The sequence below is a fragment of the Pantherophis guttatus genome, chromosome 2 (assembly GCF_059756535.1).
Source record: "Pantherophis guttatus breed Tessera chromosome 2, ASM5975653v1, whole genome shotgun sequence".
NCBI lineage: Eukaryota > Metazoa > Chordata > Lepidosauria > Squamata > Colubridae > Pantherophis > Pantherophis guttatus.
The window spans coordinates 251,882,298-252,026,476 of NC_142064.1; the positions used below are offsets into that span (position 1 = coordinate 251,882,298).

Sequence of the window (144,179 nt, forward strand, 5' to 3'; positions counted from 1 at the left end):
AAAGACGCTGGACATCAGGTAATGGTGTTGATGGGAAAAGACCAGTCTTCAATCTCAACCCTCAACAATATGGAGAGGTACCTGTGGTGAGTGGTGGGAAAGTTATTAAAAATGTTGTGTTCCAGTGTAATATCGCATCATGACATACAAGAGAAAAAGGTATAATTCAAAGTATACCTTCAGTATAATTCAAACTTTACACCAATGGTTCTTAAGCTGTTTGGCCCAATTATCCCTTTCCCCAGTCTCCATTAAAGCCATTATCCTTGCAAAAACAAAACAAAACAAACAAAACAAACAAAACAAAACTAGACTGTGTTATTTTATAAGCAGATTGCAGCGGTGGTCCCAAATTGGATCTTCGACTCACAAACAAGGAATCACAAATTCCTCCATTACTCTCCTGGGTGTTGTGGGGAACTTTACTTCGCTATTTGTGGCCGACTTTAGGAGGCAGTGCTCATCTCTGTTTCTTAAGACAAAGAGCCACTGCTGTCCAGAGATATTGCTGTGGTACTGTGGCCAGCATGCTATCACACTGCAGCACAGAGCCTATGGCGAAACACGATACACTGTTATCTTCCCACCTGCTTAGAATGTGGTACCTATCCATCTACTTGCATTTACATGCTTTCAAACTGCTAAATTAGCAGGAGCTGGGGCAAATGATGGGAGCTCACTTTGTCTCGCTGTATTCAGATCTTGAACTGCTGAGCTATAGACCTTTAATGGTCTAAAATTACCCCCAGTTTAGAAACCACTGCTTTATACAGAAGGAGATGGCTAAGCAAAGAACTAAATCCAAACTACCAATGTCTCACACGCTTTGACAAACACACGGGCTTGAGTATATTATACTGACCCTTCCTAATGCAGGCTCTCTATCAAAAAAATCAATTTTTTGATAACTAGCATCAAATTTTGTATTTGTGGTATTTGAAAATTGACGTAGATAACAGTGTTCTGTGCAGGGCCGGATTTTCCTATAGGCTAACTAGGCTTCAGCCTAGGGCCTCAAGATCAAGAGGGGCCTACATTCAAATTGTTAGCAAAATTAAAATTACATTTTCACTATAGGTGAAAGGGCCTCATAAGTGGAATAGCCTAGGGCCTCTTTTCATCTAAATCCGGCCCTGGTTCTGTGCCTCAATAAATATTTAATAAACTTACATTCTATGTTATTTGGTATTTGATAGGATTCAAAATCTCAACAAATTAAGAGATTTATTTGTGGATGGCATTTTTTGTCTCCACGTTTCTTAGTCAATTGGAAACATTCTATTAGATTAAACTAACTGTTAAAAGTGCTGCTTGTATGCTTCCCACAGATGTTTGAATATGAATTCTTTTATCAATTAGAAACATTGCTTGTCCAGAAAAATCTGGAGTTTGTTACGTTTGGGGAATAGCAATTCGTCAAAGAGGAAGAGGCAGGAGGAAGCAAGAAAAGCTGTCATAATATATTTGTTCCTAGGTTCATGTCTTAGAGGCTAGTGACCGTGTTGGTGGGAGGATAAAGACTCATCGCGAGAAAGATTGGTATGTGGAATTGGGAGCGATGCGCCTACCTAAGGCCCACAGGTAATAAAGAGGCTGTGAAACCAATAACCCTTCTAGTATTCTGACTTCAGTAATGGCTTCCAGGGTTTCTCTCATCACTTGTTCCTCTCTTCCTAAAGCTCTCTTCCTTTTCTCCCTGTCTTTTTGGATCTTTTCAGCAATTTTACCCAGGTCCTCTTCTCATGCTTTTTGATATTCAATTGCCCAACTTGCCCAATTAGCTAGCTGGCTCTTTGTAGCCCAGCTCACAATTTTAGATTTTTTCCAATCTTCACATTGTAGATTTTTTCACAAGGGTTTTTTAAAAAAAAATGGAACTGGTGACTACACAATGGACAGCTCTTCTTTTTTTAAAATGCAGCATATGTGTGATGCAAGTAAAAAGGATGTTGGGCTTTGATCACAGGGTTTTTTTGCATTGTTGTAAACTAGCTGAAAACATTGAGTTTTCAATCCCTATACCCTATACACAAGGATGAGCACAACGCCTGACTCCTGCCATTCTGTCCTCATCACCATTTTTCTGTTTAGAAGTACTGTTAAGGGCAGTACTCCAGCAAGTAACTTCAGTTCTTTATTTGCGGCTTGGAAAAACTTCTGCTAGGCTAGCCGGCAGCACTCTCTTTTAAAGGGAGCTGTCCGGCAGCCTAGCCGCTGACATTGCTTTAATTTTCCCGCGGCTCGAATAGACCAATGAGCCCCGGGCAGTGGTGGGATTCAATTTTTTTAACAACCAGTTCTGTGGGCGTGGCTTAGTTGGGGGTGTGGCTTGGTGGTCATGTGACTGGGTGGGTGTGGCTAGCTGGTCATGTGACCGGGTGGGCATGGCTATGTGTATAGGGACTACTCAGAGGGCTGAAAAAAGTCATTTCTGACAGGTCCTCGCACTTTTGACCGGTCTTCGCACTTATGACTGGTCATCATTTATGCCCATTGTAGCATTCTTAACAACCGTGTCACTCATTTCACAACTGCTTCTCTTCACCATGGTGACAAGATAGGGCAAAAACGTAAAATGTGAGGACAGTCGTAAGTTCTAGGACTGGTCAAAAGTGCGAGGACCAGTCAAAAATAACTTTTTCAGCCCTCTGAGTAGTCCATATGTATAAAAGGATACAGCAATAGAGAGGGATGAAGGAAGAGAACGGAAATTAGAATAGGAGTGAGGGTAAGAGAGGGAGGAAAAGAGGAGGAGAAGGAGAAAGGAAGAGGAAGTAGGGAGGAGAAGAAGAGTGGGGGAAGAGAAAGTAAGAAGGAAAGAAAAGAGACAGGTGGTAGGTTTGAGGAGAAAGATTGCTGTACAATAAAAAAGATGAATGGGAAGAAAGCTAACCCAAAACAAATATAAAGATATTAAGATAAAGAATGAATTGTTAAACTTTAAAGAATAAAAAAGAATAAATATGAATAAATAAGAATAGTTAGAAACACACATACAAACATACAATGTATTTTCTTTGAACAGAGTATTTGGCCGGTTCACAAATTTAAACAGTGTTTAGTCATTTCAATTAAATTTACAATTTCTATATTTCCTTTTTGCCATATTTATTCCTCATCTATTTTTTTAAAAAAACCAATATTACCCTTCATCCTCATCTCAATAGTATCTCAATTATTACAATTCCCTAGTTAAATAGAGCTTTTTTTCTTTTGTGTTTTAAAATCTTGAACTCTCCTCTTTTGCCCTAAATTTCCCATTGTTTGCACCTACCTTTTTTGGTGAGGAGAAAGAAAAAGAAATCTCTCTCCCTGCCTCATTTTGTCATGTTGCAGCAGAGCCTGCTTTACTTTCAGTTTCCTTTTAGCTAGGGAAAAAAAAATCTGCTGCAGCGCTCTTTGCAGCAAGCAAAGAGCTTGCAAACCAAGAGCTTGCAAACGAGCCTGCAAAACAGCTGAGAGCGAATCAGCTGAGAGTCAGAGGCCGATCTAATCATGCTAATTAACCTATGCTGAAGCTGAAAGAGGCTCTTTTTTTCTTGCTGTTTGCTTGCAAGGAGGTAAGTGCTGCGAGGCACAGGTCAAAGGGGAGGCCACCCTCCTTCCCACTTAGCTCCCCTGTCACCCCCCTTTGCCTCTAGCGTCCCTCTGCCACCCCCCTTGCTGTTTACCGCCCCCCTAAGGCATCCCACCGCCCCCCCAGGGGGCGATACCACCCACTTTGGCAACCACTGGCTTAACTACTTAACAACCGGTTCTACCAAAGTAGAATCCCACCACTGGGTCTACCCATTTATATTTTCAGGCACTGATCTACTCATTTGTTTTCTTTTAACACTGATCAGCTGTAGGGCAGCCCTTTGAAGCCCTGTGGCAGCTGCGAGGCCAATAAAATTATAAAAAAACACTGAACCATTTGTTAAATTGCTGGCTCGCCCACCCCTCGCCCAGTGGTGTGGAGGGGTGGGGCAAGGGGCGGGACAAGCCATCAATTTAACGAAGAGTTCGGCCGAACCGCCTAGAACCGGCAAAATCCCACCACTGGCGCCAGGTATGCTAATGACCCGGACCTGAGTGAAGCCTATGCTCCCGGCTTCACTCTCTATTTACATATTCAACAAGTACTGTAAGATTTCAACTAAACATTGAATTGTAACTCATTGGACGTTATCTCACACAAGAGAGATTTAAGTATCCCCACAAGCTGAAATCTAGCTAGGGGGGAGACTCCCCACATAGATCTCAAACTAGTGATTGGCAAAACTGAACTTCAGACAGCACATTAAGCTTCTGCTACTTCAATCAACATTTAATCCAATTGCTAGTAAGGTACTATATATAGTATGGTTAACCCTCATTTAGCGATTATTTCATTTAATGACCATTCACAATTATGACATTGATGAAAAAGTAACTTTATGACAAATCCTTGATTTTACTGCAGGTCTGTAAAGCAAAGGAAAGCTGAAGTAAGATCACAAGCACACTGGTGGTTTCACTTAGTGACTCCTTCGCTTCAAGCGACTGCCTTGCTTAACAATACTTGTTTCTCTCTCTTAAATACCTTTTCATATTTTCCGAGAGGTAATTCCCCCATTATCTCCACTCAGATTGGAAACTGAAAAGTGTGTGTGTTATCTTTTGAAGAACATCTGCAAGGAGCATCTAAAAGAGATTGAAAGCCAGATGCAGAGAAATATATTCCCATCTTTTTTTTTTACTCTCTTTTTAATATATTTTAATATATTTTTTAATATATTCCCATCTTTTTTTCCTACTCTCTTTTTAACGGTCTAGTAATTAACCTGCAGTGACTCACTTTTTTTTGTATTTTTTTTTCCAACCAGAATTTGTCATGAATACATTAAGAAGTTCAATCTGCCATTAAACCCCTTTGCTCTGTCGAATAAAAATGCCTGGTACTTGTTCAGAAATAGAAGAGAAAGGGTGTCAGCTACGAATGAAAAGCCAAATGTGTTTGGATATCCGATGCGTCGCACTGAGTTGGGAAAATCTGCTGAAGAGCTCTACAAGAGTGCATTGGACAGGGTAGGTATGACTTTATAGCAGGGGTGTCAAACTCAAGGCCCACAGGCCAGATCCTTCCCATGGGGTGTTTAAATCTGGCCCATGGGGGCCGGCCTGGAAATGTTTGTTTGTTTTGTTTTATGTTTTATTTGATTTGTATACCGCCCTACTCCTGAAGGACTCAGGGCGGTGAACAGCCAAACAATAAAATAACATAGATACAAAAAATTTAAAAAACCAGATAAAATCAGATTAAATCATTTTGGCCCAGACAAATTTAAAACACCCCAATAATTTAAAAACAGATTAAAATTTACATGTTTAAAAAGGGAAGAGATTAGGCCAAGCCCGCCTGATGGAATAAAAAGGTCTTCACAGCGCGGCGGAAGGTGCGCAGATCCGGGATCCTCCGTATCTCTGGGGGGAGCTCATTCCAGATGGTAGGTGCCCCCACAGAGAAGGCTCTCCCCCTAGGGATCGCCAGCCGACATTGTTTGGCTGACGGCACCCAGAGGAGTCCCTCTCTATGAGAGCGTACTGGCCGGTGGGAGGCTATTGGTGGTAGTAGGCGGTCCTGTAGATAACCAGGTCCTAAGCCATGGAGCGCTTTAAAGGTGGTAACCAAAACCTTGAAGCGCACCCGGAAGACCACCGGGAGCCAGTGCAGCTCGCGCAGGAGAGGTGTCACATGGGAGCGCCATGTCGCTCCCATTACCACCCGGGCGGCCACACTCTGCGCCAGTTGGAGCCTCCGGGTGCTCCTCAAGGGGAGCCCCATGTAGAGAGCATTACAATAGTCCAGGCGGGAGGTGACGAGGGCATGAGTGACCGTGCGTAACGAGTCCCGATCCAGAAAGGGACGCAACTGGCGAATCAGGCGAACCTGATGAAAAATCCTCCTGGTCACGGCCGTCAAGTGCTCTTCTAAGGACAGCCGTGAATCCAGGAGGACGCCCAAGTTGCGAGCCCTCTCCGTGGGGGCCAATGATTCGCCCCCAATAGTCAGTGATGGCATCAACTGACTATATCGGGACGTCGGAAACCACAGCCACTCGGTCTTGGATGGGTTGAGCCTGAGCCTGTTCCTCCCCATCCAGATCCGTACGGCCTCCAAGCACCGGGACATCACTTCAAGGGCATCGTTGGGGTGATCCGGGGTGGAGATGTACAGCCGGGTGTCGTCAGCGTACTGATGGTACTCCACCCCGAAACCACGGATGATCTCGCCCAGCAGCTTCACATAAATGTTGAACAGGAGAGGCGAGAGGACCGACCCTTGCGGCACCCCACATATGAGGGGCCTCGGGGTTGACCTCTGTCCCCCTGTCAACACAGACTGCGACTGGTCAGAGAGAAAGGAGGAGAACCACTGCAACACAGTGCCTCCCACCCCTAACTCTTCCAACCGGTGCAGCATGATACCATGGTCGATGGTATCAAAAGCCGCTGAGAGATCTAACAGGACCAGGACAGAGGAGCACCCCCTGTCCCGAGCCCTCCAGAGATCATCGACCAACGCGACCAATGCCGTTTCCGTGCTGTACCCGGGCCTGAAGCCCGACTGGAACGGATCCAGATACGTCGTTTCATCCAGGTGCTGGGGGAGCTGTTGCGCAACCACACTCTCAACAACCTTCGCCACAAAACGAAGGTTGGAGACTGGACGATAATTTACCAACATTGCCGGGTCCAGGGAAGGCTTCTTGAGGAGAGGCCTCACCACCGCCTCTTTCAAGGCGGCAGGAAAGACACCCTCACCCAACGAAGCATTTATAATCCCCTGGAACCAGCCTCGTGTCACCTCCCGAGAAGCCAGCACTAACCAGGAGGGACACGGGTCCAATAAACAAGTGGTCGCGTTCAGTCTACCCAGAATCCTGTCCACGTCCTCAGGGGTCACCGGATCAAACTCATCCCAGATAACATTCTCAAGACCTGCCCCAGTCCCTCCCCCTGAGACCATCCAGTCGGAGTCCAGATCTTCCCGAATCTGAGCGATTTTGTCATACAGATATTGGACAAAATCCTCGGCTCTACCCTCCAAGGGGTCCTCCCGCGCTTCCTGGTGGAGCAGGGAGCGGGTCACCCTAAACAGGGCGGCCGGGCGATTATCTGATGACGCAATAAGAGCAGCAAAATAGCTACATTTCGCTGCTTTTATTGCCACTAGGTAATTCCTAATATGAGATCTTACCAGTGTCCGGTCAGATTCAGAAAGACTGGCCCTCCAACTGCTCTCTAGGTGTCTTTTCCAGCGCTTCAACTCCCTCAGCTCCTCAGTGAACCAAGGAGCTAAATGAGATCGGCGCCGGGTCAGAGGCCGCAAAGGCACGACCCGGTCCAGAGCTCCAGCGGCCGCCCTATCCCAGGCGGCCACTAGGTCTCCAGTTGAGGCGTGTGCCAGAGCCTCAGGGAATGGCCCAAGCTCCATCTGGAACCTATCAGGTTCCATCAGGCGCCTGGGGCGGAACCATCTTACCGGCTCCGCCTCCCTGCGGCGGGGTGTAGCGGTTCGAAGGTCGAGACAAAGGAGAGAGTGATCAGACCATGACAAGGGCTTGGTGACTATATCCCCTATCTCGAGATCACTCAACCACTGTCCAGAGACAAAAACCAGATCCAGCGTGTTTCCCCCCGTGTGGGTAGGGCCATGAATTAACTGGGTCAGGTCCATGGCTGTCATGGAAGCCATGAACTCCTGAGCCACCTCTGACGCCTCACCCACGGACGGCAGGTTGAAATCCCCCATGACCATAAGCCTAGGGGTATCAACCGCTACCGCGGCGATGACGTTGAGTAGCTCAGGCAGGGCTGCTGCCACGTGGCAGGGAGCCAGGTACGTGATCAGCAAACCCCTCTGAATCCCGTGACCCCATTTCACGAGGGATTCGCAGCCGGCCGCCTGAGGAACAGTGGCCTCCCTCGGTCTCAGGCCATCTTTAATGATAACCGCTACCCCCCCGCCCCTCCCCTGTGACCTTGGCTGATGGAATGCGTGGAAACCTGGTGGGCACATTTCAATGAGGGGAACCCCCCCCTCCTGGCCCAACCAGGTCTCCGTAATACCTGCCAGGTCCGCACCCCCCTCCTGAATAAGATCACAAATGAGGGGGGCTTTATTTACTACGGACCTGGCATTGCACAGCATCAGCCGAAGGCCTGGGCCCTGAGGGTCTATGCAACCTGGAGAACGGGTGGAGCCTAGGGGGCCGGAGCACACCACCGCTCGTAAACAGCGGGTGCGCGCTCCCCTAACACGATATGGCCCCCTGCTCCCGCCATGTCTACCCCTCCCACTCACAGTATTGATGTTTGAAACACTATCCGGATGAGCTCTAACACCCCCCTCGACCCCAGGTCCCCCACCCCCCCGCCGCACTTCGAGGCCAGACCCAACCCTCCCCCTTGTGGGTTTTCCCCCAAACCCACAACCCGAGTTCTAATTCGACCCTCCCCCTCCCTGGGACCCCTTAAAAGTTTAATTAAAAAAATTGATAAAAAACCCCTCAACCCCCTGGTTTTCACATGCCACCTCTCTGGGTCCCAAAACCCGTCCTTGAGGTAGGCCCTCGATAATGTGGAGGGCCAGATCTGCGAGAGGGGGGAATCTCGCAGCGCAAGAAGTTCATAGGTAGTATACATCCTAAGTTACAGCAAGGGAGGCGGAGATCATAATCAGGGGTCCATTTGGTAATCCCAAAATCAGATGTAACACACAGCCATGCGGCTCCACCGGTAAATACACTGTCCTCTCACGACAGTTTGAGGGGTCTTTCACAGTTTCAGCCAACGGAGAATGACATCCGGCCTGCCCTCTCACGGCGGGAGGCCCTTAAATAGCCCTAGAGATAGAAATGTTCCATCCTTCCGGTGGTGAATTCATGATGTAAAAGAGACGACCCCCTCAGTGGTTGCCACAATGGTTGTCCCAAGGTTGGAGAGAATGATTTATAGTTCAGTCAGTCAGTTCATCCGGGGGTTAAAGATGACAGTCCCTGCTCTTTATAGTCACACCAATATGAAAGTTCCAGTAGGAGACTGGACCAGCTTGCAGTGCCTCTGCTAGCGAAGAGCTTGGCTGGCAAAGTGCTGCAGGAGGTTTTCATCCCATCTCCCACCCATTCACCCCTGGCTGGCCCGCGGAGGAGAACTACAATGTTGATATGGCCCTCGAAGAAATCCAGTTTGACACCCCTGCTTTATAACATTGCCAAGATGCTACTCTGTTTTCCCGAAAATAAGACATCCCCTGATAATAAGCCCGATCAGGCTTTTGAGTGCATGCGCTAAAATAACCCCCCCTAAAAATAAGCCCTCCCTGAAAATATTTAAACACATGCGCAGCTGGTCCCCTCTACTGTATTTCCTCTGGTTAGGGTTAGGGAGACAGAGCTGGAAATCAGGTAAGACTGCAAGAGGAGCCCCATCTTGCTCCATGCGCCCCAAAATAATAAGATCCCCCCCGAAAATAAGGCCAAGCGCTTATTTCAGGGTTCAAAAAAATATAAGACAGGGTCTTATTTTCAGGGAAATACGGTACTTTGCTCAGTTCAGATACTGACTCCTCTCTCTCCAAGTGGTGAGATAATAATCATATTCTGTTATGATTGTCTATACACAGATAGAGATGCAAAGTATGCATTAAATTTCTAAGTTTTAACAGTTCAGTTGCATTATTTGCTATAATATAATTAAAATATAATTATTTGCTATAATAAGAGCCTTGGTGGCGCAGTGGACTAAACTGCTGCTGTTAAAGTAGTACTTAGCTGCCAGCTGCCTGCAATTACTGCGAGTTCAATTCTCACCAGGCTCAAGGTTGACTCAGCCTTCCATCCTTTCGAGGTAGGTAAAATGAGGACCTGGTTTGTGGGGGCAATAAGCTGACTTTGGATAAAATAGAACACCGCTCCGGGGAGGGGGGCAAAAAGCCCTACTAAGCAGGTATATACAAAAGTATGACGGCTATTGCTTAACGCATTGTAAGCCGCCCTGAGTCTCTGGAGAAGGGCGGCATATATAAATCGAACTAATAAAATAAATAAAATAAAAATAAATACAGGTAATCCTTAGGATCACAACTGAGTCCAATTTAGAATCTTCCTTGCCACAGTTGTTAAGTGAATCATTGCAGTTGTTCAGTTACTAACATGGTTGTTAAGTCAATCTGGCTTCCTCATTTATTTCACTTGTCCGAAGGTCACAAAAGGGGATTGCATGACCCCGGGACACTGCAACCGTCATGAATATGAACCAGTAGCCAAACATCCAAATGTTGATCACAAGACCATGAGGATGCTGCAATGGTCATAAAGTGTGAAAAATGGTCGCAAGACACTTTTTCAGTGCCTTTTCAGTAACTTTGAGCAGTCACTAAATGAACTGTTGTAAGTTGAGAACCATCTTTTCTTTTATGTATACTGAGATCGTATGCACCAAGACAAATTCCTTGTGTGCCCAATCACACTTGGCCAATCAAGAATTCTATTCTATTCTATGCCTGGAAACTGTCTAAAGCAGGGGTGGGCAAATATGGCCCTTTTACAACCTGTGGACTTCAACTCCCAGAATTCCCGAGCCAGCTTGGCTGTCTCAGGAATTCTGGGAGTTGAAGTCCACAGGTTGTAAAAGGGCCACATTTGCCCACCCCTGGTAGAGTACTGAGAGTAGAGAGCATACAAAACATGGCTTGGAGAATTTTACATATTTCTTTGATCTAATCTGCTTCCTTTGTTTATGACTCTTGCCAGACAACAAAAAACTGCACGAGGCTGAAAATGAAATATGACTCATATTCCACCAAGGTAAGAGAATGACGTTCTAAGGGTGGTCTTGAGAGCAATCTGGTTAAGAGTGAATTGCGGTAATCCAAATGAAAGATAACAAAGGAACAAAGGAAAAAGATTAGGGTAATGGGTTTATTGGGATAGGTTATGTTAAGCAAATCTTCGAAGTTTTCCCTCCCTATCATCATTTCCCCAAGGGAGTCAGAGAAGAGCCAGCCCAAGTCTCTTCCTAATATTTTCTCCTTTCCCAGGGCTCAAAGTATGCTTCTATACTATTTGCTTTTGTAATGGCTTCTGGATGTATTCATGGCTCCCTACGTATTCCCACAAAAAGGAAGTTGAAGATAAGTCAGAAATTATCTACTGAGTTTAATGATGTCTATGGAGATTCTCAGTCATCCAGGTCATGGTTGTCCCAAAGGTGCTTTTTCAAAAGGCAACTGGACTTTTTCCTTGAAGACATTTTGCTTCTCATTCAAGAAGCGCCTGGTTCAGTTCAACTGAAGAAGCTTCTTAGATAACAAGCAAAATGTCTTCAAGAAAAAAAAAAGAAAAAAAGTCCAGTTGTCTCTTGAAAAAGCACCTTTGGGAGTTTAATGATAGTTTCTTGAGAAGATGGCAAACCTTATATGTTGAAGGAAGTTTCTGGATCAACCCTTGTATTTGCTTTGAGTTGGATGAAAATGAAATTTAAAACAAATTTGTAGGAGGAAATTTGTAGCTGCCACAAAGAAGAGGGAGTCAAGCTATTCTCCAAAGCATCTGAGGGTAGGACAAGAAGCAATGGGTGGAAACTAATCAAGGAGAGAAGCAATTTAGAACTAAGGAGAAATTTCCTGACAGTTAGAACAATTAATCAGTGGAACAACTTGCCTCCAGAAGTTATGAATACTCCAACACTGGAAGTTTTTAAGAAGATGTTGGATAACCATTTGTCTGAAGTGGTGTAGGGTTTCCTGCCTAGGCAGGGGGTTGGACTAGAAGTTGTTGTGTTCCCGTAAACTCGCCAAGTCCAACTTCTCCTGAATTCTGCTGACTCTTATCTGGTGCCAAATTAGTGTTAACTTTTAGTTGACCACATTCTTGTGCATAGGCTTGAATAAATCTTCTATGCTGCATCCTTATGAAAGCTCCTGATTCTTTGCACCTGACATTAATCTGGTCAACTGAAGTTCAACACTAAATTGGTTGTGGCAACACAATGACTCTAAACCGATGACATCCTTAACTCCACCCCCTACCCCCCCCAGCTCTGCCGGCTCTTCTCCTACAAAATTAACTGTAATTCAAAAAGGAAGTATTTGTATTTATTTCACTCATCAATTCTGATTTTTCTTTAACAGGAATATTTAATTAAGGAAGGAAATCTGAGCAGTGGGGCAGTAGAGATGATTGGAGATTTTTTGAATGAAGGTGCCGGATACTATATGTCATTTTTCACTTCTGTCCTGGGTTACATAGCCTTCTCAGATGAGGATGGGTAGGATTTTTGTATTATTTTGATTGTTATGAAACAGTGTTCACACACAGAAAACCTATTGATGAAATTTCAACCAAGACATTGCAATTTTGAAAGTACATGAACAAACTTCAGAATGTCTGGAGGAACAATTATAATAACAAGGGGCTTGAAAGGAATCTTATGAGGAATGGCTGGAACAGGAATTAAATCCAGCTGGTTCTATCTGGCTCGGGCGAACCTGTAGCAGCGGTTGTGGGAGGCTCTGCCCACTCGCGCGGATGTCATAACGTCGCTTTTTTGTGACATTTTAAGCCTCTGCGCATGCGCAGAAGGGTTTGTGCATGCACAGACGATAGAGTGTGCGAGCACATTGGTGAACTAGTAGGGAAGGTAAGTGAATTTCACCCCTGGTTGGGAGGTGTTGCGCATGGTTGGCCTTGAGAAGAGAGACATGATAGTTTTCTTCAAATATCTGAACAGCTGTTAGGTAGAAGATGGAACAGAATTGTTGAGAATTGTTTGAAGAATTAATGGCCTTCAGACAGCTTCCTAAATATAGGTAGTCCTCAATTTATGACCACAAAATTTCAATTGCTAAGCAAGGCAGTTGTTAAGTGAATTTTGCCCTATTTTACAACCTTTCTTGCCACAATTATAAAGTGATTCACTCCAGTTGTTAAGTTTGTAACATAGTTGTTAAGTGAATCTGGCTTTCCCATTGACTTTGCTTGATTATTCTTTCACTTCTTTCTTTATTCCTATTCCTTCTACCTCAATCTCTTCAGTTTTGAGGAAATCACAGGTGGATTTGACCAGCTGCCCAACAGCTTCTATCAGGAAATGTCCAGGATAATCCATTTAAACAGCAGAGTGGAAAAGATCATTCGCTCCGGCAAGAAAGTGAAGGTGTTTTTCCACAAGGAGGATGAAGATGACTCATCATTTCTGATTGCTGACTATGTCCTTGTCACAGCAACGGCAAAAGCCACACGACTCATCAAATTCCAGCCCCCTCTTTCCCATTTAAAGGCTTATGCTCTACGCTCATTGCATTATACAAGTGCTACTAAAATTGCCTTAGTTTGCACAGACAAATTTTGGGAGAGGGAAGGAATCCGAGGTGGGAAGTCCCTCACTGATCTCCCAACACGAGTAGTCTCCTATCCCAATCATGACTTCTCTGGTGGTCTTGGGGTGCTCCTGGTCTCATACACCCTGCATGATGATGCTGACTTCTTTGCTCCTCTTAGTGATGATGAATGTCTTGATGTTGTTATGGATGATCTTTCAAAAATCCACAACATCTCCAAGAATTATCTTGAAAGTGTGTGCAACAGGCACGTGATTCAGAAATGGGCCCTAGACAAGTTCTCCATGGGGGCCTTTGCTTTTCCTACCCCATACCAGTATAGCTTTTTTCTCAAGGCTTTGTTTCAGAATGAAGGCAGGGTGTACTTTGCAGGAGAACATACAACGTACCCTTTTGCTTGGATTGACAGTGCAATGAAATCGGCTATAAGAGCGGCAAGTAGCATTCATCTTAATGCTCATAAATCTATATCCCTGGAGCTGAAGGAATCAGCCTGGTGATTCAGCTTCTCTTTCAGATGAAAGAGAGAAAATTTACGTCAAGCTTCTTGCTGTTGAGTGGTTATCCGTTTGTGATAATAGCTGATTCTTAAGAGATAAGACAACAGATTTTTAAAGAGGAAAGAGAAGATTATTTCATGATCCTGATTGCTGGAATAATAATGCTGATAATTTATAGTATTACCAAAACATGAATAAAAATAAATGCTTACTTTAAAAACTTTTCATGTTTGCTTAATGCAGAATGAAGAATAGACCATTGGAATAATGATGTTAAAAAGTGCTAAATCTGTATGAAGCTACACCTAATGATGGGCACCTGAACATCATTTGGCAAATTCTTTATTGTCTTATTCCATTGTTTCCCAACCTATTTTAAGATATATGGACTTCAACTCCCCAGTTGGCGGGGGTATTCTGGGAATTGAAGTCCATACATCTTAAAATGACTGAGATTGAAAAACACTGCCCTATTCTAACCTTACGTGCATGGATTATATAAAAGCCTTCATTTATCTACTGAACTCAGAGGTATAAGAAATACGGAGTCTTCCACTGTGTAAGATTGTACTGGATATTTCATTCATTTTCAGAATATTTTGTAGAAAAACTATATATTTTAGTGTATGCAATGGCCTCCTCCTGATTATTAACAGAAACAAAGTAAAATTGGTGAAGGCTAGTTAAGATTTGATAAAAATATGGTACTTAAAAATGGACAACTTTGCAAATATTCACCACCAATTTGGGGATGATCAAAACCATGTACTGCAGGTGTATTTTTATTTACTTATTTGTGTATATTGTTTCATTTGGATCACATGAATTTTTTTAACTCTAAAAATACACCTTATTAGCTGCAGCTGTAAAATCAGAAGAAGGCTGTGAAGAGTGAATTCACCATGAGAATGCAAGTACATAACACCAAACAAGTCTTTGGAGAGAAAGTTATGATTTTTCACATACAAATTCACAGAATGTAAAAAGCTGGAAGGGATCTCGGAGATCATGGAGTTTCCTGTTATAACTTCTGCAAGAACTCTGAACAATTCTGCCCTATCTTCCTAATGACACTATCTGAAGATAGCTATCATGTCTCCCCAGTCTTCTTTCTTCCAGGCTAAATATATCCATTGCTTACAATAGTTGTTTATAGGTTTCTTCTGCTGAACATCTTGGAGAGCTTCTGGGTGCGCTCCAGTTTGTTGATATCCTTCCAAAAATTCAGTGCTCAGAACAGGATGCAATAATCAACCGAAATAGACTAGAGAGTTCCACAGTATTGTATAGAGAGTATATAATGAAGTACCTGTTCTGACCTACTGAACTTGACATACATAAGTCAAAAAAACCTTGTTCTTGGTTGGAAGCACACAATAAAATACATTCAGTCCAAGCTTATATGCTAAAAGTTCTTACTAAATGACAAATGCAGACAAAGACAAGGCACATAATGTCATCAAAACCAACTACACTCATACATTCCAGCAAAAGGCTTGGCTTGGTTCAGCAAAGAATATCAAAATAAAAGACGATCACAGAAACTTTGCTCTAGATTCCCAGTGCCCTCATGTGAGGACTTAAATCTCATGCATGTCTTCAACATCCCTCCAAGAAGAGACAAGATGCTCAAGTGTAGAATACTCACATGTTTGTTTACTTATGCAGAGTATGTGGTGAAGAGATTTCTGTTGATAAGATACTACAGGTAGTCCTTGGCTTATAATGGCAATTGGTATCAGAATTGCCATTGCTAAGGGACACAGTCATAATGTGTGACATCACTTGACTATGTCTCATAGTAATGGCAATTCTGGCAGTCCCACTTGTCTTTGTTAAAAAATGCCTATGTGAATTGTTAAGTGAGGACCTCACATTGCCACAATTTTCAGCTTCCGACTTCCTGCAGGCTTCCCCATTGACTGTGCTTGTGGGAAGCTGGCAGAGAATGTTGGAAAATCATGGTCACATGGCAGGCAACATTGTGATTGCAGGCTGGGAACCAAAGATCTGGATTTCAGACATATGATCAAGGGATGCTGTGACAGCTGGGACTATGAAGACCCATCATAAATACCATTTGTTCAGGGCCCTTATAACTTTGAACAGTTAGTGAATGGTTGTAACCTGAGAACTCTGTATCACTCTTTTAAAAAAAATATAAATTGGCTCCTGTTTTTCCCTCTTAGAAGTTGTGGCAGTTGAATAGCACAGAAGGAAAAAAGAAGAAGCTTTACAAAAATATAAAACATATAACTAAATCGGGGATTTAAAAATGTCATGAAGGTTATGGTTTTCTGAAATATCATTAACAGACTGTGAATGATTAGATATATATTTCACATTGAGGGGCTAAGAATTATTATTGGATTTAAGCTCATAATGAGGATTGATTGATTGATTGATTGATTGATTGATTGATTGATTGACTGATTGACTGATTGCCTGGAGACTAAAACATATGAAGAATGGCTGCAGAATTTGGGTTTGGCTAGTCTCTAGGAAAGAAGAATTAGGGGTGACATGATAGCAGTATTCCAGTATTTGAGGGGCTGCCAAAAGAAGAGGCGGTAAAATTATTTTCCAAAGCACCAGAGGGCAGGACAAGAAACAATAATTGGAAACTAACCAAAGAGAGAAGCAACCTGGAATTAAGGAGAAACTTCCTAACAGTGAAGATAATTAACCAGTGGAATAGCTTGCCTGCAGAAATCATGGGTGTTCCATCACTGAAATTTTTAAAGAAGAGACTAAACAATCACTTATCTAAAATGGTATAGGTTCTCCTGCTTGAGCAGGGGGATGGACTAGAAGACCTCCAAGGTTCTATTCTATTCTATTCTATTCTATTCTATTCTATTCTATTCTATTCTATTCTATTCTATTCTATTCTATGGCAACATGATATAAATCACCAAATGCAACTAGTAATTGTAATAACCCATATTATTAAAAGTCTATTCTAATTTTGACTGATTATGTGTGAGAGAAATGGAATTATTCCTGTAAAGAATATAGTCGGAGTGACTCCAAATTTACCCTTCATATAACCTGAGCTAACCCTAAGCTATTAAGCTGAGTAAGACATTTAGAAAAGGGAAGTGTGTATGACGCCTGTTCTGAGGAAATAATATGTTAGTACATTCTGAATTGGGTCAGGCTGACCCAAGCTCAACTGAAAGGAAGGAAGATACCCTGTTCCAATTAATTGTCTTAATTAAGGACAGTTAAGGACATATTGAAAGGGTATTTCTGGAGGGGAATTCCAAGCTGGAACAAATGTTGCTGAGAAAGCTAAAATGTTATCTAATATCCGAAAAACAATGACAAGTGGGGGCGGTTTAATTGTTTTGCTGATTGCCTGAAAATGTATTTAAACCATGTATTTGGAGTGGTAAGACGTTCTCTCTCTTTCATGGGAGAACCCTTTTGCAAAAGCTTATACCCATATATATCTATATCTATAATAAATCTGCTTTTTACTTGTGCATGGTCTCCATTTCACTTTTTATGAGGTTTTCTGTTTTTTTAAAATCTCACATGTGTCACCAAGCCAGGGTTATGTCTATATATATGTAGATAGATATTCTTCATGACAATCTGTCCCTGACTGGTGTGTCAGATCTTCCAAAGGTGCGCCTGTCACCATTGTAACTGAGTCCATCCATTTTGCTGCCAGCCATCCTTTTCTTCTCTTTCCTTCCATCCTTCTCTGCATTGGAATCAGGTGTTTGCATAAGGTGTCTAAACTAGGATAATTTAAATCTGGTCATTTGGCCCTCAAGTGAGAACTTTGGCTGGTTTGTTTGATGAGCTGTTTGAGGATGGCATTCAGGTGGATGTATCTTAATCTTCTTAGCTTCTGGAGTTGCTCCAGTTGGTTGAATGCTCCTGGCTGCTTGAGGCTTTTGAGAAGAAAGCAAAGCAGAAACATCTTATTGCTAAGAGATCTAAGGAAGACACTCGATGTCAGGGTTTTGATCGATCCCATTTTTGGCTCTGGGACAATCACCCTGATTAATTAGGGGATGGACCGTGGCTTTCTCCAAGTTGCAATATTCTGAAATAAAACCCGAAGAAGTATTCTCTAATAAAACTCTTTTATTTGTTATAAAGAAAATAAAATACCTCACTAACTAAGAAAAGTAATTGTTACATTTTGAATATAGTTCGTGCCAGCTGCTTTTCTCAGCAGCCGGCACCTCCTGGCAAGAGAACGAAGGGAAGAGTGTGAAGGAATGTGGGTGGATACACGTAGTTTACTGATAAGAAGTTGGCAAGCTACGGAAAGTCTGACAGTCCAGAAATAATGAGCTCAGCTGGTAAATAAAAGAACGCAGTGACATTCCCCTTCTTTTGCCAGTTGAGCGAATATCAGTACATCATCAAATAAGGCACATCTTCTTACGCAGATACTCGTGTTGAGTTGCTGGAAGTGGTTTGTTGAGCATATCAGCAATTTGATCATGTGTAGATACATACTGCATTTTAACAAAACCTTTTTTCACTAAATGTTTTATGTTTTGATAACGGATGTCAATGTGTCTGGACCTAGAACCTGTAAAATGAGATTCAGAAATATAAACCACCGATTCATTGTCTTCCATCACGGTGATCGGTCGGATCGGGTGTGTCCAGATATCTGTGACTAAAGCATCAAACCAAGTTAGAGAATTACATGCATCTGAAACACAAGCATATTCAGCTTCAGTAGATGAACAAGAAACAAAATTCTGTTTACGTACTTGCCAATAAACAGGACAACCATTTAAGAACATCATATAACCTGAAGTACTTTTACGTGATTTCTTATCACTTACCCAATCAGAATCTGCATAACAACATAATTCTGCATAATCAGTATGTGTTGGTTCTAACAATAATTTCATGTATTTAGTGTATTTTAGGTATCTCAATAATTTCTTAATACATGTCCAATGAAACTGTTTTGCTTTACCTACATGTCGAGATAAGAGATTAACACTAAGTGCAATGTCGGGTCTGGTCCAACTACTAATGTATAACAGTGACCCAATAACTGAACGATAAAGTGTTTGATCCTCGAACTCAGGACTTGCTTCTTGTGTCAAGTTATGAAAATCTGTTTGCATGGGTGTCTTTGTTGTGTTAGCATCCTTCATGTTGCAATGATGCAAAATTTGTTCAATTTTATCCTCTTGTGAAAGACTAAACCCCTTCTGTGTTTTTTCAATCTGAACACCTACATAAGTGCTAATGTGACCTAATGATTTCAATGTGATGTATCTCTGCAAAGCTTTGGCAAAATTTCACTCATTTGCTTATTTGGACCAATATAAACAATATCATCAACATAAACAAGAACTATCTCATATGCATTGTTAGATCTTTTTGTGAACACGCACTCATCAGTTTCGGACTTAATAAAGCCCATTGAATTTAGTTTGTCAGTAAGACATAAGTACCACATTAAACCAGATTGTTTCAGACCATAAAGAATTTTGTTTAGAAACCAGGTATCCCCTTCTTGCTGTCGGAATCCTGGAGGGCTTCTCACGTAGATCTCTTCATCTAGGTCTGCATGTAGATAAGCTGTGTCAACATCGAACTGGAAAACTTCTAAACCAAGGATAGTTGCAGTTGCTAAAGCAATTTTTACACTCTCAGTTCGAACTGTTGGTGAGTAGGTATTTGTGTAGTCCTCAGGATAACGTTGAGCGAAACCCTGAGCTACAAGTCTGGCCTTGTACAGTGACTCACCATTTGGTTTCTTTTTGATTCTGTAGACCCATCGAGTGCCAATGACCTTTTTGTTTGGTGGAGGTTTTGCAGGTGTAAACACTTTAAGTTTCTTTAGACTGTCCATTTCAACCTGCATTGCTTCATACCATTTGTCTTGCTCTGAATCAGGAAGCTGCTTGATTTGTGTGAAATTATCAGGTGGAAGTGTAACATTGCAAATCAAAGGCAAGGGTGCTTTTGTCAGTTGCCAAGAATATCGTTGTGGAGGGATCCCTTTTGTGGCCCTCTTGGAACGTCTTGGGACAACTGTCCAGTCTTCTTCTGCTTCGTCCTCGTCCTCACATTCGTCGCTAGCGTCAGCATCCGCGGCTTGCAAAGACGGAACATCGGGTTGAGAAGAACCAGTGGAATCTTGATCATCAATCTGCGTGGCATCAGCAGTATCATCTCTAGGAAAATAAACTCCAGGATCATTGGAATGAATCCTGGACCAGTCAATATCTTCTCAAAATTAGCAGATTGGGAAATCACAATTACATGTTTAGAGTCAATAAATTTGCTCCATTTTGAGTTAACACCAATACCCATAAATCTCAGTCTTTTTGCTGTTGGACCTCCTTTTCTTCTTTGAGCTAAGGGAATGTTCACCATAGCATATGAACCAAAAATATGGATATTTTTAAGATCGGGCTTGTACCCATACAACATGAAGAAAGGAGTCTGATTTGTTACACTGCTCCAAGTACGGTTGACAATGTAATTTGCATATTTTATAGCTTCACCCCAGTATATCTTACCAAGGTTGGCGTCTTCTAGGAGACAACGCATCATGGTTTGCAGTACCCCTTGTCTTCGTTCTGCGACCCCATTATGAGCCGGTGTGTAAGGGGCCGAAGTCTGATGAAGAATTCCATTCTTACGCATCCAGTCCTGGAAACGCTGAGACATGAATTCGGCACCACAATCACTCTGGATTCTGGCGATGCGAACTTGGTGTTGGGTAGAAACAAGGGCTGCAAAGTCTTTAAAGATCTGAAAGGTCTCAGATTTTTCTTTCATGGGATATACATATCCATATCTAGAGTAATTATCAACAATTGTTAGAAAATATTTTCTACCACCAAATGATGGCGGGAAAGGACCAACTATGTCAGTGTCAACCAAATCAAAAATGCGTGTTGACAGGCATGTAGCGCGTTTGGGAATTGCTGCTGCTTTGGATTTGGCCTTTTTGCAGACAGCACAATCCAAAAACACCTTACACCCCTTTAGATCCAAACCTTTTGCGAACTCCAGCATCTTCCTAAGAACACGGAAACTGGCATGCCCCAATCTTCTATGCCATTTATGGATACACCTGGAATGCAAAGGTTTACCAGTTAGTGAATTCTCAACATTAACATTTTTATGAGGAACCTCAGGCTTGCTCTGAGCAACCTGTTTACCAATTCTATTTTTGTTGGCTTTAGGAGCCTTTGGAATAGCAACAGGATCTCTCTCTGGAGCATCTCTCTCTGGGCCTGTGCTCTCCCTTTTTGGAGTTTGTATACTTGCCTGTGTTTGTGTTTTAGGCTTTGGCTTTAAGTAATAAACACCACCAATTAATATGGTTTCAGCAACAATATCTCCATCTTTAACTATGTAACTTGCATTTTCAAGGTGGAATTTTAATGCTCTAGACAAGTGACTCTGACTAAGCAAGTTACTGGTTGCTGTTGGTATGTAATAAACATCAGGAATGAATGCATCGAGCTCTTCAACATAAACAGTTCCTTTTCCTTTGACCTGACAAGGATGACTGGAAAAAGAATAAAGTTCACGTAGTTCAGGTTCAGGCTCATGCATTTCTGTGAAAAGTTCTTTTCTGTAGGTAATATGCAATGCTGCACCACTGTCCAAAGTCCACAGGAGTCGTCTGTCGTACTCTGGTTGAAGTTGTGGATCATTGGTTAAAGCCAATGTGGCGAGTGGAGTTTGTGGATCACGCCGGGGACCACAACGACCTTGTCTTCCGCCTCTGCCTCTGCCTTTGGAATCTGTTCCTCTGGGCTGGTATGTGACGGGAGCTGGGACTCGTTGGGGACAATCCCGGGTGGCATGTCCCACACGATTGCAGGTGTTGCATCTTGGCATCCTTGGAGCGTAGGTCCTTCCTCAGAAGGGGCGCCTAGCTGGAGCTCTTGATGCGTGTGGTCCTCTCAAATGTGGCGTGGCCAACATGAATGCCTCTTCTTCAATTAAAAGTCTACAGACATTGTCCACTGTGCGTTGAGCAATTGGGACTTGGTTAATTTTTGTAACAGCATCTTTCCATTCATAATTCAAAAAGTTAATAATGATGCTGATCATTTGAATATCTTCAATGTTATGGCCTCTTTCTCTCAATTCTGTTCTCAGTCCTTTCAGTTTGGTCAAATGCCCTCCAATTTGTTCACCAGGTTTCAATCTTGAACCGTGGAGTTCAGACATGAGTAAACATGAAGATTCAATTGAGACAGGCCTGTAGCAATTTTCCAATTCAGCCCAAATTTGCCGGGCTGTTGTATTTGGTGGAAAAGTGACCTGCAGTTCAGTATCCATGGACATCAATAATGTTGTGCGAGCTCTTATCTCTAAATCTCTTATTGCAAAAGTCCAAGGCTGAGCAGGAGGGTTAAAAATCATGCAGTGAGTGCCTTCTCTAAGAAGCAATAGTGTAATCTCACTGACCCAGGCTTTATAATTATGTCCTGAGATTTTTAGTTTTGACTCACCAGTTAGTGGAGAGACAGAAAATGCCTGGTAAGGAGCCTGCATTTGGTATGCTGGCTGTGCTGGCAGAAATGCCTGTGGTATTTGCTGTGCCTGTTGTGGACCTAAAATGGTCTTGGTTGTGCCATTGGAGGTGGACCAGGAGCTGGCCCTATTTGCACTTGTGGCTGTGGCACATATGCAGGCATTTGTAGCTGCTGTGGCTGTTGCACTGGAATCTGCTGTATTCCAGCTGCCATTTGTGCTTGAGCTGCAATATTAGCATGACCTGCTGGAGATGCAGTCATTTGCCTTTGCTGCATTAAGCTTGGTTGTGTTCCATCTAAAAAGACACCATCACCACCAGGGGGTGTTGGAGTTTGGGCCTGTGGAAACACTTGTGGCATTTCAGCTTCCTGTAGTAAATTACTTTCGCCAGCAGATGGTGCTGCACCTTTAGCTTCGGGCAGCCCAGTTACAAGAAATGACTGCGTGGCAGGTTTATGTGTAACTTGATCAGGGAGACTTTCATGTGACGTGTGCAGTGCTCTCTGTCTTAATTGGCCTGACACAGAATCCACCAGGGGGTGTGTCTTTGGCTCTGAGGAAGAAGACAAGATGGCGCTTTTTGAAAATCTTAAGTCATGGGGCTCTGCCTTTTCTTGTTCCAGCATAAATATAGCCATTTTTGCCTGGGATAGCTCCTGTTCATAGAATTTTATACGGTCACGATAGGCTTTCATAGCCAGCTCATCCAGGGTGAGCTCAAGAGTGCGAGGAGAATAATGAATTATTTCTCTCTCTGCATGGGAGGAATTTTGCTCGGCAGTTTGCTTTGGCCTTGCACCGAGCGTTACAAATTCAGAAGGTTCTGGGAGGACTTTTTCAGAGCTTGGAAAATCAGAAGAAAATGTTACTGACCTCAGTCGTAATTCATTATCTTCAAAAACAGCTTCTGTCTTATCTCCCTCCATTTCTGCTCCCACGGCTTCTCCTTGTTCCAGGCATGTGGCTGTAGCAAGGGGCTGAAAATTTGAAAACCTTCTGTCTGCCACCTCTCCAGCAGAATACATTTTGTATTTGTTTTTCTTCTTCTTCTTCAGCATCTTAGCAAAAATAATTAGCGTACCTCAGTAGCTAAAAACTAATTGCCTATGCGCTTATCATCAAAAGTAACAGACAAGGAAAAAAGCCATAAATCTCAACCGTCCGACTGCTACCAGATGTCAGGGCATTGATTAATCCCATTTTTGGCTCTGGGACAATCACCCTGGTTAATTAGAGGATGGATCGTGGCTTCTCCAAGTTGCAATATTCTGAAATAAAACCCAAAGAAAATATTCTCTAATAAAACTCATTTATTTGTTATAAAGAAAATAAAACACCCCACTAACTAAGAAAAGTAATTGTTACATTTTGAAATAGTTCGTGCCAGCTGCTTTTTTCAGCAGCCGGCACTCATGGCAAGAGAACAAAGGAAAGAGTGTGAAGGAATGTGGGTGGATGACGGATACACGTAGCTTACTGATAAGAAGTTGGCAAGCTACGGAAAGTCTGACAGTCCAGAAATGATGAGCTCAGCTGGTAAATAAAAAAACCCAGTGACAAAGATATAGTATTGGGGTGCATAGATGCCTCCACTGGGGAAAGCCATCCGGGAACCTTCGTATAGCATTTTTTCTTTATTTCCAACCAAATGCCTATTAATGCTCTCCTAATTATATGATTGTTAAAGTGTTGGTATGTTTTGTTCCCGGTATTCCACAGGAAGGGGTGCCACCCCATCATTAAATCATGCTCTTCCAGTTTTAATAACCATTGATTATCTAAATTAACCCACTCTTTTATCCATATCAGGCATGCTGCCTTATAGTATTTCTCCCACGCCGGGAAACCAAAACCTCCTCTAAGTTTATCATCCTGTAGTGTGTTCAAACTTATCCTGGGTTTTTTGCCCTCCCATAAAAATTTAGACGTAGTTTTATTTAAATTAATAAAGAATTTTTTCTCCAATTTCACTGGGATAGTTTGGAATAGGTATAGGAGCCTCGACAAGATATTCATCTTCAGAGCCGCTATCCTTCCTAAAAATGAAATGTTTAAATTTCCCCATCTTTCTAAGTCATTTTCAATTTGATGTATGATTCCAACGTAATTGTTTTTCTTTATGTCAATATTCTTATTTGTCAGGTTTATTCCTAGATATTTTATTTTCTTAACTACTTTTAGCCCAGATTGTTTCTCTAATTCCTCTATCTATTTTGTTGTTAGGTTTTTGGTTAATATTTTGATCTTATCCTTATTAATTTTCAAACCTGCGACTTTTCCAAATTTTTCAATTTCCTTCATTAATTTGGGTTCTGTTCTTCTAAGAAGAACACAAGGTCGTCCGCAAAAGCTTGGACCTTGTATTCTTCTCCTTTTATTTTAAGCCCCCTTATGTCACCATTTGCTCTAATTCTTCGGAGCAGGTTTTCTAGAGTTAATATAAATAATAGTGGTGAGAGAGGGCACCCTTGCCTTACTCCCCTACCTATTCCAAAAAAATTTGCTATTTCTCCATTGATTAGTATTATTGCCTTTTGTTTAGTATAAATTGACAAAATTAATTCTCCAAATTTCTCACCAAATTTCATGTTTTTAATCTGTTGGGTCATGAAGTTCCAATTGACTCGGTCAAATGCCTTCTGTGCGTCCAGAAAAATCAGGGCTACCTGTTTTTCCGGATGTTTTTCATAATATTCAATTACATTCATAACTGTCCTTAAATTGTTTTTAATTTGCGGGCCTGGTAGAAATCCGTTCTAATCTACGTGTATTTTCCGATTTAATATTATTTTAATTCTATTAGCCAATAAGTTCATAAAAATTTTATAATCCAAATTTAATAACGAAATCGGTCTATAATTTTTAATCTGGGTGGTGTCTGCCTCTTCTTTTGGAATCAATGAAATATAAGCTTCTCTCCAAGTGTCTGGTATTTTTGCTTCTTTTAAAGCCTCATTGTAAACTTCCAAGAGGATTGGGTTCAAAGTTTCACCTAAACTTTTATATAATTCTACTGGGATCCCATCCGTTCCTGGTGTCTTATTATTTTTCTGTCCCTTAAATACCTCCTGCAATTCTTCTTTGGTAATCTCTCTATTTAACATCTCTCTATCCTCTTCCGTAATTACTGGAAGCCCTTCTTCTTCCAGATATTGTTTTATTTTCCCATTTGATACTTCCTCTTGGCTATATAATTCCTGGAAGTATTGAATTGCTATCTCTTTTTTCCTTTCAGTACCTTTTTGTAGATTGCCTTGTTTATCTTGTAGTTGGTGTATAGTCCTTTTCTCTTTTTCTTTCCTTAATTTGTAGGCCATCCATCTCCCTGGCTTATTCGCCTGCTCGAAATAGTTTTGTTTTATATATTTCAAAGAATTAATAGTCTTTTCCTGGTCAAACAGATTCAATTTGTGTTTGGTTGTTATCCAGTTAGTTTTTATTTTATCGTCTCCTGGATGGGTACCTAATTTTTCTTCCCAATTTTTAATTTCATCTTGTATATTATTATACTCTCTTTCCTTTTCTTTTTTCCTTTTACTATTATAAGCAATAGTTATACCCCTGATATAGGCCTTTGTGTGTCCCATAAGTTCTGTAGGGATGTCTGATCTTTATTGTTGTCTTTGAAAAACCATTTAAGTTCCTTTTCTAATTTTCCAATATATTCCTTCTCTTTAATTGTCTGTACGTTCATCATCCATCTGCCTTTTTTTGGTACTTGCCCTTTCCATTCTATTGATATTGGATTATGGTCTGCCCACTCATTTATTCCAATATCTACTGCTTTAACTTACTGGACTAAGATCTTAGAGATCCATATCATATCGATCCTTGACCAGGACTTCTGTGGACTAGAATAATAGGTAAATTTCTGCTCCTTTGGATTCTGAAACCTCCAAATATCTATCAAATTTAGTTCTTCTGTTAGATTGAAAAATGTGTTAGGTAGTAGATTTCTCTTCTTTTTGTTATTTTGATTACTTTTATAGTCTTTTTTCAAATCCGCTATTGCATTCAAATCCCCCAGTAAACAAATAGATTCATTATTTTGTTCAATTATTTTCCCATGTACTGTTTGAAAAAATTCTTTTTGACCATTACTTGGCGCATATAATACTGCCAACAATACTTTTCTATTCTTAATATTTATTTCTATTAACAAAATTCTTCCATCCAAATCAGCATATATCAATTTACTTTCTACCTTTTCCTTAACATACACTACTACTACTCTCTTTTTTTCCTCAGCCAGAGATGTATATACCTTTCCTAATTTTTTACATTGCAGGTACTTTTCGTCCTGTTTTCTTATATGTGTTTCTTGTATGCATATTATATCTAATTTTTGTCTGATTAATTTCTTGAATATCTGATGTCTTTTAACTGTTGAATTGAGTCCATTAACATTTAATGAAATAATTTTCACATTCGAATCCATAGCCTAATCTGAATGTATTTCTTGTTACTTCTTGTCTTTCTTCTTCGCTTCATTCATTGCTCTCGTTGTTACTCCTTCCTCTTCCAATTTTTCACTTTCTTCCTGCGTCTCTTTTCTACTGTTTCTCCCCTCAAAAGATCAATCTTGCTGTTCCGTGGCTTGTCTGGGTCTATTTCTCCCTTCTGTTTCTTCTCTTCTGCCATTAGTTCTTTCTGCCTCGATCACTTGATCATGTAAGGTTTGTGCTTTTTCTATGGTATCCACCCTTATCTTTTTCCCTTGCCACGTTACTAGCACCCCTTCTGGTATAATCCATCTAAACAAAATTTGCTTTTTATTTAGTATTGATGCTAGAAATCCATACTCTCTCCTGCATTCTCTAATACATCTCGGAACCTGTTTCAACGTAATTATTTCTTTTTGTTTGTAATATATCATTTCGTCTTTTATTATTTTATAGACTGTATCTCTCACTTTCTTTCTCGCAAATCTTACATGGACCTCTTTGGGGAGTTTATGTTGCCTAGCATAGTTGGTGTGCACGCGATATGCCTCTTCAAGTTCCTTCATTATTTCATCCTTGTCCCATTGTAGCACATTTGCAAGTATTTCTGCCACTACTTCATACAGATCTTCATCCCTCTCTTCTTTAATATTTTGGAACCTCAAGTAAAATTCTGGTTTTTCCATTTCAAGTCGTGCCACCGTACTTTCCAATTCTCTGTTAAGACAGTTCATTTTTCCATCTAATACTTCTATTTTCTCCTCTACCTGTTCTGTTTTCCCTTCTATCACTGTTATCTGTTGTTCGTTCTTTAGGATCAACTCTTGGAATAGGTCTACTTTTCCATCTAATTTTTGAATGTCGTCCTTAACGGCATTTTTAACATCATCTAAGTCCTTTCTGGTTTGTTCATAATTCTTTGCCATGCATTCCTGCATTTTTAACATTGTTTCCTGTATGGATACTAGAGTTGTCTGCACGGTCTGCATTGTCATAGTAGGAGTTTGTTTTTCAGTTGGAAACATAGTATCTAAAGTTTTTTGTGCTATTGGGGAAGCCGTCACTCCACTTGGTGTTGAAATAATTTTTTTGCCAGTTTTCCCTGTCGTTGTTATTGTTGATGTCATATTGATCAAGAGTTTGTGTTGTTTTTCTAATATTTTATCTATTCTCTCCCAAATCAGCATCCAATATTATTGCGTATTGTTATTGTGTATAGATATCAGTTTCCACTCCAATCTCATATAGTTTAGACTAGTTTGTTATCAGTTATAGTCCTTATTTAACTCTAAAATTTGTAATTTTTTTAATATATATATATATATATATATATATATATATATATATATATATGTAAATATAGAGATATAAACTCTAATCCAATTAAATATTCCTAATAGTTAATTACTCCAACACTACTACAATTTTAAAGAACTCACTTACTCGTTTAACCAATAAATAACAGGAAAAATAAAAGGGAGGGAGAACAAGAGAGCAATACAGTCTAATCAGTAATCAATTCATTAGTAAAAAATTAATGCTTTTAGTTTTCTATAATTATTCTGTTAAGACTATATATAAAATTATAAAGTTTTAAAATCTAAAAGTTATAAGATTTCTAATTATAAAATGTTACTTATGTAATTATTCCAGTTGTTTCTGTTATCTATATTTCAAGCAATGGGTTATAGTTGTCACCAGGTCCAATCACTAAGTTCAAGTATCACTATCCAGTCTTAACTCACTCAAGTTCACTCCTTATATCCTTAGTAGTTTTAAAAGATTTTAAAAGTTTTAAAAGGAGCTCTTCTTTGTTTTTATATTTTCCAATAGTCCAAAATGGCTGCCTCAGTCACAGTCAATCTGTTTCTTCTTGTCTGTCACTCTTCACTTTGTTTTGCCCCAATAATCTTCTCCTTCAGCACAGTTCTCCGGTTTTGCTTTATCAATCCAGCCCTCCGTCCTATGTTCCTTTCTCTTCCAACAAAAAAAAGGGAGAGCTTTAAACTTATTGTTCCAAATCTTGTAAATCCGGTTTCGCGGAGTCACTCTGGCAAGTCTTATTCTTTGCCGCTTCCTCCCTTGTTACGCCACTTCTTTTTTTTTTACTGCGCTTCTGGACTTTAAATCCCGTCCTCTTTTGTCGGTCCCTCAAAACAATTTATAACACTCGATCTCTGCTCTTGCCGCCAAGTTTCACTGCTCTCACTCCTTCATCTTCCTGTTCTTATACGCTCGGGATGTCAGGTCTCTGGATCCGCCGAATCGGCCTCCTTCTTCTGTGTCTGAAATAAGGGCTCTCCTTGGTCCGGTGTGGGATTGCACCTCTCCACACCGCGCCTCTGAAGTCGCCCTCTTTCTCCCGGTCCTCACCCGGACCGATCGCCCCCTTTTTGGGCACCGAAACACAGAAAATCGCCACGGGAAAGTGGAGCTCTCCTTTCTCGTGCCGCTACAACCTGTGCCTCTGCCGGAAGTCCATCTATGTATCCGATTTACATTTTCTAAGTATGGACTGGGGATACAATGGCAGAATATGAAGCAGGCATATGCAGATATGAAAGAGTCAAAGAGCACTGATGTTGTTCCCTAATTTGGTAACGAAATGTCTGCAAGAAAACAACCAACCTCAGAGAGCACCAAGGTTGCCACAGAATCAAAACTGTCTGTATTTTCCTGAATTGGGGAAAGAGAGATATATCAACAGTCTATACTGAGTATCCGAAATTGACTATTGCCAATGAGGAGGAGCATATACCGGATATGCCATACTGATATGCTGAAATAACCAGGACCGATTTTAACAGGCATAAGGGCACGATAACTCACTACTGTCAGTATCAAAATGACCTTCCCACCATCACAATTCCAATATAAATGGTTAACAACAAAAATTTAAATTGCAAGAAACTTTGTTTTGGACAGTCTTACAACAAGCATTATTACATAAATGTTGGGTTTTCTACCTTATGGATAGGTAGATCTATCCATCTACTGTATGTATGTGTTTTCTTCTATACTGTGTAACAGTACTGCAGAAAAAAATGAGTTAAAGAACTGAAGCAAAATAAAATTTTAATGGACTCAGCAAGACTCCACAATTTAAAGCGAGGGTTACAGTTATAGGTAGTCCTGGACTTAACGACCAAAATTGAGTCCAAAATTTCTGTTGCTAAGGCAGTTAGGTGAGTTGCATCTCATTTTATGACCTTTTCGCCACAGCTATTAAGGAAATCATGGAGTTATTAAGTGGATCTGGCTCCCCCATTGCCTTTGTTCATCAGAAGCCAGCTAGGAGTTTGCAACAGAACATAAAACCATCATCATTCCAAACAATTACAGACAATGAGTCGAATGGTTCATATTCTCTTGTGCATAAATCCATTTCTAAAATACCAATTTATAACAGAAACTTATATCTTTTATAGAAAAAAAATCCGATATTTTATCTTTACATCAACCCCATATTTCATACTTCAAATACTTACATAAAATACTTTTATACATTTTATACATTTTTTTATGTAATAAAAAATAAGCACTTGGCCTTATTTTCGGGGAGGTCTTATTATTTTGGTGCACGTGGAGAAAACCAGAGGAAATGGCGGGGACCGGCTGCACATGCGTTTAAATATTTTTGGGGAGGGCTTATTTTCAGGGGGGGCTTATTTTAGCACATGTGCTCAAAAGCCCGATTGGGCTTATTATCAGGGGATGTCTTATTTTCAGGGAAACAGGGTAGGATAATATATTTTAGCAAGAAGTCCTCTTCTCCTTGTAGATAAATAAAGGGTTTATAATCCATTCCTCAAACTATTGTTCTTGGGTAATTGTTCCGCGTGCAACAATAATTACGTATTATCCACGTGCAACAATAATTACGAAAAAAGATAATTGTGTAACTACATCATATATCTTTACATATTTGTCACAGCTGAGATCCAGCATAAGTTTCCTTGCAATGAAAAAGCTGCTTCCCTCTGCAGAATACCCCTTCTAACAGTTAATGCCCTGCCCAGACCTCTTCCCTAAATATTCCAGAGAACCAGGGCAGCAACAAAGGTGGTGCTGAAGTTTGCAGTGGAAAGAATAAACATTTAAACACTGTTTTTTCTCCACCCAATCAATGCAGTTGTGAAATTAATTGCATTATAGGTAAGGGTGTCCAACAATTTAGTCATTTTGAAAGGGACTATCACAACAGGTGCCAACATCACTAAACATGACTGATTCATCAAAGCTAAGCAGGCAAGAATTTAATTACAAGTAGTCCACAAATTTAGCCATCATTGAGCTCACAATTTCAATCATAAATCATGACTCATTAAGTGGGTCATCACATTATGAACCTTTTTGAACTGTTCTTTAAGTAAACACCATAGTTGTTAAGTAAATTCATTATTCATTATGGAGCAAATTTTGCCAGAGTAAACACCAGTTTCTTGCAAAACCATCATAAATCGTGATCATGTGACCACAGGGCACTGCAAATAGCTGTAAATGCAGGCTGGTTGTTGAACACCCAAAATATAGTGATATGACTGCAGGGCAGATGGGTATGTGAAAGTTGGAATGTCAAATCCAAGATGTAACAAGCTTTTTTGGGATTAAGCTAAGCAATCAATGAGGACTACCTGTAGTACTTGAATGGGAGATTGTCAGAAAAAGCTAAAAGTAAAAAGAAATGGTTCTTGAAAGAAGACAGTGACAAAGTCCGTATTTCAGCCAGGTAAACAACATAGGAATGTCCAATAATTGAACTGAATTGATGAAGCTTCTAACTTTATCTTATAAAGAGACTGGGCAAATCCAAACCTTCATCAAGGAGATATTTATCAATTGTTACTAGATGGTGGCTATTCATTACTTCTAGGCAGTGGTGAAATGTAAAATTTGTTTCTACCAGTTCTGTGGGTGTGGCTTGGTGGGTGGTAATGTGACTGAGTGGGTGTGGCCAACTTTTTTTTTAACTTTAAAACCATTTTTTCTACAACCTGTTCGGCCCAAGAAGTTGTAAAAAAAATGCTTTTAAAAGTCTCTGACGATCCCAGCTGAGCCGCGCGATCATCAGCGGCTTTTTTTTTTCAAAACAAGAGGTTGTAGAAAAAATGCTTTTAAAAATTAAAAAAAAAAATCCTCTGAATCATGCGGCTCAGCTGGGTATGGGGAGGGGGGCCCAGGAATTTTTGCTACCGGTTCTCCGAACCACCCGCCTCCATCGTTACCGGATCAGGTGATCTGATCCGAACCGGGAGCATTTCACCCCTGCCTCTAGGACCGTGATGGCGAACTTATGGCACGCGTGCCAGAAGTGGCACGCTGAGCCATTTCTCCGGGCACGCGGAGCTGTCCCCCGTTGTCTTCCGGGTTCCGGTGCACCGGCCAGCTGGGTTTCATGAACACCGGCAGACTGGAAACCGGAAGAGCAGCCGCCCATTGCGCATGCACACTCCAGGAAGATGATCTTCCTGTTTCCAGAGTACGCATGCACACCGGCCAGCTGGTCTGGTTTCTGGCGCGCATGCGCGTGCTAAGACCAGCAACAGGCACACGTGCCAAAAGATGCAGAGAGGCAATCTTGGTGGTCGCTCCTAAGGGAGCAGAGCAAAATAAGCCAGGGCTTCCCTCCCTCCCTGCCCGGGCTTCTTGCACGGCCCCAGGCGGTCTGGACCAGCAGCCGGTGAGGGCGGGGTGGTGGTGGTGGGCTGCCTGCACAGATGACCCCATGGGGTGGTCTCCTCCCTGCTGGGAGCTGCCCTTCCCAGGCTGGTGGCAGCGCTCTCGGCACTGCCATGCGCCCACCGGGGAAGCTCCAAACGCACGGTTTGCCTGGGCTCCTTCCCGCTGGGAGCCACTGTTCCCTGGCTGATGGCCGTGCTCTTGGTCCCACAGGGGAAGCTTTGAATTCATGGCTTGCCTGGGCTCCTTCCCACTGTGAGCTGCAGGCCGAGCAGGTGGGGACGGGGACTGGCTGCACCCACTGCCACCTAAGCGGAAAGCCCAAAGAGGGGCATCCCGGATGCGGGTGCTGCCCTCGGCGCTTCCTTGACACCTGCTTGCCGCCACTGCCACTGCGTCTTCCCTGCTTCCCCAGCTCCTCTTCTCTAAGTGAGCGCTTGGCAGCCGGGAAAACCAGGAGCCGCCACTTTCGCCCTGCTCGTCCCCACAGTTCTGCTCAGCTCAAGTTCATGGAAATCATGTGGCGGCCCTTGAAACTTTAGGAGGGTACCACTCTTTGGTAGTTACCCCTTGGTGTCTAGGTTTGTGTCTCTCATGTGTTTTGGTTCCTACTGTGTCTTGCTTATCTTCATCCCTTACATTGTTTGTGATTTCCTGCCTGTGGAATATTTCGTTCAGGTGTATTCTTGACCAATTGGTATTTTCATGGAACACCGCTGTTCTGGATATGATAAACTTATTATCTTTGTCAATGAATCTATACCCCTTTGTCCCAGATTCATATCCCATGAATCTCAACCTCTTCGAGACTTTGTCACCCTTGCATCTTAACTGTTTTGGGATATGCACATCTGCTGTGCCCCCAAATATGTGAAGGTGTGCTATTTGGGGTTTTCTGTTGTACATTATCTCGTAAGGGGTCTTACCTACTACACTAGCCCACAACCTGTTCAGGGTATAGTTAGAGTATGTGAGTGCCTCCGCCCAGAATGATTGTCCTAGCCCTGCGTCTTCTAATATGCATCTCGTCATGGTTTGTAAGACGCCGTTCTTTTGTTCCGCCACTCCGTTCTGGAATGCAGAGAAACACCCTGAGGACTATACAGACACATACTCACCCACAGTCAGGACTGAAAGCGTCAAGAGTGCACTGGTAATAGCATCCATCCTAGGCCTCGAAGTATACCAGTTTAACGTACAGACTGCCTATCTCCACGCAGAGCTAGACAAAGAAATTTTTGTCAAAGCGCCACCCGGGAAAAATACACATAAGGGAGATACTTGGTTGTTGAACAAGAGTCTGTATGGTTTGAAGCTGTCTGGAAAGGGATGGTATGAATGCCTAGCAAAAATTCTCAAAGACATGGGTTTCACGGCCACTTCTGCTGACCTCTGCTTCTTCATCAAGAAGGAAGGCACATCTATTGAGTACGTGCTTGTCTACGTGGACGATATATTGTATTTTGGCCAACAGAAACATAAATGCAATGAGTTTGCTGAGAGGTTGCGGAAACACTTCACGCTAAAGACACTGGGGAAGGTGAACAAATACCTAGGGGTCCAAATCAACAAAACACAGAAGGGATTCAGAATCTCCCAAAAAGAAAAGATATTGGAACTCCTACACAAATGCAACATACAGGATGGCAAACCGTGCGATACACCCATGCAGACTGACTTCCTAAAACATATGTACGACGACGGCGAACCATTCAAGGACAATACACTATATAGATCCGTCATTGGGTCCCTGTTATACATAGCTAACTGGACAAGGCCAGACATCATCCTAGCAGTCAACCTTCTGTCTAGGCACGTCAGCGAACCAAAGGCATACCACTGGGAGGGCGCGAAACGAATACTCAGAAAAACAAGGAAGCTTATGACAATGAATCATGCCTTGCACCCTAAAAGTGATGTTGACCGATTATATTTACCAAGAGCAGAGGGTGGTTGAGGACTCCTACAAGTAAAGCAGACCATGGAAGAAGAAAAACACAGCTTGAATGATTATATCCAGAAAAGTGAAGAACCAATGATTAAGGAAGTAAATAAAGGAGGCCTTTTAAAGACAGCTAAAACAAAAGCAGAATATAAGAAAGAAGTAATTGAGCAGCGAGCTGAAAATTGGAAAAGCAAAGCTCTGCATGGCCAATACTTGAAAAGTATTGAAGGCAAAGCTGACCAGAAACTAACTTGGAACTGGTTAAGATCAGGAGTACTGAAAAAAGAAACAGAAAGCTTTATTTTGGCAGCTCAGGAACAAGCCCTAGCCACAAACTGCATGAAGGCAAAAATTCAACATGTTACCACCAACAGCAAATGCCACCTCTACAATGAGAAAGATGAGACAGTCGACCACCTGATCAGTGGGTGCAGCAAAATTTCACAAACTGGCTACCTACGCCATGACCGTGTTGCTAAGATCATTCACTGGAAATTGTGCCAGAAGTTTGGATTTGAGTACAGCAAAAACCACTGGGAACATCAGATTGAAAAAGTTTTAGAGAATGAGAAACTCAAGATCTTGTGGGACTTCAGGATTCAGACTGACAGGCACTTGGTCCACAACACACCTGACATAACAATAGTTGAAAAGAAAAAAGTATGGTTCATTGACATTGCAATACCTGGTGATGCATGGATTGAAGATAAGCAGCAAGAAAAAATCACAAAGTACCGGGACTTGCAAATTGAAGTTGAGCGACTGTGGAAAAAGAAATCGTGTGTTGTCCCGATTGTAATTGAAGCCCTTGGAGCAATACTCAAAGGGCTACCCCGCTATTTAGAAATTCTAAATTTGCCGGACTTGAACATTTTGACTCTACAAAAAACCACCTTACTTGGAACAGCTTACATCCTCTGATGATACCTTAACAGTTCCTAGGTCCTTGGTTAGGACTTGAGCTGCTGAGCTATTAACCAGCCTCAAAGGCTGTGAATCTCACTAAAGATATAATAATAATAATTATTATTATTATTATTATTATTATTATTATTATTATTATTATTATTATTATTATTATTATTATTTTATTTCTATACCACCCTTCTCCCGAAGGACTCGGGGTGGTGTACAGCCTATTAAAACAAAAAATATACAAATATCAAAATTTAAAATTATTAAAAATATTACACAATTTCGGCCCAGATTAAAACCCACAATTTAAAACGCCCAATTTAAAATAATTACATAGTTAGCCCTGCCTGGCGAAACAGTAGGGTCTTAAGGGCACAGCAAAAACACACGGAGGTCGGAGATCTTGCGTATTTCCGAGGGCAGTTCGTTCCAAAGGGCAGGAGCTATCACAGAGAAGGCTCTCCCCCTGGGTGTTGCCAGCCGACATTGCTTGGCCGACGGCACCCTGAGGAGTCCCTCTCTGTGGGAGCGGACTGGCCGGTGGGAGGCTATTGGTGGCAGAAGTCGGTCTCGCAAGTACCCGGGTCCTAAGCCATGGAGCGCTTTAAAGGTGGTAACCAACACCTTGAATTGCACCTGGAAGACCACTGGGAGCCAGTGCAGCTCGCGCAGGAGAGGTGTCACATGGGTGCAACGAGTCATGCCCATAACCACCCGCGCGACCGCATTTTGGACCAGTTGGAGCCTCCGAGTGCTCAAGGGGAGCCCCATGTAGAGAGCATTACAGTAGTCCAGTCGTGAGGTGATAAGGGCATGAGTGACCGTGCACAAGGCGTCCCGATCCAGAAAGGGCCGCAACTGGCATACCAGGCGAACCTGATAAAAAGCCCCCCTGGCCACGGCAGTCATATGCTCTTCTAAAGACAGCCGTGCATCCAGGAGGACACCCAGATTGCGAGCCCCCTCTGTGGGGGGCAAAGATTCATCCCCAATAGTCAGCGATGGCACCAGCTGACTATACCAGGACGCCGGGAGCCACAGCCACTCGGTCTTGGAAGGGTTGAGGGGATAATGGAATGTTTGCAAGGAAACAATCAAAATCAAAGAGCACCAAAGACCCCATAGTTCAACCCCAAGCTACAAATATTCTCTTCTATAAGTCCCCATGACATGACCTTCCCCTGTCTAACGCATGAGAGGGACACCCTCAAATCACCCATAGCTGTACTAATGCTGACATGGCCTTTTCCTCTTATCTCACATCTCAAGAAAGATGGAAACCAGTGTTAAATTTCCTCACCCATTTCCTTAGAAAATAGAGATTACGATCACTTTTTTAAAAAAGGACTCTTATCAGGAAAAAGATTGGCAATGAGGACATTCAAGGCTGTGTGTGGCTATAATTTCAAGTCCTGGGAAGAATGACGCCACAAGTATTAATGTAGAGCAGCATTTATTTTTCCCCCAGAAACCCTTCCCACTTTTAAAAATGATGGAGGACCCCAAAAGAACCCTTGTGTACGTGTGTTATATTTATCAATGTTTACTGTTACAGTTTATGTTCATCTGCAGGGTGATTCATCCCTTGAAAAGTGGACGTACTTTTTCAAGAAAGAGCCAGCTCCGAGTTTACTGAAACTGTTCCAGTATTGTGCATCAATTCCGGTATCAAATGCAAATGTTGAACGAATTTTCAGCGTCATGGGAAATTTGTGGACTGACGAACGTAATCGACTGCTTGTACCATCAGTTCGAAGTGAACTTTGTATATTTTTTAATATTTCTTAACGTTGTACTGAAATTAAAGAATTATTCCTTAAACACGAAGAATTGATCAAAGCTGCACAGTCAAATAAAAAATACACACGACAGCAAAGTGAAATGTAATTTAATATTTTACATATTATTATAATATATTTGATGTTTTGAATTTTAAGTAAAGTTTTGAAGTGATTATTTTAATACGTGTTAAAATGTTTGTAAGAAAATATATAATTTAATTGTAATTTTTTAAAAAATTTTTTACTACTTAACCCCCCCCCCCCCCGCTTGTCCGCTATTTTTTGGAAGCAGACCTGTGAACCCTATTTACTGTATTAAAAATTAAAATTGCCACCTTTAGAGAAATTGCATTGTGTAAAAACAATATTAAATCATTAGTTATTAACTTAAATAAAACCGTACAACCTGTATTTTTAAACAATACTAATCATAAGAAGAGTAGCTTTGTTCTACATTGTTGCAAATATCTTCAATACCTGACAAATAATTTTGATTTTGCAATTATATCTAACTGAGTAAGAGGAAAGAGTGGTTAGCCAGACCCCACATTTCCCCCCTTTTGTTCACAAGGAAGTGTGACTGGGTTTGGTTTGTGAACATAGATGCTGCCCATTTTTTCCCCTGTAACATCCAAAAGGCGACGCCTTGTAACAAGGAAGGGGAGCGCCTCCAAATTACGGGACACAAATGAATTAGCATGGGAATAATTAGGTAACTACTTTCAGAAGCCTATTTCCCCAGATGTCAGGATGGCCGAGTGGTCTAAGGCGCCAGACTCAAGGATCGTTCCTTTCCCAGTGTTGGGTGTTCTGGTCTCCAAATGGAGGCGTGGGTTCAAATCCCACTTCTGACATAAACCTTTTTTCCTCCCTACCCCAAATCTCTCCCTTTCAGGGTTCGCTATAAACTTCTGCAGCAAACGCCAGGAACGACCTGGCCCATTTCCCCTCTTCCCAGCGGAAACTTTTAACATTAAAATCTCAAATGTCTCTCCCCAGTCTCAACTTCCTCGCAAGCGCCATTGCGCAGGTGACAATACAGCAGCCTCTCCATTTCCAAAGAAAGCTACAGGATTTATATTGCCCGATCACACCCGCAGACTGTTGCTCTCTTTTATTTAGCAAACAGCTCGAACACAAAGCAACACTCAACTTAGGAAAAACGGGAGCCAAAGAAAGCCAGCAGCCCTGCAGATATCGCAGCTGAACCTCTCATTCCGGCGAGAGTTGATTTAACAAGTTGATTTAAATTCGCTGTCTCAAGTGGGGGGGGGGCGGGAGTGGGCAGGTAATCCGGAGGCAGTTCTATCGGCCATTTGGTCCCCTAACATGGATGGTTGAGTGAGCTTTGATACCTTCTTTTCCAAAGAGAGAGAAAAGGTGGATTCAGGATTTAGGATATTTTTGAACCAAAATAAGATAACGAACCAGTTATCCAGTGCATGGCAACCAAAGGTGTTAGATCAGGCGCAGGAAAAGAAGACGCGACCAGCGTGGTCCATTCAGTACTTTATTGTAAGCAGAATAAGACTAGCCGCTGCGCTGCCGGAGCTCTCCTTTTAAACTCTCCCGGCAGTCGCACCGCCCAGAGACAGCGATTTGAATTTCCTGCTGGAGGATTAGCCAATCCCCAGCGGATGTCCTTATAAGGACATAACACTCCTCCCCTCCTAGTTAGCAAACTGTCAGTCAATGTTAATAAAAGTCACGTAATCGCGCAGGTACGCCGGACGACTGGTCATCCTAGTTGACCTGCGCAGTCTCACTTGCTCTTCGCTGCCGACTCGGACAGACGGGGCTCCTGTATCTCTCAGCTCCCTCCCTGGACCCGGACTGGGCTCAGCCATCGAGTGTGTGGGGCCCACCCCCGCGCCTCCGGTCGGGCTTTGAACCTCTGACTGCTGGTTATGCTGGTCTTCTTTCCGCCCTGGGCATTGGTTGTCTCGCTGTGGCTGCTCGGCGCAGATCGGTGGGAGACTTCTGAATCCCGGTAAGTCTCTGGTGTTTACTTCCACCTTTCCGGCCGCCTGGGTTCCGCAGTCCGGTTGGGGCTCTGGTCCTCGTTGTCGTGGTTGTGTCTTGTGTTGATGACCTTGAGTCTTGGCTGACTGTGGTCGTTGTTGTTGTTGTTGCTCGTGTTGGTTGACCTCGCCGGGCTGGTGCAGGCCTCCCTGGTCTGGGTGGTGGAGGCCCTCTTTGCTGGGGAGGTGTCGGCCTACCTTGCTGGGATGTCAGTGACTGTCCTTGTCGGGGTGTTGCGGAACTGTCTCACTGGGGTGGTGGAGGTCTCCCTCGCCGGGGTGGCGCTGGCCAACCTCGCAGAAGCATTGCAGAACTCCCTCCCTCAAGTGTCCCCAGTCTACTGGCAGATGGTGGCAGAGGTCCCCTTTGCCGGGGTGGTGCAGGCCGACCTCGCCTGAATGTTGTGGGGTTCCCTCTCCCGGTTGTCCCCGGTCTACTGCCTTATTGTGGTGGTGGTCTTCCTCACAGTGGGCTTGACTGTCGCCCCCGCTGAGTTGCTGGGGTTCACCCAGTCAAGAAGTCGCCGGTCTACTCCTTGAGATCGTCGCTGTCGTTGTTGGTTGGATTGCCGCCGGCCCACCTCAACGGGGTGTCGCAGGTCTGCCTCAGTGGGGTGTGGTAGGCCTATCTTGTCGGGGTGTTGCAGGCCCTCGCTGTGGTATTGCAAGTCTACCTTGCCAGGGTGTTGCTGGTCTACCTTGCCGGGGTGTTGCAGGTCTATCTCGCCGGGGTGTTGCAGGTCTACCTCATTGGGTTGGCTTTGTCCTACTTCCCTCCACCTTTTCCGGAGCTGGTCGATGTGATGTCTACAGACCTGTCCATCTTCCAGCTCCACTCTGTAGGATTTTGGGCCGGTTGTGCTCTCTATCTTCCCCTTTAGCCACTTTGGAGAGCCATGGAAGTTCAGAGCGAAAACCGGATCTCCTGTGGTGAAGGCACGAAGTGGGTGGCTGGCAGTTGCTGTCACCTCAGGGTTATACTGTGGGTGTAGCCAGTCCAAGGGTGACCTTAGTCTTCTGCCCATCAACAGTTCAGCTGGGCTCTTGCGGGTGGTGGCATGCGGCGTGATGTGTTGGGTGAGGAGGAAGTTATCGATTCTTTCCTGCCAGTCGCCCGTGCCCATCTTGGTGAGTGCTTCCTTGGTGAGCCTCACCATTCTCTCTACCTGCCCATTTCCAGCTGGTCTGTAGGGTGCCGAGAGGGCATGACGGATGCCCAGTCCAGCCAGGAACTCCTCCATGGGTTTGGACGTAAGTTGGGGCCCGTTGTCAGAAACTAATACATCTGGCAGCCCGTGTGTTGCGAATAGGTGCCGGAGCGCCCTGATAGTTGCTTCGGAAGTGGTAGATGCCATGGGGATGACCTCTAGCCACTTTAAGAAAGCGTCCACGACCACTAGGAGGTACTTCCCTTGCATCGGACCCGCGAAGTCAATGTGTACCCTCGCCCAGGGGCTGCTTGGTGTCTCCCACTCCGACGGTTGGGCTTGGGCGGGGGCGGGACGTACCTCTTGGCACGGGTCACATCTGGATACCCATTCTTTGATGTCTTTGTCCAGGGATGGCCACCAGACGTAACTCCGTGCCAGCCCTTTCATTCGCACGATGCCAGGATGTCCGTTTTGGAGGGTTTCCAGCATCATCCGTTGCAGGGTGCTGGGAATCAGCACTCGGTCTCCCCATAGAATACAGCCTTTCATCGTGGACAGCTCCTGCTGCTTCCGTGCGAATGGGCTGAATTTCTCTGCTGCCTTTTCTGTTGGCCAGCCTCGCAGGACCCAGGATCTGGCTTGCTTGAGTATTGGGTCCTTTTGGGTATGGGCTGCCACGTCTGCAGATGTGACTGGGCAGTTTCTGTCGGCGTCGATGTGGAAGAGGCCGAGGGTGGGTGCTGGGTCTTCCACTGGGTCTTTGGATGGACATCTGCTTAGCGGGTCTGCGTTGCCTATGGACTTGCCGGGTTTGTGAATCAGTCTGTAGGAATATCTGGCTAAGAAGATTGCCCATCTAGTCATTCTGGGTGACATGAATGTTGGGGTGGGTTTGTCCCCTGCAAGTAGCCCCAGCAACGGCTTGTGATTGGTAACTATGGTGAAGTTCCTGCTGTAAAGGTATTCGTGGAAGCGCTTGGTGCCTGCAACGATGGCCAATGCTTCCTTGTCCAGCTGGCTGTAGTTTCTTTCCGCGCTGGACATGGTCTTCGAGAAGTAGGCTATGTCAGCTTCTGAGCCGTTTGGTAGTTCATGGCTGAGAACAGCTCCGACCCCGTAGGGTGAAGCATTGCAGGTCAGACGAAGGGGGAGAGTCTCATGGTACTGCATGAGTACGCTGTCCGAGGAGAGAAGTCTTTTAATTGCTCGGAATGCTGCTTCCTCCTCTTCCTCCCATTTCCAGGAAACTGCTTTCCCCAGCAGGCGATGGAGTGGTTCCGCGGTCGTGGCTTTCTGTTTTAGGAATACACTATAAAAATTGAGTAATCCTAAGAAAGCCTGAAGCTCCACTTTGTTTTTTGGGCTGGGAGCTTCGTGGATTGCCTTAACCTTGTTTTTGGTGGGGTGTACGCCCGTGCCATCAATGAGATAGCCCAGGAACTCTACCTCCTGGACTCCGATGATGCACTTATCTCTCCGGACTTGCAGACCCTTCTCCTTGAACCGCTGTAGGACCTGCCTGAGCCATTCAATTAGTTGAGCCTTTGAGTCCCCTGAGATCAAAACGTCATCAAAGTATGGCACCACCCCTGGAATGCCTTGGAGAAGGCGTTCCATCATTGATTGAAATATGCCTGGGGCTGCGCTGACTCCAAATTGGAGGTGGTTACATTTAAATGCACCCCTGTGGGTGACAATGGTTTGTGCCTCCGCTGTTTTTTCGTCCACTGGCAGTTGCTGGTAAGCCTGGGCCAGGTCCAGTTTGACAAATATTGACCCACTCCCGAGTGAATGCAACAGATGTTGCACCACTGGAACTGGGTATGCGCTCTGTTGTAAAGCCTTGTTAATTGAACATTTATAATCAGCACAGATGCGCACAGATCCATCATGCTTCATTGGGGTCACAATGGGGGTCTCCCATGTCGCATGATCGATTGGTTCCAAAATGCCTTGGGCAATCAGCTTATCTAGCTGAGCATCTACTTTGGGCCTCAAGGCAAACGGAACTCTGCGGGGTTTAAGCCTAATTGGTGTAATTGATTTATCTAAATTGAAGGATATGGGCTTCCCCACAAATTTCCCCAGCTTACCATCGAAGATTTCCTTGAACTCTTCGATGATGTTGTCGAGTTCGTCTTTCCGAATCTGGTGAATCCCTCCAATTGTGAGCCCTAGAGGCTTGAACCACTCCACTCCTAGCAGGTTCGGGCAGCTGTGCTCCACGATGGTGATGGGCAGGCTGCCATGGAAGTGGTTGTAGGAGACTTGTAGGCAGGCCCTTCCTAAGACTCCGATGGGATTCTCTCCAAAATCGACGAGCTTCAAGCACAGAGGTTTCAGCTCCCTCTTACTGATGTCAGGTTTCAGGCACTTTAATTGTTGCCAGTCCATGATGGAGTAGATCGAGCCCAAGTCTACCTCCATTGAACATGGCGACCCCTCCACGTGGACGGTCACGTGGAACTTGGTGGTGGTCGTCTGATGGACCGCCCCGCTCCTGGAGAAATCATCTTCTCTGCGTCTAGATTGGCCAGAGGACCGTTTGGATGACCTCTGGTAATCTTTCCGGATTTCGCGATTCCGGTGCTTGGGTGGTTTGGGGGCTGGGTCGGCGGCTCTGCAGCTTCTGCGATGTGTCCCCTCTTCAGGCAGCGTCTGCAGCTGGCATCTCTCCAATGGCACAATGCCCTGCCATGGTCACCTCTGCAACTACCACAGCGCTCTCCCCGGTCGCCATGTTGTGCGGTTTCCCGCCTCGGTGGTCTGGAGACTTTGTGGACAGCCATCTCCTCCTCTGACTCTGATGCAGCTGTGGAGTCATCTGTTGAGCTTTGGGGGGCCTTCTGGATTTTGTGCACCCCATTCACTTTCATTATTGCGGCCGCTGCTTTTTCTGACATTTCTGCTGCTGTGGCTTCCTCCAAGACATCCTTGAGCAACAGCCTCTTTCTGCTCAGGAATTTCTTTTGGAGTGCCCTGTCTCTCATGCCAAATCGGTCCGGTCGCTGATGGCATTGTCGACGTTGTCAAACTCGCAATTTGCTGCGATTTGACAAAGTGCGGCCACAAAGTCTCTGATGGATTCTCCCTCCTTCTGGTCCCTCTGGTGGAAGTTGAATCTGTTAGCGACTGGGGTCCCCATAGGAGCATAGTGATCCTGCAGGATTTGCTGCAAATCAGTCCACGACATTTCCTCGATATCCATGGGTGCCATGAGGTCGACAGCCATCTCCAGGACCTCGGAGCCACAGTGGGCCAGGAACAGGGCTCTCCTGCGGTTGTCATCCAGGTCTCTGAAGTTGTTGCCCCTCAGGAATTGCCGGAACCTGATCATGAAGGACTTCCATTTCTCCTTCCCTGGTCTGAAAGGAGCGATCGCGAGCATTGCGGTTTCTGGAGCTGCCATGCTGCTGGTGGCTTTGGTTCAGTGACTTCAGCTCTTCGTTTAGATGCTGGTGTCTCACGAGGTTCTTTGCTTGGGTTCTTTGAATCCTTCGTCACCAGTGTTAGATCAGGCGCAGGAAAAGAAGACGCGACCAGCGTGGTCCATTCAGTACTTTATTGTAAGCAGAATAAGACTAGCCGCTGCACTGCCGGAGCTCTCCTTTTAAGCTCTCCCAGCAGTCGCACCGCCCAGGGACAGCGATTTGAATTTCCCGCCAGAGGATTAGCCAATCCCCGGCGGATGTCCTTATAAGGACATAACAAAAGGCTCTATAGCCTCTCCTGGAATCCACATGGGAAATGATTTTACTGCTAGCCCGTTGGCTTTTTGTTTTTTTCCCTTCCTTAATTTGCATCCTTTCTTAAAGAAAAATCAGCCCTGACAGTCCTTTGGAAGGACAAATATTGAAGCTGAAGGTGAAATACAAAACGAAAGCAAAAGGAGAAGGAGACGGGGACAGCAGAGGATGCGATGGTTAGATAGTGTCATTGAGGCAATGAGTATGAATTTAAGATTGCTTTGGGGGACAGTGGAATATGGCGGGCGGGGTGTTAAGTTGGATGATTGAAGAGGCAGGACACAGAGTTCCAAATAAAAGCTCTTTATTCTGCAAACAGATACAATACAAACTCTCTGCCTGTCCGACATCTTGCCCTTTAAAGGGGAGCTGTCAGACAGCTCAACCAATCAGATTTACTTATTTTCCCGCCGGACAGGCGGACCTGAGTGAAGACTACATTCCTTGGCTTGACTCCTCATTAGCATACATAACGTGGGGGAGGAGGAGGAGGGTTGTGCTATGGTCCGTGGGGTTGGGAAGAGCTGCACACAATGTAGCGACTGAATAACAACAAAATTTGCCTCCCTGCATTTCAAATTCATTATTCCGTGGTTCTGAAATCTGGGACCAAGAGAGTTAGCTCTCCGCCTGCTCTGGCCCACCTTGCAGAGATTGGTGAAGTGTTATAAGTGTATATTTGCAGTTCTTCCAATCTCTCTTCCCAGATTTAGTTCCTTGTAGTTTGGGATGCTGCAGATTGGAAGGAAAATTGTTCTCTGGCTTACAGATAGCCCATGATTTATAACCATTTATTAATTAACCATTCAAAGTTAAAGTGGCACTGGAAAAAAACTGGACTAAACACCCTTTTTCACGCTGTTCTGAGCAACAACAATACATACACAAATTATATGCAGGGAGGCAAATTTTGTGGTTGTTCAGTCACTACATTGTGTGCAACTCTTCGCGACCCCATGGACCATTGCAGCATCCCCATGGCCATGTGATCAAAATTCAGGTGCTTGGCACCTGGCATGTATTTATGACAGTGGTCCTGAGATCATGTGATCACCTTTTGCGACCTTCAGACAAGCAACAGTCAATGGGGAAGCCAGAGTCACTTAATAATTGTGTTATTAACTTAACTGCAGTAATTAATTTAATAACTATGGCAAGACAGGTTGTAAAATAGGGCAAAACTCATTTAACAACTGTCTTCTTTAGCAATGGAAATGTTGGGCTCAATTGTGATCGTAAGTCAAGTTCACACAGCACCTCCCAGCTCTCTTTAAAGCAGCCACCACCAATCTTCTCAGGAAACATATTTTGATTTACTGTAAAGGGTTCCCAACTTTATTCTTCCAAATAACCTTTTTCATCATACACTGCAAGGATTGTCTGCAAGCTGTAGTCAAAACGTCAAGATGGTGTCCTCAATGGTGCGACTGAAGCTCTGCATATAAGAACAGAGTCTTGCTAGCACCACTACAGCCATCATCTTGACTTTTTTGACTGCACCTTGCTGGGGGGCAGCAAGTTCTACTTTCTAATCTCCTCATGGTCCCCATTGCCCTTTTTGTAATGTTTTCCAATTATCTGAATCCTTCTTAAAGAATGATGCCAAACTGGATAAAGTACTTAAGGTGGGAGTTGGACTATTAAGGTGAAGGAAGTTATTATCTGTTTTTTTGTTTTTGTTTTTTAATTTGATTTATATGCCGCCCTTCTCTGGAGACTCAAGGCGGCTTACAATGCGTTAAACAATAGCCTTCATACTTTTGTATATTTATACAAAGTCAGCTTATTGCCCCCACAATCCGGGTCCTCATTTTACCTATCTTAGAAAGGATGGAAGGCTGAGTCAACCTTGAGCCTGGTGAGATTTGAACTTGCAGTAATTGCAGACAGCTGATGTTAATAACAGTGCTTTAGTCTGCTGCGCCACCAGGGCTCTGGGGGAAGCAGAAGAGAGGGAGAGGTATCAAGTCAACCAGTACCTATTGCTTCAGCCACAACATTTCTAGGAACACCCTGGCACAGTAAGATTTGGAATGCAATCATGGAAAGGCCTTTTAACAAAAGAATTGATGATGTTTTCTAGTTGGGAAATGCAAATTTGGTTTGCAAGTCAACAACCAAAAATTCTCAAAGCCAAATAGCCTATTTTCTCAGGTAAGGACAATCATAATTTATTAAATGTATATGCTGCCTGATTTCCAGTTATTCTGAGGGTTATTTGGGAAGCACAGGTAGCCCTTAAATTATGACATTAAATGAATCCTGCAATTATGGTCATAAGTGGTGAAAGTCATTAAGTGGATCACCCCATGATTGGACCTGATTTTATAATAAGGATACACAAAGGACTAGAGACTGTCATAGGAATGATTGCCACAACACAACGCTTCTTTTGCAAATGATCAAGGTGTTACGCATTGAGAGATGCATGATTTAGATACTCACTGAGTTGATCTTGGCTTTTCTTCAAACAACTAAGCAGCAGTAGGCAGGATGAGTATTTGATGGGAAATTTCCAGGCAATCCTATGATAGCATCTTTAACAGTGCTATAAATACTGGTAAATATCCATAGGGAAAAATGCATAGTAGAATGATACTGATCTGATGCATTGGTATTCTTTAATCGTCATTCTTTACTTTATAATAATACTGAGTCAAAGGTTACTGGAAAAATCCCAAAGCTGCTTTTTCAAGAGGCAACTGGACTCTCTTGTTTTTCCTTTGAAGACATTTCACTTCTCATCCAAGAAGCTTCTCCAGCTCTGACCGGGTGGTGGGCAATGGAAGGATTTATATTCCTTGCAAACAGCTAGTCGTTTGCATGGGGCAAGGCTTTTCAGAAATTGTTTGCCATTGCCTTCTTCCTAGGGCTAAAACAGTGTCTGATCCAAAGTCATCCAGCTGGCTTTGTGCCTAAGGTGGAATTGGGATTCCCAGTTTCCCACTTTCTAGCCTGACGTTTTAAGAATTTAAGAACTAAGCCAGACTGGGTGATCTTTACATACATTAAATAACTGATTTGGAAAAATCATACTGTCAAGTTTTAGCTGCCTAATTTTCTTCTAAATATAAATGCCAACATTTTGGCAAGGCCTTGTTTATCCATCCTATGCAGTCTAGTTTTAAAAAATGAAACCAGCTTTGAATAATGATAGAATGCAAACTGATAATTCTGATCTTCCTTCAGAAAAAAAATGAATGTATTAGTGGCCTTGTTAGATACAAAGCATATTCCTGAACAAAATACAGAGAGCTTTCTATTTTTGTTAATTGGATTCAAACATATTTCTCTAATCCTTCAACCAAGATAATTTACTCACCAATTAAGATGTCTCATGAAATTTATCAAGGACATCCTTAATCTCTCATGTTTAATATGTTTATGTTAGAAAGCTAGTTTAGTCTAATGGTTAAGACTGGAGTACTAGTCCTTCCTTAGGCATGAAAGCCAACTGGGTGACTTTGGGCCTGTCACTAACCCACCTCACAGGGTTTTTGTTGCGGGGAAAGTACAACAAAAAAAGAGCATGAGATATGTTCTTTGACTTGAGTTATTTATAAAAATATTAAAGGCAGGAGATGTATAAACAAATAAACAAATGTTCAATGTAGCAATATTTATCAACATTTAGTTATGTTTAATGGAATATTGACTGGCTTTGTCTGATCAGAGTATCAAAGCCACCCTGAGCATAAACAAAGCTGAGCTGGTCATAGATTGTTCTCTGTGCCAATAATACATTAAATCTTATTCACTGTTACAGTATAAATGATCCATACCAAAATAAATTGATACAGCTTTTGCATATTATTAGGTTACTCAGATAATTAGTCACATAAATTTCCTGTAGCCTCTAAGATATTTATGCAAATCTAAAACCTGGGGCTTTATTTGATGTTTTAAATTGCCTTTATTGTCTCAGATAAATTTAAATATAAATAAATGGTTAAAATCTACAGTAGTGAGATTTTGGGAAAAGCTAAAAGTTGTAAAATAAATATATTATATGTATTAATATATATATAGATGTATAGATTTGGAGGAATCCCCATATTGATTTATTGATTATTTATTTATTTATATTTATTGGTTCGATTTATATGCCGCCCTTTCTCCGGAGACTCAGGGCAGCTTACAATGCGTTAAGCAAAAGCCTTCATACTTTTGTATATACCTGCTTAGTAGGGCTTTCGGGCCCTCCTAAGCAGTGTTCTTTTTTATACAAAGTCAGCTTATTGCCCACACAATCCGGGTCCTCATTTTACCTACCTCGGAAGGATGGAAGGCTGAGTCAACCTTGAGCCTGGTGAGATTTGAACATGCAGTAATTGCAGGCAGCTGACAGCTAAGTGGCTACTTAATAGCACTTTAGTCTGCTGCACCACCATTATGTTCCATCAATTTAATGGAATGACAAACCATTAAATTTTCTTTATCTTCATTATAGCTAGAATACAATAACAAGATTTTTTAAAAAAATCTTTCCATCATTCATTTTTTTCTGATTGGCCATATATACCGGTATGACTTCTATTTTTCTAAAGAATCCAAGCAATTCAGTTCGAAACCCATTATGGACACAGTTAGAAATATATTGTATGACCTCTCTTGCATCTGTATTTCCTATATTAAAGTTTGCAATGTATATTTGGAGGGTATTGGAACAGATGTATAATTTTGACCCTTATCAATATGCTAAATTTACTTTCGAATAATCCCAATCTGAACATTGAAGGGGGAATTTGGAGGGAATTCATAGGACATTAATACTGCAGCCTTTCTCAACTGGGATTCCTCAGACCCAGAGATTCTACAAGAGATTATGACAGAAAAGAATACTGTAAATCTGATTTTTTTTTTAATTTTTCACATTGCACCATGCTATTGCTCACACTGATGGACATTTTTAAGTGCTGTAACTTAGCTGCTAGCTCTTGTAAAACATGTATTATCTAGGTTAGAAGTTAACTATATTGCAATGTTTTTATATTTTTGTGATCTTTATGCAGAGGTTTTTCAAGTAAGACTTGAAATTTATTATATGTTCCTTTCATGTGTGTTCCTCATGGGTGTAAATCCAAAAGAGCTGATTTCCTTGTTCCTTGTTTTATGTATCATTAGAATGGGAGGGGAGGATAAAAGTGTAGGCGAGAAGGTTAGGGTATAAAAGCATTCTCCAATGCATCCTCTCGACATGTGAATCAAAGTGTTTTGAGCACTTTACATAGCATCAGTAAATCTTCTTCCAAGCATTGCCATTGACAGTCTCCAAGCCAACAAGATGACCGTCCTCTGTAAGTACCTTTTTGCCTAAGACTCACTGACTGAATTATGGCTTGAATGGAATGTATTATTTAATATATTATGGCTCAAAGCATAGTCAGGCAAATGTTTAGGCTAGATTAGACATTTTTAATTACTGGTTCATCACACAATCAGCCAGATGTTCAGACTGGATTTGGCATTTTTGTCCACTTATCAAGTCCTTCCTAAGGACTTGGGATAGGCAGATACCAATGTTTTATGATGTTAGAGTAGGGGTGTCAAACTTGCGTCGTCATGGCATCATCATGTGACATATTGGGACTTTTCCCCCTTTCGCTAAACCAGCTGGGAGCAGGGCCAGCACGTGACGCATCCAGACTGCGGGCTGCGAGTTTGACACCCCTGTGTTAGAGGTATTGTCACAGGATGTCAGCTGTTCCGAGCAAAGCTGCCTTTTGCAATTGACTGACGGTGAAATTATTATTATTATTATTATTATTATTATTATTATTATTATTATTATTATTATTATTATTTTATTGAAAAGTTTTATAAGAAATACAAACAATTTTCTCCCCCCCACCCTTTCCCCTTCCCCACATAATAGAAATTGTACATTTTCTTATACATAAGAAATCCTACATATACATGTTTCCCTTAAAGAAAGCATTAAAATAAGACATTTTAATTACATTCGGAGTTGCTCTTCTTCTCTTTCTCCCCTCATTCCACAACAAACCTTCTTCTCCTCCTTTCTTTCCCTTCCCTCCCTCCTCTTCTCTCCTACTTTCTCCTGCCTCCTCTCCCACCTCATCCTACTTCCTTTCCCTTTCCCCCACTTCTCTCTTTTTCCCCCCTTCTCGCCTTCACTCCTACTCCTGTCCCCTTCCCTTCCCTTCCTCCTGTCCTTTCTTCCGTTCGTCACCCTCCCTCTCCTCTTCCTACCCCCTCCTCCTCTCTCCTTTCTAACTTCTTTGCTGTGAAATATTTTCCTCCTTTAGTGTAAGGTGACCAGACGTCCCGCTTTTGGCGGGACAGTCCCGCTTTTGAGCAATTTGTCCCGCGTCCCGCGGCGTTTCAAAAAAGTCCCGATTTTTCTTGAGCCCCAGCTGATGGCTAGAAGAAAAAAAAAACTGTTTAAACTCTTGCCGGGGCTTCAAAGGGCCGCCCTACAGGCAATCAGTGTAAAGCAGTTTTTTTTCCCCCTAGCTAAGCTTCAGAAACGAAACCGAAACCAGAGTCTTTGGTGCAGCGTGACAAAATGAGGCAGAGAGAGATTTATTTTTATTTTTATTTTTCCTCCCCAAAAAAGGTAGGTGAAAAACTGCAAACAATGGGAAATTTAGGAGGAGAATTCAAGATTTTAAAACACAAAGGAAAAAAAGCTGTATTTAACTAGGGAATTGTAATAATTGAGATACTATTAATTGTATATTGTGTTGAAAGCAGAAATGGTTAAGTTGTGGTTCGGAGGAATATATGGGAGAAATTATTTGGTTTATTATTATTGGTAAATATAATTAATTGATTTGTAAGAAATTGGATTGCATGGAAATAATTGGAATATTCATGTTCATATTGATTAATATACAAAAAAGATAGTTTTATAACTAATTGATTTATATTAAAATGTTGAATTTGTATTAAACAACTGTATTACATAATTACATAATTAAACAATGTGAGGATGGATATAAAAATAGATGACAATGGGAAGGGGTATAATATAGAATAGAAGGGAAAAATTGAATTTGATTAAGATTAGAGATGAGGATGAAGGGTAATATTGGTTTTTTTAAAAAATAGATGAGGAATAAATATGGCAAAAAGGAAATATAGAAATTGTAAATTTAATTGAAATGACTAAACGCTGTTTAAATTTGTGAACCAGCCAAATATTCTGTTCAAAGAAAATACATTGTATGTTTGTATGTGTGTTTCTAATTATTGCTATTTATTCATATTTGTTCTCTTTTATTCTTTAAAGTTTAACAATTCATTCTTTATCTTAATATCTTTATATTTGCTTGGGGTTGGCTTTCTTCCCTTTCATCTTTTTTATTGTACAGCAAAGTTTCTCCTCAAACCTACCACCTCTCTCTTCTCTTTCCTTCTTACTTTCTCTTCCCCCCACCCTCTTTTTCTCCTCCTTACTTCCTCTTTCTTTCTCCTTCTCCTCCTCTCTTCCTCCCTCTCTTACCCTCACTCCTACTCTAATTTCCATTCCTTCATCCCTCTCTATTGCTGTAATCCTTTAATGCATATGGACTACTCAGAGGGCTGAAAAAGTTATTTTTGACTGGTCCTCACACTTTTGACCAGTCCTCGAACTTATGACTGTCCTCACATTTTACATTTTTGCCCTATCTTGTCATCATGGTGAAGAGAAGCAGTTGTGAAATGAGTGACATGGTTGTTAAGAATGCTGCATGGGCATAAATGTGAGGATGGTCATAAGTGTGAGGACCAGTCAAAAGTGCGAGGACCTGTCAGAAATGACTTTTTTCAGCTCTCTGGTTAGTCCTTTTGTGCATATGGACTACTCAGAGGGCTGAAAAAGTTATTTTTGACTGGTCCTCACACTTTTGACCAGTCTTCGAACTTACGACTGTCCTCACATTTTACATTTTTGCCCTATCTTGTCACCATGTTGAAGAGAAGCAGTTGTGAAATGAGTGACATGGTTGTTAAGAATGCTGCACGGGCATAAATGTGAGGATGGTCATAAGTGTGAGGACCAGTCAAAAGTGTGAGGACCTGTCAGAAATGACTTTTCAGCCCTCTGAGTAGTCCCTATACACATAGCCATGGCCACCCGGTCACATGACCAGGTAGCCACGCCCACCCAGTCACATGGCCTCCAAGCCACGCCCACACAATAAGCCACGCCCACAATGGTGTCCTTCTTACCAATGTTAAAATCTGTTCACCTTACCCTATAGACATAGCCATGGCCACCCGGTCACATGACCAGCTAGCCACGCCCACCCAGTCACATGACCAGCTAGCCACGCCCACAAAATAAGCCACGCCCACAATGTCCCTCTTTACCAATGTTAAAATCTGGTCACCTTACTTTAGTGTCTGAGCAACTCCTGTATTCTACTCATAGAATATACTTTCTTCTGCTAAAACATTTCTCTATTCACCACTTCCCCCCCCATCCTTTGTCCCACCCTCCCCACCCCACCCCTGACTTTCCAGAGCAAAAACAGGGTATAGCATCTAACAAACATATGCTAAAATAAACTAACAAATTATAAAGTTCAAAACTCTCACATGTTCTTTAACTCCCTTGCTCCAATTCATCAACCTCCCTTTTATAAATTCTCAAAACCAATTACATTAAATTCATTCTTCCTGCTTATAAAATTTTTTTTTTCTTGATGTATAATCCGATACTTTAGCAGTCTTACAAACAGTAAAAATCATGAATAAATTCCATTTCTATACCCTCGAACATCATTCTTTTTGAACATTACTCCCTAGTGAAATTCTGAGTTTAACATTAATCCTCTTCCTTCAAAGAGAGAAAAGAAAGGAAAAAAAAAAAAAGAAAAATTTTTCATCTTAAAATCTTACACACTTTATCTCATATATCTTTTAAAACAATATAGTCTTATGTTAAGCATTTTAAAAATCTCTTGGTACCTTTGAAACACTTATTTACCAAATATAAATTTCAGAATCTACAGGAGGATGTCTTTCAAATTTTCAATTAACCGTCTTAATACCTCTAACTTTTTAGAGAGCAGCCCTTTACTATCCAAAACTAATTATCATTTTGCAATAAAATTCTGAATTTAACATTAATCCTCTTCGCTTCAAAGGGTTAGGCATCTTAAAAGCTTATACAATTTATCTCATATATCTTTTAAAATAATATAACCTTATGTTAAACATTTTAAAAATCTCTTAATACCATTAAAACACATATTTGCCGGATGCCAATTTCAAAATCCACAGGAAGATATCTTTCTTAATCTTCTGTTCTTCTCTTCTTTCTATATTTTTTCCAATCCTTTTTTTTATAAATTCTTTCAACAATCCCCCCAATTTTATTTTTGAAACTTTTAAAATGGTGATTTGAGGTTGATGTTTCTGAAATACTCGCTCTCTTCTTGAGGTCGTGTTTTCTAACTTGAAATCCCCATTTCGTCTCTTCTTGCTTGTATAATCATTCAGTCCATTTCTTTGTCCATATAGCCAAAATTTGTTGCCATAAAGATTGTCAGCTTGCAATAAAGAAACTATTTGTTGCTTTTCTGTCATTTGAATGGAAAGTCCACCAAAATCTTTGTTTCAACTGTGCCAGCCAGTCTCATAATCCTGTCCATCTCTTGATCTTCCAAAAACAAATTCCTCTGAATAATTTCCTGCTGTCCCTCTAACAACTGCTTATATTTTCCCAAGCTGTTTTTTGAAAAAGCCCTTTCAATTGTATTCAACAGGGCTGAAGTAAAAGAGTCTAAAAGTTCTTGAAAAGCCTGGACAGTCACAGCTTGGGAATTTGCTGATTCACCAGCCCTGTTGTCAGCCATATTTCAGCCACTTTGTATTCATCCAGCTATCAGGACAACAATTCAACTCTTTTCCACACAGTATAAAAACCAGATTTTAGTTAAAGTCAGTACCAAATTCTTTTCCTCAATACCAAATTCTTTCCATGGACGCTTCCACTTTAAAACTTTCTCTTAGGGTGTAATCCAGTAGCTGTATCACTGTTGCAAACGTTAACAAGCCTTAACAAGCACTTTCCCTGGTAGTTTCCTCCTCCCGCCCTCAGGCGTCATTTTCTGCATTTTAAAACGGAGTTAAAGTGTTACTTGCAAGTTTTCCTTTTTGTTTTCTCCTGATTTGCTCTGTCTGCTATCAAAGTAAAGATGTTAAAAGTCCCCCCGTTGATTTTCAGCAGATTTTGGTCGCAGCTCCTAGCTCCGCTTTGGCGGAGTCGTCCCTGGTCCGGAGCAGCTTGACAGGCTTCTATAGGGAGCCCACACCCTTTGCGCCCCAGGATTTCTCCTAGCGCACTTGGGGGGCTCTACCTCCGCCTGTCGACTCTTCTCTCTCCCCTTTGCCCGGGGAGAGGGTTCCAAGCCTCCAGACAGCTGTTTTTCGTCTGTTCTGGGGCTTTTACGGAACCGGGGATCGGGCGCTCGTAAAAGAGCGTCTTCAAAGCTTGAGGAGCCAAGCGGAAGTCATTATTAATTGTTCACCACAATGTGAAATCACAGGTTATTATTTATTCCATAATTAGATTTCAAGATTTCATAACCTTTTATCATTTAAAATCAGTTGCCATTTAATCAAGTGGTCAAATTCAAATTAATGAGATGGGTTACAGTCAATTTGCCTTGATACATTTCTAATATTTGTAGTAATAAGAGAAGAGCATACTAAAAACTAGTAAGTTAGGTTTGTCACAAAGTCTTTGGTGGTACATATGACCTCCACTTAACTCCACTTACTCAGTAACCATTTGAAATTATGAAGGTGATGGTCAAAGGAAGTTATGACTCATGCTGCCTAGAACTACTTAAAACTAAGGACAAATTTCCTAACAGTTAGAATAATTAATCAGTGGAATGACTTGCTCCAGAAGTTGTGGGTGCTCTGACAATGGAGGTTTTTAAGATGACATTGGACAACCATTTGTCTGAAATGTTATAGGATTTCCTTCTTAAGCAGGGGGTTGGACTAGAAAACCTCTAAGGTCCCTTCCAACTGTTATTCTGCCCAGAGTTACAATTTTGCAGCAACCCTGCCATTGTGTGATAAAATGTTGAGCCCTTGAAGGTAGGCAGCATAAAGCAGAGGCAATAATGCCCTTCTCCAAGGCACATGAGCTTTGGAAAATTATGTGATTGTCCCCACCGCCCAGCCCTCTGATCTGCTGGACACTCCGGGCACTTTGCTCCTGCTATTGAGATGCCCATGCAGGCCAATCTGACGCTTTAGAAGATTTTCAAAGCCCTGTTGGAATTGGCTCCAAGGCAGCTTTGGGAAAGGAGGCCTGGTGCATTGGATAGGCCACATGAGCCTCTCAACAGCAGGAGAAAAACACCTGAAGGTAAACTATGTGTGGCATATTCTTGGGAGCGCTGGGTGATGGGGGCAAACACGCTATTCCCCAATGGTCAGACGCCTTGGAGAATGGAGAACAATGCGAGCTGGCATTTCTGAGGGGCGATGGGGATGCTAAGACTAATGTTGGGGCCTGGGTAGTGGCAGCAGGCTGAGACTGCAGAAGGCCCTAAGGACATGGACTGTTCTGTTTGGTGGCCTCGATAAGAGAAAAATAGGTGGATATGTAAAATTAGGCAGCGCTCCTTAGAAGCAATGGTGGCACTAGGGCTGAGATTGAGGCCTGGATGATGGCAGTTGACTGAGACTGCTGAAGGCATCCCTTGCATCCTCACTTACAAATGCTAGGAATGAGATTGTCCCAAAGGTGCTTTTTCAAGAGGCAACTGGACTTTCTTGTTTTCTCTTTGAAGACGTTTCGCTTCTCATCCAAGAAGCTTCTTCAACTCGGAGTGGATGGTGGGGAATGGAAGATTGCTGAAGAAGCTTGTGGGAAAGGACAACTTGTCCTTTCAGCTTGTGCCTGAAAAGGCACCTTCAGGACAACCATGACCTGGATGACTGGGAATCTCCATAGACTTTTAGGAATGCAATTGTTGAGCAAAGCAGTCGCATGGGCGTCTCGCTTAATGACCGCAACAACTCACAACTGCAATTCTGATCTCAGTTGTGGTTGTAAATTGAGGACTACCTGTAAACAATGAAAAAGCCATTCTTTGATGAGCATCAACTGAACAAGGGAGAACTTAAAAGTAAAACGGCTCAGCAACCTGTTCACAAATTACATTTCAGATAATTGAATCAAAATTTTAGAGTGGTGCTTCAAGCTGAGCTAGAAAAACAATCGTCAGAGAAAACATTTAATCATCTGCACAGTGTTGTACCTGCTGTTTTGAGACTGTTTCCCACATTTCCAGTTTTATGTTGAAGAATCAAACCAGTCTTACAAGAAGTCTTTTAATGCACCCATAAGTGTTACAGTTCTGTTAATAGGGTAAATAGAGTTTAAAGGATGTTATTTATTTTATTTTTATTTATTCATAGTCATTTGAGGTCACTCATAGCCATTGACATATCCGTCCTCCAGTTTGGCCATGCATCTATTCCAGGATTTCTCAAGCTTGGCAACTTTAAGAAGTGTTCAACTCCCAGAATTCCCCAGCCAGCTTGGAATTCTGGGAGTAGGAGAATTCTGGCAGTTGAAGTCCACACATTTTAAAGTTCATAAGGTTGAAGAACTGATTTATTCGGTTAAGTAGATTATTCAGTGAAAGTCAACCTAAAACATCCACTAAGCTTCATGCCTGGAGGCTATTACCTCTAAGGGACAGCTACTTAAGTGGGAATTCTGCTTTTTTTAAAATTTCTTTTCTCTTTCCTTTTCTTTTTTCTTCACCCTCAGCCTTTTGCCTGTGTCCTTTGTGCCCAAAAGCTGGAATCAAGTGATCCCTGAAGCAGATCCTTTTCAAACACTGAATTGAATTAGGATCTTGTTTTAAATGGGATTTTTAAAGGTTATTTTGTTATATAACAATTTGCCTTCTTGTAGTTGGACCCTCCAATTCTATTAATTAAATTTTATTTATGAATGTAGAAACTTGTTCAGTAAGGCAATTCTAATTGTTATACAAAAGCAAACTCTTGCAGTCAATGCAACAAAAGGACAATAAGCTACGTAATAAAATAAATACATAATTACAATTAAAAGGTAAAGATAAAGGTTCCCCTCACACATATGTGCTAGTTGTTCCCGACTCTAGGGGGCGGTGTTCATCTCCGTTTCAAAGCCGAAGAGCCAGCACTGTCTGAAGTTGTCTCCGTGGTCATGTGGCTGGCATGACTAAATGGCAAAGGCGCACGAAACGCTGTTACATTCCCACCAAACGTGGTCCCTATTTTTCTACTTGCATTTTTTACATGCTTTCGAACTGCTAGGTTGGCAGAAGCTGGGACAAGTAACGGGAGCTCACCCTGTTACGGGGCATTAGGGATTCAAACCGCTGAACTGCAGATCTTTCGATCGACAAGCTCAGCGTCTTAGTCACTGAACCACCGTGTCCCTATTAATTATAATTAAGCACTACTTAATTAATAGAAACTGAATAACTGCAAATCCCAAAAATCTTTATCTTTTAGTTACATTCTGATAATGTTTCTGTGCTTTGTTGAGGGACACTGCATCCAAACATGGGTGATGATTAGAGTCAAAAGTCAGGAAAAGAATTTAGACAGCAGAACATGAGGAAACAGGGTGGGGAGTGCAATTTAGAATTACAGATTATAAAGTTTCTAAGATGAAGAAAACAGAAGTCATAACCACCCTTTATAGAAGTTATCTTCCTCAGGGCTTTTAGGTAACTTCCCCAGGTCTGGCATATTCCTGGCACCTCTAATTAAATTCTTTTAAGAAAGCAGTTGGGTTAATCGGCATCAGCAGCAAGAAGGAACAGTCATCATTTCAGTTCACAGTCAGGTCATCAGTTGGAGCCTGCAGCGATTTTCTGGAAAAGTTCAAGACCTTCTTTGCGTTTGTGGCCAAATGCCATCTGACTTTGTTTATAAAGGGAGTGAGTGTGTGACTGAAGAAGCTAACTGCATAAGCAGCAAAACGCTTCAAACCAAAAAGAAAAGAAATCCAGTTGTCATGATTCAACTTTCAGACTTATAAAGGGAGTTTTTTAAAAATGCAGAAGGCATCCATCTCATGGAGGAGAGGAGACGGGTTAATTCCCAGGACTGAAACAAACATGGAGAAGGAATGTAGTTATTTTTTAACTTGGAACGCTTTGATAGAATTGCTTTGAACATAGAAGGAAACATGTCCAAGGAAACAATGTGCATTCCACATTGGGATGCTTTGGAAAAACATTTGGAGCCATCAGCAGTCCTAGAAAGCTGCACCTCTTATTTTAGAATGGAATGGAATGGAATGGAATAAGAATAGAATAGAATAGAATAGAATAGAATAGAATAGAATAGAATAGAATAGAATAGAATAGAATAGAATAGAAGAAACAGAGTTGGAAAGGACCTTGGAGGTCTTCTAGTCAAACCCCCTACCATTTCAGACAAATGATTGTCCAATCTCTTCTTAAAAACTCCCAGTGTTGGAGCATTCACAACTTCTGGAGGCAAATTGTTCTAATTGTCAGGAACTTTTTTCTTAGTTCTAGGTTCTGAATCAGTAATTGTGCTGCTTTAATGATACAATTTATTAAAACAGAGCCATCTTTTTTACACCCAGACAATAGGTTGAGAATCCTACAGGCTTTCAAAAAGGCAGAGAAAACCTGGCTCTTTCCCCAAACCTTTGGGTCTGGATGAGCAGAATTTCCAATTTCCAAGAGCTATATAGATGGTCCTCAGCTTACAAATGAAATTGAGCTGGCCATTTTGGTCATAAATTGTGACATTCATAAAGTGTGGTTTTTCAGCTTTTTTTGCAGTGGCCTTTAAGCAAATGCCACTGTCATTATGCAAACTCATTGTTTGCTATGCATTGGTTTTTCCAGGAACCAGAAGTAAATGCCAGTTTCCAGGAAAAAAACCACCGTAAATCGCAGTCACTGCAAATGATCCTAAATGCAGGTTTGTTGCTGAGTGCCCAGAATGTGGGCATGGAAATAGGCAGATATTGGAACTTTGAATCCAGCTCATAAGTCCCTTTTTTGCTGTCTATCATAACTTTGACAAGGACTACCTGTAGTATATTTCAGTTCCAATCTACATTTAATTATTTCAGTTTTTGATGTGTGCTGTTTTCTTTTGTGTTTTATGCTTTTTGTACATCTCCCAGAGTCTCAACTCTTTCTGAGTTGGACAACCATCCATATCAGTGCTTTAAATCAATAAATGTGGTCTGCAGGTAACATAAAATCCAGATGCCTTTGAATCTTTTCTGAGAGATGTCAGTAAGTGTTCAGTGTAAGGAAATTTTTTAAGACAAATATTCCCAACTTTGTTTAACCAGAAAACGGATATTGATTAACAGCTCAATGAAAATATCAGGCCAGGTGAATTGAATGTATGGGATTTGTTAGGAGAAGAATTGAAAATATAACTGACAGTATGATAATACTTCTGGACATATCTGCGAAGGAAACACACTTGGTATATTATGTACCGTTCTGACTATCACTCCTTAAAAAGGGTAGCATAAAGCTAGAAAATAGTTGTGTTCAAAATCAATTAGCATCAATACATAGGCAGTTTGAATGAAAGTGCTGGAGGAGTGTCAGAGTAGCCAAATATCCACTTGGCAAGAAATATGTTGAATAGAACGATGTCTTGAATTCTGTAATCTTTGCAGAAATCTAGGAATCAGGATTGTCCCACAAATCAACTTTCAAGTATTATACACTAAATGGCACATCATGAGACGTAGCCAATCAGAAATCATCCAAGTGGCGTAGCAGCATGAGACCTAGCCAATCAGGAAACCTACAGATATAACAGGATAATAGAATTGGAAGGGACCTTGGAAGTCTTCTAGTCCAACCCCCAGCTCAAGCAGGAAACCCTATGACATTTCAAGGCAAATGGTTGTCCAAACTCTTTTTAAAAACCTCCAGTGTTGGAGCACCCATGACTTGGAGGCAAGTTGTTCCACAGATTAATTGTTCTGTCAGGAAATTTCTCTTTAAGTTAGTTCTCTTCTTGATTAGTTTTCACCCATTGTTTCTTGTCCTGCCTCTGGATGCGTTGGAGAATATATTGACCCCCTCTTCCTTGTGGCAGCTCTTTAGATATTGGCACACTGCTATCATATCATCCCTAGTCCTTCTTTTCATTAAAGTAGACATATCCAATTCCTGCTCTCGTTCTTCATATGTTTTGGCTTCCAGTCCGCTAATCATCTTTGTTGATCTTCTCTGCACTCTTTCCAGAGTCTCAACATCCTTTTTATCTCATGGCAACTAAAACTGGATGCAATATTCCAAGCGTGGTCTTACCAAGGCATTATAAAGTAGTATTAACACTTCACATGATCTTGATTCTACCCCATCCAACCCATCCTGAGGGTACTAGGTGATAGAAACCTGACATAGATCTACCGGTATATATTTGGAATTGTACTTTTTCTCTGATGTAGCATCCATGCCAACCTTCCTTAACCTGGTTCCTTCCTCCATAAGGAAGATAGAAGCCTATCACAGGCAAATCCCTGGTCTTACAGCATCTGGATGGATTTTGTTTCTGTAACCCAATTATTAAGAAATATTATGACTGAAGACAAAGGAAAAGACTTTGGAAGCACACTTTTTTCTTCGTGTCTTTTCTATCTGCCAGTAAAAACCCGAAAAGATGACAGGGGAGTTGTCTACAAATGGAAACATATCCGGGGAAGCACTAACATCTATTTGAGCAGCATTTTCAGGCCAGATTAATTTCTTTTTAAGTGTTATAACAGCTACTTGAAAGGATTATCTTAAAAAAACTAAGCAAGTAAGAATTTGAATAGGAGTCCACCAAGAAAATCCTTGGATAGTGGACTAAATTGAGAAGCAAAAACCCTTCAAGTTGTAACCCCTTTCCCACTGTTGCCAAGAAAAGAAGATGTTAAGGAGTTAAGATGAAGAGGACATATTTGTTATCAGATCCTTTGTGTGACCAGAGAAGCAGAAGGAATGACTGCGTGTCCATTTTTGCTTGTTTTATTGCGGTTTAGATGTAGTGTAAGAACTCTGGTTAGAAGTTGGTTCAATGACACACATAAAAGAATGGGACAAATGAACAGAGCAAGAGGCAATAAATCCAGAGTAAGAAAAGCCAGGAAAATGCCACCCTCATACATATTCCATTTTTGTATGTGTTTTATCCAGTTATTTTCTCAGTGCTATTCTTGGCTGCCTTGGGAAGCTGTGCAGATGACAGAAGCCCCCTAGAAGAATGCTTCAAAGAAGATGATTATGAAGAATTTCTAGAGATTGCCAGAAATGGTCTGAAACAGACATCAAATCCAAAACATGTTGTGGTTGTAGGTGCAGGAATGGCTGGGCTTAGTGCAGCCTACGTTCTTGCAGGGGCTGGACATAAGGTAAGCCATTGAAGAATTACTTTAGAATGATGCCTCTTAGTCCCAACTCTTGGGTAATCCAGAAGGATAACATGATGGCACCAAAAGCCAATGAAAGGTCTACTAGGATTATGAGAGCTGCATTCTCCCCTCCCAGGTCCCAGAAATTATACTTTAGAGCAAACCAGCCTGTTTCTATCACAATCCTGAGTCTAGACCTCGGCTGAAAGGGATATAGATAATCCACTTCCTCTAGGATCCTATATAACTAATATCTTCATCCTTTTCAACAACCTTCCTCACAATGGGAAGGTGGTAGACAGTGCAAAAGTCATCACACATAGCCAAGTCAAGAGAATTGTTTTAGGAGAGAAGTTCAAACCGACCGCCCTATTTAAAGACAATGGCATAATAACTTCCCACAATAAATCATTGACTACCTCCTAAATCCAGCCACCTATATACCCACCTGGCTGCTTACAAGAGCCAGGAAGGTCCTGGATCTAGCTGAGAAATGGAAGAATTTATGTTACAGAGAACTCAGTTCATTTCCTTGAGTTCCACAAGCTCAAATATATCCCAAATCATAACGCAAAAAGCTGCCTTCCCTTGATCTTGTCCAAATGGCATCCAAGAATAAAAATCAAGCAACTATCTGCAAAAATCCCTGCAAACTTATATGTGCCATTGCAGGTGCCCTGTTGTAACCACATTTTTTAATAAGGGGTTAGGTCACTCTGAATGGGTTATCAATCAGAAAATTCCAAATGCAATAAGCACAAAGAAGTATTAATGAGTTGCTGTTCTTAGTGGCAGTGATTCAAGTGTGGGTTCAAAAACACTTAGTAATCTCTAGTTTTACTTTTGTGCTATTTATGCTCTAAGAGTGTCTTCAGTTGCTTCATTCCTTTAGGAACCTGGAAAACAAAAGAGTTGCTTGGCCTAAGAAACTGGAGAGAGACTGTGAAGGGGCAATCTTCTCCATTGCCCTCCCATCTCTAGGAATTCACAAAGTGTAAGACCAAGCTGTCCAACTGATTGTCAGGATAATCCCCAAACATCCTCTGGAAACCCTGTAGATCGGGGTCTCCAACCTTGGCAACTTTAAGCCTGGTGGACTTCAACTCCCAGAATTCCCCAGCCAGCAAAGAATTCTGGGAGTTGAAGTCCGCCAGGCTTAAAGTTGCCAAGTGTTATGTCCTTATAAGGACATCCATCGGGGATTGGATAATCCACTGGCGGGAAATATAAACTGCTGTCATTGGGCGGTCCGCTTGCCGGAGCACTATATAAGAGGGCTCCAGCAGCGCAGCCGCCAGTCTATTCTGAGCTGAAATAAAGTGCTGAATGGACCATCGCTGGTCGCATCTTCTTTCCCTGTGCCTGATCTAACACTGGCGACGAAGGACACAAAGAACCACAGCGACGAACCTCGTGGCACACCGCCAGCTGACCGAAGAGCTAAGCACTGAGCTGAAGTCACTGAAGCCGAAGCCACCGAAGCACGGCAACACCGCAAGCATCACTAGTCTCACTAGCTCCCTTCAACCCGGGGGAGGAAAAATGGAGATCCTACATGATCCGGTTTCGCCAGTTTCCTGAGGGGCAACTTCCAGGACCTAAATGATGACCGCAGAAGAGCCCTCTTCCTGGCCCACTGCGGTTCCAAAGTCCTGGAAATGGCCATCGACCTCGTGGCCCCAAGGGACATCGAAGAAATGTCGTGGGCCGATCTCCAAGAGGTGCTACAAGACCACTATGCCCCAACAGCATCGCTAACCGTTTCACCTTCCAACAGAGGAACCAACTGGAAGGAGTGTCAATCAAAGACTTCGTGGCCACCCTATGCCAAATCGCAGCCAACTGCGACTTCGACAATGTAGACAATGCCATCAGAGACCGCATTGTTTTTGGCATGAGGGACATGACTCTCCGGAAGAAGTTCTTAAGCAGAAAAAAGATACCGCTTAAGGACGTACTAGAGGAAGCCACAGCTGCTGAGACGTCGGAGAAAGCAGCAGCCGCGATGATGAAAGCTAAAGCGGTCCACAAAATCCAAAGGGCACCCCAAACTTCTACCGACGAATCCACCGCTGGATCCGGGTCAGAAGAGGAAATGGCCGTCCACAAGGTCTCCAGACCCCCGAGGCGGGAAGCCGCACAAAATGGCGACCAGGGGGAATGCTGCGGCAGCTGCAGAGGGGACCACGCAAGGGCCAACTGCCAATGGAGAGATGCGACCTGCAAACGTTGCCTGAAGAGGGGCCACATCGCAGAAGCATGCAGAGCCAAGGAGCCAGCCCCAGAACTGTCCAGTCACCATTCCCGCGAAAATCCCAAAAGTTACCAAAGATCATCTAGAGAGTCCTCTTTCCTGCCCAGACAAGAGGAAAGTGATGGCACCAGGAACAGAGCAGTCCATCAGACGACCATTGCCCACACCAACGACAACAGTACCACCAAGTGCCGCCTGACGGTGCACGTAGAGGGGACACCATGCTCCATGGAGGTAGATTCAGGATCAATCTACTCCATCATGGACTGGCAGCAGCTGAAGCGTCTCAAGCCAGGCTTCAGTAAAAAGGACCTGAAACCTCTACGGTCGAGGCTGGTCAACTTCGGCGGAAATCCGATTGGAGTCCTTGGGAGAACATCACTCTAGATCACATACCACAACTTCCAGGGCGACCTTCCCATCACCATCGTCGAGCACAGCCGCCCGAACCTCTTGGGAATGGAGTGGTTCAAGCCATTAGGGCTCTCAATTACAGGGATTCACCAAATCTGCCAGGACGAACTCGACAAACTCATCGAAGAGTTCAAGGAAGTCTTCGATGGTAAACTGGGTAAATATTTGGGGAAGCCCATTTCCTTCAATTTAGATAAGGCAATTACACCAATTAGGCTCAAGCCTCACAGGGTTCCATTCGCCTTGCGGCCCAAAGTAGATGCCCAACTGGACAAATTAATTGCCCAGGGCATATTGGAACTGATCGATCATGCAGCATGGGAGACCCAAGTTCCACGTGACCGTCCACGTGGAGGGGTCGCCATGTTCAATGGAGGTAGACTTGGGCTCGATCTACTCCATCATGGACTGGCAACAATTAAAGCGCCTGAAACCTGACATCAGTAAGAGGGAGCTGAAACCTCTGTGCTTGAAGTTCGTCGATTTTGGAGAGAATCCCATCGGAGTCTTAGGAAGGGCCTGCCTACAAGTCTCCTACAACCACTTCCATGGCAGCCTGCCCATCACCATCGTGGAGCACAGCTGCCCGAACCTGCTAGGAGTGGAGTGGTTCAAGCCTCTAGGGCTCACAATTGGAGGGATTCACCAGATTCGGAAAGACGAACTCGACAACATCATCGAAGAGTTCAAGGAAATCTTCGATGGTAAGCTGGGGAAATTTGTGGGGAAGCCCATATCCTTCAATTTAGATAAATCAATTACACCAATTAGGCTTAAACCCCGCAGAGTTCCGTTTGCCTTGAGGCCCAAGGTAGATGCTCAGCTAGATAAGCTGATTGCCCAAGGCATTTTGGAACCAATCGATCATGCGACATGGGAGACCCCCATTGTGACCCCAATGAATCATGATGGATCTGTGCGCATCTGCGCTGACTATAAATGTTCAATAAATAAGGCCTTACAGCAGAGCGCATACCCAGTTCCAGTGGTGCAACATCTGTTGCATTCACTCGGGAGTAGGACTATATTTGCAAAACTGGACCTGGCCCAGGCTTACCAGCAACTGGCAGTAGATGAAAAAACTGCAGAGGCACAAACCATTGTCACCCACAGGGGCGCATTTAAATGCAACCGCCTCCAATTTGGAGTCAGCGCAGCCCCAGGAATTTTTCAATCCATGATGGAACGCCTTCTCCAAGGCATTCCAGGGATGGTGCCGTACTTCGATGATGTCTTAATCTCCGGGCACTCTAAAACCCAACTACTTGAGCGTCTGAGGTTTGTTCTGCAACGCTTCAAAGAGAAGGGTTTAAGAGTCAGGAGAGGTAAGTGCATCATTGGAGTCCAGGAGGTCGAGTTCCTGGGCTATCTCATTGATGGAACTGGCATCCACCCCACCAAAATCAAAGTAAAGGCTATCCACGAAGCTCCAGCCCCCAAAAATAAAGCAGAGCTTCAGGCTTTCTTAGGACAGCTGAATTTTTACAGTGTCTTTTTGAAACAGAAAGCCACAGCTGTTGAGCCACTCCATCGCCTATTGGGGAAAGTGACACCCTGGAAATGGGAGAAGGAAGAAGAAGCGGCATTCAAGGCCATCAAAGGACTGCTCTCTTCAGACAGCGTGCTCATACAATATCATGAGACGCTTCCACTCTGCCTGACCTGCAACGCATCACCCTACGGAGTCGGAGCAGTCCTCAGCCATCAACTCCCCAATGAAACAGAAGCGCCCATTGCTTACTTTTCAAAGACAATGTCCAGCACAGAACGGAATTACAGCCAGCTGGATAAGGAAGCCTTGGCCATCGTCGTGGGCATCAAGCGCTTCCATGAGTACCTCTACGGCAGGAATTTCACAGTCATCACGGATCACAAACCGCTGTTGGGGCTACTGGGGGGCGATAAACCAACCCCGGTTTATATGTCCCCCAGGATGACGCGCTGGGCAATCTTTATTTATTTATTTATTTTATTTTATTTGTATACCGCCCTTCTCCAACAGGACTCAGGGCGGTGAACAGCAATGGTAAAACATAACATACAAAATTTAAAAGCAATTTAAAAGACATTAAATAATTTTGGCCATCAATTTAAAACAATCCAGTTAAAACCAATTACAAATTAAAACCGCAAGGATGGGATCAAGCCAGCCCGGCTAGATGAAATAGATGTGTTTTCAGGGCCCGATGAAAAGTCCGGAGGTCTGGTATCGTGCGTATCTCTGGGGGTAGGTTGTTCCAGAGGGCAGGTGCCGCCACAGAGAAGGCTCTCCCCCTGGGGGTCGCCAGCTGACATTGTCTGGCTGACAGCACCGTGTGGAGGCCATCTCTGTGCGAGCGAACTGGCCGGTGGGAGGCTATTGGCGGCAGAAGGCGGTCTCATAGATACTCCGGCCCTAAGCCATGGAGAGCTTTAAAGGTGGTCACCAACACCTTGAAGCGCACCCGGAAGACCACAGGAAGCCAGTGGAGCTCGTGCAGGAGAGGTGTCACATGGGAGCGCCCCGTCGCTCCCATAATCCCCCATGCGGCCGCATTCTGGACCAACTGGAGCCTCTGGGTGCACCCCAAGGGGAGCCCCATGTAGAGAGCATTGCAGTAGTCCAGGCGGGAAGTGACGAGTGCCTGAGTGACCGTGCGTAGGGAGTCCCAATCTAGAAAGGGACGCAACTGGCGTATCAGGCGGACCTGATAAAAAGTCCCCCTGGCCACGGCCGTCATATGCTCTTCTAAAGACAGCCATGTATCCAGGAGGACGCCCAAGTTGCAAGCCCTTTCCGTGGGGGCCAATGATTCGCCCCCAATTACCAGCGATGGCACCAGCTGGCTATATCGGGACGCCGGAAGCCACAGCCACTCGGTCTTGGATGGGTTGAGTCGGAGCCTGTTTCTCCCCATCCAGGCCCGCACAGCCTCCAGGCACCGGGACATCACTTCAAGGGCATCGTTGGGGTGGCCTGGGGTGGCCTGGGGTGGAGATGTACAGCTGAGCGTCATCAGCGTACTGATGGAACTCCACCCCAAAGCCATGGATGATCTCACCCAGCGGCTTTACATAAATGTTGAACAGAAGGGGCGAGAGGACCGACCCTTGCGGCACCCCACGAACAAGGCACCTCGGGGTCGACCGCTGCCCCCCTGCCAACACAGATTGCGACTGGTCAGAGAAGTAGGAGGAGAACCACCACAAAACAGTGCCCCCCACCCCCAACCCGTAGCCGGGTATTCATATACATTGATTCACAGACCCGGCATAACCATAGGAAATGCGGATGCCCTGAGCAGATGCCCAGCCAACGAGCCGGTGGAAGACCCAGCCCCCACACTTGGACTTTTCCACATTGAGAATGACCTGGCTTGCCCGGTATCATCAACAGACGTGGCAACGCAGACCCTGAAGGACAAGACCCTCAAACAGGTACTATCGTGGGTTCTGCGGGGTTGGCCCACGGGGAAGTTGGCAGAAGAGTTCAGCCCATTTGCCAGGAAGCAGCAAGAGCTCGCCACCATGAAAGGCTGCCTCCTCTGGGGTGACAGAGTTGTGATTCCCCGCACCCTGCAATGAAAGACTCTAGAAACTGTCCACAGCGGTCACCCGGGCATAGTGAGGATGAAGGGGTTGGCACGAAGCTACGTTTGGTGGCCAACCCTTGATAAAGACATTGAGGAATGGGTTACCAGATGCGACCCGTGCCAAGAAGTCCAGTCAGTGCCACCTCGTACCCAGTCAACAGAGTGGTAGACACCGAGCAGCCCATAGTCGAGAATACATATTGACTTTGCAGGTCCAATGGATGGGAAACACCTCCTCATCGTGGTGGACGCCTTCTCGAAGTAGCTGGAGGTGATTCCCATGGCATCCACCACAACAGAGGCAGCGACCAGGGCGCTCCAGAAACTATTTGCAACCCACGGGCTACCGGATGTGCTGGTTTCCGACAATGGGCCCCAACTCACATCCAAGCCCATGGAGGCGTTCCTGGCAGGTCTGGGCATCTGTCATGCCCTGATAGCACCCTACAGACCGGCTGGGAACGGGCAGGCGGAAAGAATGGTGAGACTCACCAAGGAGGCACCGGCGACTGGCAGGAGAGAATCGACCAATTTCTCCTTACCCAGCACATCACGCCACCACACACAAGAGCCCAGCGGAGCTGTTGATGGGCAGAAGACTGAGGTCACCCCTGGACCGACTGCACCCCCAGTACAGCCCAGAGGTGCCACCAAATGCCAGCCGGCCGCCGCGCACCTTCACCATAGGGGATCCGGTATTCGCACTCAATTTCCACAGGTTTCCGAAATGGCTGAAGGGGAAGATTGAGAGCATCACTGGCCCAAAGTCCTACAGAGTGGAGCTGGAAGACGGACAGGTCGGAAGACGTCACATCGACCAGCTCCGGAAAAGGTGGAGGGAAGCGGAGCGAAACCAGCCGGGCAAGGTAGGCCTACAACACCCCAATGAGGTAGGCCTACAACACCTCATTGAGGTAGGTCTACAACACCCTGACGAGATAGGCCTGCACCACCCTGGCGAGGGGGACCGCCACCCCCCCAGCGAGGTAGCCCAGAAACGCATGGGAAGGGCAGGCCACCAACAACGCCCCAATGAGGTCGGCCAGCACCATCCCGGCGAGGAGGGCCTCCACCACCCCGGCGAGGTAGGCCTACACCGGCCCGATAAGGTAGGCGGACGACCCCCTGGCGGGGTCAGCTTCCGGCCACACCAACCAGACACACGGGGGCAGAGTCAACAACTGCAACAACAACAACGACAACAATATCGCCAACAACATCAATGGCGACAGGAACCGGGGACCCAACCAGACCCCCCAGCAGCACAAGCCACCCAGGAAAGAGAAGTAACCATGGACTTACCAGGTATCAGTTGCCCCCCACCGATCGGCAGCGATGTCCGGCATAAAGGCACCCAAGAGTCAGGACAGGGAGGAGTACGGCGACACCAGCGAAGAGAGATGACAGATGCAGCCGGAGGTGCTGGGACAGGGCCCGCACACTCGACGGCCGAGCTCCGGAGGGCTCCTGGGCGGGAACCGGAGGAAACAGGAGCCCCGCCTGCACTGGTAGGCGGTGAACCTCAAATGGGACTGCGCAGGTCAAATAGAACTGTCAGGTGTCCCGTCTACCTGCGCGACTATGTAACATTTATTAACATTGATGGACAGATTACGAACTAGGAGGGGAGGGGTGTTATGTCCTTATAAGGACATCCGTCGGGGATTGGCTAATCCACCGGCGGGAAATATAAACTGCTGTCATTGGGCGGTCCGCTTGCCGGAGCGCTATATAAGAGGGCTCCGCAGCGCAACCGCCAGTCTATTCTGAGCTGAAATGAAGTGCTGAATGGACCATCGCTGGTCGCGTCTTCTTTCCCTGCGCCTGATCTAACACCAAGGATGGAGACTCCTGCTGTAGATCCATTAGACACTGAGATGGACATAGACCATTCAAATAGGTCATCCTACCTAGCAGAGATGCAGGATAATACATTTTGACCAGAAAGTGATCTGACCACAACAAAGAGTAGAATCTTGTGACTGAATTTGAGGCTTTAGCATAGAACCTGTTTTTGTGGCTGCAGAGATCTATCTTGATATGGGGCTATGAGTTTCACAGGAGGACGAAACTCAGTTTCTATTGCACAATTACTGCAACTGTCATCATGCTGTTTAGAATACTTTTCAATAAACAAAGAAAAGGTGACTAAAGTTTAAAAGATTAAAACAATGAAGACAAAGAAAAGAAAAAGTCCTCCTGATTGCAAAGAATAGATCTCCTTAGATTCTAAGACACATTCAAGTGAGATATCTGAAGATGAAATGCTACGGGACCGCCTACTACCACCAATAGCCTCCCACCGGCCAGTACGCTCTCATAGAGAGGGACTCCTCTGGGTGCTGTCAGCCAAACAGTGTCGGCTGGCGGCCCCTAGGGGAAGAGCCTTCTCTGTGGGGGCACCTACCGTCTGGAATGAGCTCCCCCCAGAGATATGGAGGATCCCAGATCTGCGCACCTTCCGCCGCGCTGTGAAGACCTTTTTATTCCATCAAGCGGGCTTGGCCTAATCTCCTCCCTCTTTTAATATGTAAATTTTAATCTGTTTTTAAATTATTGGGGTGTTTTAATCTGTCTGGGCCAAAATGATTTAATTTGATTTTATCTGGTTTTAAATTTTGTGTATTTATGTATTTTATTGCTTGGCTGTTCACTGCCCTGAGTCCTTCGGGAGTAGGGCGGTATACAAATCAAATAAACTAAACTAACTAAACTATTTCACACAAAATGTTCCCTGCACAAAATAAGGGTGGAAAGCAAATCCAATGTGATAGAACTTCCAATAATCGTCAAGCGTAACACATTTCAACATTGCGGTTCTGCTATTTGAACTGCTGGGACTCTATTGGGGGAAGGTGCCTCAAAGAACATAGTGAGAAAGGTCTCTGGGTGTCAGAAGGGAAAGATGTCAAATGTTGAGAACAGCAGGTACCAGAGGTGGGTTTCAGCAGGTTCTGACCAGTTCTGGAGAACCGGCAGCAGAAATTTTGAGTAGTTCAGAGAACCGGTAGTAGAAATTCTGACTGGCCCCGCCCCAATCTATGCTCTGCCACCCAAGTCCCAGCTGATCAGGAAGAAATGGAGATTTTACAATATCCTTGCCCTGCCACGCCCACCAAGCCATGCCACACCCACAAAGCCACACCCACAGAACCGGTAGTAAAAAAAATTGAAACCCACCACTGGCAGGTACTGTAGAAAAATGTAAACTTGTGGTAAGGAACCTTAGGGAAGGGAAGAGGTGCCAACAGCCATACAATACTGACATCTCAAAGCCAAATCAATAATGCTACGAAGAAAAGTCTCCCCAAAATAAGTCACAAAGCAGCCGAGCAGAGAAGTTTTAATAAGAAACAATTGTCAAAATGATGCCATGTCTTTCCTATTTGCCTCCAGGTGACGGTTCTTGAAGCTAGTGAACGTGTGGGAGGACGAGTGACCACTTATCGAAATGACAGAGAAGGCTGGTATGTCAATCTGGGACCCATGCGTCTCCCTGAGAGACATAGGTGAGATGTGAGATGATCATGTTTACTTATCTCTTCTCTTTGCATACCAAGAAGACGGGAGGGTCGTGGAGGTATATCCCAAAACAACATTGCTATTTTAGATTCTGGGAATCCAGCATTAAATTCCACATATTTGTAAGGGTAGTTCGTTAGCCATTTAAAACTTGGCAACAGAGCCCACAGCAATTTATACTGAGTGAACAGGATAAATGTGATGAGGCATGGAATGGAGTATTGCTGCTGGAGCATTCACAGGGTTGGTTAAGCTAATTTCCTTCAGAATTAAGAGGACAAATTAGCTGGAAATATCTAGCTTGGCTTTCAAAAAGCTAAGCAGGCCCAAACTGATATTGCTTAGTACTTAGATGGCAGACTACTAGGAAATCCTAAGACTGTAGGCTCCACAGGGAAGTCAAAATAAAGCATCCTAAAAGCCAGGGCAAATAATTGAAAATAAAACAAGTTTAATTTGGATTGGAATCATTCTGTTTGATCTTATCTCTCTTCCAAGTATCTATTCATGGGAGAAAAATAAGCCCGAATGATTTTGGTAAGACAAATGACTTGTAAGAGTTTATCAAGCAATTTGAGAGTTGTTGTTGTTTTTCTGTGCTGTTTTCTTCCCCTCTTCTCAATTGGTAGCTCTTTTTTACGGAGGGAAAAAGTTGTGTTGAAACTGGAAATTCTGGCTAAATGTGTGCAGTTTTTCTTTCTATATGTAAAGCAAAGTGAAAGAGAGACAGTGATACTCCAGAAATCATTATCATTGGCATCCTTCAGTCTCAAGAGACTATGGTATCATGCTCTGGAAAGAGGTCCTAAAACAGCACCTAGTGTGACTAAAAAGGCCAATTCGAGAGTGGCGATCCCTTCCACACTGAGGGCAGATACATTCTGTCCCCTGCCCAGCCCCCAGATTTCGTTGGTTCCGGGACTGCCTCTTTGCCTCAGCCTGCCGAACAAGTGTCTCTTCGAATTGGAGAAGGCCATGCTGCGTCTTTAGCCTCTAAGCTGAATGATCGGAGGTCAAGGTTTCCCAGTTGTTAATGTCCATTCCCAGGGGCTTTAGGTCCCTCTTGCAGATATCCTTATATCGCAGCTGTGGTCTCCCTCTGAGGCGCTTTCCCTGCACTAATTCTCCATACAGGAGATCTTTCGGAATCTGACCATCAGCCATTCTCATGACATGCCCCAGCCAGCGTAGACTTTGCTGTTTCAATAGTGTATACTCCAGAAATAATGCCAGAACAATTATTTCACCTTCACATTTCCATGTTAATTTTCCTGATAATCGGATACTTTTCAGTGCACAGAACTATACATCATTCTATTTTTATTTTTATTTTCACTGTTTTCTCCTTTCCTCTCCCCAGAATTATCCGGGAATATATCAGAAAGTTTGGTCTCCGGTTGAACGAATTTTTTCAGGAAAATGAGAATGCCTGGTATTTTATTAAAAACATCAGGAAGAGAGTATGGGAAGTCAAAAAAGACCCCAGCGTCTTGAAATATCCTGTGAAGCCCTCAGAAGAAGGCAAATCTGCTTCACAGCTATATCGAGAGTCCCTCAAAAAGGTTCAGATAAGTCGTAAAATTTATCTTTAATCAGGAAATTTATGCAATGGCTTGTTTCAAGCATACATAGACAAAAGATACCAAAAGCATTCTCCAAAACTTGTTTCTCTATCATCCAGAGCTGTCCTGACGGTACAGTCAAAAAAGCCAAAATGAAGGCCATAATGGGGTGATTGAGGTTCTGCCTGTTTTTTAATGTGCAGGGAGGGTTCCCATCTTGACAAAATGATAGCTGTTGAATTCTTGATTGTTTTCCTGCAGGTGCTTTGTTACCAGACAAATCATGGTTGGGATGTGGTTTCTTCCTTGATAGTTCCTTGATTGGGCTATTGTTTCTTCTTTGATGAAGTTTACCTGGTCTTGTTTTGGCTTCTCTAGGTTTATTGCTAGGAAAGAATTATCCTGGGCTGTTTATTTCACTTAAAATGCATAAACTAAAGTCAAGGAAGGAATAGCCCGTCTGCTTGATTTTGGCCCAGCCAACCCCTCTCTCTTAACCCAACCCATTTCACAAGGTTGTTGTGGGAAAATAGGAGTGAGCATTAAATACACTGTCTTGAGCTGTACAAAAATAAAGGTGGTATATAAACAGAACAATAAGTAAAATTACTACTAATAAAATAATAAATTGGTTCTTATTTTAAAAAATGTTATACTTGCTAGAATGCATGTATCAATACTACATTCTTTTAATAAATCTTGCTTAAGAAAGCTCTGAGAGATCCTTGTTTAGGAATAAACCATTTTATTTCAGAGTAATTCCTAAAAACCAGCTTTCAAATGTGGGACTAAGAAAAATGGCATTCAGATGCTAAGGCCTTAGCACCTCGGATTTTTTTTTATTATTATTATTATATTTGTATACCGCCCTTCTCTCGAAGGACTCAGGGCGGTGGACAGCCATGATAAAAACAATGTACAACAAAAAATAAAAGCTTATTAAAATAATTAAATCATTTGGCCAAATTTAAAACATCCAACTAAAATCATTTTAAAACCCCTATCAAAACCCAATTTAAAAACCTTTATCCTGTCAGTCCAGCTTGCTGGAATAATAGGGTCTTCAGAGCGCGACGGAAGGCACGGAGGTCAGGGATCCTTCGTATGTCCGGGGTCAGTTCATTCCATAGAGCCAAGGCCCCCACAGAGAAGGCTCTCCCCCTGGGGGTTGCCAGCCTACACTGTTTGGCTGACGGGACCCTGAGGAGCCCCTCTCTGTGGGAGCGTATTGGTCGGTGGGAGGCAATCGGTGGCAGAATGTGGTCCTGTAGATAACCAGGTCCTAAGCCATGAAGCGCTTTAAAGGTGGTAACCAACACCTTGATTTCTACACCTCTTAAGGTTGTAAAGGTTGGGAAACTCTGGTCTAACCACTCCGTGCATCTGATGGATTTATGTCTTTTAATAAAATGCGTTAGTCTGAAATGATAGTATCAGACTCCATCTATCTGTTTTTTAACATTAGCCCTGGGTGTCTCTTGAAAATACAACCCCACTTACCATATGAAGGCTTATGGCATCCTAAATACTCCCTGAGCAATATTTAATTGCCATTCGGAGCAATTAAAAAGGCAATTCCTAGACTCATCTCCCTTTTCTGATCAGAATGTTTCTGCAACTGCTGGCCATACCAATCTCCAAGACTCACAGAGAAAGGTTAGGGGGTCGGCCACTCAACGCCAATACAATCTGGGACTTCCGATGGCTCCGCGAACGCCAATGGACGCTCCTTCGGGAGCTCCAGCCCCGTGATTCCGTTAGCCGCTAGAACAGCGAAAATCAGCTGTCTAGCGGCTCGAAACTCTCTCCCTGGGGAAAAGGGGGAGAGAAGAGCAGAAGGGTCTGAGTAGAGCTCCCCTAGACCCCCAGGTTTTTTCTTTTAAGCCTGGGGTTTGCAGGGTGAGAGCTCCCTGAAAGCCCTTCAGTGCTCCGGATCCGGGATGAGTCTGCTTTATGCAGAACGAGGCATCGTGACCACACCAGCAAGGCAATTTTAAGGATTAAATTTTGAATTTGGATGCTGGCAGAGCAAAATCAGGAGAACAAAAAAATGCAAGTACTGAACTTTAACTCCGTTTAAAATGGGAAAAAATGGCGCCTGAGGGCGTGAAAATGAAACTTATTAGTGAAAGTGCTTGTTAACGCTTGCAACATTGTTAAAGCTACTGGATTACACATTAAGAAAAAGATTTAAAGTGGAAGTGGAATGGAAAAGACTATGGTATTGGCTTCAACTAATTTATACTTTTAAATTGTGTGGAAAATAATTGGACTTATTGACCTGACAGCTGAATAAATACAAAGTGAAAATTGAAATATGGCTGACATCAGGGCTGGAGGATCATTATTATATGAGCCAGCAAATTCACAAGTTGTGACTGTAAAGGCTTTACAAGAACTTTTAAACTTTTATACCTCTGTTATACTAGAATCAATTAAAAGGACTGTTCAAAATCAAAATCTGGAGAATAACAATAATTTGCTGGCTGGAAAAGAGGAAGAAATTAACCAGACTAATGTGACTTTGGAGGATAAAAAAGAGGCTGTCTGGATTAAGATGGAGGTTAGTACACTGGAAACAGAGGTTTTGGCAGAGGCTTCCATGCAATCAATTGAAAAGCAGCAAGTAGACTCTTTACTGCAAACTGATAAATTTTACAGCGACAATCCTTGGTTTTATAGACAGAATCAATATTTAAGAAATGAAGTGACCAATTATATAAGCAGGAAGAGTCGAAATGGGGGTTCCAAATTAAAGGAAATAATTCTAAGAAAACGAATTCCAAAGATACATCAACCTCAAATGAAAATTCAAAAATTTACGAAAATAAAAGCAGGGGGAGGAGCAATGCTGAAGAAGAAAGTATTACTGAAGAAGAAAGATTGGAAAAAATATAGAAAGAAAGGAAGAATGGAAGATTAACTTCTTTTGGGGAGGATTTTAGTAATAAATCTGGAAAGTTTACTGAAATTAGTATCCTTTAAGTTTATCATAAGACAATGATATAAAGGAAGTGTTTCATTATTCTGAAGAATGTTTCATTGAAGTAAAAATGTTTAACTAAAAATGGATAGCTTTTTAAAAGTTATTGAGGTATTAAAATGGTTAATTTAAAATTTAATGGATAGCTTCCTGAAAGTTTTGAGACTTATATATTGAAGAATGAACTAGAAATAACTTAACCCAATGGATTAACAGTATCTTTAAGGTTATATTCTGAAGAATGTTTTATTGAAGTAAAAAGGCTTAACTAAAATTGGATAGCTTTTTAAAATTTATTGAAGTATTAAAATGGTTAACTTAAAATTTAATGGATAGCTTTTTAAAAGTTTTGAAACTTACATTTTGAAGAATGTCTTATTGATGTATTAAAAGATTTTAAAATGTTTAATTTAAGATTACAGTATTTTTAAAAGGTATATGTGATGAAATGTTTAAGTTAGACATAACTTAACTTAATGGATTAACAGTATTTTTTTCCAAAAAAAGACATTTTAAAGAAAGTTTTAAATTGTTTAATTTAGAATTTTATAAGGGAGTAATGTTGAATAATCGGAAATTTTCAAGTGGTTTATGAATGATCAAAGAGGATAAAAGAAATAATTACTTTAAAAGTTATATGTTTTGATATGTTTAAGTTAGAAATAACTTAATCCAATGGATAGTTTTTAGTAATAAAAGTGAAATGTGATAAAAGAATTTATAAAAGGAGGTTGATGAATAAGTTGTAAAAGGGGAGTTAAAGAGTGTGAGGGAGTTTTGAATCTTGTAGCAAGTTAGCATATTTTAGCTTATGTTTGTTAAATGTTACACCCTGTTTTTGCTCTGGGAAGTCGGGGGGGGGGTTGGGGAGGGGGGGGTTGAAGGTTGGATGGGGATAAAATTGTTGTAAAACCTTGAATAAAATAAAAAGATAGATAAATGTATTAATAGAAAAGTAAGAAATGTGGGGGAAATGTTACAATAAATGAAATGATAATATCAAGATATGATAAATATTGGAGGACTAACAAGAAGATACAAAAAATGTACTCAGATGATACACTGAATGATTGATTATGTATTGTATGCTTGTTTGTTTATAAAATAAAAAAACTTTTTAATAAAACAAAAAAAAAAAACGCCAATACAATCTGGTATTTGTAGCCTCAGCAAATTAAAAGATGACCAGATGTGGATAAAGTTATTCAGACATCAGTGGTATTTGCACAGCTCTCAACCCACTTGCTAAATTAATCCATTTTCTGAATGGGTTTCAGTTTGATACATTGAAAAGCAAATTATCTTAATGAACTATGTTTACATAAATATGGAATGGAATGGAATAAGTTTGGATTTCCCACCTGTATTCATTTGCTTATGTGCTGCAACTGTCATAAATGATCACTGGTTGCCAAATGCCCAAATCATGGTAATGTGACTCCAAGGATGCTGTGGCCAATGTAAGGACCTATTGCAAACCTTCTTTTTCAGCATTTTAGTGGCCATTCAAACTTTCACTGTAACTTTGGTCACTAAATAGTGGAATTGTTAACTAAGGACTATCTGTAAAAGCTATGTGGGAACCTTGATCTTTTCTAAGCTCGGTTGTTTGTTGCATCATTATCTGACTAGGTAATATCAGTGCTAATGAGTGTGTGGTTTGCTCCCTGTTTACATACAGTACTGTGTCCTGCCAGTACTGGCAAAACTGTGGTTTTCTCCTTGATTAGTTTTTTTTTTTTCCTGCTTGATTGTTTGTCTGGTATTATTACTTGCTTATCTGGGTGTTGGTTGCTGGACAGGATATGCTTTTTTATTTCTTTTTCAGGTTTTTTATTTGAATGGTATGTAAATGCAGTGGTGGGATTCAAGTAATTTAACAACCGGTTCTCTGCCCTAATGATTTCTTCCAACAACCAGGTTGCCAAATTGCTCAGAAAGTTAACAACCGGTTCTCCCGAAGTGGTGCGAACTGGCTGAATCCCATCACTGTGTAAATGTGATTTAAGTCTATGTGTCTATTGATGGCTGATTTGTAGAATGCCAATCTTCCAGGAATTCCCTAGCATTTTTGGATTTAGTTTGGTCGAGGATGCTCACAGTTTCCTAGTTGAAAATATGACTGAGTCAGTCTCTTAAGATTAAGGAGATTGCTAGTTGGTATTCATGGATGTGCTCTGCTAGTCTCCTGACTGTATGTCCTACACATTGGCTGTAACAGTCGTTACAATGTAAGTTGTAGATGACACCTGTTTTTTGTTCTTGGATTACTGGATCTTTTGCTTTATTTAGGATGGTTTTGGAGGGCCACACAAGCACAAGTTGGCTTCTGTGCTATTGCAATGTCATGTGGTTGTAATAGTCTGTTGGCTGTTTCTGAGATATTATTGGTGTATGGTAGCGTTATCCTTTTCACAGCTTATGTCAGTTGTGCTGTGGTGGGTTGAGTGGTCAGGCACTTTTTGATAAAATTGCACAATTATCCATTTTGTTGGAAGGTGGTTCATTTTCCCGATGTTCAAGGTTGCTGCGGTGTGTTTGCACAGCTTTTCTTATGGGAGGTTAGATTGTTACTGTAATAATGGATCGCTAGTTTAGTATTGGTTGTTTTTCAATAGATTTGGGTTTCTAATTTGTCATCATTTCCTGTGCTGTTGAGGATATCCAGAGAGGTTAGCAACAGGGGCGAAATTCAGCAGGTTCTGACAGGTTCTGGAGAACCGGTAGTGGAAATTTTGAGTAGTTCGGAGAACCGGCAAATACCACCTCTGGCTGGCTCCAGAGTGGGGTGGGGAATGGAGATTTTGCAACATCCTTCCCCCACGAGTGGGGAGGGAATGGAGATTTTGCAGTATCCTTCCCCTGCCACGCCCACAGAACCAGTAGGGAAAAATTTTGAATTTCACCCCTGGGTAGCAACATATTGTTTTTTCTCCCCATGTGAATTTTATCACTTGGACTATGTTGTTGATTGTTTCATGTGCATTCTCTACTTGTTCCTTTTTTATTATAACAAAGCTGTTATCTTCATATTGGATCCATACTTTTGGCTGTATGTGTGGGAGTGCCATAGTTTCATTATAGCGCTATAGTTTTGTTTTTTTTTATTGCAAAAGTTTTACAATTACATTTTCACCCCTTTTTTTTCCCCTCCACCCCCCCCAAACTTCCCAACCTCCCTAACCCTCCCTAACCCTCCCCTCCCCCAGACTTCCCTATAATATACTCATAACTCGTAAAAAAAAACACATTAAAAAAACCCTTAATATGACACTTATATATAAACTTGAACCCCTCCCTCCCCTGTATAATTTTTCTCTTTACCTCATTACATTAAAATATTTCTAATACATTATTTTCAAGTAAAAGCTATTTGATACTTTCTAGTTTGATATTTGTTCTGAACATATTCTATCCATCTTTTCCATTCCCATTCATAAGTCTCTTGTGAACAATCTTTTAAGTATGCTGAAATCTTCGCCATCTCTGCAAAACTGGCCATCTTCAAAGTCCATTCTTCAATAGTGGGCAAGGCTTCATTTTTCCAATATTTGCCTATCAACAATCTTGCTGCTGTTATCATATACAATATCAATTTTGTTTCACCCGATGTAAAACCCTTAACGATACCCAATAAAAACAATTGTGGAGAGAATTGAATTTTTTTCTTCAAAACATTCTGCATGACCCACCAAATTTTTATCCAAAAAGCCTTAACTTTCCTACAGGTCCACCAAACATGATAATACGTAGCATCCAAACATTCACATCTCCAACATTTTGGCTGAACATTAGGGTACATACATGACAACTTTTTGGGATCTAAATGCCATCTATAAAACATTTTATAGAAATTTTCCCTCAGGTTCTGCGACTGTGTAAATTTAACATTCTGAACCCAAATTTTTTCCCATGTTTCCAACATCACTGGTTCTTCAAAATTTTGTGCCCACTTAATCATACAGTCTTTAACTAATTCAGTTTCTGAGTCCCTTTCTAGCAAAACATTATAAAGCCTTTTGATATGCATTGGACCTTTCTCTCTTATATGTCTAACCAATTCTTCCTCGTGCAACATAATACCAGTTTTTTGGTCCTCTTTCCATCTCAATTGTAATTGATTATATTGTAACCAAGTTAAATTAATCCCTTCGTCCAACAGTGTCTGCAATGTCTTCAGCTGCCATCTGCCCGCATCTGTAAAAAGAACCTCTTTGTATAAAAACCCCCCGAGTGACATTATATTTGTATTCCACAAAGTATGACCAAGATCCAGCCATAGCGGTATTTTATAATCCCATTTGAGTCGGTGCTTCTTCCAAACTCTCATCAAAGAGTCTCTAAGTATATGACTTTTAAATACTTTATCAACTTTGTCATCATAAAATAAGTAAGCATGCCATCCAAATTCAAGATCAAAACTTTCTGCATTCAATATTCCAACCTTTTTACTTCCAAACCAATCACTTGTTAAAGTTAAAGCTGCTGCATCATAATATAGCTGTAGGTTTGGAAGTTTAAGACCTCCTCTTTCTGGAACATCTTGCATAATTTTCAATTTCACTCTCGGCTTCTTCTCGTTCCAGACGAACTTATTCACTCCAGTTTGCCAAACTTTCAATTGTTTATCACTTTTAAGCACCGGAATCATTTGAAACAAAAAAAGAAATCTTGGCAAAATATTCATCTTAACTGCTGCTATTCTTCCAGTTTTATTATACTATACTGACTTTAATAATTTTTCCCATTTATCATAAACATAGTTCTAATCTGTACAGTATAATAATCTATCAATATTGAGTCTACATTTGTCCTTTTTAGGTGTGGCTTTTTTCTTTGGTTTGATTTAATACATTTTTAACAAGATACTTCCTTTTCCTTCTCCTATGTCTCTTTTCTCCTTTCCAAATCATTCTCAGGTTATAGAAGAATTGAAAAGGACTAACTGCAGCTACATAATGAATAAATATGACACCTATTCAACAAAGGTATTTGGATTGTGCCCTGAAACCAAGTCTCCAAACAGTACAATTTTGGGGGGGGATTTGGGGGAGGAGTAAGAGGGGGGCTTCAAAAATTTTAGCAAGGGGTTCTCTGCCTGATTGTTGAGTGGGCGTGGCCATGGTGGGCGTTGCCTAGTTAACCTCCTGCACCATGGTGGGGGGAGTGCGTTTTTGCCCTCCCTGGACTCTGGAAGCTCTCTTTGAGCCTCTGGGAGGGCGAAAATGGCCTCCCCAGGCTTTGGAGGCCCTTTGGAGGCCGGAAACTGGCCTGTTTCCGGCCTTCCCAAACTTCCGGTAGGCCCATTTTTCGCCCTCCCCGAGCCTCTGTGCGCACCCTGCACTTACTTGCATCCAAAATGGGCCGCGTTAGGACTCCTGGGTGGAGTGGGCGGGGCAGGGTGGGGCGGGGCCAGCCAGGAGTGGGATTTGGGGGTTCTCTGAACTGCACAGAATCTTAGCTAGAGGTTCTTCCGAACCCCTGCGAACCCCCAGCAGCCCACTCCTGGCGAGTCATCTTTAAGATGTATTATCATGTTCTTCTTACAGTATTATTAGAATATGAGACAAATTACTTACTGAACCTGAGAGTTTCAAATACTAAAACAGATTGCAATCCAAAGGGCAAGATGGCAGTCAATGACAATGGTGTCATTTGAAGATCCACCTGTATTTTTATGAGGTTTTTATTTTGCACATGCAACACACCTGTAGTAAAAGAAGGAGCCTGGTGGAGCAGTGGACTAAAGCGCTGTTAAGTAGCACTTAGCTGCCAGCTGCCTGCAATTACTGCAAGTTCGAATCTCACCAAGGTTGACTCAGCCTTCCATCCTTCCGAGGTAGGTAAAATGAGGACCCGGATTGTGGGGGCAATAAGCTGACTTTGCATAAAAAAGAACACCGCTTAGGGGAGGCTGAAAGCCCTACTAAGCAGGTATATACAAAAGTATGAAGGCTATTGCTTAACGCATTGTAAGCCGCCCTGAGTCTCCGGAGAAGGGCGGCATATAAATCGAACCAATAAATAAATAAATAAATAAATAAAAACACAGGTTGGAGGGACCTCTTTGTCATGCAGGATTGATGGCAAGTGATTGTGTCTCCCCTAAAGCCATACAATGGCCTTCTTAAAAAGAATCCAAGCCTGACTCAGACACAGCCAGAGATAATGCCTGTTTGGCCTATTTGAACTAAGTTCTTGAAGTGGTGAGTGAGAACTTGAGACTCCCCAAATCAATTTGAATTCTAATTACAACATGCTTGCCATAAAGCATCACAGTTGATGACAAATGTAGTAAAGCACAACAAAAAAGTCATTAAGGGCATCACAGAAGTACCAGATTTTCGTCTTAGGACATATAGTAATTACATTACATGCTTAACTTTTCTTTGCTCATGCTGGCTTATCTCTAAACTGGCTAACAAGCATTCTGTCTGGACTGAGACACTTGGACGACAGTTTGTAAAGGATTTGGTCTAATGGAGAGGGTGGCCATATTATATTTAATGAATGAGATGGAATATAATTAGTTTAAATAGCAGGCTACCATGTTGACTCACTGACTGAACAATCCCCTTCTGTTTTGTCCTCCCAAATTCTGGGTCAGAATACTTTCTTTTTTGTGGGTAGATCTTAATAGGCATATACACTTTCATGAGTGTATCATTAAATTAAAGGTATATATGCAAAGTTAAAGTAGTGAAATGCAGGCATATACATGGACGCATAACAACAAAATTTAAAATATAGACTACCTTCCTATTATAACCCTGCTTGAGATTTCCCCAGGCGTTGGTCATATCATCTCAAGCTTTATCCCCTTTCCTGAACATAATGTAAAGGTAGTCCTCAACAGTGGTGGGATTCAAAAATTTTACTACCGAATCTGTGGGTGTGGCTTGGTGGGTGTGGTGTGGCTTGGCTTGGTAGGCGTGGCTTAGTGGGTGTGGCAGGGGAAGGATACTGTAAAATCTCCATTCCCTCCCCACTCCAGGGGAAGGTTAGTGCAAAATCACCATTCCCTCCTAATCAGCTGGGACTCGGGAGGCAGAGAATAGATGGGGGTGGGGCCAATCAGAGGTGGTATTTACCGGTTCTCCAAACTACTCAAAATTTCCACTACCGGTTCTCCAGAACTGATCAGAACCTGCTGAATACCACCTCTGGTCCTCAACTAAAAACAGTTTGTTTAGTGACTGTTTGAAGTTACAACAGCAATGGAAAAAGTGACTTATGATTCTTTTTCACACTTATGACCGTAGCATTTTTGTGGTCATGTGATCAAAATTCAGACACATGGCAACTGACTCCTATTTATGATGGTTGCAGTGTCCTAGGGTGATGTAAATCACCTTTTGCGACCTTCTCACAATCAAAGTCAATGGGAAAACCAGATTCACTTAACAACTGCAGTGATTCACTTAACAACTGTGACAAGAAAGGTCGTAATATGGGGGGAAACCCATTTAACAATTGATTTGCTTAACAACAGAAATTTTGGGTTCAACTGTGGTCGTCAGTCGAGGATTATCCGTAAATTGCTTTCAACAAAATGGAAGTTATTTAAGAGACAGATTATTCCCCCGGAGGTCATTAAGTGGAACAATAACAGAATGATTCTGCTTTGTGCTTAAACCTCTAACTCAACATCTCCTCAGAATTAGAAGAATTTGTCCGATTTGCAGCCCACCAGTTTCAATCTGAAATCAAGCTCCTTGCTCTGAAATGATGTTTTTGAACAATGTATTGCAGACGAATTTAAGGATTTCTCTCCTCAAACAGGAGTATCTAATTAAAGAAGGAAATCTGAGCCGCGGAGCTGTGGATATGATTGGAGACTTACTGAATGAAGATTCTGGCTATTACATATCTTTTATTGAGAGCCTGAAAAGCGATGATATCTTCTCTAACGAAAAAAGGTAAGCAAACCTATATCACTTGGATTACATGACTTCCTCATCATTGTCTCAATTTAAAGATGAAACCCTTGTTTATCCATTGAAGGATCCATGGGAATCGCCCCCCCCCCCACAACCCTAACCCAAACCACAAGCTGGCAACTGAAACCAAAGCTAACATACTATTGCAGTTGCAAGAAATGGCAATTATCAGTAATGGTAACATTATCGGTAGATATTAATTTTTATATCAGTTAGAAATGGCATATGAAGTAGATTGTCATTTGTGCAGACTTGTTCTATATGTAACGTCTCCTCTGCATTAGTTTAAACCAGGGGTCTGCAACCTTAAATACTCAAAGAGCCATTTGAACCCATTTTCCACAGAAAAGAAAACACCGGGAGCCACAAAACCTGGGTGGGCGTGGCCAATTTGATATCACTCACTTCCACCAGTCACATGACTCCCCCTAGCCACGCCTACCCAGACAGTCATTAGGACAGAGGGCCAGTTGTTAAAAAACACCGGAAACCACAAAATCATTTTGACATATCTCTCTTTCCCCTCCCTCCCTCCCTCTCTCTCTGTATCTCTCTATGTCTCTCTCTCTCCCCCACTCTCTGTATCTCTCTGTCTCTGCCCTGGCCGCTTCTCCATCCCCCATTGTCGCCCTTACCTTCTCAGGCCAGGCAAGGAGTGACTGAAAGGGGATGGCGAAGGGCAGGAACAGCCTGGTGGGATCACTTGACAGGGAGCCACAGCAGAGGGCCCAAAGACCCTCATGCGGCTCCAGAGCCGCAAGTTGCTGACCCCTGGTTTAAACCATTAGGTTAACAGTTGCCATATATCCTTTTTGAAGCATTCTGTAAAACAAACCTTTGGACTAACATTCTGGACTGTAAAGACAGCCTTTCATGTTCATTCTGCAAGGCTTAAAGCATTACTCTTTGTATTTTATTAAAACACAATTAATTCTAAAATAGACAAAAAGGGTATCAGAATTTTTCAAACTTTGCTTAGTATTGCAAATATTCACACAGTCAGTTTCTATATCAAGGCTTGTATAGTATTTGCTTATCCAAACTATACACAACTCAATAAGAACTAAATTGTTCATTTCAGCTCAGGTATAAATTTCCCTTTTTATATTCTCCCTCCTCTTAGATTTATGGAATCATATTTGACAGCTATTGCTGAGTAGACAACTTGAGATACTGCCATCTTCTCTTCCAAACATAAAATGTGTTTACATAAAATACGTTAAAAATATAAAATTATTTTATCAGTGTATATTTTCCTGGGATTTCAACCTACCATCCGCAGGTGAGGCGTCAGAGGTGGCTCGGGAGTTCATGGCTTCCATGGCGGCCATGGACCTGACCCAGTTAGTTCAAGGCCCCACTCACAAAGGGGGACACACTCTGGACTTGATTTTCATCTCTGGTCAGTGGTTGAATGATCTTGGGAGAGGGGACCTAGACATTAAACTCTTGTCACAGACAGATCATTCGCTCCTTCACTTGGACTTTCCAGCCGCTTCCCCCCACCGCAGGGAGACGGAACCGTCCAGATGGTTCCGTCCAAGGCGCCTGATGGACCCCGAAAGGTTCCTGATGGAGCTTGGGCCGTTTCCTGAGACTCTGGCACACAACTCGACCGAAGACCTGGTGGCCGCCTGGGAGAGTGCAGCCGCCGGAGCTTTGGACCATGTCGTGCCGCTGCGGCCTCTAACCCGATGCCGATCTCAATTGGCTCCTTGGTTCTCCGAGGAGCTGAGAGAGATGAAGCATCAGAAAAGATGCCTAGAGAGCATCTGGAGGACTAGTCAATCCGATTCTGACCGGACACAGGTGAGGTCTTATATCAAGACCTATCTAGTGGCAATAAAAGCGGTGAAACCTAACCATTTTTCCATTCTTATCGCATCTGCAGAGAACTGCCCAGCCACTCTGTTTAGGGTGACCCACTCCCTTCTTCGGGGAGGGAGTGCGGGAAGACCCCTTACAAGGTCGAGCTTAGGATTTTGTGCAATTCCTGCATGATAAAGTCGCTCAGATTCAGGAAGGCTTGGACTCCGACTGGATGAGTCCGGGGGAGGAGACGAGGGTAGGTCTTGAGAATATTATCTGGGAGGAGTTTGATCCTGTGGCTCCCGAGGATGTGGACAGGGTTCTGGGTAAGATTAGTGCCGCCACGTGTTTATTGGACCCGTGTCCCTCCTGGTTGGTACTGGCCTCCCGGGAGTTTACACAAGGCTGGCTCCAAGGGATTATAAATGCTTCCTTGAGTGAGGGTACCTTTCCCGCCACTTTGAAAGAGGCAGTGGTGAGGCCCCTCCTCAAGAAGCCTTCCCTGGACCTGGCTGAATTAGCTAACTTCCGTCCGGTCTCCAACCTTCGTTTTGTGGCGAAGGTTGTTGAGAGTGTGGTGGCACAACAGCTTCCCCAGCACCTGGATGAAGCTATCTATCTGGACCCGTACCAGTCGGGCTTCAGGCAGGGGTACAGCACAGAAACGGCATTGGTCGCGTTGGTGGATGATCTCTGGAGGGCTCGGGACAGGGGTTGCTCCTCTGTCCTGGTCCTATTAGATCTCTCAGCAGCTTTTGAAACCATCAACCATGGTATCATGCTGCAGCGGTTGAGGGGGTTAGGAACAGGGGGCACCGTACTGCGGTGATTCTCCTCCTTCCTCTCCGACCATTCGCAGTTTGTGTTGGCAGGGGGGCAGAAGTCGACCTTGAGGCGCCTCGCATGGGGAGTGCCGCAAGGGTCGGTCCTCTCGCCCCTTCTGTTCAACATTTATGTGAAGCCGCTGGGTGAGATCATCCGTGGTTTTGGGGTGAGAGTCCATCAGTACGCTGATGACACTCAGCTGTATATCTCCACCCCAGACCACCCCAACGATGCCCTTGATGTGATGTCTCGCTGCCTGGAGGCCGTGCGGGTCTGGATGGGGAGAAATAGGCTCAGACTCAACCCTTCCAAGACCGAGTGGCTGTGGCTTCCGGTGTCCCGATATAGTCAGCTGGTGCCATCGCTGACTATTGGGGGTGAATCTCTACCCCCCACAGAGAGGGCTCGCAATCTGGGCATCCTCCTGGATGCACGGCTGACTTTAGAAGAGCATATGACAGCCGTGGCTAGGGGGGCTTTTTATCAGGTTTGCCTGATTCGCCAGTTGCAGCCCTTTCTGGACCGGGATGTCCAGAAAGGGCATGGTCACTCACGTCCTTGTCACCTCCCGGCTGGACTATTGTAATGCTCTCTACATGGGGTTCCCCTTGAAGAGCACTCGGAGGCTCCAGCTGGTCCAGAATGCAGACGCGCGGGTGGTTATGGGCGCAACTCGTTGTGCCCACGTGACACCCCTCCTGCGCGAGCTGCACTGGCTCCCAGTTGTCTTCCAGATGCGATTCAAGGTGTTGGTCACCACCTTTAAAGCGCTCCATGGCATAGGACCCGGGTACCTTCGAGTCTGACTTTTGCCACCAACAGCCTCCCACCGGCCAGTTCGATCCCACAGAGAGGGTCTCCTCAGAGTGCCATCAGCCAAGTTATGTCGGCTGGCGACACCAGGGGGAGGGCCTTCTCTGTAGGAGCCCCTGCCCTGTGGAATGAACTGCCCCCAGAAATGCATAAGATCTCCGACCTCCATGTGTTTCGCTGTGCCCTCAAGACCCTGCTGTTCCGCCAAGCCGGGCTATCAATGTAATGATTTTTAAATTGGGTTTAAAATTTTTGGGGTTTTAAATTTGAGCCGAAATTATGTAATAATTTTAATTATTTTTAACTGATGTTTGTCTTTGTGTTTTTAATAGGCAGTACACCACCCTGAGTCCTTCGGGAGAAGGGCGGTAGAGAAATAAAATTATTTATTTATTTATTTATTTATTTATAAATTTGTATAGATAAAATGATATTGCCAATAATTTTGAAAGGCATTTTTAAATCAAACTTATTTCATATTTCAGGTGTCTGCTTATCTAAGAATTAAACAAAAGCATTATGTTAACGGTATCTTTTGTTTAATGGCCCTACCTGGTGAGATCCCTGATACGGTATCACTAGATATTGTAACATTGTAAGCCGCCCAGAGACACCTCGTGGTGAAATGGGTGGCAAACAAATTTGATAAGCAAAAATAAGAAATAATAGATAGCAAAGTAAGAATAAAGCATGTTCTTTCCTTTCTATCAAATCTGCTGCCAACTTCTTTCCAGAACTGTTTTCATTTCATTGTCCTGTGACCTTTTATTCACTAATATCATTATCCAATTTTAGGAGAGCAGGTTTTTACTTCCTCTGTCCCATTTTGGTCTTGCAGATATGATGAAATTGTTGGTGGATTTGATCAGTTGCCTATATCCATGTATAAAGCCATTGCGGGAAGTGTGCATCTCAATGCCCGAGTAATCAAGATACAACAGAATGCTGAGAAAGTCAGAGTGGAATATCAAACCCCGGCAAAGACCTTGTCAAATGTGACAGCTGATTATGTCATTGTGTGCTCCACAGCAAGGGCCACCCGTCGCATCAATTTTGAACCACCCCTTCCACCAAAAAAAGCACACGCTTTGCGGTCTATCCACTACAAAAGTGGCACCAAGATCTTCCTCACTTGCACTAAGAAGTTTTGGGAGGCTGATGGCATTCATGGTGGGAAGTCCACAACTGATCTTCCATCCCGATTCATCTACTACCCTAACCATAACTTTACTAGTGGTGTTGGGGTTCTTCTGGCCTATGTCCTTGGTGATGATGCCGATTTCTTTCAAGCTCTTGATATCAAGAGCGCTGCTGATATTGTCATTAATGACCTTTCATTCATCCATCAGCTGCCCAAGAAAGAGATCCAGGCCCTCTGTTACCCCTCAGTGGTTAAAAAATGGAGCCTGGATAAGTATGCTATGGGTTCTATAACCGCCTTCACTCCCTACCAGTTTCAAGAGTTTAGTGAACCACTCGCTCAACCTGTAGGTAGAATCTACTTTGCAGGGGAGCACACTACCAAAGTTCATCGTTGGTTGGACGGCACAATTAAGTCAGGGCTGACAGCAGCAAGAGATGTGAATCGTGCTTCTGAGAAGCCATCAAAAATCCGCCTGATCAGTGACAATCAACTTTAAGAAGGAGGTCAACAAAAGGAGAATTATAAACAGAGAACTACAGCCACTTTCCCCATTCTGGCAACTTCCAGATGTTTCAGACTAAAATTTCCAGAATACTAACTGGGAATTCTAGGAGCTGTAGTCCCAGGAGTTTGGAGCCAGAAGGAATTGGGGGAAGTAAGCTGATTTGGCCTAACTAAGTTATCAAGTTATATCAGCCAAAACATGTCAAACTATCTAAGAGCATTTTAGAGGAAACAAAAATAAACCACAGAATGAAAAGGATTATTAGCATCCCACCCCAATTTGGAAAGGAAATCCTCTCAGGAAAATCTATATGTACTACTAAAACTCTCATTTCTGTCATCTTTAACAACAGCGAAACAATGCATCATAGGGCAAGAATTTTCGAACCAAAATACCTCAAATGGGCTAACTTACAAAAGGCACCCAAAATCCAGAACCCATGATTCTCCTAGTACTAAAATTTGGCAAATTTTATGAAACATTTTATGTCATTTGTTTGAAATGGTATAGCATTTCCTGCTTGAGCAGGAGGTTACATTAGAAGACCTCCAAAGTCCCTTCCAACTCTGTTATTCTGACAGAAAAATTATCATAAAAACAGCTTATGTTATAATACCAGATACCATAAAACATTTCCTGTGCTGATGTTTTACTGTGCTATAAAGTTCACCATGCACTATTTTCAAGGCAGTTGTATCTGTGAATGTGTCCCAACTTTTCAGTGAAGATAGTACATTAGCTCTGCCATTGTTCAAGTGATTGAGGAATCTAGTAAAGAACTGTCTCTAAAGGGATGATCAATAAGTCATGGTTATCTAAAGATAGGGCCCTTCTGTTGCCCTTTTCAAAAAGGAATGGAAAAGAAACAGACAGCTGTTATTAAAAGTGGCTTTGTGAGTTTATGCTACTATTTTAAAAGATCTCATATGTATGACCATATTTCTTTGGTACGTCAAGCATCTACTGTTCCTAAGCTTTGATTCTATATTTCCTGCAACCATCAAAAATTGCCAGTGCTACAGGCTCACTGATGGGGAAGAAAACACATTATGGTATCAAGCAGGCCTGTAGACAGCCTTAATTTGTAATTTCTCCAGTTTGCAACACTCCTCTGATTAGAGTTCTGGAAAACCAGGAATACAGAAAATGATAATAAAAGCATACATTATAATTTTCCCTGCCTCTTCAATTTTTTGGTTTGTTTGTTTCTGCTTTAAATTGGGCCTAGAGATGGAGAAATCCCTGGGACTCTAAACTGCCTAAACCAGTTTAAAATAATCTGGTTTTAAATTAAAATAAAATTATTTTTTTAAATTAAAACCACTTTAACAAAAATGCAACATGCTTTGCATTTAGAACTGCTAATTGTTAGAAATTCTGTATAAAAGCACCACATAGAGCAGTGATGGCTAACCTTTTTGCCCTCATGTGCCAAAAGCAGGGGGAGCATGGGGGGTTGCGGGTGAGTGTGCCCACAGCCATAATTCAATGCGCCCCGCCCTCCCGCGCATGCGCACGTGACCCCCCACACTTCCCCCTGCTTTTGGCACGTGATGGCCCGGTGGGCCCGGTAGGCCAGTTTTTCCCCCTCCCCAGGCTCCAGAGGCTTTCTAGGAGCCTGGGGAGAGCAAAAACAGCCTTCTCCATCCCCCTGGAGGCCTTCCGGAGGCCGGAAACAGCCAGTTTCCCAACTTCCAGTGGGACCGGAAGGCCTGAAAATCAGTTGGCCAGTGCACGCATGTGCGCTGGAGCTAAGCTAGGGCAAAACTCGCATGCCCGTCAATATGGCTCCGCGTGCCACCTGTGGCACCCGTGCCATAGGTTCGCCATCACTGACATAGAGCAAACAAAGAGTACAGTCACCATGTGCCTTACTGCTCAACTATGTAACTGTAACAGGAAACAGGAAACTCCTTAGACCAAAAGAGCATAGAGTATATACCATTGATCCAAATCTGTAACCATTGACTGTCATCTACTGGCTAAATACTGCTGTAGTTGTTGCATAAAAATACATTCCAACAATGAGTTCCAACACTAATGGATAGTCTATGGGTGGGAAGAAATCTTAAATGAATGAAGACTGCACCCTTAAAGAGATAAAGTTATCTGGCTAGTACTGCATGTTGTCAACGTTCACAATCCAATTGTGCAGACCAACTGTCAGAATTCCCAGGAGTAGACAGAAGTGAACAGCTAAAATAGGAGAAGTTACTGTCTCCTTGAAGTTTCTCCAAACAATTATGTATCTTCTTGTTAACTTTCAACCACGTTACCTTTTCTGATGAGCAACTTTTGAACCACCTGATGTGCTATTGTAATTGTGAGTTTTTCTAATAAAGTTACTGCCTGCATTAGAATTTATGTATGGTCAGGATGGCTACTTTTGTGTTTTTAATAGATATTTTATATGATCTTTGATATGAAGAATGGCAAATAACTATTCACAAGGCAGTTCCTTTGCTTTGGAGGAGCTCTTTATGTTTCTGCAGGTTAATTCTACAAAATTATTTCTCAGTTGTTCATATACTAAACTTTATATGCCAATAAAGACGATTGATGCAGTTATCATCATGATTCCATGGTCCTTATCTGCCATTATAAGGACCAGAAAATCATGATAGTGACTGGAACAATTGTCTTTATTGGCACAGTATAAAGTATTCTAAAGTTTAGTGTATCTATTAAAAGCACAAAGGTAGCCACCCTGGCCATACAAAAATTCTAATGCAGGGTGCATGTGAATGTGACCCTATACAAGTAGCCCTCAATTTACGACCACAATTGAGTTCAAAATGTCTGTTGTTAAGTGAGTTTTGCCCCATTTTACGATCTTACTTGCCGCAGTTGTTAAGCGAATTACTGCAGTTGTTAGTAACCTGGTTGTTAAGTGAATCTGGCTTCCCCTGCTTGTGAGAAGGTCACAAAAAGTCATCACATGACTTTGGGACACAGCAATCATCATAAAGATGAACCAGTTGCTAAGCATCTGACTTTTGATCACATGATCATGGGAATGCTGCAACTGTGAAAAACAGTTGTAAGTCACATTTTTCACTGCTGTTGTAACTTTGAACTGTTACTCAGCGAACTGTTGTAAATCGAGGATTACCTGACTATATGGATAGCCCATGTAATTGTTTTGGCAAGTTTATGGAAGAGGTTTACCGCTTTTTTTCTCGGATTTTTCAGTAGTCTCCCATCCAAACACTTTTCAATTCCCAACTTTCTTAGCCTGCTTGGGATTAGCCAGAGAGAGAGAGAGAGAGATGGAGAGAGAGTGTGTGTGTGTGTAAGAGAGAGAGAGATGAAGAAAGAGAGATTGAGAGAGAGAGAGAGAGAGAGAGATGGAGAAAGAGATGGAGAGAGAGAGAGAGAGAGATGGAGAGAGATGGAGAGAGAGAGAAATGGAGAAAGAGAGATGGAGAGAGAGAGAGATGGAGAGAGTGAGAGAGGGGGGAGAGAGTGAAAGAGAGAGGGAGAGAGAAGGAGAGAGAGAGGGAGAGATGGAGAGAGAGAGAGAGAGTGAGTGAGAGAGAGGGGGGAGAGAGTGAAAGAGAGAGGGAGAGAGAGATGGAGAGAGAGAGACGGAGAGAGTGAGAGAGAGATGGAGAGAGTGAGCAAGGGAGAGAGAGAGAGAGAGATGGAGAGAGTGAGAGAGAGAGAAAGAGAGAGATGGACCAGAAAAACTAGAACTATTGAGCAAGGGGAATTGCTGTTATTTGTATACTATTGTAAGATCACCTGCTACAGGAAAAATACCATGCATTGCATGCAAACCTGAGGAGGTTTGCCATCATAGAGGCATCAGTGGTGTGTGCATGTCAAGCGAAGGCTGATGATTAGCAGTGATCCCACCCAAGGTTCGCCCTGTTTCCTTCTGTCCCTTTGTTGGGAGTCACATGTTTCTAAAAAAACTGAGCAGAGCTTATGATGCAGTGCTGCTTTGGTCACTCTGATGAAAACACGAAATCCTGAAAGCACCTCTGCAATTACAGCACCCTGTACTTTAGTGAGCAAAGGTGCTGTTGGAAGAAATCTCCTTCTAGGTTCTGCTCCAAGCGGGGAAAATCCTAATCTTCTCAGGAATGTAAGACAGGATGTCTGGCAGAGACCCTATATCAAGATATGCAAGGAATGGAGACCCAACACGTAGGCAATTGTTTGTCACAGGAAATAACATGAGGGAGACACGAGGGGTCCATATGGACTTCATGAGCTTTTCTTAGCCAATCAGGACAAGTAAACGTTGATTGATGTTTTGCCATGATAATTGTAAAATGACAATAAAAAGCCTTCTGGATGGGGTGAGGGTGCCTTCCCCAAGGTACCTCACACTGAGGTGCCTTGATCAAGGTGCCTTCCACCCGAGGGGCCTTCCCGTGAACCATCATCCTGCCTACGTGTCTTTCTTCATCGAAACAACAAAGGTTGACTCAACCTTCCATCCTTTCAAAGGTAGGTAAAATGAGGACCCAGATTGTGGGGGCAATAAGCTGTATAAATATACAAAAGTATGAAGGCTATTGCTTAATGCATTGTAAACTGCCCTGAGTCTCCGGAGAAGGGCGGCATATAAATTAAAGCAAAAAAAAAAAAATTAACTCAAGAGTTCTCCGCTGAGGTGCAAATGATCAGGCTAAAATTATCTTCATTTGGGGCACCTTATGTGAAGATCCATGAGGTGCGGTGGCTCAATGGTTAAAGACACTGAGCTTGTCAGCTGGAAAGCTGACAGCCCATGTTTCAGCCCTAAGAACCACTCAACTAAGTGAGCTCCTGTTAATTACCCCAGCTCCTGCCCACCTAGCAGTTCGAAAGCATGGAAATGTGAATAGATAAATAGGTACCACTTATGGTGGGAAGGTTAACAGTGTTCCATACACTTGGGTGTATAGTCATGCTGGCCACATGACCACAGAAATGTCTTCGGACAATGCCAGCTCCCTCAGCGAAGAAATGGAGATGAGCACTAACCCCTAGAGTCAAACACGACTGGACATGGGAAACCTTAATCTTTATATGAAGACCCAGCTTTCATCAGAAGTCCATAATAATCTACTTAGTTTTTACATGTTTTTGCAAATTTCTATGGTTTCAGCCTAAACCTACATTCACCTTCTTAATAATCACATCATATTATTAAAATTCAGTATAATTTCCCCCATGCTGCATTTGGTTTGTATAAGCTGCTGTTAAGTGGATTCAGTATTTTTCAGTTCACATCTCTAACCTATCAAAATCATTTTGAATTCTGATTTCAGAATAGTACCTATTATCTACACAGCATCATGAGAGGTATGTACTGAAATAGAAGGGACTTTTGTAGAACAAAATCTTTGGAAAACTCCACACAGATTTTCACACATTTAAGACCATCTGATATTTGCTACCTTGTGATCTACAGGGAGAAAAGCTCCAGCTCTTTTCAAAGAAAAATCAATAGTTTCTGCCAAGTTTTTTTTTAAATGGTCTATTTCTATTTTAAAATATTCCAGTTTCAAAACAGCCTTTGAGAATAAGATGCTCCATGCTTGAATTATTCTATTGCTGCTGTTAAAGTCCTTTGTTAGAAATTACAAGGCAGCAGTTCAGTTGCACCAGACATCTTGGTTGAATTTTATGCTTAAATGCAAGCTGTGCTTTGCTGAACTCTCCAGATAGGTGTATGAGGATCTAATTCAATAGAAGATTGGCCATTAAAAAGGTTTCAAGTGAGAAAGCCAATTTTCTCTAATTGTGATTTACTGCTGGCCTCAGACAGGGGTCTATGAAGACTCACTGCAGCCAGGCTGGCAAGACTCAGTGGGCGTGGCCATCTGAATGCCGCCAGGTGGGCATGGGTGGGTGGGCCCAGCCAGGTCAATGCATAGGATTAGGTGCCGCCAGCTCGGCGTGGATAACTTGGAGCAACTAACTTGGGGCAGCTGGCTGGGCATGGCCAGGTAGACGGAAGCATGTGGGTGTGGCTGGGTGGGGAGAGGGCACCAGGTGAGTGGGCAGATGGGTGGAGAACAAGTCACCCTGGGCAACTAGACATGGAACCAACTCGGCATCCTGCAAGAACAAAAATCACCTGGAGACACGCTGGCAAATAGGAAGCAGGGAAGCAGAAAAATTTGAAAGGGTAGATTCAGTGGTGGGATTCAGCCGGTTCACACCAGTTCAGCTGAACTGGTAGCTAACTTTTTGTGCAGTTCAGCAAACCGGCTGACAATAAAGTGCAAGAGGGTTTTTTCTTCTCTCTCCCCTCAGTTAATAGCTCTGGGCAGACAGCCAAGAATCACTTAACAGGTGAATACTTAGTTGCAATAACAAAACTGCAGGAATGCAGCTGGCACACGCTTTGAATAAACAATAGAAACTGACAGGATTAGGGCAGGGAAACACCCAGGAAACCCATCAGTGGCCCATCTAGGGATGAGATTAGCCTCTTCCCTTCAGGACAAAGGATAAGATTACAAACATTTTCATTATAAAGGGTGTTAAGTAACACTTCTGTGATCAGTTGATACTCCCTGGAGTTCCCCAAGACCTTTTATAGATGCTGTACTGTTGGCTACTTCTTGTTTCTTCCTGGGAGAAAAAAGATACAGGATGCAGCTTGATCATACAGGCCCTGAATTTAATGCATGTATGGTCCAGTCAGCTGTATTGCTTCTGCTGTGAAGCACCCAATTTAGAACATAGAGAACATAGAATAATAGAGTTGGAAGAGACCTCAGAGGTTTTATTTTTATTTTATTTATTTTATTTTAATTTGATTTATATGCCGCCCTTCTCCGGAGACTCAGGGCGGCTTACAATGCGTTAAGCAATAGCCTTCATTCTTTTGTATATTTTATACAAAGTCAGCTTATTGCCCCCACAAACTGGGTCCTCATTTCACCTACCTTAGAAAGGATGGAAGGCTGAGTCAACCTTGAGCCTTGGAGAGATTCGAACCAGCAGAAATTGCAGGCAGCTGTGTTAATAACAGGGTGCACTAAACCACTGTACTATCAAGGCTCTTAGTCAAGGTCTTCTAGTCCAACTCCCTGCTCGAGCAGGAGACCCTATATTATTTCAGACAAATAGTTGTACCATCTATTTTTGAAAGCCTCTAGTCATGGAGCACCCACAACTTCTGAAGACAAGCTATTCCATTGGTTGATTGCTCTCACCCTTAGGAAATTTCTCCTAGATTGCTTCTCTCTTTAGTTAGTTTCCATCCATTGTTTCTTGTGCCCTTTGGTGCTTTGGAAAATAGATTGACCCTCTCATTTTTGTAGGAGTCCCTCAAATATTGGAATAGTGCTATTTTATTGTGCTGTTTTATTGTGAGTTGTGAGCACTATTTTACTGCCAGTTGGGGAGATGTTTGGCAAAATTAATTAAACAGAAAAAAGGGGATGGTTGAATTTGATTTTTAAATCAGCACTTCTCTAGATAAAACGTGAAAGATCATTACAAAAATCACCAGTATTGTAGAGCAGGGGCAATTTTTACATTGTCAGTTTGAAACAATCTCAAAATTTCCAATGGAAAGAGCACATAAAAGAAGCATGGATGACTCTCCTACCTTTCTGTAGTTGACTAGGTTGTGCCAGTTTGATGAAAGGTGGATGTCTCAGCTCTTTTCCCCCTGAGATCCTCTGCTTTTTGTACCCTGGTGCCTCCACCTTTCTGTCTTAATGTAGTTGCTTAGTGATTTCTGCTGCCATTGCTTGTCAGTCATATGATGTTTTCCCACATAATCCTGGCATATGAGACAAATAAGAATTTCATAGGCTATGTCCATGATGGCGAACCTATAGCATGTGTGCCAGAGGTGGCACGCAGCACCTTTTCTGATGGCACGTGAGCCATCGCCCCAGTTAGCTCCGCTGTGCATACTTGCGTACGTGCCTCCTGTCAGCTCTGCTGCGTCTCTGCTGCACATGCACGGGGGCATTAGAACCACGCATTCCCATAAAGTGTCTAAACTAGGATAATTTAAATCTGGTCATTTGGCCCTCAAGTGAGAACTTGGGCTGGTTTGTTTGATGAGCTGTTTGAGGATGGCATTCAGGTGGATGTATCTTGATCTGCTTAGCTTCTGGAGTTGCTCCAGTTGGTTGAATGCTCCTGGCTGCTTGAGGCTTTTGAGAAGAAAGCAGAGCAGAAACATCTTATTGCTAAGAGAACTAAGGAAGACACTCACGCAGAGGCCATGAGTTAAACTTGAATTGAAAGTGGTGTTGCCATTAGAAATAAAATGTATGTTATGCTGGCAGACGTGGGTTTTCCTAGCAACAAGGAGATCCTTGCAAACAAGGCCTGAGAACAAAACACCAGCACTTCTGACATATCTAAAGAGATAGGCTTGAAGTTTAATCCAATCTTAGGCTCAAACAACAAAGCATAGTATCAGAACTTAGTGGGACATTGGCTGGACAAATAAGCAGTGATAAGCAAGTCAGAATCTCAGATGAATAAGGACTAAACTCAGATAAATAAGTTGTGAATGCTCCTACACTGGAAGTTTTAAAGAAGAGATTGGACAACCATTTGTCTGAAGTGGTATAGGGTTTCCTGCCAGAGCAGGGGGTTGGACTAGAAGGCCTCCAAGATCCCTTCGAACTCTGTTGTTCTGTAATTCTGACTAGGGAGTGGTTATGTAAACCCAGGGGTGGAATTCAGCTGGTTCAGACCAGTTTGGTGTACCGATAGCTCTGATGATCAGCTGGGAGCGAACCGGTTTGCTCCAACAATCAGGTGGGCCTGCCCGCCCCTGCACATTTTACTTACCTTTATCTTCTCAGCTGATTTGCGCAACAGAGCGGATTGCCATGCCTCAGCTGTGTTAGTCCCCAGAAGTAACGTGGAAGTTTAGTTTTGTCAAAACTATGCACATGCCTGAGGTGAGTTTCAATAGGTTCTGACCAGTTCTGGAGAACCGGTAGTGGAAATTTTGAGTAGTTTGGAGAACCGGTAGTAAAAATTCTGACTGGTTCCATCCCCATCTATTCTCTGCCTCCCGAGTCCCAGCTGATCAGGAGGGAATGGAGATTTTACAGTATCCTTCCCCTGCCATGCCCACCAAGCCACGCCTACCTAGTCATGCCACGCCCACCAAGCCACACCCACAGAATCGGTAGTAAAAAAAATTTGAAACCCACTGGCACACGTGCATAGTGCGCATCAGGTGCAGGAGTGCACAAAACACGCAATCACTGAACCAGTTGTTAAACTGGCAGGATCCCACCACTGTGTATACCCAGTTAAACTCTAAGATGCAAATCTATCCTTTCTATGATTATTGCAGTACAATTTGTTTTTGGAACTAACAAGCTTAGCATGATGTTACTTTGTAATTCAGTAAATGCCTATGAAGTTCTACTAAGGAAACCAGAAACTGGAAAAAAAAAACCCTGCAGTAATCAAATGGTATGATCTGATACTAAAAACTTTTCACTTTGTAAATTGCATCTTAATTAAAATCTTGGACTGAGAATCAAATTCCCTAAAGTAGAAGTCTCTTAGAACCTCTCCCTGGATATAGGAAAGATTTTCTTGGCTGCAGAGAGAATGAAAAGTAGATTGGCCGTAACTTGAGTTTTTCAAAATGAGTATAGTTTTTCTCCCTTCCTCTATTATTAAATAAACCTTTAAGTTTGTAAGTTACAGATAATTAGGAATGGAAAAATAGATTTCTTATTTTTTCCCTCCTTCAGACTTTAGATTTTAAAAATCAGATTTGTATCTGATCAGATCAAACTCAGATCAATAACTTGTTACTGATCTGTAAATTTGTAGCATAGATTTTTCTCCCTGATTTGATTTTTAAAACTTTCAGCTTGTCTCACTGATTTTCATAATGGAAGTTATACTTGTTTCATGCAAGATGTAGGACAATGAATCTTGCACTGAAAAAATAATTACCATATATTTGAATAGAATCATACTGCATGATTTGAAGAAGCCATGGCCCCGTAGGGTTGCCAGGTGTCCCCTATTTGAGCGGACAGTCGGCTTTTTTCACATTATGTTCACTATTTTTTTTTCACAAAATTGTGGACATTTTTTTTATTCAAAAGCTTTATGATGAATTGGTATGTAATCTAAGAGAATAAGGATAGGAGAATCGCGTTTTGTCTTTTTTTTAATAAGTTAGGATGAGACAAAGATCGAATATCCATTGAACTCGATTCTCCGAAAAAATTAAGGATGAGATTAAAATAAAAATATATTATAAAATTATGTACAGTTCACATTTTTAAAATGTATTGTAGCTTGTGTCGACTGACCTAAAATGGCGTGTTAAAATGTTTGTAAGAAAATATATAATTTAATTGTAATTTTTTTTAAATTTTTTTTACTACTTAACCCCCCCTCCCCCCCCGCTTATCCGCTAGGCAACCCTAGAAAGAAGCAATGCAAAAGAATTCAGTTGGGCAAAAGTTCAGAACTCAAACAGAGCTTTCTGATTTTAAAGGACCCTATTTTTCCCCATTTGCTGTTGCAAACACCTGCAGGTATGTAGTATTTCATTTCTGAAAAGATTATTATTCCTGTTAAGGTGATATTCTATAATGGTCTGTAATACAATTGTTTAACTCATACAATTATATTTGCAAATAACTTTCAAACAGGCAAATGTAATTACCACGTGATAATTGCATAGTATATGTATATCTAAAACCATGTTATGGTAAAGTATATTGCATAAAGTATATAATGGTGTATTTATACATACATCTGTATTTATATTTTTATTATTTATTTATTATTTTTACATCATTATTTTATTTACACATATGTTACTAATTGTATCCCTGCTTTATCATCCATATGGTGATAAATGACGCTCTGGCTGTGTGCTGGTATGTGTCCCTTTGTTTAAAAATTGAAATTTCATTTTAAAAATACGCCTGACAATGCAAATAACTCTTTGCAGGGATAGGAACAAACACATCTGTTTGCCTGATCTTGAAAAACAAGTACTTATTTCCCAGATGCCCAACATCTCTTTCTTTTTTTAAATTTTATTTTATTTTTGTCAAGAACGTATTTGGTAATAAGTATAAGCATGGATTGGATACATAAAATAAATATAAATACATAAAATAAAATTTTCATCTTCCTTTGCTGCTCTTTATCAGAGATGCAAAACTAAAGCTTGTTGTTAATTGCCTCAGAGAAGTTGGATAAAGAGAATATTCTTTTGCTTTAAGTATTAGACAAAAGTCAATTTTTGTGTGTATATTCACAGCAATGCAGATTTTTGACTTGGGGTTTGTGACTACTCTTGTACGGCATATTGTGGTAGTATTTCAGAGCTCTTTCTTCTGTGCTTATTACTAAAGAAGTTATTTTGGGGGCTTTTAAATACTCAGAAATGTGCAGTGAGCTGGATCAGGGTGACAACAGGCAACAGATGCTTTCCAAAATGTTTCCCAAGACGAAGCCAGTGAGGCAGAAGAGCGAAGGGGAAAGAACCCAGATTCAGGTTCCCTGCAGAAATTTGTCCTCGCTCCAGCTACTCACAATACTTTTGTTGTGGGGAAAATTAACTCTCTTGAGATGGGGATAGAAATCTAACAAATCAATCCAATCAATTACCTAAGCTAAAATTCAGATAATCCCTGATAATGAACACTGTTTCGGGGTTCATGGATGTTATCGTTCAGACATTTTTGGAGGGTGCCCAAAGTTTTGATCCTCCACACCAAAGGATCCTAAGCACAGTTACTTGAACATGACACTCATTTTTAGATGGAAGACTTTTGCATGCATTGTCCATCTGTCTGTCTGTCTGTCTATCACCATCTCATTGTATATCAATAAATCTTATTACATTTCAGTAAATAATTATACAATCTTATCGTCTGTCTGCTTGCCTGCCTCTCTGCCTCCATTTGAGCCAATGTTATTTAAGATGTCAGATCTGAAAGGGCCAAGGTTCAATGCAAATATGCAACTTAGATTTGCAGGTAAGGCAACAGATTGGTTTTAAAACAATAATCCTAGAGATGTATATATATATTTATGTATGCTAGAGAGCCAGTTGGGTATATTGATTAAGGCACAAGGCTAGAAAATGGGGCACCTTGAGTTCTAGTCCCATCTTAGGCACAAAGCCTAAGCCCTTTGAGAACCCTGGGCTGGTCAATTTCTTTCTTCATTTAATTTATATATCAAATTTAGAGGCTGCCCACCTGACTCACAGAGAGACTTTGTGCAGTCTGGCACTTTCCCCAGTCTGGCACATTTGAGATCTGCTGGGATACCTAAAAATTCTGGAAATCTAATTTCAACATAACTGGAAGGTAGTGAGTTGGAGAATGCTATCATATTCATATCTAAGACAGATTCCAAATTATGTTACTTGTGCATTATCACATACAGCTACATTCCTTCTGAACATTAGTTATAATCTTATTAGATGCGTCCCATGATATGCTGTTTGTTCAATTTAAACAAAATGGGGAGGGGGGGAAGGAAAATATCTATTAATAATGGTGGATTTCAACATATTTATGACAAATGTTCTCCCAAATTATTTTTGTATCTTTAGATAAAAGCTTGGCAACAAAGGAGGAATGAGAGAGGAGAACATAACTTCATGGAGAGAATTTCTTCTGGTTGGCCTTCTGCATCAATGGTCACCCACCCTGTTCCTTTGGGGACTTCTCTTCATGTTTCTGGTTGCTCTGATGGGAAACAGCCTCCTTATTTTTCTGATTAAGACAGACTCTGGACTTCAGACTCCCATGTACTTCTTTCTTAGTCAAATGGCTTTCATGGATATCTGCCAAGTTCTCTCCATTGTTCCACAAGTATTGGTCAACTTTCTAACTAAGAGGTATACCATTTCACTCTATGGATGTGTTGTCCAGATTTCTGTAATTTTGGTTTTGGCAGGAGCAGAATGCCTCATCCTGGCAACCATGTCTTATGACAGGTACGTGGCCATCTGCAAACCTTTGCAATATCCCATTCTCATGAGGAGAAACGTCTGTTATATGATGTCAATGGTGGCCTGGTTTTGGTCGACTGTCCAGGCTCTCACTTGCTCTCTTTATGTATTGCCCCTTCCCTACTGCAAGTCCAATGTGATTAACCATTACATATGTGATTACCCAGCACTTATACAGTTGTCATGTTCAGATAATTCTGCTTTTGAACAAACAATCTATGCTGGAAATTTCCTGGTACTTCTCATCCCCATCTCAGTTATTCTTACTTCCTATGTTGCTATCCTCCTCCAAGTTGTGAGGCTACGATCTTCTCAAAGGAGCCACAAAGCCTTAGGAACATGCATGTCTCACTTGTGTGTAGTTGGGATTTTCTATGTAACTGCTCTTGCAACATACATGAAACCTGCATCCTCTTATTCACCACAGGAAGCCATGGTTAATACACTGTTTTTTACCACTGTACCTGCCATGACAAACCCCTTCATATACAGCCTGAGGAATCGAGATGTCTTGGAAGCTCTGAGAAAAACCTTTGGAAAACACAGCTTGCATCAGTGACTTGATAGGAAAAACATGAAAGCGAATATTTTCTGTTGGTAATCTGAGCATCTGCTTCAGTAGAAGTGCATTCTACTGAGTTGTTGGAAGTTTAATTAGATGTCTCTTTTTTATTGCTGTTATTTAATTGATGGAAAGGGGACATATGAATTCAAAGACTACATTATGGAGCAGGAGTCTAGAATGCTATAACCTTTCATCTACTTATGAAATCATTAATATACCCCGAGAAATTGATTTTTACTTTAAGCATCTGAATTGCAATAGGTGCTTGGCAATATGGAAATATTGTACAGAATTATTTGAGTTTTTCTATGAGAAATCTTTAGAGCTCTCAAATCTAAGACGATTAAACCTAAAAATGGTTGTTTCCTTATTTAACTCAGTAAATACTTGTAAAATAATAATGTGTTGAGGACTAATTAAGGTGTGATGTGGTCACTTCTACCAATAGGGCAGTCAAAATTATCATGTTGTCTAAATTATTCCTAAAGACACTGAACACAATCAATTTCTATTGTGTTCTATTCTATTAAAGTGGAAATCAATAGACTTTGTAGTCTAAGACTTAATTAGAATAGATTTATCCATCATCCACATGACAGAATAACAGAATAACAGGGAGGGACCTTGGAGGTCTTCTAGTCCAACCCCCTGCCTAGGCAGGAAACCCTACACCACTTTAGACAAATGGTTATCCAATATCTTCTTAAAAACTTCCAGTCTAGCCATCTCGTCCTCTGCCATCCACTTTTCCTTTTGCCTGCAAACTTTCCCAACATCAGCGTCTTTTCTAATGAGTCCTTTCTTCTCATTTGGTGTCCAAAATGTTTGAGCTTCAGCTTCAGTATCTGTCCTTCCAAAGAACAATCAGAGTCAATTTCCTTTGGAACCCTATTCAGAGGTGGGTTTGACAGGTTCTGACCAGTTCTGGAGAACTGGTAGTGGAAATTTTGAGTAGTTCGGAGAACTGGTAGTAAAAATTCTGACTGGCCCCACCTCCATCTATTCTCTGCCTCCCAGGTCCCAGTTAATTGGGAGGAAATGGGGATTTTGCAGTAACCTTCCCCTGGAGCGGGGAGGGAATGGAGATTTTACAGTATCCTTCCCCTGCCATGCCCACCAAGCCATGCCCACCAAGCCACACCACACCCACCGAGCCACGCCCACAGAATGGATAGTAAAAAAAATTGAAACCCACCACTGACCCTATTGATACTAAAGGTCAGAGGTGGTATTCAGCAGATTCTGACCAGTTCTGGAGAACCAGTAGTGGAAATTTTGAGTAGTTCGGAGAACCGGTAAATACCACCTCTGACTGGCCCCGACCCCATCTATTCTCTGCCTCCTGAGTCCCAGCTGATCGGGAGGAAATGGGGATTTTGCAGTTACCTTCCCCTGGAGTGGGGAAGGAATGGAGATTTTACAGTATCCTTCCCCTGCCACACCCACCATGCCATGCCCACCAAGCCATGCCACACCTACCAAGCCACAGAACTGGTAGTTTTAAAAAAATTGAATCCCACCACTGCTAAAGGCTGACTAGATGGCATTCTCCTCTTCTGGAGATTTTGAGAATTGCTGTCCAAATAATTGAAGGACATCTCGTTGTGTAATAGAATATGTGGATGACCTTGGGAAATGAGGGGAAGAGATGCTACCTAGGAAACAATAAGACAAGAGAGGCAGGAGGCCTCAGTGGCTTAATGGTCAAGGAAAAGGCTGAAGAAGATCTGCCCTAATGGACCAAGCAGTTAAAAGTGGCAGTGGGAAGTCCATACTTTCAGATTTGGCAAGATTGTGTTAATGTGCCCTTATAATAAAGTAGGATTAATTCATCTTGTGTGGGCAGTGAGGGAATGGAAAAGTGGAGTGGCTCTGCCTCTTTCAGTCAGATCCCTAGAATTTAGATATATATGCTGCTGCACTCATAATACTGATAGAATGTCTATAAGCCAGAAGTGTATTTAATCCATGACAGGGGTGAAATCCAGCAGGTTCTAACAGGTTCTGGAGAACCAATAGCAGAAATTTTGAGTAGTTCGGAGAACCAGCAAATATTACTTCTGGCTGGCCCCAGAGTGGGGTGGGAATGGAGATTTTGCAATATCCTTCCCCTGCCACGCCCAGCAAGCCATGCCCACAGAGCTGGTAGGAAGAAATTTTGGATTTCACCCCTGATCCATGAAGTCATAGAACAGAAGAGATGGAAGAATTGAAAGAAGATGTGAAGTTTGTCTGGTCCAACTGGTGCATCCCCAATGGAGATCTATCCTGATTTTGTTCACATTTCTCCAACACAAAACCTCTCCCATTCTTGGACAGCTTTCAGTATTCAGGAAACAGTGAGTTCTTCAGGCTGCATAAATGACTATGACCTATCATTATGATATGAAAATGAATCACAAAGAATTAAGTATTTATTACGAGCATAATACTCAGTGAATATAGAGATGAGGGTTTTTAATTTATTCAGACCTCAGAATTTGTAAGTTTCAAAAGCAATAAAATTCCCAGAATCCCAGAAGTAAATTAGGCAAAAGTTCTAATGATAGAAAAATTGTTGATATATTTGAGGGAACTTTTTTCTTCTCAGTGGAATTTTTTTTACAGAATCCTGAAAAACCCTAGTCTAGGGTACAGATAGAACAGTAACTATGCAAGTATGTCTTCTTAGTAACTTTATTGTTGATCAGCCAATATCAATATACAGAATATAAAAAACAGAATGTTAGTAAGACCATGTGTAAAATGGAATAAAAGAAATAAACTAAATAAAAAGAATAAAATGAAGAATGCAAATCAGATTTTTGTATCATCCCTATAATTTATCCCTATCAGACCTTTCTCTCTCTCTCTCTGTATGTGTATGTGTATATATGTGTACACATGTATATATGTGTGTGTGTGTGTGTGTGTATACACAGAGAGAGACACACACACACACATATACATACAGATCTCAATTGAATTATTTCATTCAAATAAATTCAGATTTTTAAATTTTGGCAGTACATGAAATTTGTTGTTTTAATACAAGGATCCCAATAGGTTGTTTGTCTAATGTGTGGTCCAAAATACTATTCTCTCTCTCTCTTATGACCTCTGGGTAAGGAAAGGTGTTAACAGTTCCTCACACTTAGAAATGATATGGTGTCTCCATGATCACATCATCAGAATTTGAGTGCTTGGCAACTGGCATGTATTTACAAAGTTTGCAGCATCCCAAGGTAACATGACAGCCATTTCTGACCTTCCCAGGGAACTTCCATCAAGCAAAGTCAATGGGAGAAGCTTCCACCCCACCATTCTGCAGCAAAAAAAGGTCATAAAATTGAACGCAGCTCACAATGACTTCGTCACTTAGTTACTGAAGTTCCATTCCCAACTGTGATAATAAGTTGAGTACTACCTGTGCTACATCATCATCATCCTTGACCATTATTATTTTTTCCTTCATGTGCAAAAGTTCATATTTTATCATAGCACACATGCCACTCTCCACAGTTCCATTAGCAAAAAAACATGGCTTGATGACATTCATTTATTAAATATGAGGAAACCTCAAAATTATTAAGTGGCCAAAAAAAGATAAAAAGTATGCAAAATATGGGGGGAGAGAGAGGGACATGGACACTGGGCAAGAAAGTAGAGTATTTACAGTACCCGTCTATGTATCAAAAGGCACAGTTCATGAACAAGCCCTTTTGGGATAGTCCCCCTCCTTTTCACAAAACAAATCCTTCCAATTTTCCAAAACAGGACTTACAGTTGCTCCTTTTTTGTAGTGCAAAAAGGCATTAAAGCAAAGACGAAGACTTATTTGTTTCAGAAATGAGCCAGAAGGTTTAAATCAGGGTGTCAAACTCAATTTCATTGAGGGCCACATCAGGGTTGTGTTTGACTTTGGGGGTCCGGGGTGGGCGTGGCCAGCTCAATACTACTCATATTGGGGGCGCCTGTGGGGGCCTGAGCGCTCTGCCAGTGAAAATGGGCTCCCAACCTCCCTTTTCGGTTACAATGGCCTCCTGCAACCCTCCTCCAGTAAAAATGGAGCTTGGGCAGGTCACACACGGGCCTCCAGAGCTCCATTTTCACTTAAGAGTCACCGTTGGCCAGTCCTTCACTGTTTCCAAGGCGGTCCCACGAGCCAGATCTAAGTACCCTGTGGGCCAGATCCGGCCCCCAGGCCTTGATTTTGACACCCTTGGTTTAAATGTTGAGCTGTTCCTGGCTTCAAATGGGGAAAGTTTTGCAACAAAGGGAACCAATATGATGAACTCTTTCCACAAAGCCCAGTTAATTTTAGGACTCTGTTCTGGCTTGGAACTTTCCAAAGGTTCTGGAAACGATATGAAAGGGCAATCCTTAACAGAATAGAATGGCCTTGGTTATTCTATGTGGGACACTTTTAATGTATATGCATAATGGCATCAGAATAGATATGAACATTTAAACTCTAAGAAATTCATCCTCTATTCTGCACCATCAAAGAAACTTTTTTCATTAAAAAAACCTCAAATAATAATTCTGTACGATATCTGTCCATCACCATGCACCTACTGCCACTGAGATGCTTAAAGGAAATGTCACTTTCCCTAGGTATACTAATAATTTAAGTAGATTAGAGGATTTAATATTTTAGACTCAAACTCCTTTATGTAGTCTTTGGATTTTACTTCACTTTTCCATCAATAAAATATCAGCCATTAAAAAGAGACACCCAACGCTGTCAAATATCAATAACTGAACTTCTATTGGAGCACATGCCCAGATTTCAAACAGAAAATATTCACTGTTATGGGTATGTTTTTATTATCTAGTCAGTCATGCAAGCTGTGTTTTCGGAAGGTTTTTCTCAGAGCTTCCAAGACATCCTGATTCCTCAGGCTGTATATAAAGGGATTTGCCATGGCAGGCAAAGCAGTAAAGAACAGTGTATTAATCATGGCTTCCTGTGGTGAATAAGATGCAGGTTTCATGTATGTTACAATAGCAGTTACATAGAAAATCCCAACTACACACAAGTGAGACATGCATGTTCCTAAGGCTTTGTGGCTCCTTTGAGAAGATTGTACCCTCACAACTTGGAGGAGGATGGCAACGTAGGAAGTGAGGATAAGTGAGAGGGGGAAGAGAAGTACCATGAAATTTCCAGCATAAGTTGTTCTTTCAAAAGCAGAATTATCTGAGCAAGACAGCTGGATAAGAGCTGGATAGTCGCACATGTAATGGTTAATCACATTGGACTTGCAGTAGGGAAGGGGCAATACATAAAAAGAGCAAGTGAGAGCCTGGACAGTAGACCAAAACCAGGCCGCCATTGACATCATATAACAGACATTTCTCCTCATGAGGATGGGATATTGCAAAGGTTTGCAGATGGCCACGTACCTGTCATAAGACATGGTTGCCAGGATGAGGCATTCTGCTCCTGCCAAAATCAAAATTACAGAAATCTGAACAACACATCCATAGAGTGAAATGGTATACCTCTTAGTTAGAAAGCTGACCAATACTTGTGGAACAATGGAGAGAACTTGGCAGAGGTCCATGAAAGCCAATTGGGTAAGAAAGAAGTACATGGGAGTCTGAAGTCCAGAGTCTGTCTTAATCAGAAAAATAAGGAGGCTGTTTCCCATCAGAGCAACCAGAAACATGAAGAGAAGTCCTGAAAGAAACAGGGTGGGTGACCATTGATGCAGAAGGCCAACCAGAAGAAATTCTCTCCATGAAGTTATGTTCTCCTCTCTCATTCCTCCTTTGTTGCCAAGCTTTTATCTAAAGATATAAAAATAATTTGAGAGAACATTTGTCATAAATATGTTGAAATCCACCATTATGAATAGATATTTTCCTTCCCCCCTCCCAATTTTGTTTAAATTGAACAAACAGCATATCATGGGACGGATCTAATAAGATTATTACTAATGTCCAGGAGGAACAGGGCTATATGAGAAAATGCACAAGAATGTGCACAATTCTTCATTAGGTTATGCCAGCCTTGTGCAATTTACTACCTGTCACTTATGTTGAGATCAGATTTCCAGAATTTTGAAGCATCCCAGTATGAAACCTGACAGAATGTGTAAGGCTGAGTCACACTTGATTGCATTGTTTTCATTCTGTTAACAAATCATGTATTGTTTGCTTCAGATTTGCTTCTAAAAAGGTACCTTTTTAGAATGTGGAAAAGTGTGAAAGCAGCACTTATTTGCAATTCTTCCAAGCATCTTTCATTCCCACCACCACCACCAAACACAGTTGCTTTGAAAAGTTGAATTCTGGTATTATGTTTGGGACTATGTCTCAAGGGGTGTTTTGGTGCCAGATGTTGCACAATTTTAGTTTGTTAACAAATTACAATTTTTATAAATTTTGTAAGTCAGCATTGAAAAATATAATTTTGATATATATTATTCTGTGGCACATAAATTTAATTAATTAATTAATTAATTAATACAATGTAGGACTAAGTCTGTCTGTCTCTCTCTCTGTCTCTCTCTCTGTCTCTATCTATCTATCTATCTATCTATCTATCTATCTATCTATCTATCTATCTATCTATCTCCATCCATCCATTCATCCATAGATCAATTTACTAAAAAGTAATAAAATGCATTAAAATAGAATTTTTTTGCCATTAGGATAGAATTGGGGTGGAAATGCATGTCAGTCTTGCCAAATATATGAATTATAAAATCCACAAAACCCAGTTGATGCCGTGGTCAAGGATTATCTGAATTTTAGACCAAAGCTTGGGGTTGATTGGTTGATTTCTTAGATTTTTATCCTACCTCAGGAGGGTTAATTTTCCCCACAACAAAGAATATTGTGAGTGGGTGGGCTGAGGGCAATTGACCCACTCAAAGTCCTGGAGGAAACAGGAACCTAATCTGGGTATTCTTTCCCCTTTGCTCTTCTGTCTCCCTGGCCTCACCTTGAAAGCCTATCTCTTTCATCCTGATCTAGCTCCCTGCACAGTTCTGAATTTTTAAAAGCCAGAAAAATATTTTCCTTAATAGTAAGCACAAAAGAAAAGATTCTTGAATGCTACCATAATATGCTATACAAGAGAGAGTCTGTATGAGCAGTCACAGATCCCAAAGAAAAAATCTGCAATGTTCGGAATATATAAACAAAAGGTGTCCTTTCTCTAAGCAGGAGACAGAATATTTTACACATGTGTGCACACACAAACACAAACACACACAAACACACACACAGAGGCAGAAAGAGAAAATACAAGAGCAAACCTGAGTGTCATTTACTGTGTTATGAATTCCTGGATATACAGTAGAAAGAATACTATTGTTAGTATTATATTATTATAATATGGTTATAATAATATAATATTATAATGGTTACGTAGGGAAAACCTGGCTAGAAGAAAAAAACATATATATATATATATATATATATATATATATATATATATATATATATATATATATAATTTATATGCCGCCCTTCTCCGGAGAGTCAGGGTGGTTTACAATGCGTTAAGCAATAGCCTTCATACTTTTATATATTTATACAAAGTCAGCTTATTGCCCCCACAATCTGGGTCTTCATTTTACCTACCTTTGAAAGGATGGAAGGCTGAGTCAACCTTGAGCCTGGTGAGATTTGAACTTGCAGTAATTGCAAGCAGCAGTTGTTAATAACAGTGCTTTAGTCCACTCTACTACCAGGCTCTTACTTATATTACTTTACATACAATATATAACAATAATATTATTATTTTATTTTTACTAATAAATCTTTATATCTATATCTAAATATGTTTCTTTCTTTCTATCTATCTATCTATCTATATCTAGCTAGCTAGCTACCTAGCTAGCTATCTGTATATATAGATCAAATTATAGTTGTTTTCATGTTGTAATTATAATTGTCTGCCTGAAAGTTATTTTCAAATACAGTTTTATGAATGGTTGCGGTATGAACTTTTATAAAATATCTGCTTTCCAGGAACAATTGTCTCTTCAGAAATCAAGAATTACATACCTGCAGGTGTTCACAACAGCAAACAGAAAGAACAGGGTCTTTTAAAGTCAGAAAGCTCCATTTGAGTTCCGGATTCTTTGCTCAGCTGAATTTTTTTTTTCATTGTTTCTTTCATGGCTTCCTTAAATCATGCCATCTGATTCTATTCAAATATATTGTAATTATTTTTTACAATGCAAAATTCATTGTCTTGCATCCTTCAGGAAACAAGCAACTTCCATTCTGAAAATCAGTGAGACAAACTGCAATTTTCAGAAACCAAATCAGGGAGAAAACATTGTGCTACAGATCTACATAAAGATCTAATTTTTAAAAATATAGACTCTGATAGTAGAGTCATTTACACACCGTGACACACACACACATACACACTGAAAATAAGAAATAGACACAATATCTAATAGATTAACTATCTATAACCAACATAATTAAATGTTTAGTTAATAACTGAGGAATGGAGAAAAAAAACTGTCTATTCATTATGAAAAAAAATCAAGTTACAGATGACGTTCTTGTCATTCTCCCTGCAGCCAAGCTTATATGCAGGGAAAGGTTCTGAGCAACTTCTACTTCAGGGAATTTGGTTCTCAGTCCAAGATTTTAATTAAGATACCATTTCAAAAGTGAGAAGTTCAAAGCATAAGATTACATCGTTCATTTTGCAGGATTTTTAGTTTATTTTACCATATAATATATGATACGTTTTAGCTAGGATGGCTTATCTCACACCTTCCTTAGGCATCCTATTCTAAAGGGTGAGGATTGGTCCCAATCATTAAGATGTTTACATCCGCATCTGTCGAGGAATAAGAATGGGGGTAAATTTATAGGAATTTGTTTATTGGATGTAGAGGCTGCCTGATTTGAGCCAACTTTGGGCAGGTTTCATTAAAAAGTAAGAGCAGAACTATTAGTCCAGCAGAATGAAAGCTGTGTGTTGTCTGGTGTGCTTCCTAAATACACAGTTTTGCAGGAGTTACAGTCAGTGGTGGGATTCAAATAATTTAACAACCGGTTCTCTGCCCTAATAATTTCTTCCAACAACCAATTCACCAAACTGCTCAGAAAGTTAACAACTGGTTCTCCCGAAGTGGTGCGAACTGGCTGAATCCCACCACTGGTTACAGTCCTTTAGATTTCCCAACCTATAGAAACCTGCTCATTATAATCACCTTCCATATTGTTTCTAGAAGCATTAGACAATTTTGTGCCTTTTGATATATAGATGTGTAAACCAGGGGTGGGTTCTACTTACCTTTACTGGCGGTTTGCAACGGGGCCGCGCACGCATGCTCTTCTGCGCATGCGCAGAAGCATTTTGATGACATCAGGGTCAGTGGGCGGAGCCTCCCGCTGGTTTTTCTACCGGTTCTATAGAACCGGTGCAAACTGGGGGCAACCCACCACTGGTGTAAACACTGTACATTCTTGCCCAGTGTCCATGTCTCTCTGTTCCTCTCTTTTCTGCTGCCTTGCTACTTTTTTTTTTTTAAACAATTTTATTGATTTTTTATACACAAATAAAATATAATAACAATTCTACTTGCCTTGCTACTTTTTATCTCTTTTTGGTCACTTAACTTTGAGGTTTCCTGATTTTAATAAATAAATCTCACCAAGCTTTTTTTTTTTTTTTGTAGTGGAGCTGGTGAGAGTAAGATGAGTGTTTGTTTTGGCCTGGATATAGGGAATGACTGGGAGTGTCTATGGAGATTCACGGTCATCCAGGTTATGGTTAACAGATGTTGTGGCCCATATGCGGCCTGTGCAGCTAGAAGCTGATCCAGACAGCGAGGAGGCTGGTGTGGTGCTGCGCTAGCATCCTGTGCAGCTGGCACTCGAGGCGGACAATGAGGAGGCTGGAGAAGATGTGGTGCCAGAGGCGGGGATTCAGCCAGGGCCTTCAGAACCTCCAGAAGCTCCCTTAAGTGAAGAGAACAAAGAGGAGGAGCCTCTTCTCGATGCATGGGCGCGCAGAGCTGCCAAAAGGCAGGAGTGGCTCCTCAGGAGGAGGTCTCCTCGAGAGTAAGGCTTGGGGCTGATTGGCCACTCCCTTAGTCTATGTAAGGAGGAATGCCAACTGAAGCAATTTTCAGGGAATAACTTCATTCACATACCTTCGTGTCTTGTCTTGCTTAGCTTATCAACTTTCTGCAAATTGCTTCTGGGCATTCTGCCAACTATAGTAAGCTTTCAGTTATTATTCTTTGAATTCTTGGCGGCTGTTAATGCAATTAGTTAACAGCTGTTGTTGTAAAAGACTGCTTTATTCAGTAAACTAAGGTTTGAATGGACTTTATGTGTGCTGTGTTCTTTGGGGTCCACAGCTGGGGCAGAACAACAGAATAACAGTGTCAGTTTTGGAAGACAGGTTTGGAAGACCCTGACAAACAGAGTTGGAAGGGACCGTGTAAGTCATCTAGTCCAACCCCACACCCCACACAAGCAAGAGACCCTACACCATTTCTGATAGTTGGCAGTCCAGCCTCTTCTTGAAAGCTCCCAATGGTGATGCTCCCACAACTTCTGAAGGCAAGCTGGTTGGTTGATTGGTTGATTGTTCTCACTGTCAGAAAATTTCTCCTTATTTCTAGGTTGAATCTCTCCTTGATCAGTTTCCATCCATTATTCCTTGTCTGGCCTTCAGATGCTTTGGAAAATAGGCTGACCCCCTCCTCTCTGTGGCAGCCCCTCAAATATTGGAACATTGCTATCATGGTTGTCCCAAAGGTGCTTTTTTCAAGAAGCAACTGGACTTCCTTGTTTTTCTTTGAAAATGTTTCGCTTCTCGTCCAAGAAGCTTCTCCAGCTCTGACTTCAGCTCCCCACCATCCAATCAGAGCTGAAGAAGCTTCTTGGATGAGAAGCGAAATATCTTCAAAGAAAAACAAGGAAGTCCAGTTGTCTTTTGAAAAAGCACCTTTGGGATTGACTCAGTGGTGAAATCAGAATTTTTTTACTACCGATTCTGTGGGCGTGGTGTGGCTTAGTGGGCGTGGCTTGGTGGGCATGACAGGGGAAGGATACTGCAAAATCTCCATTCCCACCCCACTCCAGGGGAAGGATACTGCAAAATCTCCATTCCCACCCCACTCTGGGGCCAGCCAGAGGTGGTATTTGCCAGTTCTCCGAACTACTTGAAATTTCCGCTACCAGAACCTGCTGGATTTCCGCTCTCCAGAACCTGTCAGAACCTGCTGGATTTCAACCCTGGATTGATTGCACTGGAGGCAAACTAATAAAGAGGTTATGCACAATAAATATTCAGCAACAAACATAGCTTGCTTTCCAAGATAAAATGTATGACCTCTAAACTCATGCAGACATTCTCTTTCAGCACGTTGAATGGAAAAATTCAAATCACATTAAAAAACAATTCATGATTTGTCATAAAGAATTCCATTCAATATTTGAAGACATCGTCCAAGTTGGAAAATTTAAAGGGATTGCTGATCCTTCTGCAAAGCTGGATATTTAGGGAGTTCCTCAGACCCAAACATAGGTTTCATTCTAAGCTGCTGGACTAATGTTTTTACTGTTACTTTTTAATGAAAGCCCCTCAGAGTCGCTTTGAGTTATATAGCCTCTACATCTTATAAATAAATTCCTGTAAAGTTATGCTCATTCCTCAACATATGCGGCTGTAAGTGTATTGATGATTAGGACCAGTTAGGATAGGATGTCTAAGGAAGGTGTGAGATAAACCATCATAGCTATTCCCAATCATCATGTGTTCATTAGGAGAATAATGAAAGAAGGTCTTCTGAACAGTTGCACATAAAATCACCCCCTTAGCTAATGGATGCCAGACAACTCTGCCTGAAATGGAGTAAGATATGGTAACTTCTTGGATGGAAGCTTCAAGGCTGGAGGCAAGACTGTCAACTCAAAGAGACATCCTGGAAAAAGAGGTTGATTGAGATGTGTTTGAATATTAGTAGCTCAGGTTGGTAGTTGGGCTGTTGGTTTGAACTCCAAGCTTGGCAATTTGGTTGCAAACATTTCATCACTATTTGAGGAGACATCATCTGTGTGCTTTGAATTGTGCTTGTCTGTCAGAACACTGGTCTTTAAATACCAGGTGAAATCAAGGAGAGAAAGAAAATTCCTTGAAGCCTGGTTTTCCACCAAGAAGTCAATAAACAGACATATTGACATCGATCTGGTTTACCAATCGTTGAGAACAAAAGAACTGCATCAACTGCAATCCCGAAGATAGCATTTAAAATGAACAAACAGGCATCCCACTATGCAACAGTAAAAATCACAAGCCATCAACTCACAAGACATCGGACCACAAGAGCCGAGGTGGCGCAGTGGTTAGAGTGCAGTACTGCAGGCTACTTCAGCTGACTGCTAGCTGCAGTTCAGCAGATCGAATCTCACCGGCTCAAGGTTGACTCAGCCTTCCATCCTTCTGAGGTGGGTAAAATGAAGAGCCAGATTGTTGGGGGCAATATGCTAACACTGTAAAGCGCTTAGAGAGGGCTGTACTATGAAGTGGTATATAAGTCTAAGTGCTATTGCTATCTTAGTAACAACAACCAGCCATTCAAACAATCCAAAACCAGACCATGACTCAGAAGCATTTGAACACTAATTTACATCACACAGACAGGACTTAAAACCAAAGACCATGTCTCAGTAACAACAGCTAATCAACAATCAGACCGTGACTCAGAAGTAACAAACAACATCCACACTAATTTGCATCACATAAAAAAAGGTATTTAAAGACCAGTGTTCTGACAGACGAGCACAATTCAAAATGCACTGACAATGTCTCCTCGAATGGTGATGAAATGTTTTCAACCAAATTGCCAAGCTCGGAGCTCAAACCAATAGCCCAACTCTAGGCTTAACTTGATCCTTGCAGGTGGATGTATCCTAGTTTGCTTAGCTTCTAGAACCACTCCAGTTGTCTGGGTGCTCTCATCTGCTGAAGCTTTTGAGAAGAAAGCAGGGTGGAAACACCTCCCTTATTGCTAAGAAATCTAAGAGAGATGCTCATGCAGAGACCATGACTTAAACTTGATCTGGAGGAGGTGTTAGCAATAGGAAATGAAATGTACAGTATGTTATGCTGGCAGAGTGAGTTTGCTCAGAAAGAAGGAGATCCTTCTGTGCAGGACCTGGGAGCAGAACATGGGCAGTTCTGAGATCTGAAGAGACAGATTTGAGGTTTAGTTCAGTTTGAGGCTCAAACAACAAAGCACAGTACCAGAACTACAGTATTTTTCAGAGTATAAGATGCACCTTTTACCCCCAAAAAAGAGAGTGAAAATCTGGGTGCATTTTATATTCCAAATGCAGCCCTGCCCAGCTTCTCAAACAGAGGTTTCAGAGGCTGAAAAAAGCATCAGAAACGAAGCTTCAGAAAAGAAGACCCCAACAGAGCTTCAGAAAAGAAGCCTCCAAACAGAGCTTCAGAGGCTTTTTTTCTGAAGCTGTTTCGGAGGCTTTCAGAGGCAGGAAAAAAAGTTTTTCTGAAATGGAGTTTCAGAAGTTTCAGAGTTTCAGAAGTTTCAGAGGCACGGTTTTAATTAAGGTGCAGTTCCTTTTGAAACTGCACCTTAATTAAAACCGTGAAAAGAGAACCAGATTCCCTAAAGAAGAATTCTCTCAGAATCTCTCCTGGGATATAGAAAGACTTCGTTGACTGTAGGGAGAATGACAAGAAAAGCGACCCTAACTTGAGCTTTTCAAAATGAATGCACTTTTTTTTTCTTCCTTCAATTATTACTAAATTAACATTGAATTATGTTGGTTAAGATAATTAAGGCAGGAAAAAACGGACTGAGTCTATTTCTTATTTTCTCTCTCTACTTTCTCACCGTTGCTGTGCATAAGTAATCCTAGAATTACAGTCTATATGTTTAAGAATTAGATCTATATCTGACCATATCAAAATCAGGTCAATGCTTGCTACTGATCTGTAAATCTCTAGCACATATTTTTTTTCTCCTCGATTTGATTTTTTTAAAGTTGCAGTTTGTCTCACTAATTTTCAGAATGGAAACTGCTTGTCTCCTGAAGGATATAGGACAATGAATCTTGCACTGAAAGAATAAACACAAGGTATTTGAACAGAATCACGTTGCGTGGCTTGAGGAAGCCATGAAAGAAGAATAGAATAGAATAGAATAGAATAGAATAGAATAGAATAGAATAGAATAGAATAGAATAGAATAGAATAGAATAGAATAGAATAACAGAGTTGGAAGGGACCTTGGAGGTCTTCTAGTCCAACCCCCTACTTAGGCAGGAAACCCTACACCACTTCAGACAAATGGTTATCCAATCTCTTCTTAAAAAATTCCAGTGGTGGAGCATTTACAATTTCTGGAGGCAAGTTGTTCCACTGATTAATTGTTCTAACTGTCAGGAAATTTCTCCTTAGTTCTAGATTGCTTCTCTCCTTGATTAGTTTCCACCCATTGTTCTTGTCCTACCTTCAGGTGCTTTGGAGAATAACTCGACCTCCTTTTCTTTGTGGCAGCCCCTGAGATAGTGGAAGACTGCTATCATGTCTCCCCTAGTCCTTCTTTTCATTAAACTAGACATACCTAGTTCCTGCAACCATTCTTAAAAAAGAATTCAGTTGAGCAAAAATTCAGAACCTCAAATGGAGCTTTTCGGTTTTAAAACCCCGTTTTCCTCATTTGCTGTGGCCAACATCTGCAGGTATGTAATGCTTCATTTCTAAAGAGATAATTATCATGAAGTATATTGAGTTTGTGTTTGTGTTTGTGTGTGTGTGTATACAAACACCATAACAGCAATAATATAATAGCAATAATTGTATCCCTGCTATATCCAGGAATTCATGAGGCAGTAAATGACACTCCTGGTGTGCTCCTCTACGTGCATGAATGTGTGTGCAGATGTATGTGTGTGCATGCACATTTGTGTGTGGTTAAACTCAAAATTTCATTTTAAGCGTACCCCTGACAATGCAGATCACTCTTTACTTGAATAAACACATCTGTTTGCCTGATCTCGATAAACAAGTACTTATTTTCCAGATGCTCAACACTTTCAACTTCCTTTGCTGCTCTTTATCCGAGATGCAAAACTGAAGCTTGTCATTAATGTTTAGTTGTCTCAACATAAATCGGATGAAGAGAACTTTCTGCCTCCTGCTTTGAATATTAAACAAGGGCCACCTCTTGTGTGGACATTCAGAGCATTTCAGATTTTTGACTTGGGGCTTGTGACTGCTCATAGAGGCTCTCTCTCTTGCAGCATATTATGATAGTATTCAAGAGCCTTTTCCTTTGTGCTTATTATTAAGGAAAATATTTTGGAGGGTTTTAAAGACAGAAATGTGCAGAGAGCTGGATCAGGATGAAATAGATAGGCAAGAGGACTATGAAGATTCTCAATCATCCAGGTCATGATTGTTTGAAAGATGCTTTTTCCGAAAGGCAACTGGACATTCTTGTTTTTTTCCTTTGAAAAAGTTTCACGTCTCATCCAAGAAGCTTCTTCAGTTCTAACGTGGATGAGAAGCAAAACATTTTCAAAGGAAACATTCTTTTGCAATGTCATTATCATCATTTTAGCCATTGTCTAGCCACTGCAGAGGGTGGGAGGAAAATATCTATCAATAATTATGGATTTCAACTGCTTTATGATAGAAGTTCTCCCAAATTATTTTTGTATCTTTAGATAAAAGCTTGACAGTGAAGGAGGAATGAGAGAGGAGAACATAACTTCATGGAGAGAATTTCTTCTGGTTGGCCTTCTGCATCAATGGTCACCCACCCTGTTCCTTTGGGGGCTTCTCTTCATGTTTCTGGTTGTTCTGATGGGAAACAGCCTCCTTATTTTTCTGATTAAAACAGACTCTGGGCTTCACACCCCCATGTACTTCTTTCTTAGCCAATTGGCTTTCATGGACCTCTGCCAAGTTCTCTCCATTGTTCCACAAGTATTGGTCAGTTTTATAACCAACAGGTATACCATTTCACTCTATGGATGTGTTGTCCAGATTTCTATAACTTTGATTTTAGGGGGAGCAGAATGCCTCATCCTGGCAACCATGTCTTATGACAGGTATGTGGCCATCTGCAAACCTTTGCAATATCCCATCCTCATGAGGAGAAACGTCTGTTATATGATGTCAGTGGTGGCCTGGTTTTGGTCTACTGTCCAGGCTCTCACTTGCTCTCTTTATGTACTGCCCCTTCCTTACTGCAAATTCAATATAATTAACCATTACATGTGTGATTATCCAGCTCTTATCCAGCTATCTTGCTCAGATAATTCTGCTTTTGAAAGAACAACCTATGCTGGAAATTTTCTGGTACTTCTCATCCCCATCTCAGTTATCCTCACGTCCTATGTTGCTATCCTCCTCCAAGTTGTGAGGGTACGATCTTCTCAAAGGAGCCACAAAGCCTTGGGAACTTGCATGTCTCACTTGTGTGTAGTTGGGATCTTCTATATAACTTGTCTTGCAACATACATGAAACCTGCATCCTCTTATTCACCACAGGAAGCCATGATTAATACACTGTTCTTTACCATTGTACCTGCCATGACAAACCCCTTCATATATAGCTTGAGGAATCGAGATGTCTTGGAAGCGTTGAAGAAAATCTTTGGAAAACTCTACTTGCATTACTGACTTGATAGGTACAACATAATAGTGGTACAAGATAATTTCTTTTTGAAATCTAGGCATTTGTTCCAATAGGAGTGAAGATGTTCTTGCTGTTATTATTTTATCCCATCCTACATGTGGAATTAAAGTGGTGAACGTACCTAATAAACCTTCTTCCTATTTTTCCCACTATGGCAACCTTCAATACTTAATGACAACAGAAGTCTATTCCTCGTTTGTTTTATTTGATCAATATAAATGTTGAAAACATGAATTAAACAATTGCATTCCTCAGCTAGTATATTATGTCCTCTGATTTACTTATGATGTCTTTTGTATGCCTAGAAATATTACTTTCACCTTCAGCCTCTGAACTGAAATATAAACCGTATATGATAATATGATCCTGCAGAGCTCCTATAAGGATTATGTATGCAAAATGCTTAGAAAGTTTTGAAATGCCTTATGAAATCTAAATATTTCCCTTCGCTTAATAAATATTTTTACAATAATGTACAGGGATGAGGAATAATCCTAATGATTATATGCATTTCCGGCTATCAATAGCCCACTCAATATTAACAGATAGTGTCCTGTGTAGTTTACAGCCTTCTAACACACTGTGTATTGTGGTCTCTTATTGAATCTATTAAAGGAAAAATCAGTAAATGTTATAGATTGCAAATCTAGGTGTAAATGATGCCCAGGTGTAGCTATTCCATCCAATTACTGCAATGGTCTCTACATGGGGCTCCCCTTGAGGAGCACCCGGAGGCTCCAGTTGGTCCAGAATGCAGCCGCGCAGCTGGTTATGGGAGCGACGTGGCGCTCCAATGTGACTCCCCTCCTGCGCGAGCTGCACTGGCTCCTGGTGGTCTTCCGGGTGCGCTTCAAGGTTTTGGTCACCACCTTTAGAGCGCTCCATGGCTTAGGACCGGAGTATCTACGAGACCGCCTTCTGCCACCAGTAACCTCTCACCGACCAGTACGCTCCCATAGAGAGGGGCTTCTCAGGGTGCCGTCGGGCAAACAGTGTCGACTGGCGGCCCTCAGGGGGAGAGCTTTCTCTGTGGGGGCACCTGCCATCTGGAACGAGCTCCCCCTGGAGATACGGAGGATTCCGGATCTGCGTGCTTTCCGCCATGCCCTCAAAACATTCCTATTCCAGCAGGCTGGCCTGACCTAACCTCTCTTTTAAATTGCTTTTTAAATTTTAAATTTGTCTTATAAATTGGGGTGTTTTAAATTTGTTTTCTGGGCCAAAGGATTTAATGTATTTTAAATGGTTTATATGTATTTTATTTTCTGGCTGTTCACCGCCCTGAGTCCTTCGGGAGTAGGGCGGTATATAAATTTAAATTATTATTATTATTATTATTATTATTATTATTATTATTATTATTATTATTATTATTATTATTGAGGTCTTATATTTCCAGAAAATTGGGTCTCCACTTTCCACCTATACAAGCTGGGTTGTGAACAAAGGCAGCACACCCCACTTGTGATACTGTAAGAAGCATCTTATTATGGAGAGGAGCAACTGACTTCCCAGGTAGCATCTTGATGATCATTCATTGATGCCACTTAAGGCCCTATTGATTAGGATACTAAAGGTTGGACAGATTATATTCTATTCTTCTAGAAGTTTTGGGAGTTGTCCCAGTAACTGGAGGGCATCTGGTTGGGAACAATTGAAATAGATTGTGGCACACAATAATTATCATGTCTAATACCTATGACTACTCTCTGAAGCATGGTTGGTCAGAGATTCTGGTACACTGTGGGTTTCAGTGTCTGCTGTTGTAGAATTTTTAAGGGATAAATTTGGTTCAATGACCAGGACACTGTAGGATAAGGAAAAGCAGAGCCTGGAGGTGGAGTCTAAAAGGGAATCAGCCTGGAGTCATTATATTCCCACAAGCAGTCTAAATCCAACCCCTCTAGAATTCCATTAACCCTTATTTAGTGCCAAATTAGGGCTGGTCTTAGTTGACTAGATTCTGATGCATAGGCCTGAGCAATAAATCAGTTTATTGGAACTTAACATGTGGCCCTGATCTCTTCCACCTTACAGACTTATTGCACTGAAGCACCAGTTGATTTACTGATAGTGTTGGAGGCAAAGACAAGCCTAAAGAGGGAGGTGATTACAGTCCTTCATTGCACTAATTACTGTGTTTCCCCCAAAATAAGACCTCCCTGAATAATAAGCCCAATCGGGCTTTTGAGCGCATGCACGAAAATAAGCCCTCCCCCGAAAATAAGCCCTCCCAAAAAATATTTAAATACATGCACAGCTGGTCCCTGCCATTTCCTCTGGTTAGGGTTAGGGAGACAGAGCTGGAAATCAGGTGAGATGGCAAGAGGAGCCCCGTCTTGTTCCACACGCTCCAAAATAATAAGACCTCCTTGAAAATAAGGCCAAGCACTTATTTCAAGGTTCAAAAAAATATAAGACAGGGTCTTATTTTCAGGGAAACACGGTACAGTGTACATTTATTTATTTAGTGTACGGCATACAAGGTCATGAAAATCTACATGCTAGACACAATGCAGTCTTGACAGCCTAAATATATAGATGTGATTGGACATAGCAGCTAGATATTTCATTGAATATAGCACACTGTTGTTATTTATTAGATTTAATGTAGCCACCCACTCCAGTGCTTAGTGGGGTCAGTGAGGCCATTAAGGTGTAACTATGAGGTTATGGGGAGGACTACCAAAACACTGGACATTTGAAAGGTAAGGAGATAGGATTCCATGAACATGGTTTCTTTCTAGGGAATTGATTTCTTTTGCTTTCCTAGAGTCCTACTACTAATACTACATTCATGTCGGGGCCAATGAAGTGCTTCTGGGTTGAAAGGATTGAATGGTGACATCATCATTGTCTGGAGGATGCCCAGTTGCAAGCTCATTTCATATCCCTGTTAAGTTGTCCACTGGAAATGATACCCATCTACTTGCAATCATCCGCTTTTGTACCAGTGAGTCAGCAGGAGCTGGAGCATGTGATGGAAGCTCACCTCATCCCACGGCATCAACCAGATCTCAAACATGAGCCTTGATTGTAAGCCCAGCATCCCAATTATGTGAACCATCACACTCCCTGAGTCCTGCTTGCTTCCCAGGAATTTTTCCCAGCATTCCTTGGCCTTCTAAATCTTTTTATGGCTGAGCTGACAAATTTAGTTTCCCTGGGATAGTGTTTTGTAGAGGGAATAGCAAAAAACAATAGCACTTAGATTTACAGCCTTCTCTAAGTGGTTTACAGAGTCAGCATTGTTGCCCCCAACAATCTGAGTTCTCATTTTACTGACCTCAGAAGGATGGAAGGCTGAGTCAACCTTGAGCCTGGTGAGATTCGAATTGCAGGCAGCCAGCAGGCAGCAGAAGTAACCTTCAGTACTGCATTCTAACCACTGTGCCACCATGGCTCTTGAATAGTTGCCTAATTTGACCACATACATCTAATCTGGCCTTTCAGGTCTCTTTGGGAAGATTCATTTGGGTTATGGTCTTTTAGTCTGCCACCATCACCAAATCCCCTGCATTTTGCTTCTCTGAAGCCCACCTGCCTGTCTTACTTGGATGGTCAGGGCTCTGGGGAATTTTGGGGTTTTTTTTAGATTTTGTTTGCTTGCAGTCCATGACTTTATTCATTGTATTTTCAAACTTAAATCTTTCTTTTTCTGGATTCTACCACCACATCAAAGTTGGTTCCATCCTTTTCATATTTTGGCACATTATCCCTTTCTATAGGAAAGAGAGAGTGGACATAGATCCCCCCTTTATATAATTTATTTCCAAAGTCAAAGTTAATCAAAAGTGTCCCCAAGCTGGGAAGATATTTAAAACATAAAAAGAGAGATTTTTGAATTGCATCATAAGTTAATTCTCAAGGTCTATTTCCCTAAAGGAAAAACTAACTCTGTCTCCTTAGAGACTTTAAATCCTAACATGCCTGAGTCATCTGAATGCTAGAAATTATTTAGGTGTTAGTGTCAGGAGCAGGAACACCAGCTCCCAGAGATGATGTAATCTCCACCCAGAGAGTTCCATGGGAGGTTGAGCTGTTCCGGGGTTCTGATACCGGTGAGTGCTTGTTGGTTCAGGAGTCAGAGATGACCGGCTGGAACGTCTACCTTGAGGAGCAGTTGCTAGGGAAGGTATATGAAGTGGGCTATTACTCTCATGTCCTTCTGACTGGCCTGCGTGGGACACTGAATGCTGGGCTGGATGGGTTGTTGGGCTGAACCATGTAGCTCTTCCTTATATGACCTTATATACATTTGAGAAAGAATATTCTCTTCCTTTTTTCCTTCCCTTCTTCCTTCCTTCCTTCCTTCCTTCCTTCCTTCCTTCCTTCCTTCCTTCCTTCCTTCCCTCCTTCCCTCCTTCCTTCCTTCCTTCCTTGCTTCCTTCCTTCCTTCCTTCCCTCCTTCCCTCCTTCCCTCTTTCTTTCAAGAAAGCGTCTGGCCCCTTGCCACAGCAGCATATCAAAGTCTCAAGTCCAGGGACTTCTAGTGGAGGAATGGCAAACTAAACATGTCTCTGAGAGAGCAGAGATGCTGACCATGGTTTTTCTAAACTTCTCCAGACAAATTGGGGAAAGGCAATCCCTCCCATGTGGTCCAGACAGCTGCTCCTTGTGAATAGTTTTCCATGGATCTGAGTACAGGTAGTCCTCAATTTATGTCCACAATTGAGCCCAAGATTTATGTTGCTAAGTCAAAAATTTATTAAGTGAGTTTTGTCTCATTTTACGACTTTTTTGCCACATTTGTTAAATGAATCCCTGCAGTCCTTAAATTAGTAAGACGGTTGTTAAGTGAATCAGGCTTTCCCATTGACTTTGCTTGTCAGAAGATCACAAAAGGGGGATCATGTGATCCCGGGACGCTGCAACCGTCATAAATGTGAGACAGTTGTCAAGCAGCCAAATGTAAATCCCATGACCCTGGGGATGCTTGCAATGGTCATAAGTGTGAAAAATGGTCATAGCTCACTTTTTTCAGTGCCGTTGTAACTTCGAGCGGTCACTAAAATGAACTGTTGTAAGTCAAGGACTACCAGTACTGGGAGACAAAGGAATCACAACTGACAAGCTCACAACTTTGGCAAATCAAGGACACCATGTTGTAATCATGTTCAGAAGCTCATCATTTCTCCACCAGAAGTCCTTAGACATGGAAAATTTTGTGTGTTGCTATGGCAAGGGCTCAGTGATCACTGTAGCTGCTCCTGCCAATGAAAGACACTTTCTTGCATCTATTTCCAAATGTTTTAGTTCCTTATTTAAATGGAGATTTTTTTCCCCCCACAATAAAACCTAGACAGTCTCATATCTCTCCTATTGAATTGGAGTACTACCACGCAAGCAAAATTGGAAGCAAAATCTACTAGAGGAGTCCTTGGTGCTCTCTGAGCTTGGTTGTTTTCTATTCACTAGTACTGATGATGTTATCTTGTTTGAGTAATGAAACATCTGCTAAAAAACAATACCCCAAGCTACAAATATTCTCCTTTATTGATGCACTAGAAAGTTTTCTCTGATCGTTTTTTTCTGCTACTTTTTGAGATGATTTTATAAATAGTATAAAGCCCATTAAGATTTTGTCCTTGGAAGGCAAGAGCGGGAAGAATTTGTGTAGAGAACACCTTTGGAAATATTTTGTTTCTAAGGTTACGTTAATGAAGTTGCATTGCGCTGTATACATACAGTTTGTTTATCTCCAGTGCAATTGGTGTTCAGAAGCCACAGAATGTATAGAGCTACTAGGGTTACATTTATTGTCATTGCACCTCATACAACGAAATTAAATGACCTGTGTATGCATTGTACCCTATGTATGCATGTATACATATATTTGTGCATGCATATTTGTTTGTTTATCTCAAATGCAGTTGGTGTTCTTTGAGCACACCCTATAGCACGCATAGAGACATAAAAACAGGCAAAGTTTTTAATTCTACAAACAGAATATTCCCACAGAAAGCTTCTTCTTTTAAAATGCTCCAAGGCATGATTATTTCACAACCTGTGATGTAGTTATTCACAATTTGCAACTGTACAGCACTGAAATATAAGATCTTCCTTAATATAACTTACAGATTATGTACATTTTTTTCTTCTATCGATGTCTCCACGTATTGCAAAACAGCTTCTGCAGTTTTTTAAGGCAAGAAGAAAACCCAAAGGATTGGAATAGGCACAACCTGTTCATAAAAATGGTTTGTAGAAAAAAATAAAAATTGAATGTTAAAGGGGAGAGAGAATCAGGATTACAGATTGAGAAATTAATTCTCAATTAATGCAACAAATACTACACCTTCCAGTGAACTGGTCTTTGAAATCTGGATGTTAAAATAAGTGGAAGGAGGCACTCAAAGGGGACATGAAGGATTGCAAATAATCATTGAATATAGGAAATAAGAATGGAAAGAGGACAGAGGACATGAAATAAATCGCAGTGGGACATGAATGATCTATTCCAAACTTCTAGTTTACTGTAATTTAATTTTCCACTTTCTTCAAATATAAACCTGCCTATATTATTGCTTATACAGTGCTGTGTCCATAAAGAAATATGATGCATGAAAAAAGGATGGAAGAGAAGAATGGCACATCATGGAAAGAATTTCTTCTACTTGGACTTCAATATCAAAAATCACCCACAATTTTTCTGGTTGCTATCAGCTTCATGTTCTTTATTGCAATTACTGGAAACTGTCTCCTTCTCTTTGTAATTAATTCTGACTCTAGCCTTGACACTCCCATGTACTTTTTTCTCAAACAATTAGCTTTATTGGACCTCTGCCAAATTCTCACTATTGTTCCTCGAGTATTTGTCAGTTTTGTAACCAAGAGGTATACCATTTCGCTCTATGGATGTGTTGCTCAAATTACTGTAACTTTGCTTTTAGGAGGAGCAGAATGCCTCATCCTGGCTACTATGTCTTATGACAGGTATGTGGCCATCTGCAAACCTTTGCAATATCCCATCCTCATGAGGAAAAGCATCCTTCATATGATGTCAGTGGCGGCCTGGGTTTGGTCTACTCTCCAGGCCCTCGCTTGCTCTCTTTATGTCCTGCCCCTTCCCTACTGCAAGGCCAATGTGATTAAACATTACATATGTGTTTATCCAGCCCTCCTACAACTCTCTTGCTCAGATAATTCTGCTTTTAAAAAAGCAACATATGTTGGAAATTTCCTGGTACTTCTCATTCCCATCTCAGTCATCCTCTCCTCGTACATTGCTATCCTTCTCCAGGTTTTGAGGGTACAATCTTCTGAAAGGAGCCACAAGGCCTTGACGACCTGTCTGTCCCATCTCTGCGTGGTGGGCTTCTTCTATGGAGCAGCCATTTTGACCTATATGACTTCCTCTTCCTCTTATTCTACTGAAAGATCTATGATTAATACAGTGTTTACTACCATTGTCCCTGCCACCATGAATCCTTTCATATACAGCCTGAGAAATCAAGACGTCTTATCCACACTCAAGAAATTATTTGGAAAATGCAAATAGTGTAAATGATTTTAGAGGCACTAACTTAAATTTGGTCTTCCAAGATGCATTCAGATGGAAGTATTTATGAATGTAGATATTTATTTTTCCTGAGCATATTTTAATTCTATTGTTAATTAAAGTTGTAATAAAAATGTAAAACATTTCTGACATTTTGAGTCAGCCAAGCTCTCATTGGCTCAAATTAGACTTTTAAAAAGATGGTATTGCCATCACCATGGTAACGAACACTAATTATTTGGGAACTGATCCATATCCATCTACATCTCCAAGCCATCTCCACTTTTCTCCAGAAATCTCTCTCTCCTATCTGCTGATCCTTCAACCCTATTTTTCCTCTCACTTGCTTACTATTATTAATTGGAAGTGGCTAGTAGAATGAATTCCATTTTCTTGAACTTCTGTCTTTACCCTTCATTAACTGAAAGCATCTTTTTTAAAAAAAACAATTTTTTTTGCTCTATGTGTTGAACTATTTACTTACTTACTTACTTACTTGTTCATTTATTTATATTTTATGTTTCTAGATCACCCATCTCCCTCAATGAGGGGTTAACACACTTATAATGCAACTATCTATCTATCTATCTATCTATCTATCTATCTATCTATCTATCTATCTATCCATATCATAGAATTGGAAGGGATATTATAGGTCATCTTGCATTTGGTTCAATCCCCAGCATTCTTTGGCCTTCTAAATATTTTTATGACTGAGCTGACAACTTTAGTTTCTCTGGGATAGTATTTTGTGGAGGGGATAATTGCCTAATTTGACTACATATATTTAACCTAGTCTTTCAGTCCTCTCTGGGAAGCTCCATTTGGAATATGGTCTTTTAGCTTGCCTCCATTCCCAAATTCCCTACATTTTGCTACTATGAAGCCCACATGCCTCTCCCACTTGCTCTGGGGATTTTTATTTTTATTTTTTTCTTGCAGTCCTTGACTTTATTCATTGTATTTTCAAACTTATTTTTTCTTGTTTTGGATTCTACCACCACATCACATTTGGTTTCATCTTTTTCATATTTTGGCGCATTATGTCTTTCTATAAGGAAGAGAAAGTGGACATAGACTCCCTTTACATATTTTTTTAAAAGTCAAATTTAGTCAAAAGGGTCCACAAGATGTGAAGAGGTCCCTTAGCTCAGAATTGGAAGGGACATCAGAGGTCATCTTGAATGTGGTTTGATCCCCTGTTCACTGAAGGATCTGAAAGTGGGTTGATAAGTTTTATGATCAAGTTCAATTTGAAACTGACAGGATTTGTAGGTAAGATGTGTTATTTGTGACTGAAGACTGGAATGCCAAAGTTGGAAACATTAAAGAGGAAAATGAATTGGTATTGTATGGTTTAAGACCCTGAAATGAAGGCGGAAACCAACTTACCAATTTCTACCCATCCAATTATTGCTTCATAACTAACACATTATCCCAAAAAACAAAATAACACCTTTATACAAGGATATCACTGAAACAAGCATATGGAAATCAAATTGCGTTATTGCTCACAGGAAGTGGAGGAGCTCAGTTATAGCATCAAAGATATGGCCAGGTGCTGATTATGGAACAGATCACAAATTGCTCATGGGCAAGTTCCAAGATACCCTAAAAAAGAAGAAAGCCAGTTGGTCCCACATTTTGACCTTGAGCATATACTCACTATTCTCACAGAGAACATCAGGAATCACTTTGAAGTCCTGAATTCATTAATGAAGAACCAGAATTATAGAATAAACTTCAAAAAGTCATTAATTCAAATTCCCAGATGCTGTTCTACCTGCATCTAATCCTAGAAAGTAACCAGTATCTCTCTAGGACTGTAACACAGTCCTTGCTACTAATATTTTTCCATTCAAGTTGCCCATTCAGCCATAATTCATGATTTTGTAATATGAAAAGCTATCATGAAATAATATATCCTCAGTCAGGAGGATTCCAAGAGGTAGGATGGAAGTCATGGAGAGTAGAGAAGGAGGGATCAAATTTGACATGGAGGAGAAAGAGTAGAAAGGCTATTTAGCCTGTCTCAAAATATTTGCTGCCATGACTACAGAGAATGTGACTAGATTACTGCAGTGTTGATGACCATCAGGTCACAAGATTCAAAACCAGCCTCACCAGCCCTCAACATAGTGATAAAAGCAGCCTTGTATTGCCAACTATGGCTGAGGTCCATTGCCCATACATTTCCAGAGTGACATAGGTCAAAGAGAAAATCATCTTTAGTAAGGTCATCTTATCAGAAGATTATCTAGAACAGGCCTGTCAAACTGGTGGCCTGTGGGCCAGATATGGCCCATGCAGGCCACGCCCAGCCCGATCACAAAGGCCTACAAAGGCAAAAAACATCATGATACGTCACGATCTGGCCAGCAACACAATCGGGTTTGACATCCCTGATCTAGAACAATAGTTTTCTAGAACAATGGTCTGTGGGGGTCATCACACAGGGTCCACAAAGGCTTAAAGAAATATTATGATTTAAATCTTGAGTTAAGTCTTAATGGTCCATGACCATAAAAGATATTTAAAGGGGGTCCAGTCCACTGGGAAAAGACTCACTGGAGAAGAGTCTAATGCTGGGAAAGACTGAGGGCAAAAGAAGAAGGGGACGACAGAGAATGAGGTGGCTGGATGGAGTCACTGAAGCAGTAGGCGTGAGATTAAATGGACTCCAGAGGATGGTAGAGGATAGGAAGGCCTGGAGGAACATTGTCCATGGGGTCGCAATGGGTTGGACATGACTTCGCAACTAACAACAAGAGAACTCTTCTACAGTACTCATCATTCTGATAGTACAGATGGAGCCTGAGAATGAGAAGCGAGGCAGAACTTCAGGGCTTATAAAGATGTTAAGCAGGCACTGTATGATTAGCAACTGGATGAAAGATGAAGTGGAACCTTGTCATGTTTTGAAGAAAAATAGTTCAACACAATGCAAACCTTTGACAGAGCAACCTTTTATGCACCATAATATAAGCATGCTCAATGATATGGATGTGAAAACTTCAATTATACAAAATCAACCAAGGCTTTAGTGAGCTTAACAGTCCGCAATGTAGAACAAATTTTATCTTGAGTCTCAAATGTTCCAGGCCTGGACAAGGGAGGAGTCAAGCAAACAAACACAGGAATCTAAGCAATTCAATAATCCAGGTTTTACTCCCCATCCATAGACCGGAGTCTTGGTACACATTGAGTATAACACACAGTTCTGTGCAAAGTCAGCACTGGGAGCTCTTGCCTCCCAGCGCGCTTTATAACCTGAGGCCATGCCCACTACCAGCCTGCCATGCCTTCTGTCCACCCAGCATCCAGTCGTCTGTGGCCGACATCCGGTTGCAGTGGCATGGCTGGGCCGATGGCATGGAACCAAGGCCTGGAACGCAGATCTGGAGCTGCATGGGTGCGTGAGCAGCCACAGGGGCAAAAAAGCTGATGAGCAGCTGTGGTGTCCCGGCGCCGCCAGTGCCGCCATGTTCTTTGTGCTTGCCAACACCCCGTTGCCTGCCAGTGCGCCCAGGAGAACGCCCCGCTGACAAATGGCTGGCTGGTGCTGTTCTGACATGATCCACCGCTGCCACCACACCGCGGCCTCCGCGGACTCTCCCACCAGCTCCGAAGGCAACAGCTCCATGCTCCCACCCCCACCCCCAAGTATGGCGAGCCCCGGATCAGGACTCGACATTGAGATTTTTAACACTGAAAAATAATTAACATTTTTTAATTTCATTTTAATATTTATGGAAAAAGTACTAGGATTCACGCAGGAAACTTGGTCCTGGCATTATTTGCCATAGGAAAGCCAAATGTAATGCAACATTCAACAGCAATGAAATAAAAGCAATCAAAATATATAATAAATATCTTTAAAAGATTTAAAAATACATTATGTTATTAGGCAATGGACATGAAATATATATTTAAAAATTCCCTTCTCAGCCCTATGGGTGGTATGTACTGTAACTTCCTCGATTTTGAGATCTCTAGCAGAGGCCTGGAAATTTGAGGTTCTGCACAGCATTTTAGCTGTTCCTAGCACTGCACTCTTCTGGACAGAGAGCTCTGATGTCGTTCCTGGGATCTGATTGGAGCCCTTCTCCCAGCTTAGGTGTCATAGCCCCGAGTGGTCCCACCATCACAGGGACCACTTTGGCGTTTGCTTTCCACATTTTCTATTCATTCTCAAGGACCTGGTATCTGCCCAGCTTCTTATATTCCTTTTTCCTGTTGTTGCTGTCACTTGGTACCACTATATCCGTTAACACTGCTGACTTTTGTTTCTTGTCTACTACCACAATGTCAGGTTGACTGGCCAGTACCTGCCTGTCCATTGGATCTGGAAGTCCCCACAGAATCTTAGCCCCGTTATTCTAGACAATCTTTGTGGAATCTCCCATCTGGACTTGGGAGGGTCTAGCGGCTAGCCCATACATTGTGCAGAATGTTCCTGTACACAATGCCAGATGTTTGATTGTGTGTTCCTGCCTGTAACTTACACCCTGCCACTATGCGTGGATTGTCTCTGAAACTGAATAACATACACAACAGACATATGCAGTATCTCTCGCTCTCCCTCCCTCCCTCCCTTCCTTCCTCTATGTGTGTGTGTGGTGGTGAAATTCAATTTTTTTTATATCCGGTTCTCTGGGCGTGGCTTGGTGGACATGGTGTGGCTTGGTGGGCGTGGCAGGGGAAGGATGCTGCAAAATCTCCATTCCCACCCCACTCCAGGGGAAGAATACTACAAAATCTCCATTCCCTCCCCACTCTTGAGGCCAGTCAGAGGTGGTATTTGCTGGTTCTCCAAACTACTCAAAATTTCCGCTACCTGATATATATACAGTTTATGTATGTGTGTATATAAAAATCTATCATAGTCCTTAACAATCACTCTGTATAGTAAGAAAATATATTTATTGTCCCCAAAATTCTGCTACAGCACTAGAACAAAGAAATAGCTAAGCATTTAAATAACTATCATACAAGGTAAAGGAAATGAAAAAGGGGCCAAGTCCTATATTGCACCGCTATCTTTTGCAGCACTTCTATCAATTTCAAGCTGAAATTTAAATTAAAATATACCGTATTTAGACAAATGTTTTGATGACATTTTTTTATTATAGATACTGAATTGGCCATTAGATTCCCAAAAAAGCATACCAGCAGCCTTCTTTTTACTCATCCCCTCATTCATTGAATTGACGTACATTTTGTAAAAAGTTTCCTCAGGGCTGCCAAGACATCCCGGTTCCTCAGGCTGTAGATAAAAGGATTCAGCGTGGCAGGAATGATGGTAGTAAAAAGAGAATTGATCATGGCCTTTTGTGCTGAATAGGATGAAACGGGTGTCATGTAGGTCAAAATGGCTGCTCCATAGAAGAGGCCCACCACACACAAGTGGGATAAACAAGTGCCCAAGGCTTTGTGGCTCCTTTCAGAGGAACGTGACCTCAGGACTTGCAGGAGAATGGCCAGGTAGGAAGCAAGGATGATCGAGACAGGGATGAGAAAAACCAGGAAAGTCCCGAGATATACTGATCTTTCGAATGCAGAATTGTCAGAACAAGACAACTGTATGAGGGCTGTATACTCACAAGCGATATGGCTAATCACATTGGACTTGCAATAGGGAAGAGGCAGGACATAAAGGGAGCAGTTCAAAGCCTGCACGGAAGACCAAAACCAGGCAGCTATTGATATGATGTGGCAGATTTTGCTCCTCATAAGTGTTGGATACTGTAAAGGTCTGCAAACAGCCACATATCTATCATAGGACATGGCTGCAAGGATCAGGCACTCTGATCCTCCCATAAAAAGTGTGACAAAAATCTGAAAAACACACCGGTATAGTGAAATAGTATATCTTTGGCTTACAAAATGGGCTGTCGTTTGAGGAACAATTGAGAGAATTTGACAAAGGTCCATAAAAGCCAACTGACTGAGGAAATAATACATCGGTGTCTGAAGACTGGAGCTCATTTTAACCAAAAACAGAAGAAGACTGTTTCCGGCAAGAGCAATTGCAAACATGGAGAGGACGAAACCAAGAAAAATGGTGGGTGACCTTTGATGCTGAAGTCCAACAAGAACAAATTCCATCCAAGATGTTGTGTTGTTCCTCATTCCTTGTTAATTTGTCTGGGTTTTATGTAAAGGTACAAGAAGAAAATATAGTTAATTCACCAATGAATGGGACAAAATAACATTTAGAATGGTTTCTTTTCTTAATGCTGTAATACGTTTTCCATTGTAGTGGGATCGCTTGTACGGTTGAGCACAATATTAGAACACAGAATGTATTGTTTGACATCAACGTCTTATTATAGTCACAACCTCCAGATGTCCCTGGACTTCTACTTACAAAAGTCCCATCAACCTGGAATTATGGAAGGCACCCTTTTGGGGGGAGTCTAGTTTATATGAGCCTTGGTAGCACAGCAGACTAAAGTGCTGTTAAGTAGCACCAACTGCCTGCAATTACTGCAAGTTCGAATCTCACCAGGCTCAAGGTTGATTCGGCCTTCCATCCTTTCAAGGTAGGTAAAATGAGGACCCGGATTGTGGGGGCAATAAGCTGACTTTGTATAAAAAAGAACACCGCTTAGGGGGGGCCGAAAGCCCTCCTAAGCAGGTAGACACAAAAGTATGAAGGCTATTGCTTAAAGCATTGTAAGTCGCCCTGAGTCTCCGGAGAAGGGCGGCATATAAATTGAATCAATCAATCAATCAATCAATCAATCAATATGAATGCAACCGATGCTCAAACTGTAAAAGTTAACTACAGGTAGTTCTCGACTTACAACAGTTTGTTTAGCAACTGTTCAAAGTTACAACAGCACTGAAAAAAGTGGTGACTTTCCCTACTCTTTTGTTTCCTATTATTTGCTTTTGTATTTTTGTATTTGATATTATAAACGTCAACTAATAAAACTGTTAAAACTGCAAAGAAAAAAGAACGAAAGAAAAAGAATTAGGCCTTTAATGAAAAACAAGAAAAGGCTACTTATGGCATTTTTTATTTTAAGCACCCATTCTAAAGGGGCAAGCCACAATATTTCCCTGAGCTCATTGGAAGAAACTTACATGAAGGGGGCGGGGGAAGCAATATTCAAAGGCTTTGATAGGGACACTTCGATCATTTTTCCACATCCAACAATGATGTATCATCACCCACTGTAGGAGGAAAGCCATGTTAGTTTACGGTATAAAATATCTGTAGGAGTCTGGTAGCATCTTTTCTGACTAATTTCAATTAAAAAGCATGTCTCCATGAGCTTCAGTTCACTTCAATAAATGCATGAAGTGACAATACTAGTGTATATATACTATAGATCAGGGGTCACCAACCTTTTGGACCTCAGGGACCACTAAATTCATAATTTTAAATCCCGCGGATCACTAATATGAATTTTTTAAAAAGATAAATAGTATTTAGTGCAATATAAAAAATGCAAATAATTTTTCTGCAGACCACCAAAATTTTCTCGCGGACCATCAGTGGTCCATAGACCACCAGTTGGTGACCACTGCTATAGACGTACAGTCCTATATACATACAGTATGTATGTATGCTGCATACAGTATGCACCTGGTAAAACGAGCTGCAAACTCTCTCACAAAAGCATTTGATTTTTAATAATATCACCAACAATTGTTCAAGTAACATGAAGACTGCCCTATTTAGTGCTATTTCGGCATAATGATGGACACAAGAATCTGAAAGATGCTTTCAGTCACCGATGGGAAAATGATCTATGTCAGGAGAACCCCCACATTCAATGGAAAGCACCCCTTTCAAGCCAATTTACAACTCAATAATTTTAGCTCAGTGTCTTCAATGTCTCTAAACAAAATATTTGGGTTACAAATAATGCTTGTATCATATTTATGTTGTAAACCACTCAGAGTCAGTGAGATTGGCGGTGTAGAAATTTAATAAATAAAATAAAATAAATATTACATATCTGTGTAAAACACAGTGCTGTGTAGCATAAAGGATCTAAAGTAACAAACAAGCCTATAGATTTGCTTATTTGATCATCAGAGAAAAACAAAATGTAAACACTGATGAGATACATGGGGTTGTGTAGACTATGTGAACGTGTCTCTCTTTCACTGTGATTCATACACACAGATAAAGGCGATATCATTTTGTAGTTTCCAGCATCACTTTCTCAACCATTCCCAAAGATAACCACTTCTCCATTCTGGAAGAGCAGATATCTTCTCCATTCTTCTAACGCAGTTCCTCTTCTGGATCAGATGTTCCTTACATTGCCAAAAAGGCATTAAGAGTTGTAAACATAATCTTGCGTAGCTTCTTCTCTGGTAATATTGTACTACTAACTAGAGCATACAAAACATTTGCTAGACCAATTCTTGAATACAGCTCATCTGTCTGGAACCCGCACTGCATATCGGACATTAATAGAATTGAGAGAGTCCAGAGATATTTTACAAGAAGAGTTCTCCATTCCTCTACCCGCAATAAAATACCTTATGCCACCAGACTTGTCTTTGGGCTTAGACAATTTAGAACTATGCCACCTTCGGTCTGACCTAAGCATAGTATATAAAATTATCTGCTACAATGTCTTACCTGCCAATGACTACTTCAGCTTCAACCACAACAACACACGAGCACACATAGAAACTTAAGGTAAACCGCTCCAAACTCGATTGCAGAAAATACGACTTCAGCAACAGAGTGGTCAATGCCTGGAATGCACTACCAGACTCTGTGGTTTCATCCCCAAACCCCCATAACTTAACCTTAGACTGTCTACTGTTGACCTCACCCCATTCCTAAGAGGTCTGTAAGGGGCGTGCATAAGAGCACCAATATGCCTACTGTCCCTGTCCTAATGTCCCCTTTTATTCATAACCATCTCATGTATTCATAATCATGTTGATACATTTCATGTATTCACAATCATGTTTATATTTTTATATGTAATCTTAAATATGCTTGACAAAATAAAAAAAAAATAAAAAATAAAAAAACAGGTGGAAGGACCCCTTTCCCCTTCCATAGAAGGAATATTTTTAATCCCACCCCATCATAGTATGATTGGCAGTCAGACAGACAAGTTATAAACTGTTTGCAGATCTGTATAGCTATAATATATTAACATTGTTATGAATGCACAATAAAAGTGAAAATATAATGAAGATTCAAGAGTCACATACCTGTATCTACTGCATTCATAATTGCAAAAGCAAATAGGAAAGAAACATAATTTTAAGGGGAACCAATTCTGAAGATGCTGAAATGTTTCTGCTGCTTGAATTAAATTTTCATCATGGATTTTATCTTACCCTCATCGCTGTGATGTACTTAAAAATGGTTATAAATTCACCTAACTCATAGCCGCTTAAGATTTAAAAAGTACTTAGTATTTTGAAATTATTTAATGCACATTTTGAAATCTGTTTTAATATATAATGCTCAATATTCACAGGTCCACAATAGCAAATATTAACAGACCATCATTTGATCAGATGTCAACTGCAAATATAATTCGAAAGCTACAAGAATGTATCTTGCCTTGAAAATATTTCATCATCTACAGGTCCACTATTTTCATGGCAAAATCTTCATTTAAGTCTCCAAACATATTAACTGCCAAGTTTTTAAAAAGTGCCGTGCAACTTGGCTAAGTCTAAACCAGAAACAACACTTAATCTGATTTCCCAGTTTTTAAAATCTCCAAGGATAAATTATATCACAACTTTACCTTTGAGGCTTCCTGATGTCAGAAAACTGAAAATGATTCTGTTTGAACAGACTGTCGTGTTTCCTACAATTTCTTTCAGACAATTCCTGCCATTTTCCCCTTTTCTACACACTCACACTTTCAAAACCCAACAGATATTTTTCTCTTATTTTGAAAAAGAAGGAGTCATAGTGCACTTAGATATTAGATATCAAACAAAAATTCGTACTAATTCTACAAATGTTATTCTAAAAGTTAAGGCTGAAGGCAGGAGACAAAATGCTACCTGCTTGTTTTGTTAAGTTATCTTTTAATATTATAATATTTTATCAGTACTGGGTTTTTTTTATCTTTCTGGATTTTATCCAGTTCATTTTCATTTTTTATTTATACATCAAATTTGGAAGTCTCCCACTCACACTCTGGAAAACAAATTTGGAAGTCTCCCACTCAAAGAAAACATAAAAAACATATTACATTTCAGTAGGTTGCAGTTAGAACAACTGATTACTAATGTTTAAAAATTAAAAAGGCAGTGGGACAGTCTTCAGGCTGCAAACCAGCCACATAGCTTCACATTCCTCTGTGAGTCTCAAGGGAGTTGGCAGAACTAGGTCTTCAGACACTTCTGGAGTTGGTGTCCTCCTCATCTCTGAGGACCTAGAAGCAAATTAGCATAGGGATGAAATCCAGCAGGTTCTGACAGGTTCTGGAGAACCAATAGTGGAAATTTTGAGTAGTTCAGAGAACCAGTAGCAGAAATTTTGAGTAGTTCAGAGAATTGGCAAATACCACCTCTGGCTGGTCCCAGAGTGGGGTGGGAATGGGGATTTTGCAGTATCCTTACCCCAGGAGTGGGGCTGGGAATGGGGATTTTGCAGTATCCTTCATCCAGGAGTGGGGTGGGAATGGAGATTTTGCAGTATCCTTCCCCCAGGAGTGGAGTGGGAATGGAGATTTTGCAATATCCTTCCCCCAGGAGTGGGGTGGGAATGGGGGTTTTGCAGTATCCTTCTACCTGGAGTGGGGTGGGAATGGGGATTTTGCAGTATCCTTCCCCCCAGAGTGGGGTGGGAATGAGGATTTTGCAGCATCCTTCCCTTGCCACGGCCACCAAGCCACGCCCACAGAACCAGTAATTTTAAAAAATTGGATTTCACCATTGAATTAGCACCCAATGCAGCTTGAACAGCAGAGGTGTTGCATGTGCCATCCTTGGGGTACCCAAAATTGCTTGCCTGACTACATTCTATACTAGCTGAAACTTCTGTATACTTTTCAAGGGTAGCCAACATGTAAAGTGCATTGCAATACAGATAGTCCTTGACTTACAACAGTTCCTTTAGTGACCATTCGAAGTCACAACAGCACTGAAAAAAGTGACTTATGAATGTTTCTCACACTTATGACAGTTGCGGTATCCCCACGATCATGTGATCAAAATTCAGATGCTTGGCATGGGTTCATATTTATGACGGTTGCAGTGCCCCAGGGGTCGTGTGCAGGGGTGGGTTCTACTTACCTTTACTACAGGTTCGCAACGGGGCCACGTGCAGAAGGGTTCTGATGACGTCGGGGTCGGTGGGCGGAGCCTCCCGCCGGTTTTACTACCGGTTCTATAGATCCCCTTTTGTGACCTTCTGACAAGCAAAGTCAATGGGGAAGGAATATTCACTTAACAACTGCATCACTAACTTAACAACTGCAGTGATTCACTTAACAACTGTGGCAAGAAAGGTCATAAAATGGGGCAAAACTCATTTAACAAATCTCTCACTTAGCAACAGAGATGTAGGGCTCAATTGTGGTCGTAAGTCAAAGACTACCTTAGTTCAGATATGGCCATAGGATTGGAGAATTCCTTATTTGTGTGCCTTACAATTCTAAGCATTTTTGCTTTTAAAAAAAAACCTTTTAATTTCATTTACCGGTAATTAAATATTCCTGGATAATTATGGAATTCAGAAACAATTAGGAACATTCTATTAAACCAGAAGCATGAGAATGTTTCTGTAAAATGTTTGTAGATTAGCCTCTTATGAAACATAAGACTCAATGTCTATGGAGTCCCAAAGATGCTTTTTCAAGAGGCAACTGGACTTTCTGCTTTTTCTTTGAAGACGTTTCGCTTCTCATCCAAGAAGCTTCTTCAGGTCTGAAGCACCTCAGCTCGTAAGGTTCAATTTCTATCTGCTTTAGCAAAGGGTCACAATGAGCAGTAGTATGTATGTATGTACAGTTTGGAAGTGTGGTGTATTTCTGTAGGTGGCTCTCTGAATGTGAGACCTCAAATCTGCACCTAGTGGCAGCCCCTTTGAACCTTCTGGAAATCATTAGGCACCCTACATGCTCCTCTATGCTAAGTGGTAACCTAAAGTCTGCATTCTAAAAGGCAAAAGAAAAATTAAAAATGAACAGCTGTTGCCTAGCATTCAATTCAACTGGTCAGGATTGAACTCCTGGCAATGAGTAGAGTAAACCTGCAATACCACATTCTAACCACTGCACCACCACAGCTCTTCTTAGAGCTGTTACTGCACAGAAGTTACAATTGGTACAAATGCCTTTGCTTAGCTGCTCACATGAACTAAAGGTCAATATCTCATGACAATCATTGTGAAAGATGTGGGCGGTCTGCCAGGGGCTTTCTAAACTTAATTTCAAATGTCGGGGTTAACTTTTAAAGCCATAAATGACTTAGGGCCTCATTATCTGCTTCTCCTGTAACAAAGCTTCTTCACAAGGAAGCTCCTTCTGAAGATGCCTGCGTATGGAATGACTCTGTCTCCTGCTCTTATGCTATGTCTTATGCTAGGCCCCAGTTTGTGTGAGTTGGAAGAAAAGTTTCCAATGCCAGCCACCTCCTTGAGTAGATGTGTTCCCCACAGGTCTGTGTCTTGAGTCCACCACTGTTCACCTTGACGACCCACGACCGCTGTGCCAAATCTGCTATGAATCATATCGTGAAGTATGTGGATGACATGGCAGTGGTGGGTCTTATCTGGCATGACAACGAAGATGCTTATAAGGAAGAGGTGAAGGCTCTGGTGGACTGGTGCAATAAAAGTAACCTGGTTCTAAATGTTAATAAAACAAGGGAGGTCATTGCAGATTTTAAAAAGAGCCGGCATGGTCATACTCCACTCAATATCAAGATTGCAGCCATAGAGGTGGTCAAGAGTATTAAGTATCTGGGGGTGCAGATAAATAACAATCTGAACTGGTCTCTCCACACCTCATTCTTAGTGAAGCATGCAAACCAGCATCTGCATTTCCTGCGCCAGATGAGAGCACATCTTTCTCTCTTCCCTCTCCTCTCCTACTCTCAATCTTACATGGGAAAAGACCCGAATACACCAAAACTTGCATACCTCTACCCGTGAAAATCTACGAAAACATATAAAGAATATATATCAATATTTTTATCGTGCTTCAGATCAAAAGCAAAATTTCATCCATCCATTCATTCATATTACAGCAATGCCTTCAGTAATGAATCCAAATACTGAGTTATTTTCTCATTACAGAACTCTTCATCAAGGATAATATTAAATTAGAGCAAAGACATGCAAAAAATAAAGGACTGAGTATAGGAATTCTTTGCAGTGTCACAGACTGAAGAAGAAATGTGGGTGGAATTGGAAGCAAAGATGCTGTTTTGCTTCCATTAGGATTTTATTCCACTGCTGAATTGAAGTGCTACCCAAGCATCAAGTCCACTAAAAACTATACAATGACATCTTTCCCCATATGCTACCTCTAGTGTCTCTTTTTCATATCTCTGATTTCCAAGGGACAAATCTTCACAAATTTTGAATACTGTACTTGGACAATTCAGAATAATGGGGGAAATGAGGCTGTTATAAAACTGATTTTTCCATAGAAGGCTACCTCAGGATGGATGGATGGATGGATGGATGGATGGATGGATGGATGGATGGAAGAAGGGCGGGAGGGAGGGAGGGAGGGAGGGAAGGAAGGAAGGAAGGAAGGAAGGAAGGAAGGAAGGAAGGAAGGAAGGAAGGAAGGAAGGAAGGAAGGAAAACATGCAAGCAAGCAAATTTAAAGTTCCATGGAGAAAAATATCAAGGTCATGGAATTATTTTGGTGTGGTAATGGCAAGTGGAGAAGGGTCCATGGTATCCTATGCTATATGTGGGTCTGTGATCAAATGATTCTGTGATTTTAATACCAGGCACCTCCTTTCTTTCCTCGAACATCACCTTTGTTAGCGAAGAGTTTTTATTTCCACTATTGTGAATAAAATCGACAGACATCTTTTTAATCTATTTCTGTAATTTTAAAAAAGAATATTAACAAAAAATATATATATTTCAGCTCTTTTATTAATAGGATGGATGTCTTACAAGGAGTTTTTGTAGAGCTGCTATAACATCTCTGTTCCGTAAGCTATAGATAAAAGGGTTAAGCATTGGAGGAACAACTGTGATGCAGATCGAATAAATCATGGACTTACGGGCTGAGTAAGAGGACACAGGAGTACTGTATGTCAGGATGCTTGCCCCATAGAAGATACTCACTACACATAAATGGGACACGCAGGTGCCCAGTGCTTTGTGCCTTCCCTCAGTTGAGTGCATGTTCAAAATCTGCACAAGAATGGCTATATATGAGAAGATGATCACTAAGATGGGCAAGAGAATTATCAACACATTGTCAATGTATATTACTTTTTCAAATCCAGATGTATCAGCACAGGTTAATTTCATCAAGGCTGGGAATTCACAGACAAAATGATCAATTACATTTGACCTACAGTAAGGTAGAGATTGTACATAAATTGCTATTACCATAATGATAAGCGATGAAGAAGACCAGATTCCTACACTCATGAGGAGGCAGATGGTTCTCCTCATAAGAATTGGGTACTGCAAGGGTCTGCAGATGGCCACGTACCTGTCGTATGACATGACAGTCAACAGGAAACATTCTGAGGTCCCCATGGTCAGAGTTAAAAAAATCTGTGCTACGCAGCCTCCCAGTGAAATAGTGGTTCTTTGAGTTAAAAAAATGACTGACATTTTAGGGACCACAATGAGGATTTGGCCCATATCCACGCAGGACAGCTGGCTCAGGAAGAAGTACATGGGGGTATGAAGTGAGGAGTCCATCTGGATTAGAAAGAGGAGGAGGGAGTTTCCCGTCAGAGCAATAAGACTCATAAACAGAACAATGACAAAGAAAACAGTGGGAGATTTCAGGTGACTAAGTCCAATAAGATGAAATTCTGTCCACGAAGTTACATTCTCATTTTCCATGGTGCCTTTGTTTGGCTGGATTTCTGCTCAGGACTGAAAGACAAGGTTTACAAGGGTTTAAGTCATTGAAATACCAGTAAAAATAATTGAGTTAAAATACAATCAGAAATATGGGTGGAAACTAATCAAGGAGAGAAGCAACCTAGAACTAAGGAGAAATTTCCTGACAGTTAGAAGAATTAATAAAGTGGAACAATTTGCCTCCAGAAGTTGTAAATGCTCCAACACTGGAAGTTTTAAAAAAGATGTTGGATAACTATTTGTATGAAGTGGTGTAGGGTTTCCTGCCTAAGCAAGGGGTTGGACTAGAAGACCTCCAAGGTCCCTTCCAACTCTGTTATTCTATTCTATTCTATTCTATTCTATTCTATTCTATTCTATTCTATTCTATTCTATTCTATTCTATTCTATATCATACAAGTCTCAGGGTTTTTTGTGCTAATAGAGATGTGGTTTCCAGGATATCTCTTACTGTATATTACCCCCTATGAATGATTCCGATAGTATTTTTTTTTTTTTAAGTTCATTTCAGTGGAAGGGATCCTGATGTTCAGAGTTACTTTCATTTAAATGAGCCATTGCAAAAAATCTCTGAATTGGATGGTTTTGAAACATCTAGGATGATCTACTTTCTACCATACTTGCCTAGCTTGACAACTATGCTCACAATAAAACATTTTAAACACAGAACTGGTATGTTATGTGGCTAAAACATTTGAATGGATTTTAGAAGTACCAGTAAAGGAGAATATTTGTAGCCCAGGGTCAAAATGAGGGGCCCTTTACTTGCACTGATGATGTTACCTAGTTTGGGTAATTAAATGTCTACAAGAAAACAACCAGGCTCAGAGAGCACCAAGGATTCCTTGTTTTAGAAGTTTAGAAGTGCTCTGTTCAAACCCTTTTTCAGCTTTGGACTCACTGAGTAATATTGGGCCAGACTCAATCATTCAGTCCGAACTATCAAGCAAGATTTTTCTTCAAACATAATGTGTAATGTGTTAATGGGAAGGTAGCTTGTGCATGAAATCATCAATAGAAATTACAACCAATAAAACTCTCTTATGAAAGATATCTGGATCAAAGTTTGCTTTGTTCATTTAAAGGCAGAAATAAGAACCAGTACAATAAAGCCAAATTTAAATCTATATCCCATATACTCAATTTCAGTAAAATTAACAATAAAGTATTGCTTAATGCTGTCTAATTGAAGGCATTATAACTGTCAAAAGTTGGCTAGATTGTGACTTCTGCTAGCAAAATAATTTTCAGTGGCTGAACTAGAATATGATTCTTTTTTTATAAACACTAATTTTTAAAAACAAACTAATTTTTTATAGGAAAGTTAGAAAGCTTCCTAATGGGAAATACAGGCAGAACTATATCGCCCACTCCACTTTTACATCTACCATAAAAACAAAACACTTGACTTAAAAAACAAAGCACACATATACACATACCTCATACCTTCATACATCCATGCATTAAGAGGAAGAGAAATTTTTGGATCTTAAGAGACTTAAGATCTCAGTTACTTTAAGCTTTATGCTAATAAAACGATTGATGTTGTTACTCAACAGTCATAACTTTTCCACCCTGGAGTGAGTTGATTCATGGAAAAAGACTGGTATAAGAGTAACAAAAGTATCTGCCGGAATCTAGATCTATATACCATAAGTCATTCTGGTTTATCAAAATGATCCAACTCTTAGAAACAATGAACACTCAGTATTGCATTTGAATTCAGTTCCATGAGTTCTAATCTGAGCCCTCTGTCCATAGGGAAAAGGAAATGGCTACATAATACATATAGCTTCTAAGATTAGTTGATTCCATGGGGAACTCCCAAAATAATGCTATTTCTTATTTTTTTTGGTCTGAACACAGGATGGTGTTTACATCATTTAGCCTACTCGGGCATTGCAGCATGTATGAAGAAGCTACAGATGGGCTGCATCCTTTGGAGAATTTGACTCATTAAATGTTGCTATTCAGAAAGAATCCCTGAAGATCCAAGCAGTTAACAATAACATTACAAATGGAACTTCTTAGGTCTTTTTTTTTTTTTGTCAGCTCTGACTACAAAAATATGGGAAGAGATCTCCATGGGAATTACATTCCTGAAACTTTCAGGGACTGTAATGTTAGGGACCAATCCTATATCTTATTTTGTTCATCCTTCATACCATTTCCTTTGATTTCCTGGTACATTATCAAGGTTACCCAAATCTTTTTAATATAGGGGTTAATGACAATGCGTTGCCAGCCAGAAGCTTCAAGCAAGCTGGACAAGCCTCAACAGAGAAGCCATCATTAACAACAGTGAAAACAAAATTGGAATTCCATACTGGATTGGTTAATGCTCAGATCAATAAGGACTGCTTTGAGTTCTGTGGCTCTGGGCATCCAGTGGAGTGGGTTACAAAGCCAACCCTTCTTTGCTAGGTGAGCAGGTCATGGGACTACAATATGACTGGAAGGCAAAAGAAGAGAAAAAAATCATGTTTTTGTCAATCTATTCCATCTTCAAAAACATTCCAAGGCAAATGTTCAAAATTTGGAAGCAGAGATTCATAGACTGAACTGTTATTGAATAAAGACTAATGTTGTTTTATCCTTAAAAGCAAATTCAGAACTAGAAGCATTTGAGCATCCAGTTTTGGTCACCAGGTTACAAAAAAGATGTTGAGACTTTAGGAAAAGTATAGAGAAGAGCAACTAAGATGTTGTTGTTTTGTTC

The 144,179-nt window shown here is 41.7% G+C and overlaps 8 protein-coding genes and 1 non-coding gene across 9 annotated transcripts in view; 6 read left to right on the forward strand and 3 right to left on the reverse strand.

Annotated features, from left to right (window-relative positions):
* The window catches only part of LOC117668047 (L-amino-acid oxidase-like), a 14,101-nt gene extending 205 nt beyond the window's left edge, over positions 1-13,896 (forward strand). Inside the window, exons 1-6 of the mRNA XM_034421735.2 lie at positions 1-18; positions 1,475-1,581; positions 4,848-5,049; positions 10,779-10,832; positions 12,158-12,294; positions 13,062-13,896. The exon at positions 1-18 is cut by the window's left edge and continues 205 nt beyond it. Of these exons, the coding sequence (XP_034277626.2) occupies positions 1-18; positions 1,475-1,581; positions 4,848-5,049; positions 10,779-10,832; positions 12,158-12,294; positions 13,062-13,866 (1,323 nt within the window). The 3' untranslated portion in view covers positions 13,867-13,896. The remainder of the gene's footprint in view (positions 19-1,474; positions 1,582-4,847; positions 5,050-10,778; positions 10,833-12,157; positions 12,295-13,061) is intronic.
* Positions 13,897-37,871: 23,975 nt separating this feature from the next.
* TRNAL-CAA (transfer RNA leucine (anticodon CAA)) lies at positions 37,872-37,981 on the forward strand. Its single transcript has 2 exons — positions 37,872-37,909; positions 37,936-37,981. It is a non-coding gene; the product is annotated as a tRNA-Leu (tRNA).
* Positions 37,982-49,314: 11,333 nt separating this feature from the next.
* On the forward strand, positions 49,315-88,785 carry LOC132711491 (L-amino-acid oxidase-like). Its single transcript, XM_087883871.1, has 7 exons — positions 49,315-49,342; positions 61,220-61,434; positions 71,071-71,183; positions 72,557-72,758; positions 80,661-80,729; positions 83,524-83,660; positions 87,967-88,785. The coding sequence occupies exons 1-7, from the start codon at positions 49,330-49,332 to the stop codon at positions 88,766-88,768; spliced, it is 1,551 nt and encodes a 516-aa protein (XP_087739997.1). The 5' UTR covers positions 49,315-49,329; the 3' UTR covers positions 88,769-88,785.
* A 12,832-nt stretch (positions 88,786-101,617) lies between these two features.
* Positions 101,618-102,343, forward strand: LOC117668015 (olfactory receptor 2Z1-like). The gene has a single exon (XM_034421700.2). The coding sequence runs from the start codon at positions 101,689-101,691 to the stop codon at positions 102,274-102,276; it is 588 nt and encodes a 195-aa protein (XP_034277591.1). The 5' UTR covers positions 101,618-101,688; the 3' UTR covers positions 102,277-102,343.
* Positions 102,344-107,099: 4,756 nt separating this feature from the next.
* LOC117668046 (olfactory receptor 2Z1-like) lies at positions 107,100-107,701 on the reverse strand. Its single transcript, XM_034421734.2, has one exon. It carries the CDS (start codon positions 107,682-107,684, stop codon positions 107,100-107,102), a length of 585 nt encoding a protein of 194 aa, XP_034277625.2. The 5' UTR covers positions 107,685-107,701.
* Positions 107,702-118,313: 10,612 nt separating this feature from the next.
* On the forward strand, positions 118,314-118,936 carry LOC117668044 (olfactory receptor 2AK2-like). Its single transcript, XM_034421732.3, has one exon. It carries the CDS (start codon positions 118,331-118,333, stop codon positions 118,916-118,918), a length of 588 nt encoding a protein of 195 aa, XP_034277623.1. The 5' UTR covers positions 118,314-118,330; the 3' UTR covers positions 118,919-118,936.
* Positions 118,937-125,466: 6,530 nt separating this feature from the next.
* Positions 125,467-126,585, forward strand: LOC117668009 (olfactory receptor 2T27-like). Its single transcript, XM_034421693.2, has one exon. The coding sequence runs from the start codon at positions 125,491-125,493 to the stop codon at positions 126,433-126,435; it is 945 nt and encodes a 314-aa protein (XP_034277584.1). The 5' UTR covers positions 125,467-125,490; the 3' UTR covers positions 126,436-126,585.
* A 4,962-nt stretch (positions 126,586-131,547) lies between these two features.
* LOC117668014 (olfactory receptor 2T5-like) lies at positions 131,548-132,225 on the reverse strand. The gene has a single exon (XM_034421699.3). It carries the CDS (start codon positions 132,220-132,222, stop codon positions 131,635-131,637), a length of 588 nt encoding a protein of 195 aa, XP_034277590.1. The 5' UTR covers positions 132,223-132,225; the 3' UTR covers positions 131,548-131,634.
* An 8,270-nt stretch (positions 132,226-140,495) lies between these two features.
* Positions 140,496-141,439, reverse strand: LOC117668043 (olfactory receptor 2T2-like). The gene has a single exon (XM_034421731.2). It carries the CDS (start codon positions 141,437-141,439, stop codon positions 140,507-140,509), a length of 933 nt encoding a protein of 310 aa, XP_034277622.2. The 3' UTR covers positions 140,496-140,506.
* Positions 141,440-144,179: the final 2,740 nt, after the last annotated feature.

Coding starts and splice junctions, on each gene's coding strand:
- LOC117668043 (XM_034421731.2), bottom strand. CDS start 141,439: ATGGAAAATGAGAATGTAACTTCGTGGACAGAATTTCATCTTATTGGA.
- LOC117668009 (XM_034421693.2), top strand. CDS start 125,491: ATGATGCATGAAAAAAGGATGGAAGAGAAGAATGGCACATCATGGAAA.
- LOC117668014 (XM_034421699.3), bottom strand. CDS start 132,222: ATGTCCTATGATAGATATGTGGCTGTTTGCAGACCTTTACAGTATCCA.
- LOC132711491 (XM_087883871.1), top strand. Junction 71,184..72,556: donor CGTCTCCCTGAGAGACATAG/GTGAGATGTGAG, acceptor TCCTCTCCCCAG/AATTATCCGGGAATATATCA. Junction 72,759..80,660: donor ATCGAGAGTCCCTCAAAAAG/GTTCAGATAAGT, acceptor AATCATTCTCAG/GTTATAGAAGAATTGAAAAG.
- LOC117668046 (XM_034421734.2), bottom strand. CDS start 107,684: ATGTCTTATGACAGGTACGTGGCCATCTGCAAACCTTTGCAATATCCC.
- LOC117668044 (XM_034421732.3), top strand. CDS start 118,331: ATGTCTTATGACAGGTATGTGGCCATCTGCAAACCTTTGCAATATCCC.
- LOC117668015 (XM_034421700.2), top strand. CDS start 101,689: ATGTCTTATGACAGGTACGTGGCCATCTGCAAACCTTTGCAATATCCC.